Genomic DNA, 144,179 nt, shown 5'->3' with positions numbered 1-144,179 from the left:
GAAATAAAGGCAATATTCGGTGTTTGAGAATTCGAGAAAACGTACCCTAACTTACTGGGTTTCGACTTCTCTCGTTATTCTAAATAATCGAATACCCTTTTAATAAAATGCACAGATTTCATAAAAGGCAAGCTCGCTCTCGAAAATTTAAGATGTCGTGTCCTAACTTACTGGGTGTGGCATTTTACATTTTGAGACGAGAGAGTCTTTAACACTTGAGCTTTTTATAAAGAAGGATCGTATTTTAAAATTCTTTCAAGTTTTTTTAATTTTTGACACTAAGACACTAATTAATCAACTAGGTACCAATTTTGGGCGTATCGAGGGTGCTAATCCTTCCTCGTGCGTAACCGACTTCCGAATCTGTTTTCTCGATTCTCGTAGACCAAAATTGTTGTTTAAATAAACCAAACTATTTATTAAAAACAACCACTTTTATGAGGTGACCTGATCACACCTCGTCAAAAAGGATCGGTGGCGACTCCCGTTTTCCCGTTCTTTTATTTTCAAAATCCAAGTCGATTCCCTTTTTTTTTCAAAAAAAATGGTTACGACAGCATGGCGACTCCACTGGGGACTGGGATGAGAGAGTCAAGCCACAAGTTGATTAACTCTTGTCTTTTTATCGAAAATTGAAAATTTGGTTTTGAAATACGATCCTTTCATTGCATTTCATCAGCTATTTTTGTGGTCTAAATAATACTTGCTACGTTGGTCCGATTCTTTAAATAGTGTTGCATATTGCATTGCATGATCGTTGTGGTCACACCCTCTTAAGTGGGAGCGCGAAACTATTCCTTCGTGAGGTTTTCACCTCCGTGCGGGATAGTGGATTGCTTTGGGATACATCCGTACCTATGTCTTCGTGAGATTTTCATCTCGTGCAGCCATAGGGAAATGTATTCCCTGAACCGAACTCGATGCAGATGAGCCTATAATGGGTGAAGATCGAGGAATCTCGCTGGTTCAGTACCCTTATTCTAGAATCAAACCCCATGTAGCGAGCCTTAAGAACCCACCCTAGGTAGAGCCACTCCAAACCCTAGTGGTTACCCGAGCAAGTGCTATATTTATTATTCTTCGCTTGCTTTGAACTGCATAAACACCGACTTGCTTTGTTTTACTTTCATTTGTATTTGCATGGCATTTTCATCATAAAAGGTGTTGATTCGTGTTCGGTTCCTAAATAGATAGCTTATCATGGAAAAGGGTTTTTGATAAAGTAGAAGACAACGCTATTTGTCCGGATATGGGTGAGACAACACAACAAGAGAAAGGTGACATCTTACCAAGGGTATGTGTCGAGCTATGGAATCTCACTCGGATCAACAGAACCCGAATAATCTCCAAGAGTTGAAAGAAATATGGAACCAATGGGACAACGAGGTCAAGTAGTTATTCTATTGTCATTACGGTGATTTACCTTATCGCTTGATGTCAAGGTAGACGAGCACTGCTTTGAGCCCTTGCCCAATATTGGAATTCGCTACGCTTGCTTCACTTTCGGAAGGTAGATTTGGTACCTACTATAGAAGAATACACGACCTTGCTTCGCTGCCCAAAGATTCAGATAGACGAATTTATACGGACCGCCAATGTCCCAAAGATTTTCAAAAACCGATGAACATCACAGGATGAGCGAACGATGGGTGACAACACGGATCAAACAAAAGGAGATTGTAAATGCATCCCATGGAGGAACCCGAGGGATCTAATCTTAGCACACCCCGACGTGAAAAAAGGGTAGATGTCTTCGCCTTAAGCATCTATGGATCGTCATCTTCCCAAGGCTTTGGGGCATGTAGACGAGGTCGTTGTTGACCTTTTGATAGGCTTAGTAAAGGAACCACACTGCACCCGCAATCTTGGCGGAAACTTTCAGATCATTAAATGCTTGTAGAAGAAGCGGTGAAGGGAGATTTATTGGATGTGCATGACTTTTGCTATCCCGGTTCCTGACCATTTTTGGAAAGTGGAAAAGGTCTCATATCGTATCTTCTCTCGAAAATTACTCTCACCGAAAGAGTTAGTGGCTACACCGAGGCGAGATGATGTAATGAAGAAAATTGGATGAATGTTCTCCAAAATCTGCAAGAAGAAGATGTTGAATGGAGAGCCCGTGGATGGTCCCCGATGAAATATTATATCGATGCGAGATTTTGATTGGGTTCCCTTATTGGGAGTATGGGGAGCCGTCGGACACGCCTCTCGCTTGCATTTGCGACAATATAGATCCGCACGGTTTACACCACCAACATACGGGTTGGCCCAAGGCGAGTTCACGCTCACAGGAATACTTACAAAAGAAAGTTCGCGAGATATCGAATGCCCGGAACCGCACCAGTAAAATGAAGAAGTTTGCTGCAAATCCCATGACTACTCCCCGAGTACGACCGATGGTGGAATCGGAGGATTAACGACAACGTCCCTACATCGATCAAGGGAATCCTCACCGGTAGAAGAGCACTTGAAAGTAATCCCATCCGAAATGGAAATCATCAGCAAGATTTCGAGAGAAAGAGTCTAGAGCTAGAAAAAGGATCGAGCATTTGGAAGAAGAAAAGATGCGATTAGGGTTAGACGTCGATGCCCGTAAATTAGAAGTCGAAAGACTCGAAAGGGGAAGAACAAGGTCAAGAGGACTTAGAAAGCTTAAAACGGACTATAAGAAGTCACAGAGATCAATGAGAACCACTGGGTTAGGAAAACATCCAACAATGGCGACATGAAGTTAGAAAAGAGCAAAGCAAAGCCAACCAATGGGAGGAAAAATTTCGCGATACTCAAGCTCGAGAAGGTGCTCTAAAGAGAAGTTTGGTAGAAAGTCAAAATGAGAAAGAAGGGTTAAAGATCCGTATCGAGTTAGAGAGGTTATTATATCAAGACGCTCGCGTAACTCGCAATCGAGTTGAAAGCTAGTCGAGTAGAATCAAGAATTAAAAAGAATATAGAGGAACTCAAAACAGTATACTGCAAAATCGTGAACTTGAGATAGAGCTCCTCAAGTAAATAACGAAGCGATGGAAGGAGCAACTTCATCAATCCCAAGACCAAGTCGAGTAGGGACTACATCATGGGCGAGGCTTTGACTCAAGTACTGAAGTGGTGACCACTTGCAAACGTTAGCGATACAAGCCGATGTCTTGAGTTTAAAATACGAGTTAGAGACGGATCGAGGCCAAAAGCTAGCTTGGCTTCTTAGACAGAGTTAAGGCCTTAAGTATCGAGGCCAAGCCTTATATGTAATCTATTTTATGTAAAGAAACTTGTTTTCTAGAAAAGTTACTCTAATGAAATCGAATTGAATCAACGCTTTTGCATCCATCTCATTCATTGTATTCATGCATCAAGATTGCATCATACGCACTAAAACTTACAAGAAACCCTAAAATCATGGCGGTTACCCCGGAACATCGTTACGGTACAAGAGGAAAACAAAAGCAATGGATCAAAGGCTAGAAAGATTGGAACAAATGCAAAAGAGATGCAGGATCAACTACAAACACGTATGCAAGAACAAATGGCCAAAATCCAAGAAGATGTAAGGGACCGATCTTCGGAGTCCCAAAGAAGTATGATGGATCAATTAATGCGTCTATTGGCTGGTGGATTAGAAAAGGAAAAGCCCCATAATCAATAATGGAGATGACAACGAAGATCCCGTCTACCTCCCGGTTTGTCCCAATGGACGTTCAGACACAACCCGATGTGTACCCAAGAAGGCCATCATCACTATCGGGCCTCAACCATTTCAAACCGGTGTCTCGGCACGGATGAATTATCGGTGGTTCGGCTCTAATCCAGGATAATCCGACCAACCCCGTGGTCCTCAATCTCGATGAAGTAATAGAAGCGAGAAAAGACAAGGGTAGAACTCCCGAGAGAGCTTGAGGAAAGATGTAGATGGTTGGAAGAAAATTTAAAGAAATGGAAAACACCGACTATCGTGGTGGAATCGACGCTAAGGAATTAAGTTTGGTTCGGACCGGTACTCCTCCCAAGTTCAAGACCCCGAATTTGAGAAATACAACGGACTAGTGCCCGAAGCCCACATCACTATGTTCTCGCAGACGCATGGCAAAGCTATGTCAATAATGACCAACTATTGATCCACTGCTTCCGTGAAAGTCTAGTTGGAGCAGCTTCTAGGTGGTACAACCAAGCGAGTCGTAACCATATCAGTTCATGGAGGATTTAGCGAGCTTTCATGAAGCGAAGACAAGTCACGTGATGCATATGGCCCCGATAGAGTCACATTACGTAACATGGAGAAGAAACAAATGAGAGTTTTAGGCAATACGCCCAAAGATGGAGAGAGGTAGCAACGCAAGTTCAACCACCTCTTACGGAGAAAGAAACGACCATGCTCTTTATCAATACTGTTGAAGGCTCCATTCATTAACCACATGCTAGGGAGCGCTACTAAAGCTTCTCGAGACATAGTAATGTCCGGAGAAATGATAGAGAACGCGATAAGATGTGGAAGGATTGAAGCGAGGAAAGTGCTAAGAGATCAACCCCAGAAGGAAAGAGAACGATGTGAACAACATGAGTATGTATAATAAGCCGCCACCATGAGCCAACCAAAGGTGGTGACTACCACCATCATGGCTCAAGAAGACAGACTTCAACCCGAGGCCTAGACGGAAAGAGTCCGTTTACTCCTATCCCGATGTCCTACAAGGAATTGTACCGAGCTTATTCGATGCCCATGTAGTGTCTCCTTCTATCTAAAGCCAATGCAACCCCATTCCCCAAATGGTACGACGCAAACACCCAATGCGAATACCATGCGAGAGCCATGTGGCACTCGATAGAAAATCGCACCACTTTCAAGAAGCTAGTTGAAAGACTCATCAACATTGGCATCGTGAAATTTGATGATACACCTAGTGCGTAAAACCCATTACCGAATCATGGGGATAAGGGTATAAATGCCATAATCAAGAGTTCGTGGAAGGAAATTAAGATGAATGTTGCGTAGTGAATACCCGCTGAAAGAAGTGTGGAAGAAAATGGTGGAAAGAGGTTTGATGGCGCAGAATCGGGGTTAAGCCTCGAGAAGCGAAGAATTATTGTGAGTTCCACGACGAAGAGGACCATGAGATCCGTAAATGCACCAATTCGTGGCTTTAGTACAAGGATTGATGGATAATAAGGAGCTGGAATTCTTCGAATATGTCAGGAACCAGGAAAAAGCAGACGTGTGTGCCTCTGAAGAAGGGTCGACGAGAAACGCTTGCAAAATCAACCACCCATTGGTTATCATATCACGCTTAAGAACTAATGAAGATGGGACCCAAGTCGCACCCAAAGTCGTGATCCAGAAGCCCGTTGCTTTCCCTTATAAAGATAGCAAAAGGGTACCATGGAATTACAGCTGCAATGTGACGATCCCAGGAAAGAAGAGCCCGGCCAGTGCTTCACAAGAAAACCAAGACGTAGGTTTTTTTACACGCAGTGGGAGACGTTATGTTCCCGAAGGCACAGGAACCAAAATTGCCAAAGAAAAGGTCCCGACAGTAGAGCAAAGGAAAGAAAAGATGGTCGAGTTTGAATCGTCAGTCAATGAGTCAGTAACCGAGAATGAAGCCAGGGAATTCTTAAAATTTTTAAAACACAGTGAGTACAGCGTCGTTGAACAGCTACATAAGCAACCAGCTCGCATTTCGGTGCTGGCCTTACTCTTGAGCTCGAAACGACATCGAGAGCGTTAATGAAAGTCTTGAACGAGACATACGTCGCAAGATGACATCTCTGTCAACAAACCGGACCGCTGGTCAACAATATCGTACGACAATTTTATTTTCTTTAACGACGACGAAATACCACTAGGAGGCATGGGGTCCATAAAGGCCTCGCACATTACCACGCTGCAAGGGATACACATTAATGGGTACTCGATCGATAATGGATCAAGACTAAACGTCTTACCCTATCCACACCGAAAAGGTTGCCCGTGGATAGTTCCCATATGAAGACATGCCTAAATGTAGTAAGGCGTTTGACGGTCGAAAGAAACGTAATGGGAGGATTGAATTACCCTTCAAATCGGTCCTAGCACGTCTGAGATAGACTTCTTAGTGATGGACATTAAACCCTCTTACAATTGCCTATTGGGAAGACCTTGGATCCACTCGGTAGGGCAAGGCCGTCATCATTACATCGAAGCTTAAACTTATAACGGAAGGTCGATTGGTGACCATAAATGCGGAGGAAGACATCATTGCATCTGTTACAAAGAACGCACCATATGTGGGGACGGATGATGAAGCCATAGAATGTTCTTTTCGATCGTTGGAATTGTGAATGCGACCTTTGTTGTCGAAGGAAATAAAGTCCCAACACCTGCACTTTCCAAAACCACAAGAATGGGACTACAACCGATGGTTGGGAAGGAGCCTTGCTGTGGAAAGGACTTGGAAGAAGCCTACAAGGAAGGGTCAAAGTACCTATGCTCACGGACAAACGGGACCGCTTTGGCTTAGGATTCAAGCCGATGCAAGACAAAAGAAAGAGGAGCAAGAGAAGAAACGAGAAAGGAGAAGAGCGTTTGAACGGGAAGAGATTAAATGGAAACCAATGACCTTTCCCCATATATCCGAACATTTGTGTTAGGAGGAACTATTTATGCCGAAGGAAAATTGGCGTGCCAAGAGTCCATCAAGAAATGAGGAAAACTTCAAAGATTAATGCCACGCTCAAGGAGGAACCGGAGAAGAGAATGGGACGGCATTCGCCTTATGAGCCGTAAAGTGTTTTGAATAATTGGATGCGGAAGAGATTCCCGTAGTCTTTAAAACTAACACAGAGTAATGCCCAAAACACGCTTATTACCCTAGGCCTAGGAGTAATAAGTGTCTTTTTGTGAAATAGGCCTATGTTCAAATCGTTATTTCAATAAAATGCATCCTTTCGCCTTATTCAAAGGTAAATATTCTTTCATACTCATACCGTACATGCCATTGTTCTTAGATTCTTTTGTTCTTTGCATCTTCCTTTTCGCCCAAAACAGTCTCCGGATATCAACGATGTGAGTGACCTTGCTATTAATTCGAGTCTCCCTTGAGCGCGATATGTGTCTAGAGGATCCGAGGATTTTGGAGATGACGATGATTGTAACTTATCCCCTGATTTGTTGAGGATGGTAGAACGCAAGGAGAAACAGATTCTACCCCACAAAGAGACCGTAGAAGTCGTGAACTTGGGAGATGAACTAGAAAGAAGAGAAGTAAAGATCGGAACTTGCATCGCTACAGAGACAAAGCGGGACCTTATTGAGTTACTCCAAGAGTTCAAGGATGTCTTTGCATGGTCATATCAGGATATGCCTGGGCTAAGTACTGACCTTGTGGTACACAGGGCTCCCCATCAAAGAAGAATGCAGCCGATTCAAAGAAAAGCTTCAAGGATGCGGCCCGATGTTCTGTTAAAAATAAAAGAGGAGGTCAAGAAGCAATTTGATGCTGGTTTCTTACAAGTAGTTAAGTACTCAGAATGGGTAGCCAACATCGTCCCCGTCCCTAAAAAAGATGGGAAAGTACGGATGTGTGTAGACTACAGAGACTTAAACAAGGCCAGCCCGAAAGATAATTTCCCATTGCCTCATATCGACACCTTAGTGGACAACACGGCAGGTTACTCACTTTTCTCCTTCATGGATGGTTTCTGGTACAATCGATCAAAATGCATCCTCGAAGACATGAATAAAACCACATTTGTGACCATGTGGGAACCTTTTGCTATAAAGTAATGCCGTTTGGATTGAAAATGCGGAGCAACATATCGAGAGCCATGGTTACCCTATTTCATGATATGATGCATAAAGAAATTGAAGTTTATGTCGACGACATGATCGCCAAATCTCGGATGAAGAAGAACATGTGCAAGTCTTAAGAAAATTATTTTGAGGTTGAGAAAATTCCAGTTGAAGCTCAATCTCGCAAAATGTACCTTCTGAGCCGTGTCGCAAACCGCTAGGATTCGTGGTCGATGGAAAAGGGATTGAGATCGACCTGCACAAAGTCAAGGCCATACAAGAATTACCTCCACCACGCACTCAAAAGGAAGTCCGAGGATTCCTAGGAAGATTAAATTACATCGCTTCGGTTTATTTCACAACTAATCGAAAAATGTGACCCCATATTCCGTCTCCTTAAGAAACACAACCCCGGTGGTTGGGACGAGGAATGCCGAAGACTTTCGACAAGGTTAAGCAATATTTGTCCAATGCCCCAAGATTGACACCACCTAATCCAGATAAGCCATTGATATCAGATTTGACGGTATTTGAAAATTCTATGGGATGCGTACTTGGCCAACACGATGAATCGGAAGGAAAGAAAAGCGATATATTACCTCAAGAAAAGTTTATCGAGTGTGAGACGAGATACTGCTCATTGAAAAGTTGTCTTTGTGCCTTGATTTGGACAACCCAAGATCGAGACAATACATGTTGTACCATACAACTTGGCTGATCTCTAAAATGGATCCTCTGAAGTACTTGATGGAGTCAATCGCCTTGAACAGAGAATGGCCCGATGGCAAATTCTACTTTCTGAATTCGATATAGTCTATGTGAACCGAAAGTAGTAAAAGGGAGTGCAATAGCGATTTCTTAGCCAGCAGAGCCCTAGAGGACTACGAGCCTCGAACTTTGATTTCCCAAATGAAGATCTAATGTGCATAGCAACCATCAAGAAGACCCTCAAGAGGGTCACCCTTGGAAGCTAAACTTTGACGGAGCATCAAATGCCATGGGTAACGGAATCGGGGCGATTCTCGTGTCCCCGAGTGGAGATCATTATCCATTCACTAGTAAATTAGATTTATTGCACAAACAATATGGCGTAATACGAGGCATGCATCATGGGAATACGTGCGGCCATAGAACGTAAAATCAATGTGTTAGAGGTATATGGAGATTTCGCCTAGTAATTTATCAACTCAAAGGTGAATGGGAGACAAGAGACCCCAAATTGATCAATTACGGAGGTTAATCCTTGAGTTAATTAAAGAGTTCGATGATATTGTCTTCTACTACCTCCCACGAGAAGAAAATCGATGGTGACGCCTAGCAACTTTGGCTTCTATGATCAAGGTGAACCAGGCCGGAAGATGTGAAACCGATCCAAATGAGCATTTACGAGGCCCGGCTCATTGTTACAACCTTGAAGAAGAAGAGGAAAATGATGATCACCCTTGGTACCACGACATCCTACGATATGTGAAGAATCGTGAGTACCCTAACCAAGCTACCGAGAATGACAAGAGAATGTTGAGAAGATCGGCGGTGACTATGTCTTAGATGGGAGATCTGTACAAAAGAAGGAAGGATCAGGTACTATTAAGGTGTGTAGACGCCATTGAGGCCGAAAAAATCTTGAAAGAAGTCCATGAGGGCATCTGCGGGACACACGCTAATGGTTTTACAATGGCCAGGCAAATTATGAGATTCGGTTATTATTGGTCCACCATGGAAGGAGACCGATTAACTCACGCCAAAAGATGTCATAAGTGCCAAATCTATGGAGACAAGATTAATGTGCCTCCCTCACATCTGCATGTCATGACCTCGCCATGGCCTTTCTCGATGTGGGGCATGGATGTGATTGGGCCAATTTTGCCAAAAGCTTCAAATGGGCATCGTTTCATCTTTGTGGTCATCGATTATTTCACCAAATGGGTGGAGGCCTCTTCATACGCCAATGTCACTAAATCAGCAGTTAGCAAGTTCCTAAAAAAGGAAATCATCTGTCGATATAGAATGCCAGAAAGGATCATATCTGACAACGCATTGAATTTAAATAATAGCACGATAGCGGATGTCGCGCATCGATTCAAGATCGACACCACAACTCGTCACCAGACGCTCAAGATGAGCAGTGCAATCGAAGCGACCAATAAGAACATCAAGAAGATTGTAGGAAAGATGACGGAAACTTATAAAGATTGGCATGAGAAGCTACCATTTGCCCTCTATGCTTATCGAACGCCTATCGAACTTCTACCGGGCAACGCCTTTCTCATTAGTTTATGGAATGGAGGCAATTTTACCTATCGAGGTCGAGATCCCTTCCCTTAGAGTTTTGTCAGAGGTAAAGTTGGATGAAGCAGAATGGATCCAGTCCCGATACGATCAGTTGAATTTGATTGAAGAAAAGAGGCTACGGGCTATTCGCCATGGTCGATGTACCAAAAGCGAATGATGCGAGCTACGACAAAAGGTTCGTCCCGAGAATTCCACGAGGAGACCTAGTACTGAAAAAGATCCTGCCCATACAAAAAGACTTCAGAGGAAAATGGATGCCGAATTGGGAAGGGCCTTATGTGGTGAAGAAAGCCTTTTCTGGCGGAGCATTGATATTGGCTGAAATGGATGGCAAGACCTTATCCAATCCCGTGAATTCGGATTCGGTTAAGAAATACTTCGCCTAAAAAAAAAAAAAAAAAAAAAAAAAAAAAAAGGAGAGAGGCCAGGATGAAAACTCGCAAAGAGCATCTTAAGACCAAAGGGATTTTGAATTGAAAACCCATAAAGGGCAATTCAAATTTTGATCAAAGGTAGGGCATGCGATGGTCTTATGGTACCTAAGTTAACAAGGAAGAGAGATGTTACATCTTGGGGCATCAGCAAGAGTACTCTAGATCCCCTAAACGCATATTGGGCAAAAAAAGGGAGCCTTCAAGAAGTCAGTACAGAGAAACTCACGCTGCGATATCTGGGGCACCTATTCCCTTTTATCCATTTTGTATTCCAGCAATGTTTGTTGACTGTAATTAATATATTCCCTTCAAATGTTGTTTCTAATAAGTTTCAGTTTTGTCATGATCTTTTTCAAGCATTTTGCATTGAAATGATGATTAATGGACTAAAGCCATTTTCACAAAAAGAGTTTCAGATATTACTCGAAAGTTTCTAAATAGTACAGAACTCAAACAGACTATTATTTAGAACTAACCAAACTCAAAGATTGGAAGCATCCGAGAAGAAAGAGTTTAAATTGGGACTACCCCTTCGGGTTTTCTATTCAAAATTTAAGCTGAACAAGAAGACATGATACCATTTCAGTAAAGGAACCTTGATTAACTAAGAGCAATGGCAACCTAAGCAGGGATTCATGCTCACAACATGCTGCACTCATACATTCATAGAACATTCATAAGTGCATCTAATTAGGAATATTTGATTCATTTTGATCATAACATCCTAATTCTTTGACATAAGCATATATACAGGGAACTGATTCTACAGGTCATGTCCCTAGAATCAGTGAATTCATAAGCCTTAACCCCCAAGCAAGAGGGTAACGGTGAAGATTTACGATCTTAACCCCTAAGCAAGAGGGAAACAGATCGAAGACGAAGGGTCTTAAACCCCTAATCGGTAGGGTAACAGATCAATTGCAGATCTTATCTCCTAGGCGAGGGAAACAGATCGAAGATGAAGAACTTAACCCCCTAAGCAGTAGGGAAACAGATCAAAGAAGATGGGCCTTAACCCCCTAAGCAGTAGGGTAATAGGCTGAAAATTACAGATTTTGTCTCCCTGAAGTTGCAGTGGAACAAATCGAATCCAGCGAATCTTGTCTTCCTGAAGTTGCAGTCCCCTAAGCAGTAGGGAAACAGATCGAAGATAATGAGCTTTAACCCCCTAAGTAATAGGGTAATAAGTTGAAAATTACAGATCTTGCCTCCTCGAATGCAGTGAAGCAGATTCAAACCACCAAGCTTTAACCCCCTAAGTAGAAGGGTAACAAGCTGATGTTCATAGGATCTTAAACCCCTAAGCAGTAGGGAAACAGACCAAATTGCAGATCTTATCCCCCTAAGCAGTAGTGGTGTAGATCGAAGACGAAGAACCTTAAACCCCAAGCGGTAGGGTAACAAGTTAAATTGCGATCTTATCTCCTAAGCAGAGTGGAGCAGATCGAAAGACGAAGAACCTTAAACCCCTAAGCAGTAGGGTAATAGGTTGAGTATACAGATCTAAAACCCTAAGCAGTAGGGAAACGGATCAAAGATGACAAGCCTTAATCCCTTAAGCAGTAGGGTAACAGGCTGAAAATTAAATATCTTCTTCCTAAAACAGCAGTGGAGTTGATCGAAGCCACAGCAGATCTCCTTGAAGTTTCAGTGGAGTAGATTGAAGTCACATGTCTTAGCTCCATAGAGTTGCAGTAGAGCAGATCAAAACAAACCTTACCTTCATGAAGCCGCAGTAGAGCAGTGAAGCGGAGTGAAGCAACAAGATTGGAATGAAGCTACCTGGGGAAAAGAAGCGCTAAACAAGTCTAGATATAGTGAGACCGAGCAAAATTGGTCTTTCTCAAGTCTTTGCTCTGTTCTCGTTACACGACAACAAGCAAAGAGGGGCAGCTGTACAAGCCCAATTTTGGGCCCAATAACTCAGCCCAACTAAGCCCAAACCTCACCTAACCCTAGCCCACTATCCTAAACTCCTCCAAAAAACCCCACCACAAGACATGCTCCCCACCCCTCCACCACCGATGCCTGCAAGTGGCCTCTGCTCCACCGCCCATTTTTCTACAGAAAAAGGACAACAAATAATAAAAAAGGGTTGTACAATGGCTATAAAAGCCGAGTCAAAATCTTGTAAAATGGGGCCTTTTGGTAATGAAAAACAATTTTAGATTTTAAAATACAAAAGCTAAAACTCTAGCAAATAAAAAGCAGTTCAAAGACAGAGCCAAGTTTGAAATCTAAGGTGATAGTTTTATTGTTTTGCATTCTTGTTTTATTTTATTTTGTTCTTTTCTTTTCTTTTTCGATTTTTTTTACAAGTATTAATATATACATACTTATCTAAGATATATATAAAAAATAAAAATACAAAAAAATAAAAATACCATTTTTCAAGTTCTACCACCGACACCGGAGACGCGACGGAGGACGGTGGTAGGCCGCCGGAGCGCTGACCGTGCTCAAACCTGCAGAGAAAACAAAGGAAAAAGCTTAGTTTTTTTAGAAACCAACAGCAAAAAAATAATTTCAAAAGCAAAATTGTGGCTTATATGGGTGGTATAAAACGGTGTCGTTTTGGTCGGCACCCATAAGCCCCAAAACGACGCCGTTTAGGCGCGACCCGAAGACCCGACCCATCTCACCCTGGGATCCGCGTGTTTTTGCTCTTAAGGGCTAATTGCGTGCCCAGTCCTTCCGCTTTTTATATGTTTTGCAATCAGGTTTTAATTTCTTTTAAATCGGCCTTGGAATCTATTGTGTTCGCGATCCGGTCCTCATTTCTACGATGTCGTTTTAAGGACTTGGGAAAATTTCCCTTTTGGCCCTCTGTAGTCGCACGCGTGTTCAAATAGGTCCCCCTTTTCATATTTCCTTCAATTGGGCCCAAAACTCGCTTTTAGTTTGGATTTGATCCTTTTAGATTTAATCTAATTTTATTTTTTATTTTACCATATTTTCTATTTTGTAGCATTATTTATTATTATATTAACTGTTATTATTATTACAATTATCATATTCATTAATATATTATTATCATTTTACTATACCATTATTATTATATATATATACCTTTTATTGTTATTCATGTACATATATTTTAAATATTATTACCATTATTATTTTTATCACTTACATGGTTATTATTATTCTATTAATATATACTTTATTGCACATGTACATATATATATATATATTATAAATAGCATATTGCCCATACATTCTATTATGTATATTTTATAACTATCATGAGCTCATTTTATATATATCCCGTATATTTTAATATATCATATATTTTTTCGTTTCTATTATTATATATATTTTAATACCATATGTATTATTGTCGCCTTATACTATTATTATTATTTTCGTCATCATCGTCATTTTTCTTTTGTCATTTTTATGCATCTTTATTATTTCATGTATTCGAGGGTTTTATTTTCTTCATGCATTTGTTTATATTTACACATTACTAGACTCGCTATCATTTCATTTTAATTGCTCACATTATTATTTTTGTTATCAATCACGTTCATTATTATACATTATTATTAATACCAAAATTTTTCTTTATAAATCACGTTATATTTTGTCACTCAATATATTCAAACAATTCTTTCATAAATATACTATATTAGGCAATTCGAGATAATCGTGCCCTAACTTACTGGGTTTCGACTTTTCTCATTTAACCTAAATAACGGAATATATTCTTTTAAATCATTATACGAGTTTTGAAAAATGCTTATTCTCAAGATGTGAAGTGTTGTGCCCTAACTTACGGGTATGATATTTTGTCATCTCGAAATAAGAATTTTGTTTAGAAATAAAGGCAATATTCGGTGTTTGAGAATTCGAGAAAACGCATACCCTAACTTCATCGGGTTTCGACTTCTCTCGTTATTCTAAATAATCTAATACCCTTTTAATAAAATGCACAGATTTCATAAAAGGCAAGCTCGCTCTCGAAAATTTAAGATGTCGTGTCCTAACTTACTGGGTGTGGCATTTTACATTTTGAGACGAGAGAGTCTTTAACACTTGAGCTTTTTATAAAGAAGGATCGTATTTTAAAATTCTTTCAAGTTTTTTTAATTTTTGACACTAAGACACTAATTAATCAACTAGGTACCAATTTTGGGCGATCGAGGTGCTAATCCTTCCTCGTATGCGTAACCGACTTCCGAATCTGTTTTCTCGATTCTCGTAGACCAAAATTGTTGTTTAAATAAACCAAACTATTTATTAAAAACAACCACTTTTATGAGGTGACCTGATCACACCTCGTCAAAAAGGATCGGTGGCGACTCCCGTTTTCCCGTTCTTTTATTTTCAAAATCCAAGTCGATTCCCTTTTTTTTTCAAAAAAAATGGTTACGACACTACCAATACCGAAGCTTACCTATCTGTCTTGCTATCCAAATGAAGCTCATTGCCGAGTTTGTCTCTACTCAACAAATGACCCTTCACATCTTCGAACGAGAGTTTGTCTCTGCCATAAATCAGGGTCTCCTTGAAAGACTTGTATGAAGGGGGTAAAGAGCACAATAATAGCATAACCTGATCTTCATCGTTAATATGAACCTTAACATTCTTTAAATCATTTAAAAGAGTAATAAATTAACTGATGTGATCTCTAAGAAGCTCACATTCATTCATGCGAAACGTAAATAGACATTGTTTCAACACTAAACGATTAGCCAAAGACTTAGTCCCATAAAGAGTTTCTAACCTTTTCCACAAGGCGGATGAGGTCTTCTCCATCAATACCTCCTGCAATACCGTATTCGCGAGGCACAACTGGATTGCAGACAAAGCCTTTTCATCAAGCTCTTCCCATTCTGTTTTATTTAGATTCTCAGGCTTTTTCTCAGTAACAACCTTTTTCAAACCGGATTGAACTATAATTGCCATCATCCGAACTTGCCACAAACTGAAATTTGCCTCACCATCGAACTTCTCAATTTCAAATCTTGTTGCTGCCACTCGGAACGGGCTGATATATGAAAATTGAATTAGCTCTGATACCACTTGTTAGGAATTCGACCCGTTAAGCAACGAACAAGAAAATAGCGGAATAAATTAAGAAATTAAACACACAAATTTAAGATGGAAAAACCCCTCCAAAGAGGATAAAAAACCACAGGCAAATATAATTTTACTATAATGGCAAAAAAACGAAGAGTACAAAATATGGAAATAAAAACTAAACCTCAAAAACCTGAAAACAAAGAACCCATAAAACGTAAACACAAAATTCTCTAAATGTGTTATGAGTTCTAATCTCTAATGGGTGTATATTCTAAGGTTGTAAAAGAGCCTATTTATAGGCTAAATTCATAAGTCAAATAATAATAAAATAATCTAAACTAATTAGTGTTTGATTGAAACAAGTAAATAGTGTTTAACTAAAATATTATTTCTCAAATTTGACTGAAAATAAGAATCATATTTAACACAAATTTTTGATACACCATTTGTTAATAGTCTAATGTACTTAGCTCCACAAGAATAATTATGGCCTCAATTTCATTAAATTTGTATACAATCTTACTATAAAATGCTAAATTCAATGTATTAGAAAGTGAAATAATAAAAAAACAATTATACACTCGAATTTTCTTTAACATTTGACTGATTTGTGCTCTCTTCAATCTCAATTTCAATGTCAAGGATGCAGCACCCTTTTATAAGCAAGTAAAATAAACTAGTCGTATCACCATCATCTAGATAAATACAAGAATTGATGAATACCCAAATCACTTAATCACCTCTTTATCATCCAAACACAAGGTCGTGATTGTATCAAATAAGGATAATAAATAAACCCATGAAACAAGGACTCTAAGAATATTTGATTTTCTTTTAGAAGTAAATTTTATATTTATAACATTATCTCAATATTAAAAGTTAAATCAAAATTGTCTAACTTTCCATTCTATTAAAAACGTCACTTACAGTGTTATATGTCATATTACAATAATTATCGTAACATTAAAAGCTATACAGAAAATTTTTCCTCTTGGATCTAACTTGATTTAAATTAAAAGTAATTAGAGCAAAATGTGATTATTGAATATCTTAAAGTAGCCTATATTCTATATGTAAATAAGTTATACAGATGGTTGCTCTATCAATGATATTTTAGTTTCATCCATGGTAAAATAATTTGTTTGAAATTATAAATATTTCAGTATAACTTTAGTCGATAAAAATATATATTTATATTGAAAATAAATGATTGAAAGTCGATCACACACAAATGCATATAAAACTATAAATTTAAAATATAGATGTGTGTTTAAAAGTCACATACAATAAATAGTAAAACATATTATTTAAATCTAATTAATCATAATAACATATAAAATATTTATAAATATTCAATCAATAATTTTATTAATTATATATATATATTCTCCAAATAGGAAGCTTGGAAGTTGGTTTCTTGGCCTAACCTGGGTTAAGTAGGCCGGTGTTTACTATGCATGAGGAACCCCCTAACCTAACCTATACTCTTTTCCACATTGAAAACTCAAAAGTTAATTCAAACATTATATAGAATTTGCTTCATTTATTATTATTTTTTTACTGAAAATTAATAAAAGAAAACCCCGACCTTTAGACCTGTGCTAAGCATCTTAAATGATAGTATTAAATTTATCGTGGAGTGATAATCTTTTTCTTTTTCTTTGAATATGAGCCTTTAGGTCTCTTATTTGATCTTAATTTTAGATTATTTATTTAGTATAATGATTTTATATTAAACGAGGTTTAATATTATCAATTAGGTCCACTTTAATACATGTATTTTTTTCTACTTTAGTTATTAAACTTGACAATTAGGTCTATTTTAATTCTTGAACTTGAATTATGTTTTAATATGACCAATGTTACTGAATAAGACTAGATCAGATCGACTGAGAACTGATCGATATAACGGTTTGAACAAATGATTTGTATCAATTGACTTATAAATTACTTGAAATTGGTAAAAATTGAATATCAAGACAAAAATCGACAGTTATACAAGTTAAACCGGTTTAATAATTTTTTTATATTTTTAGATTTATATGAATTTTTAATTATTTATCTAATTATTGTTGGTTTGGTGGTCGAAGTGGTTGAATTGGGAACTAGTGGTCTGACCAATTTGACCACTAATCCGATTATTAAAACACTGAATGTGATACTATGATATTGTACCACACCATCACCTAAAAATTTATATAATTTTTTTAATTCTCAAGTGGTGAAGTAGCACAATCTTAAAGTGTCACATCATCAAATTTTTATATTTTTCAAGTTCATGGACTAAAATAAACCTAGTTGTCAAATTCAAGTGCTAAAATAGACCTAAAAAATACAAACATCAAAGTGAACCTAATTACTAATTTCAAGGATAAAAAATTATATCCTCCCTTTATATTATTGCATCGAGTTAAATTGAATCAAATGCATTTTTTTATTTAATCAAATTGATAAATTTTATTTTATAAAAAATTTAATAATATTTGGTTAGGTTGAAAATTTTATAATTTAATATCACATATATAATCGTATATATTACCTAAAGTACAGTTTTCATTCAAACTAAGAAACAGCCCTAAATGGAGGAGTTCATAGTGTGAAAAGTGGTGGACATCATTGATAAACAATCAGCATTTTATAATATTAAAATAAAACCAATTAATTATAATAAATATCAATAAATAATGTTTTTGAAATCAATTATATTTAATTTTGGAATAATTCTATTAGGAATATTTTTCTTTTTAGTATTTTATAATTGGATGTCTGGTTTTAGTGAGTTTTTATAGTTTATAGATTTTTATTTTTGGTACATTAATAAGGATAAAATTATAATTAGATTGAATGGGGTTAAATAATTTTATAATAATCATCATGTAATTTTTAAAGGATTACATCTGGAGGTTGCATATATTTATAGATATCCAAAAGCTGCATATAATGTCCAAAGTCCTTAGAAAAGGTTTTAATGGATGTAGATGCAGTAAAGAAATGCCCTAGAGAATCGATGCTTGATCCATTGCACTACTATGTGGCTTGCGGTGAAAAGGTTAATACGTCGGCTAGTTCAATTTCTTCCTGGCCTGCCAGGAACAATGATTGGCCTTGCTTGGAACTGTTGAGGACTGGTCAATCTTTGAGCAATTTTATCCTTGCGGGACCTTATATAGTCAAATAAGCAAACGTGTTATTTTTGTCTGAAACTTTAGTGTCGTCTAATAAATTGGAGGGGATTCATGTCAGCTTAAAGTTTGACTTGTGCTTCTGTGTCGACGAATTGGGACGTAGTGGTGGGTTAGCTCTTCTCTGGAATAAGAATTATTAATTAAGATATTTAATTTATTGGTGTCCTTTTTTAACAACTTAAAGTTAGTATTGTTCAAAAACTCGAGTTATATAAGTCAAATTTAAATTAAGATATTTAATTTAAACTATTCATTCAATTGATTAAAAATCAATAACTCAAATAATATTTTAATATTTAATAACGTTTTCCCAATTAAGTTAATTTAATTAGGTTAGATCAATTTTTCATTAAAGATTTCTGAACGGTAGTTCTACATGATTTCCAAATTATGATTAGAAACACACTTGGAGCTACCTTTATACAAGACACCTTAAAATAAAAATAACGACATTCAAATAGGTACAGAATAATGCTGCTTGACAGTTTTAGAACAACAATGAAGCCATTATCTCAATCCAACTCAACGATGCTCCATCATCACTACATAAAGCCTTCAACAACATCCATCAATCACCAATCTGGCAAAGAAAAAAACACATTTGAGATTCAAAACACCCAGACTTTGCCAATGAATCTGCCACACCGTTAGCATCTCTCCCAATTTTTTTAAACAATATCTCGCTAATGTAAATAAATGTAACACGCACATCTCTTATCTCATTATGAAATGTGTCGGTGTTTAGTCTCTTAACAGAATTCAAAATTCATTTGACAATGTTCAAAGAATCGGTCTCAATAATAAGGTATGTCTTGCCTCTTTATTAGTGTTTGTAACTATTTTTATTTATTAATCAAAATTTCTTAATTTTATAAAAGAATATCATAAAATATATTTTAATTCTATAACTATGTTTTTATATATCCCGGTTGCAATTTTGTAATTTTATAAGATTTTATAAAATATATTTAGTTTAATTTTGTAAAAAATTGATATAACATAAAAACATTATTAAAAATTCAAAATAAATCTAAATGAAACCAAAAGTCATTTCAAGATCAAAATTGGAATTGGAAATTAAAGTATTAAATAATGTTGGGAGTAGGGATATCCTGGTCAATGTCTCTAAAGTTTTGATAGGATATATTATTAATTAAAACTTTTTTTATATATATTTAAAGTATTTTTATATCGGTTTTATAATTTATAATAATTAATCTTTTCGAGAAAATTTTATTTTCAGTATTTGAAACTAAATTTTCAAATAATATAATGAGAATTAGGCTTTTAAATACTTCAATGTCAATCACTTTGGTAAACTACATTGGGATATATGAAAATGTAGATGATCCAGAATTGCTATTAACAAAAAACCAACTCCAGATTGGGCAGACGATTCTGATATATTAACAATTTCAGTATAAACAACAAAGCACAAAGCCCATCTTACTCTTTAAACTGGATAAGACCCAAAATTCTCACACACACCTTTTCTAACTCTATCTTTAGATAGGTAGAATTGGTCCATGTGATCGTGTAGCGTTAGCAAAGCAAGCAAGAAAATTGAAGGGATAGAAAGATAGAGAATGTATATTTTGAATGTGTTTAATAGGAATGATGAAAATTTTGATTTTTTTTATTTTTCTGATTAAAAACCTTAATTTTTTAAAAAATACATTTTTTATTTTTCTTATTAAAAACGTTAATTTTTTTAAAAAATACCCTTTCACGTATCATGTTAACACAATTTTTTCTTGTTATTAGAAGGAGTGTTTTAAGGAAAATTCAGTTAAACATTTTAATTGGAATAATTAACGGTGTAACTATTTAAACTAATGACATTATAAAAATAGAGATCAAAAGATATTAAATTAATTAATCATTGGTGTAATAATAAAAATTTCGATTATTATCAAAATATAAGTTTACATATAATCTTGGGTTCAAATCAAAGATAATTCTTACCTTTTCAAAGGACTAAATTTAAGTATAGAAAAAATTCCAATCTAAAGCTTTGATAAACTCTTAACAAGTCAAGGGTTGAGTTAATCATTATATATGTGTATATATATATATATATACTCTTGGATGTCTTCCATTAAATTTTTGCCCGACATAAAAAGAAAATTAACTGATTTTATGATTGTGAATCCCAAATAAAAAAAATAGGGTAAAGACCTACTACAACTTTGATTCAAAATGTCAAAAATAATGAACATTCCTCCCACTAATTGAGGTCTTCAATCAAAGGGTAAAAGAGAAACTAGAAAACCCTTAATGGTATTCTATAGATAAAGTGTAGCTTTAGACCTATTGGAGGAGAAGTACCCTCAACCATTGTTTTATGCCTTCTTTGAACTTACTCTAGGGGACCCAAAAAAAAGCATAATAAAAGGACCAAACTTTTCCTCCAAAAGCCATTGATGTGCACTTTCAATTCCTTAATAACCTAAAAGGAATTTTGGAAGGATTCTTCGCCACAGAATATCCCTTCAATGTGTGATCCATCAAAGCATTGAAAACATTAATTTAATAAGAATCAAAATCTTTTCCCCAACCTTAAATTCTTATTTGAGCTGGATATGAAAAAGAAATTAGTATTTGTAATACCATATTAGTATTTTTGTTAAGATATGCCATAATTCTTTGTACTTTTCAAGAATTTGGATTTTAGTCTGTATACTTTTATTTTTAAAAATTTAGTCATCTACTTTTTAGATTTTAAAATTTAGGTCAAACTGTTAACACTGTTATTTATTTTGTTAAATTCAAGTTCATTATAACGTCATTTTTTTAATTATATGGCTACTAAGTGAATTTTCTTTTAAAATCCAAAACGTCATATTAAAAAATTTAACTATATTAATAGCTAGACCTAAATTTTGAAATCTAAAAATAAAATGATTAAATTTTAATTTTTAAAAAGTGCAGAAACTTGTAACTTATTTTAACCTAATTTTTTTTTATCGAAACAAACATTATAATTATACAATTCTTGAGAGAAAAGGTGCAAGGTTTTCACATACATGATTTATACTCTAGGCATGGTGTCAACATACATAAAACTTATATGAAATTTTGACTCTAAAACTAATCATACTATTTTTTAACATAATCACAAGTGTTTTATTTTATTTTACGATTTAAAATTAACTCTATTCGAATAGAAGGTGACTTTTAAGATTTAAAATTAATATTATTTTTATGTATAAATATTTATAATTGATATTTATCACAACTCAATTTGGGAATACAATAACAAAAAGCAAGATTGTATAATCTTAGGTGAAAGAGAATCTCTTTCTTTTCCTCTTCTCTGGCAAATTCTCAATCAAGAGAAGGCATGTGAGCTAGGCAATTAGTTCTAAATATTAATGATTCAAATAAATAAATATTTCTTTTCTAGTGGAAATGTTGGACCAAGTTGGGGACAGTAATTTATAAGTTCAATAACTTAATTGTACATACATACCACCAAACCATATATAAAATAATTAACTAGTTTCTCCTCACATTCTTGACTTCTTCTTGATTACACTTTCCTATTTTAATAATAATAAAACAACTTTGCTAAATAGTATCCTTAGACACTTTAAGCTACCATATTATAAAAAGCAAATACCTTCAAATTTATTAATTTGAAAAGGGATTTAGTTATGTTGGTTTATGTTGTGAGATTCTAATCTTAACATCTACAGTTCATTTATTAAATTATCAATAAAATTTTGGTTTTAGCCCATATTTCACTTATGTATGTGTGGATTTTATTTCGATTGTTTGTTCGAATAATTTAATTCTATTTTGTACTTGAATTGTATTTGTACTTATAAAAGTCTAAAATATATTATTAAATTAATAAGTGAAATTTTAGTTTAATAGTAAAGAATAGATCCTTGAATTTTAAGATTACGAGTTCGATTCTCACCACGTGTGAGTTTTTTCTAGATTTATTTTACTTTAAGTCCGAATATATTTAAATTATTAGTTATTACATGCATTAAAATAAAAGAAAAACGATATTTTATGTTGGTAAGAAATTCATGAAGACCTAATCCTACCTCTCCTACCCATCACTTTTATTCCCATAGACAAATTTATTACAAGATAAGTATTGCACCAATTATGTATGAATGCATACCTTTTGTAACATCAATGTGGTCCATGTTTTTCTTTAATCCAATTTCCTAATTTTCTTCTAGATTCCTCTAACCTTTCTCATAAAAGAACGTAGATAATATTACCCAATTATTCTATTTCCACTTTTAATTTATTAGTATAAAAATCATCAGATAAATAAGATTAAAAGAATTTTACTCTATTTAAGAGTTTAAGGGTAAGTTTGGATGGACGATATATTTATTTACGGTCAATGTTAAAATAACGGTAACAATATAATTAGATACTATAATAATAATAATTCATTAATCGTAAGATTAATTATTTTGGCATGAGACTTTTTAATTTTTTTAGGCTTATTATTACAGGGTGAGAAGTATATAGGGTCCAGGGTGGGGAGGAATTTTTATTTTATTTAATATTAATATAATTATTTTATTTATTTTAAATTTTAAATATATTATTATATTTTTGATCATTTTATTTGTTTTATATTTTTAAAATTTATTATTATATTTTTGAAAATTTTTATATATATTTATATATTTATTTGAATTTTTAGAATTAGGATTAAATTGAGAATATTTGTATGAGGGTTAATTTTAAAATTATAACTAAATTGATATAATATGTAAAATTTGAGGTTAAATTTATTATTATACCAATTTTTAAATTGCATGTCATTTGTTATTTTACCTTATGTGACCAAAATGATTAAACTATATAACATAAGTGCTTAAATTGTAAACTTATTATTATTATTTTGAATGCCTAAAATAAAATTTTTAATAATTGAATAAATATTTGTATATTTTACCTTTAAAAAATAATCAAATGTTCCACTATCTTTTCTTTTATATTCTCATGGCTAATAATATAAAATCTATTGTCCTATTTCAAGTAAAACTATAATAGAATCTTCCCTCGAGTTGAAGTCAAGTTTACATTCAAGGTTGGTTAAATCAGTTAGAAAATTATTTTAGTGTAGTAAAAATTAATTAATTTGTGAATCGATACGAATTAATTTTTATAATTTTTATTTTAAATTTTAATAATTTATTTACTTTGAACCACTCAAACTACTTAAATTAATGAGACCAATCAAATTAATTAAGAAACAATGATTTACCGGTTTCCACAGCGATCTAATTCCAAAAGCATTTATTGAAGGCTAAATTAATTAAAATTTTCAATCTCAATTCAATTAGTTAACTTATAAATATATAAAATGTATAAATTAAAAATATTTAATAAATATACATACAAATAAAAATTACATATTTAAGAAATAGGATAAAAGTAAATAAAATGAAGAAAAGGTTTTTTTGTTAAAGATAAAAAATTTATAGAAAAAATACAAAATTATATTAACATCATGTATTTTTATTTGGCATTTAATGTAAAAAGGCAGTGACGGTCCATTGAGGAATACAAAAACTATATAATATAATAAAGATGTAAATAGAAAAATGGGGTCCACAAAGGTTGTAGGATAGGCTGGCTAGGTAGACAAGACAAAGAACCAATTAAATGCCACCACGTGATGACCACAAACACTAACCTCTTACTTTACTAACTGTCTCCCACTCTCTCAATCCACATTTATTCAGTCCAATTACATTTACAAATATAATTTTTAACTCTTTCTAAATTTAAATTTTAATATTCATACTTTTATTTTTAATAATTTAATCTATTTTTTAAAATTTTAATTTGAGTCTATTTATTAATACTATTAAATTTTTTAAAAATTTTAAATTTATTAAAATGTCATTTTTCAGTTATATAACTATCAAATGAGTTTTTTTTAATGTTACATCAATGAATTAATGTATTAAAAATCGGACCTGAATTTTGAAATATAAAAATAGAGCCAATAAATTCCTAGAATTAAAAATACATGAACTAAATTCTAAATTTGTGAAGAGTACATAAACTTGTGACATATTTTATCATTTTTTAATCTTTCATTTTTGTTTAAGACATATAGCCATAATTGCAATTACAAAGAATATATTTGAATAATTATAACTAGAATTAATCATTATAAAGCAATATCATAATGATAACACAAATATATTCAAACCTATACAAGAATAAATCTATACAAAGTCTACATACAATGGGACAAAAACTATAATGAATATAGATTAATAACCCACACATGGTTTATATACAATAAGACTTAATCATAGGCTCTTAACGTTCCCAAGGCCTTAATCCTATTAGGCTAAGGCCTTGTTGAAGAAGATTGACTTCGTCAAGAGAAATATTCGAAGTGTTGTCTATTGATATATGATGGGCCGCTTAATGGGTCAGTATTATCCCCAATTTGAGTTCTTTTCTGTTGATTCTAATAAGAGCTCAAGTCCTAAAAATGCAACTGGTTCATAGAGTGGGAGCGCCTTGTCGAATGCCTAACAAGGTGGACCATACATATGCACATGATTACCCACTAAGAAATCTTCACATTTACTCTTGATGATATTGGAACCCATGTCTTATAGCATGTAGGGCGCTTATGGGTAACTACATAGCCACTTGGACTACATACATACATATATATGGGAAAATATTTGATACACTGTCAGTAAAGATTTTAGATTCTACAAACAAAGTTAGGGGGTTGATAAGAGTCTTATAAGGATAAAGTATTAAATATATATAAACATGTCAATTTTTTAAAACTATTTGTGGAATAAAAAAATACGTTGCTAGTGTACCAAATATTTCAAGAGAGTGTTCACCCGTAGAACTACTTGAGTTCAAGCTTTCAGGGAGCAAATGGTAACCTTTTATTTAGACAACCCCTTTTGGACATAATATTGTTTGTGTGGTGTAGCTGTATCCCTACGGAGCGATACTAACCTTATTGTACAATATCAAAAAAGATGCAAATAAATCTTAATTATTTAATTACAATATTATCTTCAAGGTTTTTTTTTACTTCTATATTTTAACCAATTTTTTCATTAAATTTTTTAATAATAGTAACTAATTAATTTTACATAAAATAATTTAATTAAATCATCTCGAAAAGGTTATATATAAATGAATTAAATATAAAGTTAAAATATTTAATTAATTTATATTTAATTCTAATTGAAGTAAAAAAATTTAATAAAAGTTAAATATACTTAATTTTATAGCAGTTCAATATGTAATTAAATTTACATTATTTTATAATTATCTTTTAATTTAAAATTTACTTATTAAATATACCTCTAGAGGTTAAGAAATTTTCTTCAATCCTGAGGTGGGTGAATGGATATTCTTGAAACCATAGGAGGTAAATGTCTTTTACACTAAATAGAAGGAATAAATAAATCTATTCGGGTTAAATGGCTAAATTTAAAGACTTACTTAAAAATTGAGAAGATTTAAATAAAAAATTAAATTTTAAAAATAAAGTATGAGTTTCAAACTAGCATGATATGCAACAATTTTCAAACTAGCATGAAATGCAACAATTTACTTAATCTAGAGGGAGCGCAATAATCGACAATTTAGAGGACTTCAAACTTCTGAGACTGATATTATACAACAGATTAAATAATTTGTACAGATTAGAAAAAAAATCAATACTATCGAGAAATTAAATTTTAAATTTACGAAAAATATATAAAGATATTTTAACGGAAAATAAATGAATTAAATATTAGTACGTAGATGTAATAATTACAGCATCAAAGATGCAGCCAACAAAATGTACAGAACCACCTGTATGTCTAATAGGATCCTACGTGGAATTGCTTGTGAGTTATAAAACTAGTTTTTTCACTTTCCGCAGCAATGCTGTTTGACCATTGTAGTATGTATTATATTGGGAAAAGGTAGTCCACTCAACCTTTCTACGTACTTAAACTGTCGTATACGTATACTATAATTAGTAAGTTGTAAATGAATTTACATCCTCCCCACAATGTCTCTCAACATCTTTACTTAATTCCAGCCCCTGTCTTTGGTCTATTAATTCCAACATCTTTAGTTCAATGCTAATGGGACATTGTAGTTTTATAATAAATACATAATTTTTTGATATATTAAATTTATAGAATATTTTAAATATAATTATTGAGGGAAATATGATCTAATAATCTTCACCGATTAAAGATTAAATTGATAAATGTTAAGTGTAATAATAAAACACATTATATCAACAATAAATTTTAAAAAAAAATCATCTGATTTTACTAATTAGGTTTCACTAACCAAAATTGTAAAAATTATATATATATACATATGATTTTTATTTAATCACTTTTATGATATCTTTTTAACTCAATTTAGTAATAATTTCATAATTATTTTAATCTTTATAAGCATTCATGGATCAATTGGGTGAATTTATAAAATAAATTTATGTCGTAAAAAAATTACTTAACAAAAAACAACAAAACAAATAAATACATTTAGTTTAGCTTACAAAACTTGTTGGAGAAATATTGGTAAAAAAGAATTCATTAAATAATCCATATATTTATATTGTTATAATAGTGTTATTATAAAGTTTAATATATATATATATATATATGATGTATATTTAAAATTAATTTTAAAAATTACGAAAATTAAGTGAGATGACAATAATTTTTTCTACTTTAGTTGATAGTTGAGGGTTCATTCTTACTTTAAATACGAAGTAGTTTTAAAATAATCCATTTAATAAGCCTATCAAACATAAAAAAGTTAGTCATGGGATCTCTCCCGTGTATACCTTGGACAATAAAAAAAATTGTCTAAAGGGGGGCAAGGACAAGGAGCGTGAAAATGGGAAAGGAGGGGGAGAAATAGGGTCACGTGGGCTCAGCCCCGTAAATACAATGGACCCATCACGTGGGACCCTTCCACCAACCCGACATGCAACATGTTCCACATTCCGACAATGACAACAATAAATTAGGGGAGCGTGAAGGTGACCTTAGGGAATTTAATTACATAAAATTAAATAGATTTAAATTTAAGTATTTTAAACTTATATTTATATCAATCATATATTAAATTAAAATTTAATATTTAATAAAATTATTAAAACAAAAAGTAAACGAGAAGACAAAATAGATTATAATTATAATTATAATTGATAATAGTTTTTTTAACTTACAATCAAGGCAATTTATAATTTAGTTTAACAATTAATTAGGTTTTATTATACTTAATTAAAAATAGTTGAATAGAAAGATTGAAAATAATAAAAATAAATAGTAATTAATAAAGGGTAAAGTTAATTTTTTATTTAAAATTATTTAATAAATAAACCTTGAATGAGAGAGTGAGTGTTTTTTTTCAATCAAATGGAATCTCTACTCCGTCTTTTATTTTGATAGAATTTTTATAGAGAATCATTATAGTTCATTTTATTTTTGTTTTGTAGAGAATTGTTACTATTTATCTCCATCTTTTCTTTACAAAGAATCATTATTGTTTATCTTCATCTTGTCTTTCAAGGAATTTTTACTGTTTGGCTTACTCATCTTCTTTTGGAACAATTGTCTAAATTCATTCTAGATGTTTTTAGTAAGTTTATATATCTTTATAAAATATTAGGTTTTTATCTAATTATCATTTTGGAAATTTTATATTTTTATAAAATATATACAATTTCTAATATAGCATGTCCGAATTGATCTCGACAAATTATTGTTCAAATTCATTTGAAGCTTTACAACCATTCTTCTAAGTACATTCTTAATATGAAAATATTTTATTTTTTTAATTTATATAATTTATATATTTTTAATTTTATAATAAGAACATGATATCTTATAAAATTTAAAATATATAAAATACTAAAAGCACATCTGGAATAAACTTAAAAATAATTGTCGAGGTATAAATGAACCTGAGCAACCATTTGTTCTAGTTCATTCTTCATGTGAAAACAATTTTATACTTTCTTTTATTAATTATATATATTTAAATATTTTTTATTTATATTTTGTCACATGTTATAATGAGAAACTACTACATATCACCGTGTGATTAGTTGTCGATGCCACATCATCAATTTCTAACAACATTACCTTAGAGGTACCAAATTCTATGATGGGATTCATGAGTAAAAAAAAAAAAAAAACGAAGAAGTAAAAATACCACTTTAGTCTCTCTCAATTTCAATATTGAGAAAATTGGATCCTCTAAAAAAATATAGTAGTTTAATCCCTGTCAATTTTGAAAGTGAGTAATTAAGGACAATTAGTTACAAGGTTAATGTTTTTCATCAATTTTACATAAATTTGATTGATATAATTACAAATTTAACTCTCATAATTTATAAATTCTATTAATTTGATAATAATTTAACAAATTTAGCCTTTGGTATTTGTGTAAATGTTGAGGCTAAATTTATTGAATCTATTATAATAAAGATAAAATTAACAAAATATGTAAACATCGAGGACTAAATTATTATTATACTAGTCAAATTTATTTACAATTGACAAAAGACATGGCTAAAATGTCAAATGAGCCTTTTGAATATAATGAAAAAAATCAATTAAGCCCCTCATTGAAAAGTGCACCCTATTAAGCCATTCGAATCATGATTGGTACCTAATTAAGATCCTTAAAATAATTTTTCTATTGAATCCTTTGACAGTCGTTAACTGCTAATGTGGCAAGTGTTACACCCCAAAAATGGTGGATCCAAAAGAAAGACGTATAGATGTGAATGTTACCTGTTTTGGCGTACTATGGTAGTTAGTCCGCCAATTTATAGGCTTCTGGCGGACTAAAGTTTGGCGTAAAGTATCCGCCGTAGAAGTATCTTAGGATTTATTCTCGTATTATTCTTTAATTGAATAAAGAGTACAACAAGTAAAGAGTACGCCACATAGTTTTAGTTATGCAGGATGTGCCTACAAAGTATATGTTAATGCTATAAGGGGCAAAAGTGTCTTTAAGGTCACGCCATACGAGTTATTGCCATAGGTGTGATATGCCAAGTGTGCTTAAACGATATGCAAAATGGATTTTGTAATGCGATTGGTTGGGAGACAATTGAATAGATTGACTAGTCAAATAGCATCAACATTGGATTTTCTTTTATATTTTCTCCAATTTTTGTAGGACATTATAGAGACAATTTTTGTATGCATTTGACACTTGTATATATATATATGGTAAGAAGGGAATTTTTAGATGGTTTTTCTTCCTTCTGTTCTATGCTTAAGTTTTTCTTAAGATTAAATATTCTCTTCTTCTTTGCTAAACTGGAAGCTAAGGTTTCTGGGGTTGTCAGTGGATGTTTCAACCCCCTGGTAAGTTTGATATCTTTGCATGTTAGGATTTTGAAAGAGTAAAAATGTTATGAAACATAAACAATAAGATATGAATCAGAGACCCTGCACGGGGGTCATATGTAAATGAGATGATAGCAAATTATCTACAAATGAGTTTTTTAATGGTGAATCCATGTTCTTTTAAGTAGTTATTGCTGCTTGTTCGAAAAGGACAATCAAGTTTGGAACTCCGAGCTTCAGTAAGGTGAGTTTCAAGTGAGTCCTTATCTTGACTCATGCATGTTAAGTTTACAATAAAAAGACTTATGTTGATGTCATCTCAAATGTTTGGTAAGTGTGTGAGAAGTATCATCTAGTTACGACATGTTACAAATGAAACATATAAGTTACAATGGAAAGATTTATGTAGATGTCATCTCAAATTTTTTATGCTCAAGCCCAATAAGACTTAACTCACCGAAATGATTTTGTTTCACTATTTTTAAAATAATTTTTGATAAAATATTAATATAGACTTATTTACTTTATATTTTTTAATTATTGAATAGTAAATCGGATCAGTGGATGAACTTCACTACTCATCACTCACCCTGAGTTATCAAGCACTAAACTCGTCATTCAAACCTCTCACTCTACGCCCCAAACAAGTCTGATCAACACACTTCAATCTCCCCATTTATTTATTATCAAAAGCAAATACTTCAAACTAGCAAAATAGTAATTTTTCTATAATTTTTATAACTTTTAAATAAAATTTTATTTTATAAACTTCTATTAATTTTAATAATTTTCCTAACTTATTTGTAGTTTTTGTAATTTAAATAATTTCTAAAACTTTATAGTAATTTATATAATATTTAATTATGTTTCAATAAATTTTCTAAATATTTTATAAAAACTTTTATAACATTTAAATTTTTCTAATAATTTTTATGAATTTTATAATTTATATTTTAAAAATTATTTTTTATATTTTAAATAAATTTTTACTTAAATAATCAATTAAGCCATTGTAAACTAATAATAAAAATCAATTAAACTCACCACATCACCTGCCAATGCCATGTCCTCATCGACAATTAATGGCTGTTAGGGGCTTTAATGGAAAAATGAATTCGAGGGCTTAATTGGGTACCAAACATGATTCGGAGGGCTCGATTGGACGTAATTTTCGCTGAGAGGCTTAATTGATCTTTTAATTCTTTTCAAAGGGCTTGAGTAACCATTTATTCTAGTTTATTATTCACATGAAAATAATTTTATACTTTCTTTTATTAATTATATATATTTAAAGATTTTTTTATTTATATTTATCACTTATCATAATGAGAGATTACTACATATAATCGTGTGATTAGTTGTTGGTGCCACATCATCAATTTCTAACAGCAGTACCCTAGAGGCACTAAATTCTATGAGGGGATTCAAGTTTAAGTATTGGTTAAGTTAAAAAGAAAGGTAAAAAAACACGTCTCTAGTCTCTCTCAAATTCAATTTTGATAAAATTATTCCCTCTAAAACAGTCAAAGTAATTTAATCCCTAGCAATTTCAAAAGTGAGTAACTAAGGACAATTAGTCACAACATTAATTTTTTGTTAATTTTACATGAATTTTATTAATATAATATTAAATTTAGCTCTCATAATTTATAAATTCTATTAATTTGGACATGATTTATCAAATTTAGCTTGCAATATTTGTGTAAAGTTGAGGCTAAAGTTATTGAATTCTTTTATAATAAAGATCAAATTAACAAAATATATAAACATTGAGGGTTAAAATTGTTATTATACCAATCAAAATTATATACAATTGACAAAAGACATTAGCATTGCGATTAATTGTATTTAATTGCTTATTTTTAAAATTGAAAAATATTAAATTATTCTGATTTACTCAATTTCAAAATTAAAAAGAATAAGAGAGGTTTTTTAACAAAAAAAAAATAGAGACCAAATTGATATAAGTGAAGAAATTGAAGGAGAAAAATAAGTATTAACCCTTTACATAAATATGATGGTAAAGGTGAAAGTAACGCGCGGGTGAAACACAAGAAGAGATAGAAGCAAATATGGAAATGTTGGATTATCGGCGGCGAATTCTCAAAAGCAAAGTATATTAAAAAAAGCATTGTCAACAGTAAGCCTCTTAATTTCATAAATAAATAAATAAATTTTATTTTCTTCTTAATTTCTCCAATATAAAAGCCAAAGAGAAAAAAGCAAAACAGAGAAGACATGAAGAGAGCGCAATAACTTTTTCATCTGCAGTAATTGTGAGTGAGTACCCACAAAAATAATGACCCCACTTTTCAATGCTATTATTATTATTTAAATAAAAGGAATTTGTCAGATTCAGAATTTATTAACCCATGATATTGGGGTATATGTAGGTAATAATCAGTAAAGTTGATTGAGTTTTAAGTGAATTTATTAACCCATGATATTGGGGTATATGTAGGTAATAATCAGCAAAGTTGATTGAGTTTTAAGTATAATTTTTATTGATATTGTTATTAATAAAAAAAATTTGAGTATATTGAAGTGTATTATTTTTTTATTTAAGGGTTGATAATGAGTTATGATTAGTTCTAGGCATTGTATAAAATTAATCTAGATATGATAAAATTTATAATAAAATTAATGTTCAAATAAAAAGTAATGAAGAGAAAAACACAACCCTAAAAACATCAACTATAAAAACACCAATGGCACAAAAGTAAGGGTTGAGAAAATAATAATAATAATGATTAAATTCGATATTAGTATCTTTTGTGAAGGTTATAAATATAGTCTTTTAATTTTTGAATTGGCTAATTTTAGTTAATTAAATTTGTTTGGTTAAATTCAATTACTACTCATGTACCATGCATACAATTGTAGATTTAGTCTATATTCAATCTCTATACTTTTTGAATTTGAAACTTCAATCTCGACGCAAGCGACAGTCATTAATCCGTTAACTAGATTTTTAATGAGTAATATGCGAAAACAATAAGTTGACATAGTATTACACATATAATAATATGTTTATTACATCGATTTTAAAATGGTAAAACATAATCATTTTAAGAATTGTTATAGAAAATTAATAAAACAATAAATAAAAGAGGATGAAAATACGAGAGAATTTTATTATTTTATTTTCACTTACAAGGTGCTATTTATAAGCTCCTTTACATTCAATTAATAAAGGTATTACATTGAATGAATTAAAGTTTCTTAATTACTCTATTTAATAATCTCTTGATTATAAATTAAGTAAATAGTTTTATCTCATTACTTTAATATGCTTAAAGGGGGTTATGACATCCATTTAATTTACAACACTCTCCCTTGGATGTCTTTTAAATAAGAATGTGCCTCATTAAAACCTTTATTAGGAAAAACCCTGTGGGATAAAAACCTAATGAAGGAAAAAGAGTACACAATCTTCTATTACAAGTTGCCTCGTTAAAAACCTTTAACAGGAAAATCCAGTGGGACAAAACCTTGGTTAAAGGAAAAGAGTACAACATGTTTTAGACTCCCCCTAATGGCGACATCACATTATATCTTTGAGTCGACGTATTCCAATCTTGTTTCGTAGTCTTTCAAATGTTGAAGTTGGCAATGCCTTGGTAAAAAGATCTGCTAAATTATCACTAGAACAAATTTGTTGAACTTCTATGTCACCTTTCTTCTCAAGATCATGAGTGAAGAATAATTTTGGTGAAATATGTTTCGTTCGTCACCTTTGATATAACCACCTTTTAATTGAGCTATACATGCTGGCATTATCTTCGTATAAGATAGTTGGCATATTTTCTGTAGAAGGAAAATTACATATCTTCTGGATATGTTGGGTTAATAACCTTAGCCAAACACACTCTCGGCTTGCCTCATGCATTGCAATTATTTCAAAGATGATTTGAAGAGGCAAAGACTAATGTTTGCTTTGTCGAACGCCATGATATGGCAAGTACCTCCACATGTAAATAAATATCCATTTTGAGATCGACCTTTATGTGGATCCGATAAATATCCAGCATCAGCATAACCAACTAATAGGGATTTTGAATCATTTGAATAAAATAACCCCATATCAATGGTCCCTCTAAGATATCTAAATACATGTTTAATTCCATTCCAATGTCTACGTGTTGGAGAAGAACTAAACCTTGCTAACAAGTTTATAGCAAAAGCTATATCAGGTCTTGTGTTATTTGCAAGATACATCAATGCTTCTATGGCACTTAGATATGGTACTTCAGGACCAATAAACTCTTCATCATTCTCACAAGGACGAAATTGATCTTTATTAACATCTAAAGATCGTACAACCATCGGGGTACTCAATGGATGTACTTTATCCATATAAAATTTATTTAAGATCTTTTTCGTATAAGTTGACTGATGGACATGAATTCCATCTTTTAAATGCTCGATCTGCAGGCCAAAACAAAATTTTATTTTTCCGAGATATTTCATCTCAAATTCTTTCTTTAAATAATTTACTGCATTTTGAAGCTTTTCAGGAGTTCCAATAATATTTAGATCATCAACCTAAATAGCAATTATCACAAAGTTTGATTCAGACCTTTTTATAAAAACACATGGGCAGATTGAATCATTTTTATAACCTTCTTTTAACAAATATTCACTAAGACGATTGTACCACATACGCCCAGATTGTTTTAATCCATATAAACTTTTCTTTAATCTGATTGAGCAATTTTCCCGGGAAACTCTATATCCTTCAGGGATTTTAAATCCTTCTGGGATTTTCATATAAATTTCAGTATCAAGTGTACCATACAAATAGGCTGTAAGAACATCCATTAGACGCATGTCAAGTTTTTCACGTACTGCTAAACTAATAAGGTATCTAAACGTGATTGCATCCACCACAGGAGAATATGTCTCTTCATAATCAATGCCGGGCCTTTGCGAAAATCCTTGTGCTACAAGTCGTGATTTATATGCTACGACTTAATTTTTCTCATTTCGTTTTCACACAAATATCCATTTATATCCTACTGGCTTTACATATTTAGGTGTTTGGACTATAGGTCCAAAAACCTCACGTTTAGAAAGTGAATTTAATTTTGCTTGAATTGCGTCTTTCCATTTTGGCCAATCTTTTCTATTTCTACATTCCTCAATAGATTTAGGCTCAGGATCCTCATTTTCTTTTGCTATTTCAATAGCAACATTATAAGCAAAATTGTTGTCGGCAACTATATTTTTTCGGTTCCATCTTTTTCCTAAAGTAACATAACTTATTGAGATTTCTTCGTTATCACCATTTTCAGGTACCTGAACTGTAATAGCCTGAATTTTCAGTGGTGTCGGAATAGTGATTCGAGATCACTAAATCTGACAAATGAGTAGAAAATATTAATAATTTAGTGAATATAAGTTAAGTGTGAAGTTAGGAAAATTTTTGAAATAGCGAATAGTGTACTAGAAATAAAAATTTAAATTAGAATCCGGAAACGAGATATCGAGAGTTTGAAAATTCTTAAAACGAGCCATAAATATTTTTATAAATATTTATGGAGTGTTAATAAGTTAGTATTAAAGTTTCGTCAAGAAATTTTAAAGTTTTGATAGTTAATTGAATAAAAAGGATTAAATTGTAACAAATGTAAAATTATGGGAAATGATTAAATAGCTTAAATGATAAAAGAAAGAGGGTTTAAAAGGAAAATAGACCCCAGGTCTATTTGGGCTGGACGGCAAGGTGTATGAAATCATCAGGAAAATTGATGAATTAAGGGCAAAATTGGAATATTGCAAAGATTTACTTAATAAACTAGGACAAAAGTGGAATTATCTAGAATTCTCATTATTTTTCTGCATTCTCATCAGCAAAAACACCATAGAAGGGTTTTCTTAAGCTGGTTTTTCATATTTTTACTGCAAGTAAGTTCAATTCTTGATTATTTCTTGAAATTTTTGTGTTTTTATGACTTTTACAACTAGGTCCACTTGTTGAATTCATTAGTTTTTGATTCTATGAAAGAAATTGAAAGTTGATATGAATATGTGCTGGAATTATATGATGATTTAGCATGGAATTAGAGTTTTAAATTGTTTATATGCTGATTTTATTGAAAGAATTGAATAGAAAGTGAATGTTTGGGATCTAAAGGTGAAAAAGTTTGAAGTTAGGGTTTTATGTGGAAATTCTGAATTTAAATAATTGTGAAATAACTTATAATGTTAAGGTAAAGCATTAATTGGGAAGAATTAGCTTCATTGAGGGATTAATTGAGCAAGGACTGAATTGTATGAACTGTGAAATTTGGGGCAAAAATCGAAATCAACATTTGCACAAAAACAGTTTTGGACAGTAGCAGTAGTCTAACTTTGAAAAATCACCATAAATTGTAGAAATCGAATTAGAAGATGAAAAAAAATTGAAATTAAAGCTTATTGAGTCTAATTTCTCATAGAAGAAACGGTGTAAGTAACGGAATTGTAGATGATGAGATATAATAGATTTTGTGAGACAATGTCAGAATGATTTCGGGATCCCCTGTTTTGACTTTGAAAAATCATCAAAAATTGGATAAAAATAATTAGGGGCTTAAATTTATATTTTTAAAATCCTTAATGAGCCTATTTTCAATAGAAACAAACATGGACATCATCCGAATTCTGTACGAAGAGATAATTAATTTTTAGTGAAGAAGGGTCGGAATTGTCAGACAGCAGAACAGGGGTGACTTTAAAGAATAAACTGTACTTATTGGCTAAACCAAAAATTCTAAAAATTTTATGATAAGAATATATATGAGTCTAGTTTCAGATAAAATTAGCGGATCCTAATTTGGAGTTCTGTAGCTAAAGATAAAAATAATCTAGTGACTATGACACCGATGGATAACATTGGAATATACATAAGTAAACAATTAAATTATAGATAATATTACTTATAAGCGGGTTGAAGATGAAATCAATACTGATAAATGAATGATTTTACAATGATAGATCAAGAACCCAAGCAAGTCGAGGAAAAGAAAAAGTAGCTGATTAGTCCCCTGAATTTTCACAAATTTTACAAATCGACCTGTAAGTTCATATGGTTGAAGTTTAATGATTATATGTTAATTTTATGAATTATATAATGTATGATGAAATATATTTATTGATGAATAGAAAATAAAATAACAACCTGAAAATCGAATAAATGATCAAATTGAGTGGAATGTCGGATTTGAGTACTTACGATCGGTGACAAGTGATAAGTGGTAGCCTCACTACACTTATCGATCGATGATAAGTGACAAACGATAAGTGGTAGCTTAGCTACTCTTATCGATCGGTGACAAGTGATAAGTGATAAGTGGTAGCTTTAGCTACACTTATTTGATCGATGACAAGTGATAAATGTGATCGATGTAAGACCGTAAGGGACTATGATTTTAAAAAGTGATAAGTGATCATATGCAAGACCATAGTTATACTATGGCAAAGTGAAAGTGAAGTACTCAATTTTCCTTTACCATTCCCTAATTTGGTTAAAGAATGATATATGACAAATGGGCCCAAAAGAATTAATGGAAATGGATAAGTGGTAGTGAGTTTATATAGGGAACTCACCAATGACTGTGATTGACAGGTGAACTTAATAATTGTGTATATAGTATAAGTGTATAAATATTTGGTAAGATTTATGTTTTATGCCTATGAACTTACTAAGTTTTTATAAGCTTATTTGAGTGTATTCAATGTCTCTTGTAGATTGACGTGGAAGTATACGGAGGATCGGATCAACACAGAGGATCACACTATCCAGATTATCTCCGGTAGCTTTTGTAAATTTCCTTTTTGATTTATATGGCATGTATAAGGCTTGGTGATTATATAAATATTAAGACTTGTTTAATGAATATACATTAAAGTAAAGAATGATGAGTAAGTTAAATAGTATAATTATAATAGAAGTATAATTTTGTATTAAATTGATTGAAATGAATTGGTTGGTTGGATTGGTCTCGGTTTAAAAATTGCAGGAAGGTTAGATATTTATAAAGGGTTATATTGAGCAAAAAAAAACACTTTGGGATTTTGCGAAAAATTCCTATGGTTTCGATTTAATTCTAGTCTGGTCTCGAAGTATGTTTTGGGCTTTGGAGGCCCATCTAAAGGACACCATAACATGTTTTAGTAAATAAATAGTATTTAACTCGTATTAACGGAAAATTTATTTGGTAAACTCCGGTAATGCCTCCTACCCTATTCCGGCGATGAATACGGGTAAGGGGTGTTACATGAACCTCTTCTGGGGTTTTTTTGATTAGTTATATCTTTGGACTCTTCTGGGGCACTTGCCTCCACAATATTACCATCTTGAATAATTGATCCTTTCCTTTTACGAGGATTTTTATCTTTGGAACCGATTGGCCTTCCACGCTTCAGGCGTGGATTACTTTCTTTTGCACTAACAATTTGCCTTATTGGGATATCAATTCGTATTGGAGCATTTTCAGCTGGTATGTGAGATTTTATAATTCTCTTTAGGTCAGTAAATGAATCTGGCAGTTGATTGGCAATGTTTTGCAAATGTATAATCCTTTGAACTTCTTGTTCACATTGACTTGTACGAGGATCTAATTGAGATAATGATGATCCATTCCATGTAATTTCTTTAACCAGTTGTATTTTCTCTCCCCCTAATGTTGGGAATGTTGTCTCATCAAAATGAAAATCAATAAATCGTGCATAAATAAATCTCCGTTAATGGTTCAACATATTTAATTATAGAAGGAGATTCATAACCAACATATATTCCCAACCTCCTTTGAGGACCCATCTTTGTGCGTTGTGGTGGAGCAATTGGAACATATACTGCACATCCAAAAATTCTAATATGGGAAATATTTGGCTCCTGACCAAAAGCCAATTGTAATGGGGAGTACTTATTATAACTTGTTGGCCTTAAGCGCACAAGTGCTGCTGCATGCAAAATAGCATATCCCTAAGCTGTAACAGGGAGTTTTGTTCTCATAAGCAATGGCCGAGCTATTAGTTGGAGGTGTTTGATAAATGATTCAGCTAAACCATTTTGTGTATGAACATGAGCTACAGGATGTTCAACTTTTATCCCAATTGACATACAACAATCATTAAAAGCTTGAGATGTAAACTCACCAGCATTATCAAGACGAATAGTTTTGATTGCATAATCTGGAAATTGTGCTCTTAATCGAATTATTTGAGCAAGTAGTCTCGTAAACGCCAGGTTGCGAATCGATAATAAGCATACATGTGACCACCTACTAGATGCATCTATTAATACCATAAAATATCTGAATGGTCCATATGGTGGATGAATGGGCCCACATATATCACCTTGAATACGTTCAAAAAATGTTGGAGATTCAATCCCAACTTTAGCTGGTGATGGTCTAATAATCAATTTTCCTTGAGAACAAACGACACAAGATAAATCCTTGAATTCATGAATCTTTTGGTTCTTTAATGGGTGTCCAATTGAATTCTCGATGATTTTTCGCATCATAATAGATCCGGGATGGCCTAATCGGTCATGCCAAATAGTAAAAGTATGAGCTTCTACAAACTTCTGGTTTGTAGTAACATATGATTCAATTGCACTAATATGTGCATAATATAAACCTGATGAAAAAGCAGGTAGCCTTTCCAAAATATATTTCTTTCCACATTCAACATTTGTAATATATAGGTATTCAACATTTTCTCATTCATAGTCTCAATATGATATCCATTAAGACGAATATCTTTAAAACTTAATAAATTTCTTTGAGATTTGGTGGAATATAAAGCATCATTAATGATAAATTTTGTACCTTTAGGTAATAATATAATAGCTCTTCCAGAGCCTTCAATAAGTTTTGAACTACCCGATATTGTATTAACATGGGCATTACTCATTGTCAAATGAGAAAAATATTTTTTATCTTTGAGTATCGTATGTGTTGTAGCACTATCTGCAAGACACATGTCTTCATTGATTTTGGGTCTATCGAAATTTTGTTGAATATTCATATTCTTCATAAAAACAAACAAAATATAATATGAGAAACATTACAAATATTTATTAAATATATCAATTATTTTTTTATGCAAGAAAATAAAATATACTTAAAAAAATGTCAAAATAACATCAATTTTTCTAATGATTCTCAAAGAAATTTGCCACATCTAGATGAGTTATATTATTAAGGTCATTAAATTTATCATCCTTGTAGGCATGGTCAGTTTTATTATTATAGTGAATATCTTCATCTTTTGCCTCTATTTCATCATTTTGGGATATAAAATTTGTCTCCATATGCTTTCCCTTCCTTTTAATGGATGCTTGATAAAGTTTCACTAAATGCTCAGACGTACGACAGGTACGTGACCAATGCCCTTTCATACCACATCGGTAGCATATATTCTCAACAATCTTTGAAGGATTATTTTGACCACTTCTTTCTTGTCTTTCATTGTTATTATTTTTCTGGTGGTTAGAAGTATCATTGTTATGACCACCATGATAACGATTACTAATACATCCTCGACCACGTCCCCCACTACGTCCACGACCTCGGCCGCGACTTCTATATTTTCTATTTTCATAATATTGTGTACTACTAAATTCACTTCAGAGAATGGTGCAGAACCAGTGGGACGAATTCCATGATTTTTCATCAATAGCTCATTATTTTGCTCAGCCACCAAAAGGCATGAAATCAATTCAGAATACCTTTTAAAACTTTTTTCACGGTATTGCTGCTGCAGGAGCACATTAGTAGCGTGAAAGGTTGAAAATGTTTTCTCTAACAAGTCCTCATCAGTTATGTTTTCTCCGCATAATTTTAGTTGAGAACTAATTTTGAAAAGTTCTGAATTGTATTCACTTATAGTCTTAAAATCTTGCAATCGTAAGTGCATCCAATCATAACGAGCTTTAGGGAGTATCACAGTTTTCTGATGGTCAAATCGTTCTTTCAAATTTTTCCACAACTCAAGAGGGTCTTTCACAGTGAGATATTCCACTTTTAATCCTTCATGCAGATGATGATGAATGAAAATCATTGCTTTTGCCTTGTCTTGATTAGATGCTTCTTTATCTGCTAATATAGTATTTCCTAGACCTTTAGCATCTAGGTGAATTTCAGCATCTAACACCCATGACAAATAGTTCTTGCCTGAGATGTCTAAAGTCGCAAATTCAAGTTTGGCAAGATTTGACATTATAATCACTTGAATCAAAATAATAAAAAAATATTAGTAAATTAATAAGTATTCTCAATCGTAAAATAATTCAATTATATATACCAAATTTGCTAAATAATAATATGTATGTCAAATATTGGCATAAAGAGGAATAGTCATGATAATAACTTAACACAAATTAAATTAATTGAAATTTCTTTTAATAAAAAAATGTATATATAATTATCATTATTAGATTTTAGTTGTAAAAATAAATATGCAAATGTTACCCAAAGCAAATATTTCATCTAGAAAATAAAATAAAAGAATTATGAAAATATTATACCGTATATAGTTTAACGGGAGTTATACGGGCAAATTATAAAAAGTCGAAATGACGTAAACTTCACTATGAATTAAGTAGAAGCTCGTGCTGATAACGTGTTATAGAAAAATTAATAAAACAATAAATAAAGAGGATGAAAATACGAGAGAATTTCATTATTTTATTTTCACTTACAAGGTGCTATTTATAAGCTCCTTTACATTCAATTAATAAAGGTATTACATTGAATGAATTAAAGTTTCTTAATTACTCTATTTAATAATCTCTTGATTATAAATTAAGTAAATAGTTTTATCTCATTACTTTAATATGCTTAAAGGGGTTATGATATCCATTTAATTTACAACAAGAATAATCTAGTAATTTCGTTTTGGTAAAATTTAAATGCGTTTGTTACATGTGTTTTCAATCAAAATTGATGTTAATTAGATTAAATTACTTTTATTTAATTTCAAACTTTTATAATATAAAAAAATGATTTAATCGGAATTGGTTTAGCCTATTTTTAAATTGGATTGAAGTAAGATGAGTTGTTGAATCCCAATAAATGCCAAAAGAGAAGTTAGCTTTGTGCTTTAAACAAACCAACCAAAGTTGTCTTTTAAAAAATGATAAATTTATCAAATATCTTCAATTTAAAAAAAAAAAAACAACTTAGAATAAAGTATATTGTCTTAACTTTACAAATTAGAGAGTCAAACAAGTTGGCCACAAAAAGCTTATATTCCTTTCATAGTTTACAAACCCAAAACTTTAAAATTAAAAAAAAAAATTGAAATAAAATATCTCAATTAACAGAAAATAATTTACTCGTGTTTTTTTATTTTTTGAAAATTGGCTTTCCTTTGGAATTTCTCAAGTTTAACGTTAAAGGAGCTTTCTCGGAGGCACACGGTTTGGCTGGGATTGGTGATGTTTAGAATGCAATGTATCACTTTACCTTTACGTATTAAAGGAGTAAAACCTTTATTTAACTCATCGGTAAGCTATTACTTAGTTGTAAAAAATGAAAATTGATGATTGAATTATTTGAAATTTTTTATTTGAGTCATTGAATTATTTAAAAGTTTTTATTTAGGTCATTAAATTGTTAATTATATTTTTAAAGAAAATCCAGATGGTGACCTTCAAGCGACGATTTGATGATCGATATGATGGATCAATATCTATCGACGAGTAGAAAAATATAACTTAGATCCAAATAAATTTGACAATCAATGTTTAAAATAGGAGAAGAAAACTGTTTAAATTTTGATTCGCAAATTACCGATGTTCAAAACTGTTTCATGAAAAAAAATTGAACTATAAATGAAAAGAAGAATGAAAACTTTTGATTGGTGCAACTGGTGTGAATAAAAGAGGCCATACAACAATAAGTTTACAACTCGAAGACTTAAATTAAAACTTTTAAATAATTTAGTGACTATTTTATATTTTTTTATATTAAGTGATCAAAACGTAAATTTATTTAATTTAGTGACTTTGGGTATAGTTTATTTTTTTAATTTATTTACATTAATATTAAAAGTGCAAAAATATGACATGCATATTCAGATTATAAATTATTGGAATAAAGGAAAACAATGCATGTGGGTATAATATGGTGACGCAGCCAACAAGGAGGTGTGGTATAGAATCGAGTGTCAGGTACGTAGTAGGGTATGATTGAGTTCAACCAGCCCACTCATAACCTTAAGGGAATTCACTTTAAACCATCAAATTTTGTCACTTCTCAATGGCTGCCATCTCTCAATCATACCTTTATTTTAAGAAATAACATATGCTACTTTTACAAAAAATCATGATTACATTATAAAATCCAATTCAAAGAACAAGTAGTTTTAATGAAATCACATGAAATTCTTCTAAAATAGACCTAATAATATTTAAAAAGATTAACACTTCATCTGTTTTCATGTCTATTTTTCTTTCCATCTTTTGTCTGCTTTCGTTCCTTTGTGATTTTGTTTTTCCTTTCCTTTCCTTTCCTCTCTTTTCAATTTTATTGGTTGAGTTTCTGAGTTCATGTACCATTTCCATGGCCCACGATATGAAGGTCAAGGGGACCGCAGTAGAGATATAGAGGAAGATTTTATTTATGTTGATCCGAAGTCAAACTAGAATGCGGATAAACAAATGATGGAGAATTCTTTGAAGTTCATAAGATGGAGAGGACTCCCTTTCTTTTGTGGTTAAGACACAAAAAGAAATAGAGTACAAGTTAAATTTCAATTTTTCCCAGGCATAGGGATTTTTTTCTTGATTAATATGATCTATTTTTTTTTAAATTTTAAGCAGTGTGTACATATTTGATTTAATAAAGTAGAGATTATTTGCTATCCATACATTACAAATAAGAGGATGATTTCTAAAAATTACAATACTATTATTAAAAGTCGCATTCAAACTGTCTTTAAATAAACATACAATTAAAATTAAATTTTTTTTTTAAATTAAGTTCATAAAAAACGTCTTTCAATAATCTTCTTAAAATTATCAAAATAAATATGTAAATTTTCTACTATTTTAGCTGCAACACTTGTCTTATCTTCACCCATAGCGAGAGACTCTTATGTTTAATATCTTTTATTTCCTTAAACCTCTGTGAAGAAACATACACATGATTAATGACTCTAGAATTGATAACTAATGACTTTAGTAAATATTGCATGGGTCAAGAAGTGATCCTTAGTTGACAGAGGCCAACGGTCGAATGGTGCTTTGAATTCCGACACATGAGATGCATCGAGCAAGTACGGACTTAGTGTTGGGTTCCACCAAGTCTTAAGCAAAGATGCCTTGCATCTTAGACCATAATGTTTGGTGTTCAAGATCATCGATGGAGATGATACTTCAGACCTATTGCAGGCATAAGTGCCAAATGTACTATGAGAGTGGGTGCCCTCACTTAAGTGATTGGATGTGAATAGCTTAGTGACGCTGGACCAAGCATGAGGCCTTTGAAACAAGGCATTGATGAGAACTAAGATAGTCCTCACAAAAAAAAGGACATGCTAAAGGTTGATCATGACTAAAGTAGTCATGGTGCCGCATGGAATTGTGTTGTTTCAGGTTAAGGAACGGACGGTCTGTGACATTAAGCCTGCAATTGGCATGTTTTAAAGCTAGGTTCTTTATTCAATTTCCATGAAATACCTATGTAATTATCTATCTTTTAGAAGTTTTCTAATTACATAATCTCTTTGGTGTCGATTACGTTTCTGTGTTGGTTGTTTATGTAAACTTTGTTATTTGCTCTTTTTTGTTGTTGGCTATCTAATTTGATTTTTTAAAAGACTATAGTGGAGATGGATGCAATAATGTTCAAGGCCCTTTGCCTCCTATTCTTACTAAAAATAAAGAATTAATAAAACATAACTATGAAAAATTTGTATATTTAATGAATTATTATGTTTGCTATAAAAATTGTGATTACATGTGTTTAAAAAATTAATTAAGTAGTAAAAAGTTTGATTTATTGTATTTATTATTAAAAGTTTTATTGATGTATCAATATATGATTTATTATGAGTTTCAAGTTGTGACCTATTAATCGGTGTTCATCTATTCTAGGAATAATTTGAGTTTAAATGATTGTTGTAAAATATATATGTATATATATATATATATATTGTATACATGTTTAAACTTTAGAGATGATATTATTTGAAGGTGCAAACACGAACTTCAAACATAAATTTTAAAATGCACATGAAAGATATAAAAAATAAACCTATGATTTTGTTATACCCTATTACTGCAAGACACATGGTAGGCTGTCGAACAGGCCACGACTAACCTTTCTTGGATCCATCACTGGCAAGCTTGTGGATGGTCTACAACTTACCCCTAGCAAGGCACCCCTCTTTGGTCATTGGTGCTTAATCGTTTCTATAGCCTCAATAACAGGGATTTAAGAGCAAGGCAACCTACAACACAAGTAAGACCATGTTGTGCATACCATGGTGACAATTGACCTATAACAGTAGTGCTCGTTGGGCACCTAAACTCTGACTATTGAATCCAACCAGCCCGCGTAGCCATTTGAACCACTGTACGATCCGTCACATAACACTAAAAGACAAATAATGGCCCACTATATAATCTGATGTCCACAAGGGAACAATGATTCTCTTTTTCCTCCTTCCTCTCCTAATCCCTGAGCCTTCTTCCTCCCTCCTTCCTCCTCCCAGCATTTTCCTCATTGTCGGTTCTTAGTTGTACACAAGTGAACCAGATATTGCACTTCCTAAAGGTGTTGGAACAATTAACCAAACTGAATTAATATTAATCAAATTTTTTAATTTTTTAACCGTTAACCGAATTAAATTTTTTTCAAAAAAAATTAATAGAACAGAAATATTTCAGTTAATTCGATCGATTAATTGAATTAACCAAAATTTATATGTTTTTTTGTTAAAACAAGTATAAAACATATCAAAATAAATAAATTGATAATATTCATTTGACTAAATTAAAACTACATATAATTTGTATTATTAATTATGAAGTTCGGTTAATTCGGATAATTGACTTAATTACTTGATTTCGAACCGAATTAACTGATAATCGAATTTCTAGAAAATCATTAACTAGCCTTCGACTGAACGAAAGAAATCGTTTCGATCAGTTAATTTGATTTTAACCGAAATTTGAACAGCACTACACTTCCCTTCCTCCTCTCTTTTGTATATAAAATTATATAATGATAATACAAAATATTGATTTTTTTTTCACATTTAATTTAAAAATATAAATTGATAAGAAAATAGAAATACTGTATCAAGTGACTTTGATTTGTTGGTGAAGTGATTTTAAAGTCAAATGGTGATCTTAAGAAACCCATTTCAATTGATTTCCCCTTTTCTGAAATCCATCCATTTTTAGTGCTGAAAATAGAAAAATTATCGTGACCCCAATCTTTCATTAACAGTCAGATTCTGATTTAAAGTTTTTCTCTATTAGTAACTTGACAAAGCAAAGAGAAAAATATGGAATAAAACATTCACGTTTTGTCACATGCACTAACTGCAAACTGCAAACATTCATTTTTTTGGTAAGGCAGTTTGGGCAACCTCTACAACCCAAAAAGGGAGGGATTTCGAAACTTTGGATTATGGTGGGAAGGTATTATTTCTCTGTTTCCGGATTTTGTAATGTTGTTTTTGTTCAAAAGTGTTGTAAATGAGTCGTGTGGGAAGTTCAAAATGAGTTGGTTTTTAATAACGAGGGTGGGAATCCTATTAAGGTTTGCTACTAATGATCCTAGGATTCAAATTTTATTAAAGTCAACTGTAATGTCTCAGTATTGCGATTGTTTGCAGCAATGGGGAAAGACAAGTTGTTGAGGGATGCTGGGTTTGTTGACTTGTCCCAGTCGTTTGCAATACGTAAGGCTTCGACTTAATGCCAAAGGTGTTATTAAAACATCAGATGGCTTAATGTGATTGTGTAAACTGATCAGTCAATTGATTCTTTAATAAATAAAAAATGATAAGAAGTCAAAATGGCAGAAATTAACCCAATAGAAAAAAAAATACAAATAAGTTGAAATTATATCATTATTTTAGATATAATTATATATAACATCTTAAAGAAAAATACAAAATGGCAAAATTCTACAGTTTCAGTGTAGATTATACTTTCTTTTATAGCCATTAAACAGAACAAGGAGAAGAACATGGAGATTAACAGAGGACCCAACATTTGTTTGTTGATTACATTATAGAACAAGCATTAGGGTTCTCATCACTGAAGTACTGTGGAGGATAAGCATAGAACTCAGTGGCATACCTTAGTGGGTAATAATCGAATTCATTTTTCTTCAGCTCCACCGCCACTCTAGTCTCTTCCACCCCACCTTCCGCCGCTTCTCCTCCTCCTCCAGCGGCCACATTTGCTTCTCCTCCTTCACCACCACCACTTCCTTTATTGTCTTTACCCTTGTCATCTCCACCGCCAGAAGAGGAGTCTTTCTTGTCTTTTTCACCACTACTCTCTTCATTTTTCTTCTCTTCTTTGCCTCCATCTTTGGGTTTTTCTTCTTCCTTTTTATCCGGCGGCGGCGGCGGTTCTTGTTTCACTATCACTGCATGCTTCCCGGTTCTTTTGTAAACGTATTCAATCAGTTTTGGTGGACTAAACACTCCTTTCACTATCACCTCTGAGCTCTTTAGATCTGGTTCAGCTGATTCCACCCCTGAGTGAATTTTTCAACTTTTATTAATTATATAAATTTGGGGTCGATTGAATTTAATAAACAAATGAAATGGGGTCAAATGAAAGTTGAAAAAAAAAATCAAAGATTCAAAGTTAAAAAAGACAATACTATATATTTATTTATAAAATTGGCTCCCAAATCAGACCGTTAATACATGAAAAGAAGAAGAAACGAACCTTTCATTCTTTGAATACGTTTCTTAATTCCTTGAGCACAAGCTTCACAATGCATGTGAACCTTTAACACCACCATGATTACTTGAGGCTGTGCCAAAAATCAAAACCCCAAACTTTATTAGTGCCAAAAATGGTGAAAAAAATGAATCTTTTTAGTATTAGGGGGAAAGAGTAAAGACCTCTTCTTTCTTTTCATCAGATTTAGGCTTTTCGTTTTCCTCTGGTTTTTTATCCTCCGCCGTAGGCGGTGGTTTAGGGATAGGTGAAAGAAGCTCAACTTGTTTATGGCTTTTCCTTTGAACTCTCTCTAGAACTTTTAAAGGATCAGCTTTTTCACCTTTCACCACCACCTTATTACTCTTACAATCCGTCATTACATCTTCCACTCCTACAACACACACTCAAAACAAAATTATCATTAACAAAAACTAAAAATAAAAATAAAAATCAGAACATATCATAGAAGTTGATTTTGTTCCTACCTTGAAACCCTTTGAGACAACGACGAACTTTACGAGCACAGCCTTCACAATGCATGTAAACTTTCAATACAATCTCTTGTGGAGGTGGTGGTGGTGGTGGAGTGGTTTCTTCTTTAGTTTCTTTCTTTTCTTCACTTTTCTTTCCATCATCTTCAACCTTTTTCTCTTCCATTTTTTTCTCTTCAACTGGTTTTTTCTCTTCCTATATGAAACAAAAAAACATCTTACTGTCATATAAAGCTAAAAAAGAAAAGCAAAAAGCAAAGTGAAGAAATGGTATATTTTATGAGATGATTACCTCCCCCATTAGATTACTGAGTCTGGGTTTTTACTTCAAAGTACAAAGACTTTGACGGTTCTGATAAAAATAAAAGCTTTTTATCAAGGAACTTCGCTTTCTTGGCTACTCTCTGGTGTTTTCTCTCTGGAGAGACTTTGCTTTTGCTTTTTGTTTCTTTTTTTTTTCTTTAAATTTATTTTCCCTTCTTTTCTCTCTGTAAAGGTCTAATGGAGAAATGCTAATGGAGAAATCTTAAACTAAATGAGTTCCCCCATGACCCTTAGATCTAGTGAAGGTAAGTGCATTTTATTATCATCAGCATCATCATCGTGATCAACATCATAATCATCATTATTAGACTTGTCAATTTCACACCCGATTTTATTTTCTTTTGGGTTAAAGTGCATGGAGTCATAGATTATATTTTATAATTTTTAATGACGAAATTACTTCATTTGCATAGTAAAATAATTTTTTTTATGAAAATGTTTATTCATTCCTACTATTAAAACTAATATGGTTAATAAAATAATTAAATAATTACATATGGTATGTTAAGTATATCTTATTCTACATATAATGATCGCTTTTAATAATAGAATTGTATGTAATTTTTAATTAAAAGACCGGTTTGCTCTTTGATATGATTACATGGGCTAATTTATCTTTTTCTTAATAGAGGAGGCAAAATACAATCTGACTTTACAAGAGCTTTTGTAGTACTTTTATCTTTTCTTTCGGTATAATTAGTGTTCACGAAAATTATTCTTTCGTACTATTGCGGTGGCTTCTCTTAATAATATAGATTTTAGAATTTCAACTTAATATTTTATCTTTAATAATACAATATGATTTACTATTACATGGTTGTTGTTAGACCTTATTTGATTTTAAATTGTGAATAACTCAAACTATCTAAGTCACACTCTAAAATTATTTAAATAAAAATATCCAAATAAAATTATCTAAACTAAATGACAAACTCGAATAACAAAACTTAAAAATATTACATTAAGAAAAAATAAGTAAGAAAATAATACAAACTTAAAATAATTTACATTTGAATTATTCAAAATTTAAAAGGTATAATGTTAAATTTAGCCCTTAACATTTATATCTTTTGTTAATTTGACCATTATTTTTTTCAACTAAATTTGATCCCAATCTTTTAAAAAGAGTCTTTTTTTTTTTTAAACTGAACCAGTCAATCCATCGGTTTGCCAGTCTGATTGATTCGACAGGATCTAATCGGTTCAAAGCCATTCTCTGGACCGATACCCCGGTTGGTTCCCAATCTAACTGATTTGAATAGCCAATCTTATCAGGTTCAAACATCCTTAGTCAAATTTGACCATAAATCTTTCTAAAATAGCCAAATTGTTGTTTTTTTTTTACCAGAAATACTGACTAAATGTTAAAATTTTAAACTTGACAGCCTATATGACATAAAAATAGTACAATGTTATCATGAAATACACATGGATTATCACATTGGTTGTCATACCAACATCATTAAAAAGTGAATATTTTAATTAATATTTTCATTAAAAAATAATTTAACTTTTTAAAAATGTTATTGACCAAATTAATTGAAAAAACAACTAAATTAATTAAAAAATAAATTTAAACTTAATTCAATGATGAATGTGGTTTGGTAAAAAAAAAAAAGTCATAAATTCTTTGGCAGTAACCGAACCAAAATTGGGCAATAAAATAAATGTATGGACATTATTACAGAATTATTTTATGTGTGTTGTAATAAATACTTTCAGTTTGATACATTAAATTTTCCTCCTAATTTTTACATTATTTCAGTGATTTATTGATCAGAATAATTTCAAGGACCCAAATTCAAGATCTTGACCGAATAATTTAGTTTTGGTTTTATAGTTTTATATGATTGAATCATAATTATACTGTTATAATTGAAAATTGTAGTTACTAATAAAAATATTTACATTAAATATAAATATTATGCATAAGGTTAAAAATAATTCAAATAACAGATTGGTGTAAATACTCCTATGGTCTCTGTCAATTTTGAAAATGAGTAAATTGATCTCTTTCAACAAAATTACAAAACATTCTTTTAAAATTGATCTCTCTTTCAACAAAATTACAAAACATTCAAAAGAATTTTTATGATTCAGAATATTTATAAAAATTCCAAAATTTATATTTTAGAGAATTATAAAATTTAAAAAGAAATTTTAAAGAATATATAAAGAAAGTTAAAATTTTAAAATTTTTCTAAAATAATAATTATGAAACCTAAATAAGTTAATTAATGGTTCAAATTTATCATACTAAAGTATGTTATTTTTTATTATTTTGCTTTGAAAAAGTTTTAAGATATATATGCTTTTAAATTTATGTACTCTAACATAGAATTAGTTATCTTGTAATAAGATTTTATGTTTAGGTTTTAGTTTAACTTGAATAATTTCACTCGATTCAATTTGACTAGACTTGAATTTTATTTCACTCAACTCAATTAAATAAAAGAAATTTTAAATCGAGTTAGGATGATAAAATATGAATCAACATGTAATACCCCATACCCGTACCTGAGACCGGGATAGGATACGAGGCATTACCGAAATTTTCAGAATAATTTCAATTAATTTATATTATTTAGTATTCATTTTCATGTTTCATGTAACATCTTTTTCATATATTCAATTCAAAATATCATATAAATACGATACAATACTTAAATTTTCATATTTATATGCTCATTCTGGGTATCCGAACCTACCTGACTAAATTGCAGAAATACCAAGATTTAGGGACATATTGGTAATTTACTATTTTCCCAAATTTCACCCAATCTTAAATTGATAATTTCATTAAATTTATTAATTTAGATAATAAAACAATTTATTCCCTTCAATTTGGTCATTTTTGACATTTTTACAAAATTACCCCTAAAGTTTTACTTTTATTCAATTTAGTCCATGATCTTAGAACATGCAAATTAGCCATGCTAACTGAATATTCATATATATTTTTCCTCCTCCTCCTCTCCATTCCACATCCTTAATGTATATAACATTCTTGTAAGTACGATTTCACAATTTACTTATTAATGCTTACATCAATCTGTTCACACGAGTCATAGTCACTCATTATTTATAATTCGAGCTACAGAGCTCAAAATTAAGATCCGTAAATTTTCCATAAAACTAGACTCACATATCATTCCACCATAAAATTTTAAGAATTTTTGGTTTAGCCAATTAGTACAGTTTATTCATTTAAGTTTCCCCTGTTTCACTATCCAACAATTCTGACCTCTCTTCACTAAAAATTAATTATATCACAGTACAAAACTTGGATAATGTTCCCATTGATTTCTATTGAAAATAGACTCATTAAGGATTATAAGCATATAAATTTGAGATTCTAATTAATTTTATCCAATTTTTGGTGATTTTCCAAAGTCAAAACAGGGGAACCCGAATTCATTCTAACATTGTCTCACAAAATTCATTATATCTCATAATTTACAAACCCATTGCTTACACTGTTTCTTCTATGAAAAACTAGACTCAATAAGCTTTAATTTCATATTTTATTCATCTTCTAATTCAATTTCTAAAATTTATGGTGATTTTTCAAAGTTAGTCTACTTCTGCTGTCCAATATTGTTTTAGTTCAAGATGTTTATTACCATTTTTCCTCTAAATTTCAAAGGTCATACAATTCAGTCCTTGCTCAATTAGCCCATCTATTAAGCTAATTTTTCTCAATTAACATTTTATTCCATCATTCTAAACTATTACAAAATCTTTGAAAATCAGAATTTTAACACTAAACCTTAATTCACAACTCTTTCACAATTAGGTCCTAAAATCAATATCTATTGAAATTACTTGATAAAATCATCAAACAACAAAATCAAAGCTTAAAATTCATTTTATTTCATCATAAAAAGCTAACACTTATCAATGATAGCTTTTAATTTTGTTCATAAAATCAAAAACTAATGAATTAAACACTTGGACCTAATTATAAAAGTCACAAAAACATAAAAATCTCAAAGAAAAGGGTAAGAATTGAACTCACATATGTCAAAGTATGAAAAACCAGCAGCTTTCAGACCTCCCATAGCGTTTTTGCTGAAGAAAAATGATGATATCTCTAGATTTTTCAAATTTGTCTTGTTTTATATGTTTAATTTGCAAAATTTCCCATTTTGCCCTTGTTTCTCCTTGTCTTTTTTGCTGATTTGCTTTCCCAACCTTCCAGCCCATACAATTTGAGTCCAATTGCCTTTTAAATCCCTCCTTTTTAATCACTTAAATTATTTAATCACAATTTAATAAATTTCGCACTATTTTCAATTTAGTCCTTTTTAATTAATTGACTAACCAAACGTTAAAATTTTCTAACAAAACTTTAATACTAACTTAATAACACTCCATAAATATTTATAAAAATATTTATGGCTCAGTTTATAAATCTGAGGTCTCGATACCTCGTTTTCAACCAAATTTACCTGATTAATTCTTTTAAAATCGCAAAATTCACTAATTAAAAATAATTCTTTTAAGTTCGCGCTTGGCCTATAATTATTATTTGTTAAAATTTCTAAACTTACTCGTCGGATTTAGTGATCTCGAATCACTGTTTCCGACACCACTGAAAAATTTGGCTGTTACACAACAACTCGATTAATTCAAAATTTTATCACTTGATTCGATCAAACACTCACCCCTAATGTTGAGTACATGTTTGAGAGTATGTGTTATAGAGTGTTAGATATGCTTGAAATAGTTATTTAAACTTGTTTATAATCTTCCATTATGTATGGAGATTATTTGGTAATATTTTGAACTAAACTAAGTAAGTTTTGGGATCATTTTTCAATTTTGGTGAACTTCTATCAGTACAAGTAGTCATGTATTGGTACAAGTAAGTTAGTAGCAAAAAATGAATAGTAGCAGAGACTTCTAGCGGTAGAAGTATGTCGGGTTTTTTACCCTAATATTATAAAAAAAAAATTTATACACCAAAATGAGTTGTCAGCCAGATTAATTACGAAAATGGTATACTTTTTGGGGTTGTGCCTACTGACAGCACAACCCATTATTTTATTATTAAATTTATTTTTTTTGTTTTAAAAATTATTATTATATTATTTTAATATTTATATTAATATATAGATAAAAATGAGTTTTTTACGGATAAAAAATACCAAAGCAGGTCAAGCTCATTAGGTAGGCACGACTAGTCGTGCACGATAGGTAAACACAACACCCTGCACATTTCCTTTTCTTTCTTTGCATTTTACAAAAATTGGTCTTATATCACTTTTGGTCCCTCTACTAGGCCTAAAATTAAAATTCAATCTTTATACTTGAATATCTACAATAATATTTGGTTCTATTTTTATAATTTTTTCCAAATAATTAACATTGTTAATTACTCGATAAAATTTTGACGTGTTTTTTAAACAAAAATTAGTTTAACAAAACAATGATATGTTAAGTTGGAATAAGTTTTAAATAATAAAATTTCTAACAAAATTGTATTAAAATTTTTGTTAATTACTCGATAAAATTTTGGCGTGTTTTTTAAATAAAATATTAGTTTAACAAAACAATGATATGTTAAGTTGGAATACATTTTGTTAGAAATTTTATTATTTAAAACTTATTACGATTTAACATATCATTGTTTTGTTAAACTAATATTTTGTTTAAAAAACACGTTAAAAACTTTAATGAGTAATTAACAATATTAATTATTTGGAAAAAATTATAAAAATAGGACCAATATTATTGTAGAAATTCAAGTATAAAGATTGAATTTTAATTTTAGGCCTAGTAGAGGGACCAAAAGTGATATAAGACCAATTTTTGTAAAATGCAAATAAAGAAAAGGAAATGTGTAGTGTTGTGCTCACTGTTAGGCACGACTAGTCGTGCCTACCGACAGCTCGATTGCTTCGGGTATCTTTAATCCGTATAAAATCCGTATTTTTATCCATATATTAATATAAATATTAAAAATAATATAATAATAATTTTTTAAAACAAAAAAAAATTAATAATAAAATAATAGGTTGTGCCTATCAAGTAGGCACGACCCCATCTGGCTGACAACCCATTTTGGTGTATAATTTTTTTTTTTTTATAATATTGAGGTAAAAAATCCAAGTATGTCAAAACAGGGTCCCTCCCCTATTTGACTTATTTTGACGCTTAGAGACCTAATTTTGATCCCAAATATCTTTGAAAACCTAGAATTTGATTAAAAATGTTTTAATTGATTTGAATTTGATTTTAATCAATAAGAATGTTTTGTAAATAATGATAAAAGCAAAACTTTGTGTTTGATATTGAATGAAAACTAATTCTAGTTGATTTGATTAATAACCTTGACTTGTTTTCAAGTAGTTCTAAAGTGTTTGAATGTTGAACTTGTCTATTTTGAATTAAATAGTTTGTTTAATATGACAAATGCTTGATGTTTGAGTTGAGTTTAAAAGAAAAGTTAACCCTAATTGTTTTGACAATGAATATAGTATTTTTCATTCAGACCCAACGATGGGATCAGTGTAGAGTACTACATGACCAGATGTGATTAAAAGGTTTGGATGTGATTTTACTTTAAATTGAAGGAGGCCTTGGATGTACCAGGATTTGACATGAATTTGCCTTGGGCAGGTTTCATTGGGATTTGATAGTAGTTACATGGCTTCCAAGCTGGGTGAGCTCTTGGGTGGGTGAATCCTTTTGTTGGGATAGTTATTTTTGCAATCCGCTTTTGATTGAGGTAAAGATAATTTTCAGGAGAAGGTGATTTGAATATGCTAAAAATCCTTTTTCATGGACTGCAATGAAAAACACTTATATTTATTTAATATATTGTATTACAACAAAATCTTCAGATACAATGAAAGAATTTGTATGTTAAAATTAAAATGGCATAGATTTAATATATGAATAAAAGCATGACCTTAAACATTACAGAGATGGAAACCATAAATTCTAACGTCTTTGGAAATTAAAGACCTTAATGGACACAGTAAAGATGGATGCAAACAAAACAGTGAAACCAAGAATTACGGCAACGACAACTCCCAGGAATTCATGTCTGAAACCATATCGACTTCTCAAATATTGTTCCACTGTTTGACCAATGAAGTCTCCATCTTCTAGGGGTGTTTCCACGTCTCCAAATTGTGAAACAAACAATCCGTACAAGGTCCATGCTACTGGACAAACCCAATAGTACCATCGCCACCATACAGGCATGCTCTGCAAAATTCAACAGGTTAAACTTTTAAAAAATCTATATGAACTTGAAAATTGGAGAATCACATGATGAAAAGAGAAAAAAAAAAAGAAAAAAGCTTACCGGTCGTGGGATGATGAACCCTGAAAAGAGGTTCCATAGTCCGTAGAATGCAGCAGAAACAATCGATGCAATGTGGTAGTTTGGCGTAACAGCAACAGCCATCATGCCATAGAAGGTGAAGTATAATAAGGTAAAGTACATGAAGAAGAGATACCAAAAGAACTTTGCAGCAGTCCATTCGAATCCAATCATTGCATATACTAAGATGCCATACGAAGCAGCTTGAATAAAAATGTAAGGCATCTCAATAATAACCTGCAATTTACAAAAATGGAAGCTTGTGTAACTTTCTTAACTGTTTCGAAACTTTTACAAGTTTTCCAAATTACGGAAATTTACCTGCGAAATGGCATATGGCATGGCAGAATACATTCCAGCAGCTCTTTCTCGATAAAAGACCGTTCTTTCAACAGCAACAACAGGCTGCACAGATGAAGCATTTTGGATACCAAGGAAAAGAACAGCAGCATACATTGAACCCATAGCATTGGTCAGATCTTGTCCTTTATTCCTGTAATTCCAGAATGTGACAGTTAGATATATCAAGATGATCGAAACCAACATTGAAGCATCTACTTTTGTGGTTTTGACTTGTAGCTTACATTTTCGAGCCAAGGTCCCAGAACATTGTCCCAAACACCAATGCTATTACAGTTGTAAAAAGAAATCGAACAGCGGTATATGGCGGGTTGCGCCAATATGACCAGTGTTGCTTCCATAAGCATGCTGCACACTGAATCAAGAATGACTGAGAGTACTGAGTTGGAAAATAGAGTTCCTTTGATCCAGCAGCAGGCTTGCTTAAATCTTCAATAAGAGCTTTGTTTCTCCTGAACAATGATATACATTAGTATCAAATTTGAGTTAGCTATCTCAGATGTCGATCTCGTGCTGAATTAAAGTAATTAGTTGAATCATCGTATAAATTTTTGTTGCAAGGTCAAGTATGAGTATCTTATCATTACCTGTGTAGATCTGAGTTTTTGTAGATATCGGCGAAATCAACACCTAAAGCTAATTCTTGTGCTGTTGTGGTAACTTCTAACATCCAAGTCGCTGGATTGTATCCTTCTTTAATTTTGCTAACTCCTTGAATTCCCTATAGAAAGATGAATACTATAGTGTTAGATGAATAAATTATATTAAACCATGCAATTTAAGGTCCTTCATTTCATCTTACCTCAAAATACTCAATAAGATGTTTAGAATGGTGTCCTAATGGCCCGACATATATTTCCTCTCCTCCTCGCTTCATAAGGAATAACTGCAATTGCATGTTCTATTTAGATATAAACTCATACAAAGAACCAACAAAAGCACAATAAATTCTTTTTGAATTGAATTTCAAGTCCCTTACCTCATCAAATGCTTCAAATATGTCAATACTTGGCTGATGGATAGTACACACAACTGTTCTTCCAGTGTCTACTGTGTTCCTAACTGTTCTCATAACAATTGCTGCAGCTCTCGCATCAAGCCCTGAAGTTGGCTCATCCATGAAAATGATCGAAGGGTTTGCTACAAGCTCTACTGCAATCGTAAGCCTTTTTCGTTGCTCAGTTGATAAACCATTTACACCAGGTAAACCAACCAGTGCTTGCCTTAACGGATTCAATTCCACGAGTTCCATGACTTCCTCGATGAACATCTATAAAAGTATTAAATTAAGCCATACCAAAATGATCATTTGGAAAAATGGGTTATTTTGTGGGACTCTATCAGTAGGCAATGAAGGGGTGTCAAAACTAAAAACTTATTGACTTCAATTAGTCCTCGGAGTTTGAGATCGAATTGTGTTTATTGGATTATCTTAGTAAAAACCTCTAAACATATATCAAAGAAGATTTAGAGACATGAAATAGCTTAAAGTTTCATGAATGCCAACCTTTCTGGTTTCAGCTTTAACGTCAGCAGATAATCGAAGCCAAGCAGAATACAGCAAAGACTCATACACGGTGACATGAGGAGAGTGAATATCATTTTGTTCACAGTATCCAGATATTCGAGCAAATGTTTCTTGTTTCTTCTGGAAACCAGAAACTGTGATGTTCCCATCTATATAACCACCTGTTTTTCTACCAGCAAGCACATCCATAAGAGTAGTTTTACCCGCACCACTAACACCCATTAAAGCTGTAAGAACGCCTGGTCTAAAAGCCCCACTAACACCCTTCAGTAGCACCAATCTATCTTCAGTAATACCTTGTTGTTTCATTTCCTGAAATGTTCCAAATGAATCGAACAAACTTTTATATCTGTGGACCACATTAACAACAAATAGAATATAATCCAAACGTTGAACATATATGGAATTTATACATGGAACCTTAAGTTACCTGTGGCATATCAACAGAATAAACAACGTTATCAAATGTGAGGCAATGTGGCTCAAATGGAAGAACCATTCCCTTTTTCTTGATAGCAATGGCCCCGACAGTTGCCTCTGTCACAGACGAGGACTTCGATGAGATGCTTCTTTGAACCTCCTCTTGAATCTCTGCATATCAAATGGATTAGTATTCTAAATAATGCCATGTAAACAAAAACCCTAAAAGAAATATAGGCGAGCTATAATACCTAAGTTAGTTACACGATTTGAGCTGCTTTCATTGTTTGTTAACTGAATGCTTCCACCAATTCCATTGGTTTGTTCATTGCTTTCCGTTTGTTCTGATATTACGGCCCTTGAACTCCCAAATGCTGCATAATTATTTGACAAAATGTAAAAGATTAGCTCTCCATTATGAAGAGGATTAAGTTTTAAATAAACAAAGCTATACTCACGTTTTAGATAGGTAAGAGCCACAGTGAAAAAAAAGTTCAACAATATTACGAAACCAGCCAATCCTCCTGCTCCTATCCAATACCATTTTGGTTCATGGAAGAAATCCCTGGACTTCAAAACTTCGATTCCTGCTGGTTCTGTTGAACCCGGAAGAGACTTCAATACAAAAGAAGCTATAATCAGATGATTGCTCTGAGATCAAAGCAAAACTATAAACATTGCAAATTTAAAGTATTACATGACTCCACTGGTTCCCACGGAACTCATTAACCATCAATGCGGATTGTCCATACATCAGAGGAGAAATCCAGTAACCCCATATCCACCAACTCTTTATGTCATCTATGACATTAACAAAAGAAAATGGATTAGAGAAAAAAAGTTAAGTTTGATGTCTAGTGATTTGTCTAAGACTTATCATACCTCGTGCCAAGATAAAGCCACTCAATGCAAAAAGTATGAGCAAAGCAAATGAGCCAAAAGTATTAGCAACAATCATGTTTCTAGCAGATGCTGCGATGAAGCGAAACAACCCCGAAGACATCTGGTTAACGAGAAGGAGTATGAAGTATTGCCTAAATAGCCTGCATTAGACAAGTTGCTTACACATCAATTTTGGATCAAGATTTAATAAGCTACTATATAAATATGTGCACTACTACTTAAGGTTTCATTTGAAACTTTTATTGCCTTTTCATTTGTTTACCTTTCAACATTCGGATCAAATCCGATGACATAATAGGTAAGAAATACCCATATAGCAACTTCTACAAATGTGATTGGAATCTTGAGTATCCATCTTGGTAAAGCATATGTCCATGCAGGAAAGAATAAGAGGTCTCTTTGCTTGAAAAAGACAGGAAGCTTAGCAATGGTCATAGAAATCTCAGGCATTCCATTAAACATGACCATAATCAAGCCAAAAAAAATTGCCCCCATATAGATTCCTCCGTCAACAGTTGAATCTCGGTTCATCTCAGTCCTCAAAAAGAGAGTCATAGAAACTATTGCCATAAATGAAAGCTAGTACAGAAAGAAAAAACAAAAAGGAAGTTAGTCGTTGTCATGTAATATAAACCATAACAATTACAGTGCTAGAATTAATTGTCCTTAGCACTCACCTGCATAAATATGAAGATATAGACAAAAGAATTTCTCTTCATCAACAGAAACTCCCTTAAGATGTTAGCTTTCAGCAACTCCCACTTTCCAACACCATATTTTTTGGTTGTCAAAGCAGCGGGGTGACTCTTTGCTTTCTCAAATGGAGTTCGAAGTTCATCTTCAAGTTGCAATCCAACATGGAAAGATTGGAATGCCTCAGCAAACTCATCGGCCGTGACAAACCTGTAAGGTTGATCTCTACGTGCCCAATATTGCATTTGATCTTTCCTTGACGTAACCTACAATGAAGAAAGTCAGGTAATGTGATAGAAGATGAACTTTGTCCGAATAAAAGAAAGAAAGAAAACCAATGTCGAGACATACTTCTTGCAGGAAGTCCGCAACGCCTTTTCTTTCAGGACATCTGAAGCCCATAGATTCGAAAAAACTCAGAACGTGTTCACGAGGACCCTGATATACTATCCGACCATCGGAAAGGAGAATAATGTCATCGAAAAGGTCATAAGTCTCTGGAGCTGGTTGAAGAAGAGAAATGACTGCAGTTCCATTAAGGATATGAACAGTTTGCTTGAGGGAGTTTACAATCTGGAAAGTTGTAGAGCTGTCCAGACCAGTAGATATCTCATCCATAAAGAGTGCCTTTGCTGGTCCAACCAGCATTTCACCTAATTGCATTGACAGAAATGGATTTCATGATAAAAAATTGAGCCTACTTTGGTAATGGAAAAAATGGTTTAACTGATTTTATCAATTACCTGTTGTGACACGCTTCTTTTGTCCACCAGATATACCCCTTAACATTTCATCTCCTACCATAGTGTCTGCACATACTTCCAGTCCTAAAACCTAAAAATTTCATGCCAAATGAGTTCAGTAAGTATATATATTTATCTTAGTACTTGGATATCTTTTAGATTCCTTTAACATTACCTTTAGAATGTAATCTGTGATAACATTTACTTCCTGACCTTCAGTTGCTGCTGCCTAATATTTTAAAGGTGAAATGAATCAACAACACAAGTTTAATTCTTTCTACAATTCAAACATAAAAATAATATTCATTACTTCTTACCTTCATGAAGACATCAATATCGGGATCAGGTTTAATATTTGCTTGTTTCTCTCTTCTTGACAATTCTGCCAACATATCTGTAAACATCCAAAACAATAAAATTTCATGCTTTGTAGTATAAAAAATGTCAAATAATAAATCAAACAAAACAAACCATAACGATCTCCAACCCCTTGGCATCTTGCAGAAAAGGCCAAAGTTTCCCTCACTGTCATTTCTCCTATATGAAGATCATATTGACTGATATAGGCAGCTGTTCTTTGGGGCACAAATTCATTCATCTCATGCCCATTGTATGTTACTGTCCCAGAACACTGACAGAGAATTTTACTTGATAATTAGAAATAAAATCAAAGACAACATCCAATGCATTGAACCAAAGTGAACTTTTGTAGAGCACCTTGAGAGCACTATCAAGCTTTCCGGCTAAAGCCAACAAGAGAGTGGTTTTCCCAGAACTTGGAGGACCCAAAAGCAATGTCATCCTGAAGAAATAAAACTTGATTAATCTCAAGATACCCAAAATTTAAATTTAATAGTAAAAATTAAATCTTCATGTTACCTGCCAGGTTTAATGATTCCACTGACGTCTTTGAGGATTGTCAGCTTTTTCTTTCTACTAGAAAGAATTCCCATCTCAACCAATAAGCTCTTTAATCACAATACAAATTGAAATGTCAGGAAACAAACATTAAGGTAATGTGTTTCAGTTAATTTTGATCAATATTTGCTTGTAATAATATTTTATTATTTTAAAATTAACTTTTAATGTTTTATAATTACTTTTAAAATTAAACTATAATTATTAAATTAATTCATTAAATCTAATTAATAATTATAAAATTTATATTTGCATATAAATATATTTATATATATGTATTTTAGATATATTTGCATGCATATATATAAATAATATGTAATCTATTAAGAAATTAAAATAGACTATTTATATGTAAAAGAAATTCAAAATGGTATACCAAAACACACCACCAATAGTATTATAGGATATACAATACTTAATTAATACCTTGTGTTTAGAACACGAGAAAAATCTTCTTCTTTTTTATTTATTTATGAATATTGGATTTTAAATTTTTAAATTTTGAAATGAATTTTAAAATTCGCTCTAAATTTTCTTAATTTTGAAATTAAAAACCAAATATAATTTTTATGCCAAAATCTTGAATTCCAAACATATCATAAATGGGAAAAACGTAAATGACCATTTTCCATCCAAGTTGGAACCTACCTCAAATATGTTAGTGACGAAATTAATAACTGTAGGCAAAGCATTGCTTCCTACGTAAGCTTGAGCATCAATATTTAGATGTTGGAATCTGACTTCAATAGTGGGAACTTCGATGCCAACCCTGAGGAATTCCATTGCAAAACATTGGCATCATGTTTAGTTGAATGTAAATTTGTCATTGTAAACATATTTATTGTATATTCTTTAATCACCATTTAATCAACTAAACAAATGTAATACAGTTAGTAATACACATTTTATCCTATTTTATTTTCATAGAATTTTCATTTAATTCTCTCTTTATTTATTATTCAAAAGTCAAAATTTGACTAATTAATTAAGGATGTTGATTATCTTTTAAGATCGTAGAATTCATTCATAATTATATTTACATGATAGTTTAAATAAGTGGGTGTGAATATATAATCTTGAAAATCTATTTTATAAAAAAAAACCTTAATTTCATACCTTTGGATACGATTCTTGAGCTTGAGTAAGAACTTCTCATTATCTTCCTCAGCAACTTTGACCAACCTCTCAAGCAAAGCCTTCCTCTCTTGCCATCCAATATCGAAAACATCGATTTCATTGGCACCACCTTGAGAGCTTGCCAATATACCTTTCCTTAAACGAGCAACAGTGGGTAGTTTCTCAAGTGCAGCCCACTTTAAAGCTTCTTCATCATCTTCATCTCGAGAAGATCTTGAGAAAACTTCGATGCCATTGTTTCTCCATATCGAAGAACTACCAGACCGTATACTTCTCCTTAAACTAGTACTCGCTTTATAAATATCACCCCCCTCCATTACCCAAAACAATATCTCTCGGAGCTCGAAATCAAAGAATAAAAAACGAATGAATAATAATTATATTTAGGGATTTGTTTCTGGTATGAAGTTAAAGGGAGTGTTTGATATTTGGCATATATATAAGGATTACGGGCGACTACAACGCATGGCTGCTGGCGGCCCCTTATTTCTCTTTCAAATGTCAAACTTCAAAATTTTCCAGGTTCTTTCTTTCGCATGGATTGAATTATGGAATATTTTTTGTTTTTCCTTTTCTTTTTAACTGTTAATATGTAATTTTTCCCCGAAATTTGTTTAAAACTCTCTAATTGGTTTCTAAATTTTTTTTTTACTTAATCGGTACTTAAACTTGTATTCTGCCACCTGTGTTGTTGGTACTTCCGCATTAACACTCTTAATTTGTGTCAATGTGGCACTTATGGTAACATTAATAAAAGTTATAAAGTATGCATAATATAATTAAAATGTAAACATTATATTAAGATAAAGTTTTGGTTAAGTGGTAAAGCTAATATTTTGTCAATATAATTAGTGTAGTTTTAGTTTTTCATTGACTTTTTTTAACAAATAAAAAAATTAAAGTATCGTAAAATAAAATAACTTATTTTACTTACAAAAGAATATTTTATAATTTCTCTAATCGAATTAGTATTTTGTTAACTTGTGACACTAACTCAATAGATACTTAAATAATCATATAGATTATTTTTAATATTATTAAAAAACATAAATTACAAAATAATCATAATAATACTAGTCCTTAATATAAGACTTTTCAACTCATCTGTGAAAGAGAAAATCCATAAGACTCCCATGCCACTTTTCTTTTTCTTTGAAATTGAATGGCTTCTAGATAAATCCTTAATTTAAGACTTTTTCAACTCATCTTTATGTGAAAGTGGAAATCCAAGAGACTCCCATGCCACTTTTAATCTATATCAATAATATATATATATTTACAAATTTGAAAACAAAAATCAACTGCAGAAAATATCTTTTATTTTCTATTATATTATTATATTTTCTATTTAAAAATAATTATAATATTCAATTTAAAATTATTAATTAAAAATAAAATAAAATAGAAATTATGATAATTATATATTTAAAATAATTATAGTTTAATAGAAGTTTCTTTGATAAGTGGTTTTGCTAGAATAGGCAACAATGAAATCACTATTTTAGCAAATGACGTACGTGGAGAAGGGTAGTGACATTGATCCACAAGAAGCTCAGCAAGCTCTTGAAAAAACGGAAGCTAACTTGAGGAAAGTTGAAGGCAATAGAGGCAAACAATTGACTCAAATCTAGCTCTTAGAAAGGCTAGGACACGAGTCGAGGCTATCAACGCGATTTCGTAACAAGTTGGTTAATCGAAAGAATTTCCGTAGAAATAGAACTTCCGTTTATATATCCCATTTTGATTCTGTCGATTAAATAGAATCAAATACAATCAAAAGTGGCGAATCAGATTTTGATCTAACAAAAAAAATTGAAAACGGAAATAGAATAGGATGAAAAAGATAGAAAATCAATAAAAGAAGGTAGGTAGAAAAACTTGTTAGACATTGGTATCAATAAACCCTAAACCCTAAACCTATTATTGGATTTAAACCAATGACTCTCGCCGTATGAAAGCAATACTCTAATCGTTGAATTAAATAGGTCATTTATTATCATAAGTGTCGAAACCATTTTTAAGGTTTTGAAAAAATATGGATCGTCTTTTAAAAAACGAAAGTTTGGAGTCGCCACCAATCCTTTTTGTTTAGGTGTGATCGGGTCATCCTGTGATCGATCATTTTAATAAAGCATTTTGGCTTATTAAAACAACGTTTTTGGTCTACGAAAAATTAGAAAACGAATTCGGGAGTCAGTTACGCGCGAGGAAGGATTAGCACCTTTGCAACACCCAAAATTGGTACCGTATTGATAGTTAACGTCCTAATGTTGAAAATTTGAAAAAAAATTTAAAACACAATTCCTTCAAAAATGTTTAGATATCTTGAACTGGATATTGAGATTCTCTCGCTCAGAATGAATAAAATATCACATCCAGCACGATAGGATACAACATTTCGAACCCTCGATACAAGATCATCTCATGATTTCCAAAACTCATGCATTTGAAATTTCAAAAGGATATTTGGCTAGTTGGTCAAACGATAAATCGAAACCCAGCACAATTGGGCACGATTTCTTGAATTTCCAAACACGAAATATTGCCTTTTTCCGAAAACTTTTGAATAATAATATCAAGTGCAAGAGGTGTATTTTTTTACTTTGAAACCATGATATGCGAATGCAATTGCCACGTAAACAAGATCGAATGCACTAATAACACAATTTGTGATGGTCACCTAATATACATTATTTACAAACTAACATGATAATCAAACGACAAATGAATTAGAAGACATATATAACAAATTAAAAACAAAGCAAATCGAATAGAGTGTAAAAATAATTTGAAAATGATAATAAATGAGTTCAAAATAATAATGTGAGAAAAGAATCGAAAATCAATAATATACAAAATGATTTTTAAAAAAAAATATATATGACAAAATCTAGAATAAGTAATGTATATACATATATAAAAAGAAGAATAAATCATATGAAGAAAAGTTCAAAATAAACAATAAATACATTTAAAATAAATAATTTGTATAAGAGTTGAAAATAGATATTATGTAAAAGTCTGAAATAAATCAATAAAATAGAAATTTGTAAAAAAATGAAAATAAAATGAATAAATAAATACAAAAGGGAAAAAATATAATATAATAATAACAATAATAAAAGTTTTAAAATCATATAAGAGGATATAAATAGATGAATAACAACACGATATAAATAAATAAATAAAATGTTAATAACAAGAGTAAAAAACATATATAAGAAAAATAATAATGAAAATAATATTAGTATATAAATAGAAATAGAAATATAATAAAAGTAGAAATATAAATTGATAAATAAAAATTAGATAAATAATAATATTAGAATAAAAAATAAATATAAATAGCAACATAATAATAATAGCAATAATATATTAAATTAGTTAGTTTGATAATAAAATAGTGGAAATAAAAAAAGGATTAAATCGAACCTTAAAGTAAAATTTTGGGGCAAATCAAATATAAATAAAAGGAAATGGACCAATTTGAACGTGCGAATAACAAGGAGGGACCAAAAGGGAAATAATTCCCACCCTCCAAAACGCACAGCTTCAAGGAAGACAAAAATGTAGTCAAAACATATTTTAGGGCCAAAATTAAGAATAATGAAAACTTAATTGCAAAACAATAAAAAAACGGAAGGGCTAAAAGCAATTGGACGAATTTAGAAAAGCAAAGAAATTAAAATGAAATGGACAAAATTCCCACGTAGTTGAAAGAGAAAAGAAAATAAGTCAATTCCAATGGAAATAGGAAAAGAGAGAATAATCCAATTCCAAATTGAAGTAGGAATATCAAAAGTAATCGATCCCCTTTCAAAGAATAAAATACACGTATTTATATACATGAGGTTTATTAAAAATAGCCTAACTAATTTAATAATAAAATAAAGTAAAATAAAATAAAAAAAATAATATATAAATAAATAAAACAAAAATAAAAAACATATCTTCCTATTTTTAGCCTTTTACCAAGTCAACAAATTTTGATAACTCCTTGGTTTTCTCCATCTTTTTGATTTGGCCACAATTTAATGATTGTCTTTCGATTTGGCGCTTTTTGACTGTTTTCGACCGATTGCCCCCTTGGGCTTCGGTTATTATTTTTTGGGGCCCAGGTCAAAATTAGCCTATTACAGCTACCCCTCTTTGCTTATTGTCGTGTAACAAGAATGGAGCAAAGACTATAAAATGGCCAATTTTACCTGGGCCTGCTGAGTCTCAACGCTTCTTTTCTTTCTCTTCAAGTAACCTCGCTTTAACCCACTGCATCTTTAGGGGTATAAAAATTTTCGTTTCGATCTGCTCCACCACTGCTTAGGGAGATATGATCTGTAATCTTTAGCCTGCTCCACTGCTGCTTAAGGAGATAAGGCTCACCGACTTTGATCTGCTCCACTATTGCTTAGGGAGATAAGATTTGCAATCTTTAGTCTATTTCCCTACTGCTTAAGGGGACAAGGCTTGCTGTCTTCAATCTGCTCTACTATTGTTTAGGGATAAGATCTGTATTCTCTAGCCTGTTACCCTATTGCTTAGGGGGTTAAGGCTTGTTGTCTTCGATCTGCTCCACTACTGTTTAGGGGAGATCTGTATTCTCCAGCCTGTTACCCTACTGCTTAGGGGGTTAAGGCTTGCTGTCTTCGATCTGCTCCACTACTATTTAAGGAAGATCTATATTCTCCAACCTGTTACCCTACTGCTTAGGGGGTTAAAGCTTGCTGTCCTCGATCTGCTCCACTATTGTTTAGGGGAGATCTGTATTTTCCAGCCTGTTACCCTACTGCTTAGGGGGTTAAGGCTTGCTGTTTTCGATCTGCTCTACTACTGTTTAGGGGAGATCTGTATTTTCTTGCCTGTTACCCTACTGCTTAGGGGGTTAAGGCTTGGGAATTCACTGATGCCACTGCACTGTCCTCTGAGGAACATGATTTGTAAAATCAGTTTCATGTATCTAGCTTATGCCAAAATAATTAGGATGCTATGATCGAGATGAATCAAATGCTCCTAACTGGATGTGATGCTTATGTCAAATAATTAGGATGCTATGATCGAGATGAATCAAATGCTCCTAACTGGATGTGATGCTTATGTCAAATAATTAGAATGCTATAATCGAAATGAAATCAAATGCTCCTAACTAGATGTGTTATTATATGAATACAGAAATGTCATGAGAATGATTCATTTTTAAAATCTTAAAGTGTCATCACTCGTTATTCATCAGAGTTTTATCACTGTCGTATTATGCTGCCTTCCTGCTCGACTAGCATTTCTAACAGAAACAACCCATTTACTCAACTAGCTTGCCCCACTGTAGTTTCAAAGTCTCTTCTACTGTACCTTCTATGACATAAAGTTTATACTTCCCACTGCAACTTCAGGGGAGTAATCATTTGATTTTTTCTATCCATCCTGCTGCAACTTAGAGGTATAGGATTTGCATCATCTTCAATCAATTTTATCTGTTACACCATTCCCTGGGTGTAATGAACAGATGTATATGCCTGATATCTGTATGAATACAGAATACCATTTTCTTTTTCTCGAGAATAATCCTTTACTCGTTCTTTTTCGGGATTATAACACCAATTTAATTTCCTTTTTGCTCAACAATGTCTTTGACAGAAAACCTAAGGAGATAATTTCAATTTGGGCTTAAATATTTCCAACCCTTAAGCTTGGTGAGTTTTAAACAATAGTCCCGTTTCAAGTTCCTGTATTATTTAGAAACTTCCAGAGTAATATGCGAAACTCCTTTTATAAAAGTATTATTAGTCCACTAATTATTACTTCAATGCAAAATGCTTGAAAAAGATCATAACAACGTACCAGAAACATAGCTCGAAGTAAGTAAGTTAACTAATGATGGCAAAATGCAATTAAGAATGAAATTTATTGGGATGTATCTTGAAAAGAATAAGATAATCAAAGATATCAAATCCAAAAATGGGTAAAATTCAAAACTAGGTGCCCCAAATATCGCAGCTTGAGCTTATTTGTAGCAACTTCTTGAGGACCACTTTGAGCTCAATCTGTGTTTAGGGGATCCGGAGCACTTTGTCGATGCCCCCAGACATAGCATACTTCTTTATTGTTAATTTAGGCATAGCAAGACCACTGTATGCCTTACTTTGGTCCAAATTTAAGCCGCCTTTTTTGGGTTTTCAACTCAAATCCCCTTTGGTCTCAAGGCGCCCTTTGGGGGTTTTCGCCTTAGCCTCTTTTGTTTCTTTTTCTTTTCTTTTTTGTGTTTTTCTTTTTTTTTTGAAACTGCTAACTGTAACTAAATCTGAATTTATCGGATTGGGCAGGTTCCTGCCATCCGTCACGGTCAATATCAATGCTCCTCTAGGAAAGGCTTTCTTTACTACATAAGGTTCTTCCCAATTTGGGATCCACTTTCCTTTAAAGTCTTTTTGTATAGAAATCTTCAATGCTAGGTCCCCATCGTGGAATTCTCTAGGACGAACCTTTCTATCGAAAGCTCGCATCATTTATTTTTGGTATGTTTTGACCATGACGGGTAACTTTTAACCTCTTCTCTTCAATCAAGTTCATTGAATCCTTCTGCTTCATCCAATTCTTGACTCAATCAAAGATTGGAGAGAAGAAATCTCAATTTCAATACCGTTTTTATCTCATAAACCAATGAGCAATGTGTTACCCAACGAGTCCTGATCAACGTTCGATAAGCATAAAGGGTAAATTGTAACTTCTTTATACCAATATTTACAAGTCTCGGTCGCCTTTCACTATGACTTTTGTTTTTTTTTGGGAGGGATTTGATGACTTTGTGACATTGGCATATAAAGTGACCTTCACCCTTCTCATGAAGTAATCAACGACTGCCAAGATGAGTTGATATTTATTAGTCGAGAATATATAACCTGATAACATCCATGCCCCACATAGAGAAAGTATGTAAAGAAATAAATTTTGTCTCCCTAAATGCAGCCCAACTGATACAATCCCCTTCCATGGTGGATCAATAATGCCCAAACCTCATGATTAGTGTGGCTACAGTGAAACCATTACCATATGTCCTTCTGACACCCGTATAGACATTTTTCCATCCACAGGTCCTAGTATCCCAGGTATATCTTGACATGATTATGCGAAAACATCTTTGAATTCATGGAATATACCCAATGATAATTCGCATTGTCTTTGTGGTAATGCAGGCACCGATCTTTACCTCTTGCTTATAATGTCCACTGACCCTTTGTAAAGTAGAATCTATTTTTCATCTTTTTCTACCATCCCTAACAAATAAGGAGATAAGCTACAATCTCTGTCATCTTCAAAGTCCTGAGATCCGCTTAAACACATATCTCACACCAAGAGGGAGTCAGTTACAACGTTGCTCCTGCCGTTGATATTTGGGGACCTATTGCAGGTACAAAGGCATACTTCCAAAGAATAAATTATTCTAAGGATGATTATTTGTATGATATAATCATGAATGAAGCATATTAAAAGACAATCAAAAGAATATATCAAGAGTGAAAGAATATCTACTCAAAAGGATGCATTTTGAGTGAAATAAAGATTTTGAACACAAGCCTATTTCACAAAAGGATTCTTATTGCCCCTAGGCTTAAAGCAATAAGCGCGTTTTGAACATTACTCTAGATCAGCTCTAAAATATAGGGATCTCTTCCACAGTCCCATTATTCAAAACATCCCCAAGTACATAAGGGTTTGGAAACTTTTATTCCCTGATTCCCTCTTCGGATATGTCATTCATATTTTTCAATATTCTTTCTAGGCTTTTGAACTGTTCAAGGCATCGCGACTTTTTTTTACCCACTTCCAAATATCGCATTTACTTCATTGTCAGCACGATTAGGTTCTAAGGAATCATCGAACTTCACAGTTCCCATTTCAATGAACCTTTCGACCAACCTTTTAAAGGTAGTGCAATTTTCAATTGAGTGTCCCGTTATTCCCGCGTGGTACTCGCATTGAGCATTCTCATTATACCATTTTAGAAACGGAGGTTGCACTGGTTCCGAGTAGAGCGAAGACATCACATGCACATCAAAAAAATTCTGATACAATTTCTTATATAACATCGGGATAGGCGTAAACTTTGGCCTCAAGTTGAGTTCCTGCCTTGAAGAGCCTTGATAACTAGTGGTGACAACCATTAGTTGGCTTACATTGACCAATTTAGAAGGCATGCTCACGATATTTACTTCATTTTCCTTGTTTCTCAGGATTGACCTTTTGGCTCTTTCTTCTGTATCTATCTTCCCACTTTTTACCACATTTTTAATCATCTCACCGGACATTACTATATTTGAAAAGCTCAGAGTAGCACTTCCCAACATATGGTTAATGAACGGGGCTTTCAGAGTATTGATGAAAAGCATCATGGTCTCTTTTTCCAGAAGAGGCGGCTGGACTTGTGTTGCTACTCTTCTCTATCTTTGGGCATATTGCCTGAAGCTCTCATTTTGTTTCTTTTCCATATTCTGTAAAGTGATCCTATCAGGAGTTATATCCGTCACATGACTATACTGTTTCACGAAAGCTTGTGCTAGATCCTTTCATGAATTGATCTGGGTACGGCTCAACTGGTTGTACCATTTGGATCCTGCCCCGACTAGACTTTCTTAGAAACAGTGAATCAATAATTGGTCATTATTGACATAGCCTGCCATTCGTCTGCAGAACATGGTGATGTGAGCTTTGGGACAGCTAGTCCCGTTGTACTTCTCAAACTCTGGAGTTTTGAATTTAGGGGTAAGCACTAAGTCTGGTACTAAACTCAAATCTTTAGCATCAATTCACAATAATAGTCAACACTTTCCATCACTTTGAAATTTTCCTCTAACCACTTGCATCGATATTCTAATTGTTTCGAGAGCTCCACCCTTTTCTTTTCTGTTTCTTCATCGAGATCGAAAACAATAGGATTAATTGAATTATTCCTCGGGTTAGAGCCTGAGCTGTCTTGGTAATTCATAGGCGTTGAATCATCGGCCTGAAACTGTTGGGGCCTGATCGTAGCAGATGGCCCTCGTGTATACACCTCAGGTTGTGTCTGAACATTTGTCAAGGTAAAACCTGCAGGGTAGAGAAGCTCCTTATTGTCCTCTCTAGCATTGGTCATGGAACTTTTCCTTTTTTCTAGCCCCTTAGTCAGCAGTTGGGACAACTGATTCATCATATTCCTTTGAGACTCTAGCACTTGGTCTCTCATATCTTGCCGTACCCTCGCCAGTTTCTTCTATATTTGCCTTTGTAACTGGTCTTGCATCTCTCTTTGAAGTTGTTTAAGTCTTTCCAATCTTTGGGCCATATCTTTTGTCTTAGCACGGTTATCGTAATGATACTTGGTTGGTAAGTTTTTATAGGTTTCCAGATTAACTGAAATGATTTCAATTAATTAAGGTTATTTTGTGAAATTTATGCACATGATGCAATGATGCAATGTAATGTAAATGCATGGAATGAATGCAAAAGAAAGAAAAACGTTGATTCTGAATTCAATTCCATTAAATTTTTTTTCTAGAAAATAAATTCCTTTACATAAAACGAATTACATATGCGGCCTTGCCATCATATTCCCAGGCGAGGACACCGATCTCTTTTCTTCGTAAAAGTCAAATCTCACATGCTCCCAATAAATGCTTCCATTTAGCTCCTTTTGCTTGATCTGGGCCACGACTTATTATACTTGCGATGTTGATTAGCTCCTTTAAGAAAGTTAGGACACGATGGCTCACGAAAAATCTCTATCGGCTTGAATTCTCGGGCAAAGTCTTGTTTTCTACCGCAAACTATCAGCTTTCTTTAGTTGTGTTTACTTGGACCATATTTAGACAACCGTATTATAATCCACTTTATCAAGAAATCTGTTTTCTTATGACAAACTATTCTATTTAGCAATCAAATATGAATCAACACCTCCTTTCTATGATGATGTAATGCATTGCAGTCATAAACGAAACAAAACACGTTAGTACAGGAGAAAGAACAATATAGAACACCTATTCGGGTGACCGCTAGTATTTGGCATGGCTCTACCTAGTGTAGGCTCTTAAGTCTTTCTATATGTGGTTTGGTTCTAAAGTAGAGGTACTCGAACTAGTAGATTCCTCGATCCTCACCCATTATAGGCTCATGTGGACCGAGTTCAGTTCAGGGGAATACTTTTCCCTATGGCTGCACGGAGGTGAAAACCTCACGAAGACATAGGTACGGATGTATCCTAGAAGTAGTCCACTAACCCATGCGGAGGTGAAAACCTCACGAAGGCAAAGTTTCTCACTCCCACTTAAAAGATGTGACCACAACGGTCATGCAATATGCAATACAAGAGTATTCTATGGGACTTGAACCAAAACGAATGCAGTAAAAGGATCGTATGTTAAAAATCAAATTTTAAATTTTTGACAAAAGGACAGAAAATAATCAATTTTACGACTTGACTCTCTTATTGGTCCCCAGTGTAGTCGCCAAGCTGTCGAAACCATTTTTAAGGTTTTGAAAAAATATGGATCGACTTTTAAAAAACGAAAGTTTAGAGTCATCACCAATCCTTTTTGTTTAGGTGTGATCGGATCACCCTGTGATCGATCATTTTAATAAATCATTTTGGCTTATTAAAACAATGTTTTTGGTCTACGAAAAACTAGAAAACAAATTCGGGAGTCAGTTATGCGCGAGGAAGGATTAGCACCCTCGCAACGCCCAAAATTGGTATCGTATTGATCAATTAACGTCCTAATGTTGAAAATTTGAAAAAAAATTTAAAACGCAATTCCTTCAAAAATATTTAGATATCTTGAACTGGATATTGAGAATCTCTCGCTCAGAATGAATAAAATATCATATCCAGCACGATAGGATACAACATTTCGAACCCTCTATACAAGATCATCTCATGATTTCCAAAACTCATGCATTTGAAATTTCAAAAGGATATTTGGCTATTTGGTCAAACGATAAATGTAACGCCCCAATTTTCGGGAATCCTGTGAATGTTGGCATAGGTTTAATTATGTTAGTGGGCCTCTAGAAAGCCTAAGCTTAAGATAGAACCCGACAATTTTAGTTAATTTTTGTTCCATAAGAAAAAGGGGGTGAAATTATGAAATAGGACCTATGTGAAAATGTTTGAAAATGCTATAGGCTAAATTGAAGTGGCCAAATAAATAGGAGTGCAAAATAGGAGGATTTGCATGACAAACCTCTCATTTTACATGAAGTGGCCAACCATCATGTTGTTGTAGACAAAATGTACACTTGATATCCATAATTTATGGTACAAATTGATACAAATTGATAATAGGTTAGGTAAATGTTCCATGATAATGGGTTAGGTAAATGTTTCATGATAATGGGTTAGGTAAATGTTTCATGATAAGAATATCATGTCTTTTGTATTAAAGAATTAAATGGATGAAATATGAAGTTTTATTAAAAGAAAAAGGGGTGAAAAGAACAAAGTTTTGTCCATCTTTGTTCATCATAGCTGAAAGTTAGAGAAGAGAAAGGAGAGGAGAAAGCTCTTGAGTATTCGGTCATTAGGAGGAGGAAAATTGAAGGTAAGTTCTTGGTACCTTGCTTCTTATTTTGAGGTTCATGAGTTCTTCTTGATTCTACCTTAACTCTTGAAGTATATTTTGATTTTTAGTTGTGTTGTAAGCATTTAGTCATGAATTAAAATGAAGGAAATGGTTGTTGTTTCATGTTCTTTTGATGAAAAATGGAAGATAGGTGAAGTTGAGCCAAACAAATGAACATGCATGTGCCTTAGATGCTAAAGGGAAAAATCGGCTAACATGTTGTGCTTTAAAATGATGAAATGGAGAGTATACTTAAGTAAAATCATAGATATGTGATGATTGATTGGTGATATACATGTTTAAATAACATGCATGCAAGGTATGTGTGAAAGAGTGATTTGGTAATAAATCTGCTTGGGACAGCAGCAGTAACGTGACTTTGGAAAATCACCATAAATTGTGGAAGAAGAATTAGAAACTGAATAAATTATGTAATTAAAGCTTAATGAGTCTAGTTTCAAATGAAATAAACTAGAACATATTTTGAATTCTGTACAATGAGAAATTTGATTCGTAATGAAGAGTGGTCAGATTAGTCAAACAGTGAAACATGGGAAACTTTGAGAAAATTCTGGTATTGATTGGCTAAACCAAAAATTCTGAAAATTTTATGGATAGAAGATATATGAGTCTATTTTCAGGGAAAATTAACGGCACTTGATTTGGAGTTTCGTACCTCTAGTTATAAATGATTTAGTGACTGTTGCTCAGAAAGACAGCTTGCAGTGAAATTATGATTATGTGGTAAACATTGACAAAAATTTGTTAATGAGTTGCTTATTGATTTCTTATAAGCTTACTATGATCTGTAGGTGTGGTTGGCCGAATATTGTAAGGGGTTAATACGTAGTTTGTATTTGAATAGTTAGATTAACGTGTTAGTAATCCAATTGTAGGCGGTTCGTGTGTGGATCTCACAAGATATCGTCGCAAACAGGTATGTAACTAACACCCTCTTTCTTAGTCTAGATCGGCAAAAGTCGAAAAGCCGAAATGCCGAAAATCGGTATTTTGTAGATTTGCGAGTGTGCGAATGCTCGTAAGGTAAATCGATTAATGTTTTTGGTAAGCTGCAAAATTTGGACTGCAAAGTGCATGATTTCTGTGCCCTCGATATTTTTGGGCTTAATGGGCCAAAATTGGAATGATGGGCCAACGGGCCCAATTCGGTAAGAACCCTCGGTACGTGATTCTGTTAGTACGTGAAAAGTAGGAATATGCATGAAAACCCTAAAATAGATAAATTACTGAAATACCTTTAAAAGTGGAAAATTTACGCTTTACCCTAGTAGATAAATTACCAAATACCCTAGGGTTAAATTGATCTAAATGCATGTTTGATTGTTGTTATTTATTGCATGCCATGTTGTTATTATCGATGCATGGACCTGGGATATTGACGGAGGAAGTCTTGAAAGTGGCTTGTCCACGTCTTGGAGGCTTTGCCTCAATTTATCGATAATCGAGCAAGCAAAGTGCAAGCTGTGGAGTGTTAAGGTGGGTGGGTTGAGCTATCCCCACATGGAGTGTATGGCTGGTACGGGTGGAGTGTAGTGGTTGGTGGGTTGAGTAGTCTCCCAAATGGGCTTGCATATGTTTCTTGATGTTGCATGTATTTTGAAATGGGCCTATGGGCCATACTGTTATCTGAATAAGGGCTAAGGCCCGGTTTATTGTAATCTGAAAGGGCTCGCCCAGTACCATCATTACTGAATGGGCTTAGGCCCAATGGGCTTGAGCTGACTTGGACTTTGAATGGGTTTTCCTTACACACCGAGTTTCCCCAAACTCACCCCTTTTATTTTCATCCACGCAGAAATCCCCAACCATAGTGGGCTTGGAGTCGTGAGGGAATTTGAGTGGCCACCCGCTCGAAAGTTTGATTTTCTTCCGTGAACTGGACATCCTTTTAATTACGTTTGAGGTTTTGGGCTTTTAAATGTAATAAGGCCGCTTATTTATTTTGATGGTTTTAATATGTATTACTAAGATAGGTATTACTTATTTTAACTGTTGAAACTGGATAGCTTTAGGCGTTTTCAAAAACAACAGTTGATTTCAAAATAACACGACAACAAGCAAAGCTTCCGCAATGAAAGTATTTTCCAAAATTAATCACTTTTCCTAAAATGACTTAATCAAATCGGTTTCCTAGAAATATCCATGACGTTAAGGTGTGGCAATGGCAGTATGCATGTCTAGGATTGGATCCGAAGGAGCTTGGTACTTAAGCGATCCGATGGACTCACCACCTCTTTTCCGGTTTCCTACGGTGCTGACTTCCATTCACTTTAACCCTTAATGAATTAATCTTTTGAACATTAAGTACGATTTTCTGGACTTAGAATGGATTTTTTTTTAACGTTTTTGATGTGGCATGCCGGATCCGGCCATAACTTCTGGGCCGGGTTTGGGGTACTACAATAAATCGAAACCCAGCACGATTGGGCACGATTTCTCGAATTTCCAAACACGAAATATTGCCTTTTTTCGAAAACTTTTGAATAATAATATCAACTGCAAGATGTGTATTTTTTACTTTGAAACCATGATATGCGAATGCAATTGCCACGTAAACAAGATCGAATTCACTAATAACACAATTTGTGATGGTCACCTAATATACATTATTTACAAACTAACATGATAATCAAAGACAAATGAATTAGAAGACATATATAACAAATTAAAAACAAAGCAAATCGGAATAGAGTGTAAAAATAATTTGAAAATGATAATAAATGAGTTCAAAATAATAATGTGAGAAAAGAATTTGAAAATCAATAATATACAAAATGATTTTTTTTTAAAAATAATATATGACAAAATCTAGAATAAGTAATGTATATACATATATAAAAAGCAAAATAAATCATATGAAGAAAAGTTCAAAATAAACAATAAATACATTTAAAATAAATAATTTGCATAAGAGTTGAAAATAGATATTATGTAAAAATCAAATAAATAAATAAAATAGAAATTTGTAAAAAAATGAAAATAAAATGAATAAATAAATACAAAAAGGAAAAAATTATAATATAATAATAACAATAATAAAAGTTTTAAAATCATATAAGAGGACATAAATAGGTGAATAACAACACGATATAAATAAATAAATAAAATGTTAATAACAAGAGTAAAAAACATATATAAGAAAAATAATAATGAAAATAATATTAGTATATAAATAGAAATAGAAATATAATAAAAGTAGAAATATAAATTGATAAATAAAAACTAGATAAATAATAATATTAGAATAAAAAATAAATATAAATAGCAACATAATAATAATAGCAATAATATATTAAATTAGTTAGTTTGATAATAAAATAGTGGAAATAAAAAAGGGATTAAATTGAACCTTAAAGCAAAATTTTGGGGCAAATCAAATATAAATAAAAGGAAATGGACCAATTTGAACGTGCGAATAACAAGGAGGGACCAAAAGGGAAATAATTCCCACCCTCCAAAACGCACAGTTTCAAGGAAGACCAAAATGCAGTGAAAACATATTTTAGGGACAAAATTAAGAATAATGAAAACTTAATCGCAAAACAATAAAAAACGGAAGGGCTAAAAGTAATTAAACGAATTTAGAAAAGCAAAGAAATTAAAATGAAATGGACAAAATTCCCACGTAGTTGAAAGAGAAAAGAAAATAAGTCAATTCTAATGGAAATAGGAAAAGAGAGAATAATCCAATTCCAAATTGAAGTAGGAATATCAAAAGTAATCGATCCCCTTTCAAAGAACAAAATACCCCTATTTATATACATGGGGTTTATTAGAAATAGCCTAACTAATTTAATAATAAAATAAAATAAAAATAATATCTAAATAAATAAAACAAAATAAAAATTATATCTTCCTATTTTTAGCCTTTTACCAAGTCAATAAATTTTGGTAACTCATTGGCTTTCTCCATCTTTTTGATTTGGCCACAATTTAATGATTGTCTTTCGATTTGGCCCTTTTTGACTGTTTTCGACCGATTGCCCCCTTGAGCTTCGGTTATTATTTTTTGGGGCCCAGGTCAAAATTAGCCTATTACAATAAGGAATCATAAAGCAAAAGAAAAGGGACCTATTACATCAATGGATTATAAATCCAATATTACTTCTAAGTAATACCAATCAAACCGATTGGATCATGTAATATTGATCTTGACAAGAAATTATCTACATAATATGATAAAATATGTATCACAAACACAAGTGCTATAGCTTAGTTGGTAGAGCACCTCGTTTACACGTGCGCCAATGTTTTTTAGGGAAGTCTATCATGCGATCAAAAGAATTAATGTTTTTAAGAAATCGATGTCTTACTCCATTACTTTGAAGGAACAAAACAAGAGAATAATAGCCTGACAAATGGTTCGGTCCGATTCAGGTGCCGTTTAAGCAAGATCTGAATCGAACCCATCATTGATTTGAAATATTGATAGGGTGAATACCTGGTCTATTCAATGCTAGACATAAAGAGTATAAAGACCTCAAAAATGCTATTTTCGTCCTATGAATCTTAAGGTGTATAAAGTTTCATGTTTAATTTTTTAATCAGGATAGTAGATGCTCCATTTAACTTAGGTTGATCTAGGCCAGAAGCAGACCTACGTCAAGATAACCCTTCCCCTCTTTGAAACACTTTGGAAGTGCTCCTGTATCAATAATGAATCAGAGGACACAAAACCATCTTTGTCATAATTACACATTTAAAAATAATTAAATTTTAAATTACAATTATTAGTTAAAAAGTTGTGCTAATTTTAAAATAGAGCTCTAAGCATAAAAAATAGGGAAAAAATTGTAATAATTATAATTATAATTTACAATTGTTAGATAATTTTTTGACATAAACAAAAGTTGTGTTAATTTTCTTGATGTCAAATAGAGTTATTACTTGAATAAAATTCTAAACATATTAATTATCACTTAATTACTAATAGAATTAATTATGTTAATTAGTCATTATCTTAAATCATATTACCTGCTTTAATTACATAAAATAAAATAATATTATATTTTAAATATGTTAAAAATATTTTAATTATTATATTCAATTAAAAATATTATATTGCACTAATTATTATAATTAAAAATATAATATTTAAAAATTAATGTAAATCACACACAACACAACGCATTAGAAAGCAGTAAAATTAATAACTAAATAAGTTCCAATATTTATGCTGCCATCAGATTACTTGACTGTTGACAATAAATCCAATTTTTTAGAACCTTCATTGTTGCGTCTTATTTCTTAACAAATTTTGTAGTCAAAAAAATTTAGGTGAAGTTGTTTTGTTTGTTTTTCTTTTTCACGTGTTAATTAGACTAATCAAATTCAAACTATTTATTAATGTGTTGTGTTGAATTCAAATTGATATTTGAAGGTAGAATTTAGCAATGCTAGAAGTAATTCTATACCAATGTCAACTACTTTTGGCATCAATATTCAAAGGTGCAGAAAAATAAATAATATAATAGATGTTTACGCAGTATGGTCTCTTTACATTTACGGAACCCTATTTAGAGAGAATATTTGTTATCTTAGTACATCGTACAATAATTGATTTCAACATCTAATACTCACCATTTTTAACTTTTCACTTTTGTACTTAAGATTTAAATATCTTTCCTCTAAATTTTTCTTCTTGAAAATTTAGAACTTTAACCAAGTCGCACACTTGATTATTACAATATAATGTATTTACAAAAACATTCCTTACTAAACAAAGTAAAGTGCTTTCAATCAGTACAATGCTTACACAAGTTCTAATAATATATAAGTGAACGAGACTTGTTAGCATATTTATTCTGTTGTAATTAATTATCCCTAAAAATAAATAAGATAAACAACACATATAATATCTTCGGAATTTCACAAAATAAGTCTTCAATCAATTTAATATCTTTCCTTCAATGATCTTGAGTCGATCCAATCCATAAGATAAGGGGTGATATTGCTTCGATCTAATCCAAACAAATCTTCAAGATCTCTTGCTAAAAGTAGTTTGGATATCAAGAATGAGTTGACAAGTATTTCAACCAACTAAAGAAATATATTTGTTGCCAAAATTTGCTGATCTAAACATGATAATTTTACCATGTAGCCAATACTACTACCAATTGACACTGATCCAAACACTCTTTAAAAAAAAATTTCTTGTGTTCCAAAACTTAGATACCTTCTAACTTGTATATAAGTTTAAAAATAAAAATTCAAAATTTTATAAGCAAATGTGATTAAATACAACATTTAAATAATTTATTTATGAGAATAATTTATTTTAAAATTATCTTAAAATATATAATTTTAAATATTAATAAAATAATGTCACATCATTAACTTTTAAAGTGTATAAATATTATTATATATCCATTTATATATAATATCTTTTTGACTTAATTTAAAATTAGTTGAATTTAGAAAAGCCACCAATGATGTCATTCTTGAACTAGAAGTAACAAAACAACTTGAAGAACAAGGAATGAGTACTAATAAAGATTCGGTTTGACTTTCTTTTAGTCTTATAATAATAATTAAGGTTAAAATGTGCTTATAGTTTCTATATTTTTCGAAATTTAATCTTTATATTTGTATTTAGTCTCTTTATTTTTATATTTCAAAATTTAGGTCTAATTGTTAACACATTAAATTTTTTTGTTAAATTAGTTATTGTGACATTTTGAAATTTAAAAAAAATCACTCACTTGGTAGTCATAATTAATTTCAAATCTATTTTACTCACAATTTAATCTATTTTTTAATTTTAATATTGTACCTATTCTACGTATTATTAGTAATTAATTTCAAATATTGCATTTCATTATTTATTATATGTTATTTTAAAATTAATATTTGTATTCTAAGTACATAAATTTACACAGTGATAAAATTTCTAAAATATATTAAAGTTTTTTTTTGCTTTAGATATTGTAATCAGTAGCTAAGGGTTTGACAGGGTCCCGCCCTCTAAATGGAAAAATTTTCATTTAGGCCCTTTAAAATTTAAAATTTTATATTAGTAAAGGTAAAATTACACTTTAGCCCCTTAAAATGATAAAAATCGATTTAATCATTTAAAATTATAAAGATATAAGCTATTAAAATTATAAAATTACATTTTACTATCATAAAAATTCTAATTTAATTTCAGCCCTAGAAAATTTTCTAGCTTTACCCCGATTATAATACTAGAAACTAGTAGTTCATATGATTATGTAACTTTATTGAAATTATACATTAAATATAAACCTATAATAAAATTATAAAAATTATGTAGAAATTTTTATCATTTTAACTTTTTTCAACAAAACGTGATAATTCTTGAAAAATAAAATAAAGTGAGGCCCCATTATTTGATTTTCTAGATAGAGAAAACATTGTAAGAAGGGTAATCTTTGGCCATTTCACCATTTGCGAATTCAATAACATTATAATTGACTTATTCAAAACAAATTTAGATTTGAGTTCTTTGGTTACAAGGCTTCTCTTTTGATAGTAACATTTGGATCCTTCTATCGATTTTATGTTTTTCTTAAAAAAAAAAATTTAAGATAATTTTGTCTTAACTTTACAATTAATTTGTAAAAGTATCATAGAGGCCATTGTACTAAAAGTTGGATTACATTTTGTGTCCTCCACTAAAAAAGATAGATAAATTAGTCAATATATATTAGATCAAAGAACAACTAATCTTTTTATTAAAAATTCCATCCTTTCCGCTGTTAAAATTTGGTCCCTATATGTCAACATGAAGTATACATGGCAAGCCACGTGTTACTATTTGGTTGTTCAGTCAACCACACTATTACAAATGGATGGAACTTCCAATAGAAAGAATCAATTTACTCTTTGGTCTAATGTACATGGACTAATTTACCTATTTTTTAGTAAAGGGCACAAAATACAATCTAACTCCTATATAAAGACCTCTATGATATTTTTACCACAACTAATTGCTCAGAAGAATTTCGTGGACCCAAAATCAAAATCTTGACCAAAAAATTTAGTTTTGATTTTGCCTTTCAAAAAATAGTTTTGATTTTATAGTTTAATGTGATTTTATTGTAATTCATAATATTTAATGTTATAAACGAAAATCGTACATTGCTAATAGAAATATTTACAATAAAGAAAGAGATTATGTATAAGGTTAAAAACTGTATTAGTCCCTATAGTTTGATAAAATTTGTGATTTAGTCTTTATACTTAAAAATTGGAATTCAAGTCTTAATTAATCTCATTCAAGCCTTGAATTTTAATTAAATATGACGTGATTTACATAAATAGAACATGAAATATGATGATTGGATTTACGCATACATAAAATGTAATATTATAATGTAAACATTAAAAAATATGTTAAGTTGTCTATTCTTAAAATTTTAATAAAAATAAAAATATTAAATTAAAACATAATAGAATATAAAAATAGTAAAACGGATCTAAATGAATTAGACTAGCTATTTACAAATATGAACGAATTCGAACAAAATCTTAATTACATATTTTGAGTCAGAGTGAAATATTTAGGTTTAATCCGAACTAAACCCTTAATAATAAATTTCTAGGCAACTAAATCTTTCTCAAAGACAACAATTTGCACAATCTTTAATGGAAAGTCTTTAAATGCCATATATAGCGAATGAGTTGATGAAGCCAAGGTTTGAAGGTGATGAGCTGGTGATGCCTTTTGAATTTAAACATATGATGTAGCATTTTTTAGATGTTTGTCTAAGGATTTTTACTCATACATTTGTTCAAGCATTGAGTTATTTATCAAAATCTAAAATTAAGATGGTAAAATAACATAAATTTATCTATTTATCTTACGTGGTACCGTTAGATTGACTAATAGTGTCACATCAGTACAAGCTAATAATATTAATACGAAGATACTAACGAAATACAAATAGATAAATTTTGAACAAATTATATATCATCCCAAAAAAATCCCAAAAAAATCAAGCAATTCAATTAATCTAAGAACATGACCCTTCAATTTATGGCAATTGGTTTCAAATTTTAAAGCACTGTTGTAATCTGTGTTTAAGACTCAAAGATACTCAAATGGAAAACTGAAGTTCCATCTTTTTTTTAGTAAAGGTTAAATTTCTTTACAGGTCCCTATATTATAGGCTTAGAAACAAATTAGTACTTTTACTAAAAAAGTTAGCAACTTAATTTATCTATATATAATTTTTATACAAACAGATAAAATTACAAACATTGGTAATTTTCTTTTGGTGTATAAATAAAACTAATCAACTGTACTAAATAATTACAATCGGAAACTCAACTATTTTATTGATCCCAAAATTATAACAAAAAAAAAATCTCCTCAGGGATTTTAGCAAGCACTTGTACATCTATGCTTCCAAACCTTGGTAATTTTAAATGTAAAATGCATTGACTTATCATATTGAAAAGTGAAGTGGAAAAGATTGAACAAATTAATTTTTTTGTAATTTTTAAAATATTTAAAAATTTTAATGTCATTTTAAAACACGAAAATTAAGGGATTTTTAACATTTAAAGGTATGATGTTTATTGGCCAAAAAAAGTATGATGTTTAAAATTTTACACTTCAAAATTAAATGTACAACAATTAAACTAGTGAGTTGTGTCTTCAACCAATAATACAAGACTTGCAAAATAATACATCAAAATGGTAGAACAGGTTAAAATAGTACAAGGATAACTTCCAAATCATATAAATAGTAATGATCCACTTCAATCTTTCTAGGACAAATGGTGGATTGCCAAAGTGGGTCAATGTCATTCATTGCATGTGAAAAGTCTTAACATATAAAAGGTAAAATGATGTGATTGTACTAATAATTATTGAATTGAGGAGTAAATAGTCGGACGGCTTTAAATAAAATTTCGAATTTGAGTATTGAAAAGGAAGAACATAGTGTAAAAAAGTTTTACCTTTTTTAAATGTTTGATTGGATTTAAATTTGATTTTAATATAATTCAGTTCAGATATTAGATACTGTAAAATCACATATTAAAAAAATTATTGAATAAAAAGATAAAAATTTAATATTTTTAAATAATATTTCAAGTTTGAATCGAAAAAAAATAATATTAAGATTTATTTAAGGGTCTAATGTAATTTTGACTTTTTAACTTTCATAGTAGAAAAAATGAAAATTATTTGATTGTCCGTGCATGTGATGATATTGTGGACCTGTGATGGAGGCCCCCCTTAGGTCCTAGTTTTTAAGGGGGTAGAAGAATCCTGTTTATTGCATTTTGTACTAATGAGGATGGGGAATGGAAAAGTTTCAAATGGTACGAAGTTTCATTATGGACCCAATTTGTCTTTACTTAACCAGCATTGACATTTGGGAATCTTATTGGGGTATCTAAGCTGTAAATGCCCAAATTTGACCCGGCCTTAATAACAATAGTCCAATTACAAACCGAGCCTAAATCAATAAAAAAACCAAAATCTAAAAATAATTAAAAGTTCGTTTACAAACAAAACAGGCCCGCTACCCGGTTACAAACCCAAAATACTGATGGCCCGATAGGCCCAAACGGTTTTAGTAGAGACAGAAACCTTAGCCAGCCCTAGCGTCGTGCCTCCCTTCTACCAGCCACGTGCTTCCTAAGCGCAAACACCGCTCGAGGGTTGGCTCCCCCTGTCTCGTTGCATCAAAACGGAAGCCCCCCTTTCGTTGACTTTCCCCGACCTGCAAAGAAACCAAAAAGGGAACAATGGAGACAATCACACGCAAAGGGCAATAGAGGCAAACAATGAACATTATTTTCGGCTATATAGCCACAAGAACAAAATGTAATGAGGACTCTTTTTTTTTTTTTTACAGAATATCAATCAAAAATTCAAAGCAAAGAGGTGATTCTTTTTTTAATTCAATTTAATATTTCGCAACTCTTTCTAGTAAGTTTTCTCTGGTTTTGCTATTATAGAAATCATTTATAAAAGGAAATAGGAGGAAAGGGATGAAAGAAAGTCACTTACCCGAGCCTTGAATCGTTGGTATCATCGGAGTTCTTCTCCGTTAAAATCGAATCCAACAAAAAGGGGTGACTTTCTTTTTGACTCTTCATGGTGGAAAGCATTAAATCCTCGGATATGGATCTAAACGGGGTAAAGAACGAGAAGACCACCCCCATCGACCACCGTATGCGGTGGCTACATGGCGGCTAGGGTTTGGTTTCTTTAAGGTTCGCATAAATGGGGGAAAAGAGGAGTGTTTCTGTTTTTTTTTTTTAAGAAAAAGGAAGAAGGATAAAATTTTTTTAAAGCTGGTTTAAATAGCAAAGCAAAAACAGCGTCGTTTTGCAACAAGGAAACCGGCGCTAAAACGGTGCCGTATCAGGCCATCCGTGCGTGACCCGACCCACTCCAGGGGGTCCCCGCGTTTCAGATCATTGGGTTATTTTCCACTTTGATCCCTCTGCTCCTTTGCGATTGTCAATTTGATCTTTTCCTTCCTTTTTCGTTTTTTAATTTTGCCCCAGGTTTTTTTTTTGTGTCTGATTCATTTTAGTCCTGCAGAAAATAGTGCGCAGAGAATTTAGGGAATAATTTCCCGATCAGTCCTCATTTTATCGCACATATTTAATTTTAGTCCCTATTTCATTTATTTATTTATTTATTTAATTTATTATGAGTTATACTCTAATTTTGTTTAACCTTCAATTTAATCCTTTTATGGTCTCATTTATTATTATTTAAGATATTAAATTTCATTTTAATTTCAGTCTACCTTTTAGTTTCGTTTAAGTTCGATTTAGCCTATTTGTTCTAATTTATTTATTTATTTATCTATTTATTTACTTGTTTACATGTTCATTATTTCTTTAATCTTTATTTTTATTTTATTTTCCTTTTTACTGTTCATTCTTTTGTTATATACATCAGTTCATTTTAAGTGATTTTATATTTCATTTGTTAAATTCTTATATATATCATTAAACCATCTTGTTGATCGCTTTTAGATTGTTTTATTGTTATTCATTTTAAGTGTTTCCACATATCATGTATTTTAAACTATTGCCAACTTTAAATTTTATATATATTATTTATTTTAAGTTATTATGTACATTACTTATTTTGGTCTTCATATATATATATATATATATATATATATATATATCTTTTGTTTTAAACTATTTTATATGTATTATCTATTTTAAAGTTTTATATGCTATTTAGTTATGCTATTTCATATGCTAATCCTAAAATCCATTTTTGTTATTATTGGCTTTAAACCTTCCATATATTATTTATCTCAAAATATTTTTATGTATTCTTTATTTTAGATTATTTCAGTATATTATCTCTTCAAAATTCTCATATATAGTATTTAACCTAAATTATTTTGTATGTAATTCATTTTAAAATTTTTATATACTATTTATTTTAGGTTCTTATACATTATCCATTTGAAAACCCTTTTATATTCTTTCTTTGTAATTTTTCCATTTGTTGTTATTCATTTCAAATTATTCAGTATATATTATTTTGTTTCATTCTTTTGCAATTATTAATGTCGATCTCTTAAAATGGTGTGCTTTGTGAATATTTAATTCATGTATTATTATTGTAATTTGTTTGTTAAGATTATTATGGCTATTATAGTATATGTCGAAACCATTTTTAAATCGTGTTTTGGAAAATAGGAATCGACTTTAAGAAAAACGAAAACGGGAGTCGCCACCAACCTTTTTAGGTGTGATTGGATCACCTTTTAAAACATTTTGTTTAAAAATCACTAGTTTTGGTCTACGAAATCAGAAAACGGGTTCGGGAGCCAGTTACGTACGAGGAAGGGTTAGCACCCTCGTAACGCCCAAAAATTGGTATCTAATTGATTATCAAAATGTCTTTAATGTCGGAAATTTAAAAAATTTAAGATGCAATCCTTTTTTTTAAATATTTTTTACTTTGAAAATTAAGGTTCACTTGTATCAAATGAATTAAAATATTACATCCAATAAGTTAGGACACAATATTTTAAAGACATTTGACACTAAGTTAGTCCTTTTGGAAATCCCTATCTCGAAACAACGAAACGTCATATCCAGTAAGTTAGGACACAACGCTTTGAAATTCCAAGATAGTTGTTTGCATTTTGAAAACCTTAAAAACTTAGAAGGGTGCTTGATTATTTGAACTCAACGAGGAAAGTTGCAACCCAGTAACTTAGGGCACTACTTTTCTCGAAACTTCCAAACACCAAGTATTGCCTTTATTTTTTGAAAACTTTAGAGTCTTGTTTTTAAAATCGATGCATGAAGGAGCATATACGAGATAACATGTTATAATAATAGGTAAATAAAAGCACAATAGCATAAATATCATACATTAACTAACATATATATATAAGAAATAAAACATGGCAAATTTTAAATAAGTAAAATATAAAAAACAATATATATATTTAAGAAGAATAGGTAAAACACATAAACATGTAATTCAACATATATTTAAACATATTAATAAAAATGATGCATGATATACAATTTAACATAAACATTCTTAAAATAATATCAACATACATGTCAATTCTAAAATATGACCTTTAATAATAATCACAAAACAGTATTTAATATATAAATGATATGTTCAATATATGTGAAAGAATTAATGTATATTAAAATGTAATATAAGGTAAGTAATTATTGATAAAATATACCTAAAATATAAATTTAAAAAAATGCTTAAAATAAGTTATGTATAATAATATAATATGAATAAAATAAGGAAATATAAAATAATAATAATAATATAATAGGTATTTTGCATATAAAAGTATGGTAGCATAATTAGTAAAAAATATATATATACATAATAAAATATATATAAAAGAATATATAAGAAAAATAAATATTATAAGGAATGTTATATAATAAGATATAGTATGTAATAAAATATAAATAATTATAATGAAATATAATATGGTATATATATAATAATAGTAATAATGTAACAAATAAATAATAAAATAAAAAAATACAACATATAATGAAATTTATGAATGTATATATAATGTTAAAATAATACAAATAAAACAATATAACTAACGTTTTTTTTTAAAAAAAAAGGACTAAAATTGGATTCAATTAAGAAATTTGGGGGTTAATTCGTGAAATAATAAAAATTTTGGGCCTGATTGAAATGTGCATTAAAAAAGAAGGACTCACTGGGCTATTTGCCCTAATCCCAAAACGACACCGTTTCCCCTAATACGGTTTTAAAATCATTATGAGGACTAAATTGAAACAAAATTAAAACATTAGAGCTAAATTAAAAATAAATAAAATGAAATTATAAATATTAAAAAGGTGGGAGGACCAATTGAGTGATTAACCCACTTTACGAAAACACGCGGATCCTCTCTGGGTAATCGGGTCAACACGCGAATTCTGAGTCTTGAAACGACGTCGTTTCATGCTTATTGAATTAGACCAAAACGGCACCGTTTTATCTAGGCTATATAAGCCAAATTTAAAGCTTTAAAATCATTTTGTACTCTATCTAAAAAAAAAGAGGAAAAATCCTCTGAACGAGGGCCTGGGGTGAGTTCTCGGAGTGCCATCGTGCCTCCGTCCAATGGGCTCCACGCGCTCACGCGCCACTGTCAATGCCGTCACATACGGCGGCCGGAAGCCAAAAAACCTCATCGTTTACCCCGCATTAAAAGGTATTCCATTTTTTTTTATCTATTTTTAATATTTTTATATGTATAAAATGCAAATATTTGGAAAAAGAAAAATAAAAAACAAATCACCTTTGCTTTCTTTGTGAAATCTTTCTGATGTCTTATTGCAAAAAAAATATTTGGTGTACAATCATCCTTTTCTCTGTGTGTGTGTATCTCTTTATAGATCAAAGAAAAAGGCTTTATAACCTCAGTCTATTACATATTTTGGAAAGAAATCCTTGATTTCTTTCCATATTTGTTTAATCTGTATATTGTGTTCTTTTTTTCCATATTTGTTCTTTGTCTGTCGCGATTTCTTTCCTTTGTTTGCAGGTGAGCGCGAGGATCTCGGTGGCGAGACAAGATTGAGGCGTGGCGTGCTGATGATGGCGACGATCTCGGCGTTGTTTGCGCGCCGATGGTGGCGCGACATCCAGTAGCTGAGGTCAAGGAGAAAGTCGTGGCACTGGTAGAGCCTTGACATGAGGCCAACAGACGCTCCCCGAAAGTTCTAGAGTTTTGTGAAACGAAAGGGCGCTTATTGGACATGACGTTTGAGGCGTCTGAAGCTTCCAAAATCCTTTGCGGCTTGAGGAGAAAGAGAGCTAGGGTTTCTAACCCTATCTGAAAGTCATTTGGGCCCCTATTGTTTGGGCCTTCGAGTTTATTGGTATTAGGTGGGTCTGTTTGGGTCTGCTGTAATGGGTCTGGTTTAGGTTTGGGCTACGGGTGCATTTGGGTACACGGTTAGTGGGATTTGGTTTTGAAGGTTTTAAATATTGGGCCTACGGGTTAATTTTTTTGGGCTCTGTATATGGACTTTTAAATGGACATTTTAAATAAATAAATATTTATTTATTTAATTCTTTTATTATGTTTTCAACCCGGTCAAATTTGGGCTACTACAGTATATTAGTATTATTATATCATTTATTTATCACATATTCTTGACTTGTATAGTTGTTTGATATCATCGCATCATTATTCCCCATGAACTATGTTTAATTATAATTGGTTATCTTTGTATTATGCTTCAAAATAACTCATGTCGTTTTAAACTTACGTTTGATAAAATTTTTAAGAAACGAAAAAATTTTCAAAGTAAGGCAATGTTCTGTATTTGGAAATTTGAGAGACCGTGCCCTAACGTACTGGGTTTCGATTTTTCTCGTTTGATCCACATGACCGAATAACCTTTTAAAATTACAACACATGAGTTTTGTAAATCAAAAGACCAACTTATTCTCGAAGGTCTGAAATGTTGTGTCCTAATGTACTGGATGCGGCATTTTATTACTTCGGGACAAGAAGATCTTTAGAATCCATTTCGATTTACTCAAGCAAATTCTTCGTATAGATTAACATAAAAAAGGATCGTATTCTAAATTTTTTTCAAGTTTTAAAATTTCGACATTAAGACATTAATTAATCAATTAGGTACCAATTTTGGGCGTTACGAGGGTGCTAATCCTTCCTCATACGTAACCGATTCCCGAACCCGTTTTCTCAAATTGCGTAGACTAAAATCATTATTTTAGTAAATCAAAATGTTTTATTAAAATGGCCAAATTTCTAGGTGATCCGATTACACCTAAACAAAAAAGGGATTGGTGGCGACTCCCAATTTTCATTTTTTTTTCAAAATATAAAGTCAACCCGTTTTAAAAAAATGGTTTCGTCAAAGTGCATTGAATTTTAGCCTAACATTGGTTATATATTGCATATGTTAAGGCCTCGAATGCCAAGTGTAGTGGGCTACATATATTCATAACAAATGGGTTATTGTAGCTTTTTTATTACAAAAATTTTAGTTTAGAAAAACATATACCAGCACTATTGGCATTCGCATGCTCTCAAAAATTGGTTTGTTTTTAGGGTAAATTATATTATTAGTTATCCAATAATTTTTTAATTCAGTTAATTATAAAAAGTTATAAAATAGCTATTTGATTATTCAAATTTTTTATCACCATCTAGCTAACAATAATTACTTTTAAAATTGGCATAACTGTAAAAAAAAAAAGACTAAATTATATTATGTGTAAATATTGAGGGTTAATTTTTTTAGAATTAAGACTAAATTGACATAATTTATAAATGTTGAGGGTTAAAGTTGCTATTATATCATTTTTAAAAGCTGCCACTGTTAGCCAATTAGTGACAATAATTGAGTGACTATTTTTTAATTTTTCATAATTGGGTGACAGAAAAAATAAACTAATGGATATTTTATTAAATTAATTTATTCAAAAATACAAGTATATATATAGATGAAAATATTACACTAAGAGCAATATATCCCAGCATTCCAAACAGTGGTTACGAAGGTAATAATCTTCCTTTATTTGGAAGAGTATTCATGCTGCTATATAGTTGCTTGTCAAGAGAATTAGATGGCGTGTGGAAACGAGTAATAAGGTGGTAGGGTTCAAAGACCATGGATTTGTGATGAAGATAATTTTTATTTTGATTCGATACCACTTCAAGGCTTAAAGGATATGATGGTGAATGAACTAGTGTGCGGTAATGATAGCTCATGGGACATGAATCTCGTGGAGGGGCTTTTATCTCCATATATGCATAGCGGGTATTATGTATTCTAATTAGTCTTCATTAGCATCCCAACTGTCAACTATGGAATTTCATTAAGGTTGGTAGTAGGTACATGGTGAGCTCTGGTTATAAACTCGCGGTGAACTCGTTTACTACCTTCGAAAGAACAGAAATTTGTGTGGCATTGCTTACGTGGTTTTGTCCCTTGTAATGCGAATTTGTTACATAGGGGAGTTAATTTGTTGACTATGTTTGTTGTGGCCAATACGAGGATTTTGTGCATGTACTTTTGGGGTGTTAGTTTGCACGTGATGTTTGTCAGCTGGCAGTTGTTAATATCTCATATACTCAGTTACCATGTTTCAGCCACCCAAATGTTTTATTTTGCGGATTGTCATCTATAGGAGTGGATGTCTACCCGTTAGATAGAGTGCAGGCAGATGCACCATTATCTCCAGCTGTTGATTTCAGTTGGTCAAAGCCACTGTTTGGTCAGATTAAGTGTAATGTTGATGCTGCCACTGTCGATAATGAGAATGCAACTAGTTGGGCCGCTATTGTTCGAGGGTTTTCAGGTTACTGGCTGCAATGGATGGACCGTAGTATTGCGGAGGTCATGGCTGCCAGGAAGGCTCTGTCATGGTTACCATCGCACGGTTTTGATAATGTGCTTGTTGAGACCGATTGTCTTAAAGTTTGGTATGCCTTGATAGGTCTAACTAATGATTTATCCGAATTTATATAATTGCTCAGGATTGTTCTTATATTCACACACAATTTCACTATGTGGGAGAATGATACCAATTTCCTTGAGTCTCTTTTGCTTTTTGACATTTCACTATGTGGACCGACTAACGAGTATGATTTTAGATTCGAATGTATGAAATAAATTTATTGGCTTGAGTTTAAATATCCTCTCCTTTTATTTTATTAATGAAACTCTTATCTTTCTAGTAAAAATCAAATTAATTTAAATAAACAAAACCAATCAAATAAAATAATTGTTGATAAATAATAAAGTTACTATGCTTAAGAAAATGTTACTAATATAATAAAATAAAATGAGTGATGAATTTAAAATTATAATAAAAAAATTGAAGTCAATTAAATTCAAAATCTTCATCTTTTTACTTTTATAATTTTCAAAAGCATTTTAGCAAAAACATCAAAATATGTTTTAATTTAAAATATGTCATAAGTTTTTATACTTTTTCATAAATTTGAAATTTAGTTTAATACTTTTTATTTTTAAGAATTTAATCTCTTTACTTTTTAAATTTTAAAATTCCAGTCCAACTATTAACACCGTTAAAATTATTTTGTTAAATTCAAGTTCATTACAATGCCATTTTTCTACTTGCTTGCTAGCAAGTGATTTTTTTATTTTAAAATGTTACATGAACAAATTTAACAAAAAAGAATTAGCATATTAGTAGTTTGACTTGAAATTTGAGATATGAAAAATTGTGAGACTAAATTATGGGAAATAGAAATATAGAGACTAAAATCTAAATTAATGAAGAGTATAAGGATCTAAGGAAAAATTTTAACCCATTTTTTCAAAAATTTCACCTAATTATTTCAATTTTATTTTCCAATAAAATATTTTTTAATGCTTTACCTTTTCAAGAAAATAAAACCAATCACCTCTATTTTTTTGAAACTATAGTACTTGAAAAAGTAAAAGTAAACTTTTTTCCTAAATATTTGCGTCAAATTTGAATGTTGAGTCGATATTATTGAACAATTTTACTTTAATATCACCTCGGCTCGAATAAAACTAAATTTTAAACTATAAAATGAGTAAGAATGGCTGTGGTTATAAAATTTTTATGTAAAAGTATGATTGATTTGCTTTATCGAACCTTACGTTATCTATCTCTTACAAATCAACGTGGGCAGCATTAAGAAAAAAACCTTGGACAAAAGATGACACATGAAATCTCGACAAGCTGTTTAAAAAGTTGTCTAATATACATATAACTAAGACAAACTAAGGGTTTAAGTCATTTGTCTCATATTGAGAATAATGGCCTGAAATTTGATTCATAAACTTGATTAGGGCATATTTAGTCAATCAGCAATGATTTTGTTCTTTAAATCCAATTAGTTGATGCAATAATTATTAAACCTTTTTCTCCTTAATTTAATGAAAAGAGGAATTGGAGGACAACTAGTAAAGTGATAATCTACATTATTGAAACCTAATATAAAAAGGATCTTTTTATTACTTAAACTATTAAGTATAGATTTTTTAAAGTTGAAATGTATCCCATTCCCAAAACCCTAGAACACAATATAATAAAAAAACAAACTTTCTTTTCATTATTTTGTGTATATGGTTCCCAATGTGAAAAACATCCAATCAAAAGTTAAACCCATATATTTCAAAAATTAAAAAAATTTCATGAAAAAAAAAGGAAAATTATATTTTCAAAATTAATTCATTTAATGATTTTAATTAAAATGTTGTTTGAATAAAATTAAATATTAAATTTAAGTTATAAAATATGTTTAGTATATGTACAAAATGAAGATTTAAGTAGACTTAAAATTTTTTAGTCGAATTTAAAGATTAAAAATTATAAATTATAGTAGACATTTATAAAAATATATATATATTAACTTTTTAAGTATTCACTGAAACTAGGGCAATAATTGATGATCATTTTTTTCATTCAACTTACATAATTAAGCCAACCGGTCTGATTTGATTTTTTTCAAACGCAATTGCAAGTTTTAAGGCTTTTTTGAGTCTCGAACCGCCCCCAAGAAACAACACCACCCTCTCTCTCTCTTTCTTCCCAATCCGAACACGCCCACCCACCCAATCCTTAGGTTTCTTCAACAATGGAGGTCAAAAAGAAAGGCAGAAAAGTCCACCCTTCTTCACCTTCTTCATCACCGCCGTCTTCATACAAAGACCGTAACTCGGTTTTCAAGCTTTTCCCGATGGCAATCCTAGCATTAGCCTCAACTTTACCACCACAAGACCAAGAAGTATTGGCTTACATGATAACAAGGTCCATTATTTTAACCCATCAACCCAAGAACAAGTGCAAGAAAGGTAATAACAAAGCCCCACTCTTTCAATGTGGGTGTTTTGAGTGTTACACCAGGTTTTGGCATAGGTGGGATTCTTCACCCAATAGGGACCTCATTCATCAAGTTATTGAAGCTTTTGAAGACCATTTGGTGCAAAATGAAGCAACCCCAAAGAAACAATGCAAAGCTTCAAGGAAGAAAGAGAAGGTAATAATGGTTAATAACATTTGTGAACCTAATGAAAGTGAAGGGATGGTGGAGACTGAAAGTAAGGGTAACGATGAAGTGGCTGAGGGAAAACTGGAAATGGAGGTGGCGGCCGCCGTAGCCGGTGGTGGGGGTGGGGTTAGCCATAAGGGTTTGGCCAGGAAGGTTTTACCAGATGTGGTAGGGTTATTCAACTCTCGTTTTTGGAGCCTGTGGGGTACTAGTATCTAGTGAAATTTTCTCTTCTTTTTTATTAATTTTCTCGATAAAATTTTGCTTCATTTTCTAGCTGTTTGGAATTAAAGATTCTCTCCAATGTCACATGAAAATTTATATTTTTTGGGTGTCTGTATGAGTCAGTCAAATCAGTTGCAGAGTTTAAGGGTCTAAAATTGGTAGTGAAAGCTTAATAGATTGTAGCTAAGAACATATATTGTGTAGCTTACCTGAACTATAAAAAATATTTTGATTAAATCACAATCTGCATTGCCTTAATTTCAATTTTAAACGAAATCTGTCATTTTTTTTCATTCTTTTGGGGCCTTTTTGAGTAAATTCTGGAAAACTCATTTCAGGAGAATACTCTTTCTTGTTTCTGGTTTTTGTGTAGTTTAGTATTAATAATTTAATTATTAATTTTTAAATCTTAATATAATTATTTGATATATACATAGTGAATGTTAACAAGTGTTTTTAATTAATATTTTAAAAATAAAAATATATAAATGAGATATACGATGAATTCTTAATTTCTAATGTAATAGCTCAATTTTGTCCGGTCCGAATTATAAACAAATAAAACAAAAATCAAGTTAAAATAAAAATAATAAAGTCTAATAGAAAAAAAAAGAGAGTCCATTTATAAAAACACTTCATGGCCCAGTGGCCCAACAAAATAAACTCTTTCTTTCAAAAAACTAAACCCTAGACTCCAGTTGCTACTCCTATGCCTTCGCCATGTCAGCACGAACACCGCCCGAGGTCTGCCACTATCTCACCAAAACAGTAAAGGTGTGCTTTCCACCACCATCGTTGACTCCACCGCCACCTGCAAAAAAGAAAATACAAGGTCAGAGATAAACACGCAAAGAACGAAATAAAGGGCGGTGAGTGAAACAATAAAAAAATAAAAACAAAATATATCATATTTGGCTATAAAAGCTATGGTCACCATGTAATCTGATTTTTACATAGAAATACTGAAAAAAATCGAAACAATAGAGAAAAAATCAAAGCTAGTTTATTTCTTTTCATTTTTATTTAAAAAAAAAAGAAAAAAGAAAAATTAAATAAAAATGGAAACTTTTACCTGTCTCTTGGTGTCGCACCGCTGTCGGAGGTCTCCTCCGATCACGAAAGCCATCAAACCCATTAGGGTGTCGTTTAGGCTTCGAAAATACAAAAAGGTGAGGCAAAAAAAGGTGAAAGTAAATTTTTTTTTTTAGGCATTTATCTTTAAATCTAGAACCTAGAGTTAAAAAAGGCAAAAAAAAAAAGAATTTTAAAAATTTTTCACTTTAATTCCACTTTAACTCCGATTTAATCCTTTATTTGTTTAATTTCAACCATTTATAGATTTTATATATATATGTATATTATTCTGCTTATTTATTTATTATCTCTTTACTTTCTTATATATTTAAACTCATATTGTTTACATTTCCTTTTAATTGTGCTTTTTTTTGCCCATTTATTATCAATGTCATTATTGTTTTATTTTTCTATTTTATCATTTTTATTGTTCTCACATTATTTATATTTACATTCGTCATTAAGTATCTTTCATTTTTATTTTTTATTTTTATTATTATGATGTGATTATTAATCTTATCATTATTATAATTACATTATTATTATAGTATTTCTTTATTTATTTATTATTTATCATTCTAATATTCTACCCACATAGCCATCTTATATTATCTCATTATCACTATATCATACATTATGTTTAAATATGTTTGTCCGTTTCATACTACGCGCTAATAAACTAAATACACATCATTTTAAGTGTTACATTAATTTTTATTCGATGCATAAAAAGGAGAATTTCAAAATCAAGGCAACATTCTTATTTAGGAGATTCGAGAAGTTATGCCCTAACTTATGGGGTTCGACTTTCTCTTTGAACTTAGATAACTGAACATCTCTTTTAAAACTAAAACATATGAGATTTAAATAGTCATTAAATGACAAGTTTATTTTCAAGGATTCGAGATGTTGTGTCCTAACTTATGGGATGTGTTCTTTTCGTTTTGGTTACCTTGATATAATGAGGCCTTTTACACTTGTTTTAATTTACTTAAGCGATTTTAATTAAAATATCATTATGCAAAGAGGGATCGTGTTTTAAATTCTCTTCAAATTTTCAATTCTCAACACTAAGACATCAAAGTAGTTAATTAGATACCAATTTTGGGTGTCACGAGGGTGCTAATCCTTCCTCGTGCGTAATTGACTCCTGAACCCATTCTGAATTCTTGTAGACCAAAAAACATTATTTTAGTAAATCAAACCTCTTATTAAAATGATCAAATTACGAGGTGATCTGATCACACCTCACGAAAGTAATTGGTGGCGACTCCCATTCTCGTTTTTTAAAATAAAAAATCGATTTCAAAAAAATTTCGTCACCTAAAAGTAAAAAAAACAAATCAAATAATAATTCATATTTTTGATAAATTTTTATTTCATATATCAATATTAAAAGGCTTGTTTAGTTTAGTTTTTGACATTCAATTTCCAAGCATTACAAAACAAAATATTTTTTCCCATCTAAAGTGCTTTTAGAAAGTAAAGCAAAAGTGGTGTTGATGTGATTTTGCTGTTGGCAAAAAATGTCTTTGAGTGTATTGTTATTCATCTAAAAAGAAGCAAATAAGTTTGCTATAGTTGGCTATTACAAAAAAAACTAGTTCAAGAACTTGTATAGATTACAACCAAACTTCATTCTGTGTTGGAGATTAAACTTGCCCATAAATTAAGTTACTTGTAATTGTATTAAAGTGTAAATATTTCAAAATTACTACTAAATATACACCAATTTAAATACAAACATACTATATGAATTTACATGATTAAATGAACAAATAAATTAAACTTTAAGAACTTTATCTTTTCCCAATTATTTTGATTGAGTACAATTTCCGATAATGCAAGTACACAAAATTTTTGAGCTTCAACCCTATTCTTCTTCATTGGGTGAAGAAGATGATTCAAAGAAACAAAGAATGCTTCTTTCTTTCCTTTTTTTCTTTTCTTTTCTTATTATTATTTTATACATTTTATAATAATTTAATTTAAAACTTTAATATTATTTTAAGAAAACATATTATCAACCGTCCACTACATTCTAAAATGGTATATCTACTATTATAGACTTTAGTTTAATTGTTATATAAGTCCTTAAGCTTTTGTCCAATTATAAATCTATAGTTACGAACTTTTATAATTAATTTAGTCATTGTCGAAACCCTTTTTTTTTAAAAAACGGGGAATCGACTTTTGAAAATGAAGATACGGAGTCACCACCAATCCTTTTTGTGGTGTGATTGGGCCACCTTATAAAACATTTAGGTCTCACGAATTTTGAGAAAATAGGCTCGAGTCGATTCACGTATGAGGAAGGATTAGCACCATAATACGCCCAAAATCGGTACTTCATTGATTAATTTATGTCTTAATGTCGAAAATTAAAGATTTGAAAATATTTTAAAGTATGATCATCCTTTTTGAAACATTTGAGTAAATTAAACATGAGTTAAAGACCATCTCGCTTCAAGGTAAAACGTCACGTCCAATACGGTAGGACATATCATTTTTGACCCCCGATTATGAGCTTGTCTTTTATTTAAAACATTCGAGCACTTTATTTTTTTAAGAAAAAGGTATTCGGATATTTAAATCAAACGTAAAGCCACAGACCAAGATATGGCAGGCATGATTTTTCGAATTTTAAAATACAGAACACTGCCTCCACTTTTCAAAACTTGGAGAAATTCAATAAGAAGGATATTCGAATGTTTGAATCGAACAAAAACCGAGACCCAATACGGTAGGGTACAATTTTCCGAGCTTCCAAATATCGAAAATTGCCATTGTTTAGGAGAAAATTTAAAGAATAAATTGATTAAGAAGGATATTCAAATACTTAAATCAAATAAAAAACGAAACCCAGTAAGGTAGGACACGTTTTTTTAAAACGATTAAGTATAGAAAATTACCTTTATTAAAAACTATTTGGGAACAAAACGTTGAATAAAATACTTAAATCGAATAAAAAACGAACCCAATACGGTAGGGCATGTTTTTTAAAACGATTAAGTATAGAAAATTGTTTTTATGTTAAAACAAGTTGAGAATACATTATGGAATAAAAGAACTAAAACGATTAAAATTTGGGGAGGAAAAAAATGATAAATAATGATGGATGACATAAAATGATAATATGAGAATCATGCTAACTCTATATTAATAAAAAAAATTAAAATGGAAACAACAATAGTCATAAATGTGATAATATAATAAACATGACAATAATAGCAATATATCAATAGTATTACTAAATATAATAATAATAGCAAAATTAAAATAATAACGATGCTAAGCTAACAATAATGATAAATAATAAATAATAAGTATAATAAACTATATTTAAAATAATTAACTCTTAATAAATAAATAAATAAATGAATATCATATAAAGATAATTTAAAAAAGTAACCCAAAATAATAATAATGTACAATAGTAGTAAAAAAGATAATAAAAATAATATAATGAGTTAATGAGTTTATCGCCAACTTGAAAGAGGTTCCAAGCAAAATACCCAAATAAAATATCAAGCTTTAAAATAAAATGAACAATAGGAAGATAGGAAATTTTTAAAGCATTAAACACTACTATAGGGTAACACCAAAACTTTTAAACAAATAATGGATATAAAACTTAAAAAACATAAATAAGTAATATTAAAACAGTATCATACGAATGAATTTTAAAATCAATGCCATAAAATAAATAATTTACATGGAATTAGACATGTATTAAAAATATAAAAAAATAATACAATAATACATAAATAAAATTCTAAAAAGATCAAGCAATATGCAGAGTGATATATATAACATTTAAGTAAACAATATGTGAAATGAATAAACCTAATATAAATAATATATAAAAAGGGTAATGATGATATACAAAAGTGTTTTGGGAAAAAAATATGCACATGAAAAAACAAAAACCACGAAATCAACAAAACAATACAAAATTATATGTTAAATAATATGTTCTTATTTTAAAAGGAAAAGAAACTTCATTGTAAGCATAACAAAACTAAAGGGATAATCTATAAATAAAACTAATCATTGAAATAAAATTACGGGCCGAAATAAAACGCGCACAAATAGTTGGGGATCAAAATTGAAAATGACCCAAATCACCAAAAACACTGTTCATGCGCGGACCAATTCGAAACAGTGCACAAACCTTTGGGGAGAAATGAAAGAAACATAATGGGAACAGATTAAAGGTAATGCAAAGTAGGAAGGACTGGCTGCGAAATTTACCCATTTAAGGGAGCATGCGCAGAACCAGCCTGCACAAAAGCTATTAAAATTAAGCCATTATTTTTGAAAAAAAAAACTAAAACCTATTGAAAACCCAAATCCACCTTTTTAAAACCCCTTTTCCTTTTAACAATCACCCCTTTGATTTTTTTTTAAAAGAACTTAAGAATTTTTTGAAATGTTCTCTCAACTCATGCACTCATTTTCTCCTCTTCATCAGACACCACCTCCGTCAAAGGTCCCATGTGCGATGGCCACCGACGACATGAGCACAACTCCGGTAAGACTTCTCTCTTTTATACTTTGTCTTTGTTTTGAATCCGAAAAAAAAGAAAAAGGAAAACAAACAGAAATAAATTACAGCAAAAGCTCACCTTCAAAAAAAATTCTTCTTAGTTGTTCTCTACTGATTTTGTGTTTCTTTTTGTATATCAAAAAACGTCCCCCCCTCCCCTTTTACAATGAAAAAATGAAGGCTTTATAGCCAAAATACAAATAGTTTCCTCTTATTTCTTTGCTCAAGTCGCAGGTATAATGGACGTGGGGCGTGGGTCGTACTTCACGCTAGTTGGCCGGACATGCGAGGTGGAGTGCGTGGTGGTGGAGAACGTGGGTAGTGGAAGCATGGAGGCAGTTGGAGGCTAGGGTCTTGGCTGAAAATGTTTTAGGGTTTGTGGGTTAGGGTTAAGTATTTAGGCTTCAAAATTGGGTCTATTTTTGGTCTTTGGGGTTTGTTTTTGGTTTAAAAATTTGGGCTTTAATGGTAAATGGGCCCGGGCAAAAATTGGTACCCACAGTCATTATACCTTAGTTAACTATCAATTCAATAAAATTAAAGGACTAAACCTTAATATATTTTAATATTAACCTTAGGGACTCGAACATCAAAAATAGGATTCCAAAACCGCATTTTCTGACACCACTGACATTTGGATTGTTACAAAAATAAATAGAAATGGAGAAATAGGAAAACATTTGAAAATAATTAAGGTTTTCTCCAAAATAAAAATGCAAAAATGAAATCACTTGGAAATGAATATGATTTTCTCCAAAATGAAAATGAAAATGAAAATGACTTGAAAAATGAATTTATGTTTTTCAAATTAAATAAAGTTCGAAAATGGAAATAAATCATTTGGTCATCATGAATCGTTGAATACGGAAATAATAAATATATTTTCTCATCAATTCTTTTACAGTAAAATCGTCATGATTTTAACAAAATTAGCATTTGGTTGAGAAAATTATTTAGTTGGAAATATATTGAAGTTTATTTTTTGGAAAGTAGAAAAATAAATATTAGGTTGGATCAAATTATAAAGTATCATGTTCAAAACTTGGGAAGTACTTGTAATTGGACCCGATATGAAAGAGGCCCAAAAACCCCTTAAGTGGGATGGCAAACCTTAATATTATGAACTAAGGTTGTTGCCTTTACACCCTAGTCGAACTAGAATTTTGTTTAACTAGTTGAAATAAACTTTTACAATTCAATAAGGATTCTACCTTCTCTCCCTATAAATAGATGACACTGGTATGACTATTTACATGACTTTAAGATAACGTTATTCTGCTTGAAAATTGAGAGATTTTTATTCTTTAATAATTAAATATATTTTCTGGAATAACAATTTTGTCAATTTCTAATTGAGAAATTTTTTTTTGTTTTCACATTAAAGAAAAGAAAACTATTTCTAGTTCTGTGTTTGATTCGAATTGTTCGAGCCCACATTTAAAGCAGTTCATCGTACGAGAACAGTAAAGAAGATCATTTGGTTGAAAGCCAGGAATGACAAGGATTCGTTTATCCAAAAACACAAGTACGATTTCAGTCTAGGATTTATTGCTATAAATATCACAAACCGGGTTGATTTTCAAAATTTTTATTTTCTGCTGTGCAAGAAAACCATTTTCAAACCGATTTTTTTCCAACAGTAAGAACTCCATTGTAGAAGTTGGGAAACTATCATACCAATGAGGTTTTATTATCACCTTATCCAACTTCCTTGAGAAGGACTCAACACTTCTTTCATTACATCAAGTGTAAAGGGGGCTAACATATGGATGGTTAGTCAACTCTAAGTTGTTCTAACAGTCAATAAACTCCAACATGTTTGGAGTAGTAAATTGTGAGCCATTAAAATTTAAGCTCCCTTTTGACTTAATGATTATGTTAACATCTCTAGCACTTAGCGAAAGGTTACCCTCAACTTTGATTTTCATCAAATTCAACCTTTTTCACAACATTCTCCTTTTACAATTATTGTTACTGTCATATGTAAAAGATAACTTATGTTAGTTGGTAAACTAAATTTAAAGTGTATAGTCCATAAAATCATGGTGAACAAGTGACTTGTGCTATGGTTATTTTGTTGTATAAAGCAAAAAGAGGAGATAACTTGTCTTAGTCATCGGAGCAAAATTGACTTTTGAGTAGAGATATAAATGTATTAATTAGGATTGAGAACACATTAGACTAGACCTAAGATGAATTAATCTTAAATTCATTTAATAATTAAGATTGAGAACACATTAGACTAGACCTAAGATGAATTAATCTTAAATTCATTTAAAGATCAATTCTCTTGATATGTTCATTGTTTGCTTGCCTTAATTCTAAGTAAGTGAATGAATTTATATGTATAAATTGTATACTTTGATGTATTGATAACCAATGCGTCTCAAAATAGTAAGCAAAATGTTGGTACATTGAATATATAACTTATGATATAGTTTCACTTATAGACAGTGTAACTATAACTTGAATAAAGAGTCATGAGTATCCTCTTAAAAGAATTATGTAGTTGATGTAAATGAAACCTAGCTAGTGGTCATATCATGGTGACTTAAATCATTCAATGAGTAAATAATTATTTATATCATGATATATATTGTAACACCTCCAAAATATATAGGGTTAAAAGTAATAATTAGCCAAGAAATGAGCCTTAGTTGTTACTCAAACAAAACGACGTAAATTTTTTTTATGTGGTCCAATGAATATTTGATATATGACCGATATAACGTCACAATGAGTTACCATCTGAAAATTAAAAATGTATATAAAAATCTAAAACTATATATATTTTATTTTTATTTTATTTTAAAAATATTATAGAAACTTTTTATGTGGTGAATGAATATTTTCATGATTTTTATTTTATTTATTTTATAAAAATTATTAAAACTTATTTTTATTTATAAATATTTTTATAAAACATTATAGAAGTATTTTAATTTTTTATTTAATTTCTATAATTTTTAAATTTTAACGTATATTTTATATTCTGATTTTTATTTATAAAATTATTTTATAAATTTTATTTTCTAATAATTGTTTTCGATTTTTATACATTTTAAATTTTGATGTCATTGTTGCCCTGCATCAAATATTATTGTGCAACGTAAAAAAAATTTAACATCATTTAGTTACAAAGTTCAATAATGAAAATCAAATATAGGTATTAAATAGATTTTTGAAAAATAAAGAAATAAATTTCTCATTAAAACTAAACTCAAATATTAAATAATAATTTTATAATTAAATTAATGGTTTATTAAATAAATTATAATAAATTCATCAAAAATTTAAAAACATTTAAAAAGTTTAGAAAAATTCCAATTGAATTGATTTTTAGCTCAACTCAATCGATTCATACCAATTCACAAATTAATCGATTCAATCTCATTTTTTGGATAATCAATTTCTAATTTAACCGATTGATTTAGTCCAATTCCGACAACCTTGTCAAATAGTACATTAACCCTTTTCTTTTTCTCTGTCATATATTAGGTTAGGTTGCTAAAGTCTAAGCTGACAAGGAGCATTACGTATATTTTCCCGATTCATATATTACTTTGAAAGTTAAAATATAGAATAATATCATCTGTCATCATCATTGCCTAACTTTGAAATAAGTCCTTTGATAGCTAATTTGGGTGAAACAAACAGTAAGTATCTCGCACCCAATTTTTCAACATCAACCACCAAACATTCAATTCTAAACTTGTCAATCTTAATTCTCTTCTTTTTCTCTTCTCTTTTCTTCTCTTTGACTTTATATTTTATATTAGGGATAATATAACTTTTGGAGATCATTTTTGTTCTTAAACTTGGATCCTATCAAGATTTGATGATATGATCAATATTTCTATAACAAAATTAGATCGAACGGGTCAAGAACTGACAGATATATTAATTTGAATAAATGGGTTAAATCAATTTACTCGAAAAATGTTTGAAATTAGTAAATATAAAAAATCGAGACAAAAACCGACAGTTGAACAAACTTAGTAAAATTTTTTTAAAGATTTTTAATTATTTATTTAATTATTGTTGGTTCGGTAGTCGAACTGGTTGAATTGAGCACCAGTGATTTGACCTGTTCAATCACTAATCTGGTTATTAAATTACTAAATTTGACACTCTATATTGTACCACATCATCATCAATTCGATTAATTTTTAAATAATGATGTGGCACAATCTCATAGTGCACATCATCGAACTTTTATATTTTTAAAATTCAAAAACTAAAATGGACCTAGTTATTAAGTTCAAGTGCCAAAATGGACCAAAAAAGTACAGCTACCAAAGTGAACCTAATTACTAAATTGAGTAACCAAAATTATATTATCCCTTTTATATTATGCTAAATTTTCCTCAATATTATGTGTTAATATTGGAATATGTCATAATCTTTTACTTTTATTAAATTTAACAATTTTTTAAATAATTTAAAAACAATTGTTGTAGGTTATAGTAATTATAAAATATTTCAATTTTTACTAGAATTTTAAAAAGTTTTACACTGCATTAAAAAAAGTTTCACACTTATTTAAATTTTATATAGTTGATATTTTAATAATAAAAATCATATTTAATGTTTTATTAATATAGATTAGAGTTGTTCATTGGTCGGATTAGGTTTAGGTTAGGCTTAAGTATGATATTAACACATTTTATGCTTACTCAAACCCAGCCTAATCCAAAATATGGGCCCAACATATTTCCCAAGTCCTCCCATATTTTAATATTTTTGAAAATTTTATATACGAGCAACTTAGCATTTTTTTTAAATATGTTTACATTATATTATTATATATTTTTATGTGTTATAAATTATATATTATAATATGTTACAAACTTAAAAAGAAGGATCAGGTCAGACCGAGTTTGGGTATAGAATGCTTGAACATGAGCTTAGCCCATATTTTAAGCAGACCTCATTTTTTTGGCATAATGTTTTTACCCAAAACCTTCTCATATATCGGGTTGATCTTCAGGCTTTGACGGATAACCTAGCCTACATGTTAAATTTTAAATAAATTAAAAATAACTAATTATTTTTTATGCAAAAACTTCAATATAAACTTATTCAAAACTTTAAGCGAATAATAATTATAATTATATAAAGATTACAAGATGGAAGGATTTTATTTTGAGTATGACACTCGAAAAGATATCATCTTTATCTTCCTAGTTTAAGCATGAAACGTGGAAATTGAAGATAATTTTGGAGATATCATTTTGGAAATTATATAAATTGCAAAGCTATAAAATGTAATATATATATATATATAATTAATTATTGACATTTCCAAAATATATAATTATTACATGAAAATTACTTTTTATTAGAATATAGGAAAAATTAATTAATTCTGGAGATAAGTAATTTAAAAGTTAAGTTTGAAAATAGGTTTGTGTGAAGGTTAGTATAAAATTCTGACCACTGAGCTTTTGGGATTAGGGAGGGGACAACAATATTTTTTTCTAACACCTTAATTCCTACGGGTGTGTTGAAGTCTGTTTGAATAATTTTTCTATTTTCCTTATTTTAATTTAATGTCAGACTTTCATGGATGTCAAGCTTAGTTTAATATTTTGACTAATACTTTTTCCATTTCATTTCTTATTATATTTAATTATAAGTTCTGTCGTGATGTTTTTCAAGGATTAAAAAAAAGAACCTTAATAAAATTGGCGAAAACTTAGCTCTAATATTTACAGGAAAGTATAAGCGTAAAAATGCTTAATATACTACTGAGATTGTTGAACATTTTCAGCTATATTTAATAGAGAAGAAGGAATTAATTAATTAATTAATTTTGAGCTATATTTAAATAAAATTTGTAAAATTAACAAGAAAATAAGAAGGTTAAAATATGTTGTTAGTCTCCATTACAAAATCTAAGATTTAATCCTTATATTTTACAAGTTAAAAATTTAATCCTCCTATTTTTACAATTTAAAATCCTAATCCAATTATTTTCAACTTAGTATCAAAACTTATCAACTTAGTATGTTTATTTTTGTTAATCATATAATACAATTTAATCAAAATTCTAAATTGATAAATTTTAATAGAAAATACTTACAAGAACTGATATTTTCAAAAATAAAAATTTTAACTTTTTCAAATATAGGAACTAAATCTCAAAATTTGTTAAAATACAGGGACTAACATCATAATTTAATCAAAATTAGAATTATTAGATTATTTTGTCCTAATATGGTGATGCTAAAGTCAAGTTTACGTAACGTTTACGACTCAACTTTGTCTCTTTGTAGAAGGAATAGCATTCATGCATGAACAATTAGCCTTCACTTCGGTCCATGCACTCAGTATAATTTCAGTCACTTTAATACGTTGGCCAATGGCCATTACGCCGCCCACCTTTTTTCCCCTAAATATTTCTGGGGTAAAGTGTATCTAAATTTTTTTTTAGTAATTTTATGTTTTAGTTACTTAACTTTAAAAAATTATAAAATAATTATTAAATTATTTAAATTTTTTTATTTATGTGATCACTAGACTATTAAATTTTTTTTTTAAAAAAGTCTCACTAGGTTTTAAGCAACGATTCAACAGTATGTTGGATCAGCACCCGTTGATAAGTAAAAAAGTATATATTAAATTTAAGTCGATTTAAAAATTAGTGTCAAAAATCGGAGAAGAAAGCTATTTAGATTTCGGTTCATAAATTTTTAACGTTTAAAGTTGTTTCATAAAATCAAAATTGAATTGTAGAAGAAAAGGGATGATAAAACTTTCGACTGATGCAAGTAATGCGAACAAAGAAGGCCATACAATAACGATTTTAACAGTCTAATGACTTAATAATTTAGTAATTTTTTGAAGTTTGAATGACCAAAACGTAAACTTACTAGTAATTTAGTGACCTTAGGTGTAGTTTACCCCTTAAAATAATCTCCTTTTTACCTATATACACACTTCCACCACCTTCTGAATTTCCAGTTTATATATATCTTCAGAAGAATAATAGCAGCTTAATTAGTTTTATTCATTTTTTCTTTCGATGGAGAATTACTCCATAGTTTTCTCCGATGGATCTTCATCTTCACCATCATCGTTAACCATGGCGAATCATCATCATCAACAACGAAGTTATTTGCAAAGCAACAATGGTGTAAATACATGTAAGAATATGGGTGCCTCCATTGACAAGAATGAAGGGGAAGTTGCAGGGAAGAAAGGTGACAAAAAAGAGGTGATGAAGAAGCACAAATATGCATTTCAAACAAGGAGTCATGTTGATATTCTTGATGATGGGTATCGTTGGAGGAAATATGGCCAAAAAACTGTTAAAAACAGCAAATTCCCAAGGTATTTTTATTATCTATATTTCATCAAATTCATCCATATATTATACTTAATTTAGAGATTTAGTCTGATTTAATGTTACGTCTTAAACTATATCACTAATATAGTATAATTTTTTTAAAATTTTAAATCATGTGAAACCGAGGAAATATATTTTAACCTAAAATATCATAATTTTTAATGTATTTATCATTTCAACTAAAACATTATTTAATTATTAAATTAATTTTTTATAAATATATTTATTATATAAATTTATTTTACTCACATTATAAGCCTGTCATAATCTCGTATTTATTTAAAAAATACAAACCAAATCATGAATTTAAGGAATTAATCTCTATATGTATTAGTTAAAAGAATTTATTAGTTAGCTGAATAGTCCAAATTTGAGGTTGAGCTAGATTGTTTAAGTGGTAAATTAGTTTTAGAAAATAACTATTTTGATTAGCATGATTTCACTCAAACCTGTTCTGTTGATGGACTAGGCTATTCGCTTAGACTCGAAGATTTACTCGAAAGTTAAAAGAGTTTGGGCAAAATATTAGGCTCGAAAAATGAGATTGAAAAAAAATTAGATCAATTTAAAATATGAGTCAAGCTCAAGCTTGAACATTCAATGCCTGAGCCCAGCTCGACTCGTTTTTTAAGTTTATAATACTTTATATTATGTTACTTTTATATATTATATAATTTTTAGGCTCATGTTTCATGTCAGGTTGGGTTCGGACAAGCATAAAAAATGTTAATATCATGCTTAGGCCCGGTCATGAACACCTCTAATTTTACTTAAAAATGGTTAGTTTAGAGTTTTTTTAAAAGAATTATACAATAGGAACCAATTGAATTTTTTAATCCTATTAATAACTTGAATTAAAACATTAGTAATAGTAAAAGATAAAATCATGACAAATTAATCAACAAGTGGTTCGGAGAAATTGTAAAGGACTTTTTACTTGGGCATTTGGATAGGTTTCATTATAATTGTCGGGAAAATTCCAACTTGAACATGATCAGGTTCAATTCGTAAAACGAATGATGACACTTTTGATTATGAAAAAAAAGTTATGACAAAATCTCAAATTAAATATAGTATAAAGACAAAAACCAACCTCTAGATCCTCTTTTTCAAGTAACATAGCTAAAAAAAAAAACCAATTTTCCATGAATAATCATCTCCATTTTGGTTGTGTTTTTTTTTTTTCTTTCTTGAATTGCAGAAGTTATTATAGGTGTACACATAAAGATTGCAATGTGAAGAAACAAGTGCAACGAAGTTCAAAAGATGATGAAATTGTGGTGACTACTTATGAAGGGATACACACCCATCCAGTGGAAAAATTATTTGAAAACTTTGAACACATCCTCAAACAGATCCAAACCTACAATCCTTTATAAATAATTCTCTTTTTAATTCATTATCCAACATTAGGACTTTCTCTGCATCTTTAGCTTGTAGTGTTATAAATGTCTACCATAATCTTCACCATGAAAATATTGAAGATATGCTTTTTATATATAGGTTAATTGCATGACACTGTACTCAAATTATGTCTCAAATTTTAAATTCATCCCGAACTTTAAAATATCATCAGAATATCAACATTGTATTAATCACATTCTTTCTTCAACTTTAAATAGCGCTATGTCATGTACTGAAATTGGTCTCTGCACATAAGATCCCAAGCTGGCATATGTAATGTTTAAGTTCATAACTAGATTTTCAAAATGATATGATTGATAAAATATTGATACTTAAAAACTTAATTATAACATTTTGAAATTTAAAAATTAATTTTAGAATTTAAGTACGTCGTAGAGAAAAGATTGTATGAAACTGTAATTCCACGTCATTCCTAACCATTTTCAATAGGAAAATGACAAATCAAATTTTTTCTCGTGATGATTTTTAGCTTTTTTTCTCCCCAAAAAAAAATCAAATCCAACTAAAAATGTTAAAAATCAGGAGGAAAAATCTGATTTATCATTTTTCTATTAAAGAAGAATAGAGATAACGTGAAATTATAGTTTCATACAACCCCTTTTGGTACGTAGCATGCAATAATGCTTTTATATATTTGTGTCATCTTTTTCTTTCTTGGTGCTTCATACTATCAAGATTCTCCTTATGAAAAATTGAATTTCCATCTTTGATTGAAATCTCAGCAATTATAGTATTAAAATAATGTGGACTCTATTACTAATTATTAATATTTATAATTCAAGAAATATTTAAAAGAAAAACATAATCATACGCCCTTTTATTAATTACGAATGTTTAATTTTGTGTGAATTGTAAAACACAATTGATTTCAATTACTTCATGAAAAATTAATAAAATATCATTAAAAATAATATAAACCTAAGTAACCAATAAAATGAAAAACAAAAGAGATAAATGCATTTCATGTTATAAATAGTTTATTAAAGTTTTAACATGTCTTGATGTTGGTAAAATTAGTAATTTTTTTGATGAATTATAAGAAGATGGTAAAACCCTAACAGCAACGCAACTAGCATGACTCGAATTTAAGTTACACTTGGAGCGATGAACACTCTAACCATCATACCATCACACAAAGTTCTTCATAAAATTAATATTATTCTTAAATGTTTACATTGAGACGGTTTTATTTAAATCTTTTTGCTTCAATTCATTTTAATTTTCTCTATATCACTATTATTAGTGTATAATTTTTTTCAAATATTTAAAATAATGTTTCTATATTTGCTACATTAAAAGTTTAATAAATCCTTTATTAAATAATTACACATCTCTATTAAATTTATGTGATTTAAACAAGACTTTTCAAAATATTATAAAATTGATAATAACATTTTTACTGATAAAAATTAAAATAAAACATATAATATGCTAATTTTTTTCATGTCTTGTATGTTTTTATTGAATTATAAATCTATACATAAAATTGTATAAAATTAATTAATAATAATAAATACAATCAATTCGTAGATGGCACAAGTAAAAAATTAATGTGTACGTATGTAGATGCACGAGTAAGAAACTACTGTATAGCTATGCATGTTTTACTCCCTATATTTTGGCTTTGCATTAGACATTCAATGCGTCATATTTTTGGTATTTAACCATTTCTTTTTAATTCTGAGCAGCACTAGTTTCTTTTTGGCTAAAATTCTAAGTAGAACCTTCAAATTTTCTATTTTGTTAGATAAGTCATTATACTTTTATTTACCCAAATAAGCCTTAAACTTTAATTTATACCCAAATAAATCTTTTAACTTTTATTTAACCCAAATAGGGCTTATTTATGTACAAAAAAAGTATAGAGCTAATTTGATAAAAGTAAACTAGTTGAAGGACCATTTTAAGAGGTTAGCCTTTTTTTTTCCCTCTGTTTATAAGATAGTTAATGTCCATGGAATCTGGACTGCCAGATGGAGCTGCTTGTTCTTTCGACAAATCAGTTTACAATGTCCAAAACCTAATCTCAGACAATGACATTAGTAGTTGTTTTTTATTATATATTTTGAATATTCCATCTATATATTAAAATCGTATGATATATATTCTTCTATATACTTTTATATATTAAGTTTGAAGTTAGATCACGAATTAATCATGTACTAATTCAATTTAAAAATTATTAAAAGATTAAAATAATAAAATAATATGAGAGTCTAAAATTGCAATAAACCCACTTTATTTGGGGGACTAGGGCCTTACCCAACTCTTTATTCACTATTTATCAGATTCCAATTCAATTATTAAATAGTTCCTTCCTAACTTTTAAATAAAAAAAAATAACGCACTTTAATACATTCAACTCATGTCCTCTAATACTAACAACAATTTCAATATTAATTGAGCTAAAACTCAATAAATATAAAATCTATATACTTATATATAAAAGAATGGGTCCAAAGGGCCTGCCTTCTTTAACAAGTGTCCAGATATTGGGTGTTCTCCTTTTTTACATTATGTTAAGAATGGTTAAATTATAATTTTGCTTTCTCTATCTTTTTTTTTTAGGTATATTTTCCCTCTCTTTTTTCTTTTTGCATTTTATCAATGTCGTTAAATTTAAGTTTTGGTTCCTCTAATATGTTTAAATTTGATATCTAATCTTTATATTTTAATTTTTAATATAAATTGGTCGTTATATTTCTATAGTGTTATTAATTCATTCAAATAGTAACTTTTCAGTTAAAACATTGCATTGTCATATATAATTTAAAAACCCCAAAAGTTTTAAATACTAACACGTGGTTCTTTGTTTCTTTTAGGTTTATGTTGGTTTTACACTACTTTTTTGTAATTTTAGAAAAATGATTAAATTTTGATTTTGATTTTCTATTAATTTCTAATAAAATTTGGTCCATGTATTTTTATAATGTTATTAATTAATCCAAATAATTAATATCATTAATTTTTATAAGTATAATTAGAGTATATTTTAACTTTCAAATTTGCATTCCGTAATTTGACACAAATAAATAATCAACCTAATACAAAGTAAGAGAATCATACTAGTTATAATAAATAACTTTGAACAACATAACTATTTAACTCCAAGATAAAATTGTGTATTTAAGTATATGTTGTCTTTTTTGTAGTAAGTATTTATAAAAGATTTTCATAGTGAATAATGTATAACTGATATTGTACAGGCCAATTTTGAACTCAATACCCCTGAACCCATTTACATTTTTACAAACTCATTTATAACTTCAGCCCATAAAACCCGAATGGCCCACTAAAGTATCAGCCAACCCCATGACCCATTTACAACATAAACCATTAACCCAAACCTTAACTGTTAATAGCCCAAATAATACCCAAACACATGAGGCCCAAACCTTTGACCCAAATTCTGACTTAGGGTTTCAGTTTCTGAAACCCTAAACATGTCTAGCGCCACAACCACCCCCACCTACCCTCTGCACCCCATGCCCTCTGCCACCGGTCACTTTCACCAGCTCTACAGCACCATGCCCTTTCACCTACAAGGTCAAGCAAACACACAATGTAAAGGCTGTAAAAGCCATGAAAATCAATGTAAAAAGATCGGTCATTTGAGGGAATAACAATACCAGCAATCAATTCAAACAACAAATAGCATAAATCAAATATAAAAAGCAGAGCAAAGTACAAAAAGAAAACAAGGAACGAAAACATAAATCAAAAGGTGATTCGTTTTTTCATTTTTCTTTATTATTTTCTCAAACATGTTCTTTTTTTTTCTCTTCATTTCTAACAAATATACATATATATTCGGAAATAAAAAAACAACAAAAAAATATAATTTTTTACCTCTCCGGCCACCGTGTGCGGCCCCCTAGCCGGATTTCTCCCCTCCCTCCTCTTCTCCCTTTCTTTTTTTTTCTTTTTTTCCAAACCCCGGCTCAAAATGATTTTTTAAAAAAAAATTTGACTTTTATAGGGGACCAAAACGCACCGTTTTGGTCCCTCCGTTTAAGCCCAAAAACGATGTCGTTTTGGACCCCGGGTCGGGTCGACCCGACCCGCTCCGACAGGATCCGCGTTTTTTAAAACAGAAGGGTTATTTGCGCAATCGGCCCTTCCTCTTTTTCAACGTTTTACAATCAAGCTTTTATATTTTAATTTGGCCCCAGAATTTTGGCCATTTTTTAATTTGGTCCCTCCGTGCTGCACAGCATTTTGGTGTAAGAGAATATTTTCTGTTTTAGCCCTCCTAAATTATTCGCGCGTGACATTTTGGTCCTTCCCTGCTATTTTATTTCTATTTTTGCCCCAGAATTAGATCCTTTATTCTATTTAGTCCTTCTTGTTAGTTTATTGTTTTATTTTCAAATTTCTTGCTTTCATTTTCTGATATTTACCATTATTAATTATAGTTTTATATATATTTATTTTATTTACTGTATTTACTATATATAATAGCGTATATATTTCATGTACATATATGTAGATATATTTCATATATTTATATGTATATTATGTATGTAGCATCATTATTATTTTTATGTGTATAGATTGTGTAAATATTTTAATATTTTGTTATATATATTTTTCATATATTGTATACTTGTGTTCTTAATATTATATTTTATGTATTATTATGTATATTTTAGTATATACTTATATTTGTGAAATGTTATCAATAGTTTATTATTATTAGTTTCAAAATGTATGTATTGTATTTATATTTTAATATTACGCTATATATGTTTTTGTATTATGTATATATATATTTTAAATATTATATATATTAAGTATTTCTAGCGATATTACTATATACGTATATATTTTTATCGCATAAACATTTTTATTTATATATATATATATATAAACATTTTATTTATATATATATCGCATATGTTTTATATCGTTTATTTTCCTTATCTATTTTACTATAGCTATATGTTTTATTATTTCATGAACGTGTCTTTATATCATCTTTATTATTATTAATCTTAATACATGTTTTATATATGTATATGATATGTATAATTTAATATTATAGTGTATGTACGTATTCATATTATAGTGTTTTTAGTTACATATTTTTAATTATATTATTTTATTATTTTGCTATTATTAGTATTAGTTTTAGTTTCAATAAGTATTCTAATATGCACATATATATATACTCTAGTATCATAGTTGTATACTTTTATACGGTCTTATGTACATATATTTTACGCATTTTTATATACATTTTAACATCATATATGTATATGCATTTTTGCTATATTAGTTAGTCTTTTCTCTATTTCATATATATATTTCAAATACTATGTATAGTATATTTATGACTTCATTACTATATATTTTATGCACCCACTGTTAATATTATAGTTGTGTATATATATCCGTTGTTTTTATTTCATGTTTAAAATTATCATCATTTACGTTAATATCACATGCATAATTATTTGTTTTAATATTATTATCATATTTATTATTTGTTTTAATATATACCGGCATTTTTATTCATTTCTATTTCGTATCAATTTGTTTTGGCATTATTTCTAAAATTTTATTTCTGTTTTCCGATTAATTTCAATGCATAAGGCAACATATCAGCTTAACACCAAGTCGTCGATTTCATTGCTATGTTGGGTGAACATCAATCGACTCGTGTTAAAACGGTATATCCTTCTTAAAAATCAAAAATTGAAAGTTCTCGTCTTTTAAATTGGATCACGATTAGAATTTAAATTGAACTCGTATTTTTGAAAATCAAGACAACACATGTTTATACGATACCAATTTTGGGCGTCGCGAGGGTGCTAATACCTTCCTCGCGCGTAGCCGACTCCCGAGCCCTACTTTTTCTCTGGATTTCGACGTAGACCCAAATTCATCCTTCTTTTGTTTTAAAAAAATAGATCTAATAGGTGTCCGATCACACCTATGAAAAAGGATCGGTGGCGACTTCCGGTTTATTTTAAAATCAAATTTCAATTTCCAAGTTTTTATAAATCGCCACAATTAGCGATCAAGTAATTATTTACGTCGCTACAGATATCATCTTTGACTTTTTAATCACTTCAATTCCGTCATAATCTCTTATCAAACCATAAACCCTAGCTTTCCAATGATAATAGGATTAAATCCATTTTTTTATTCATCGTTAATAGTGATAATTAATTTTTTATCATAGATATTCTTTAAAAAGGTGAACGATTAGTTATGAAATATGTTCCATTCCCATGAATAGAGATTGAATCCCCTACCACAAAATTAAGAGATGAGGTGAACAACCATTTATTTTCTAATCATTTATTTATTTTCTTTAATGAGTCATTATAATACACGTTAAAAAGTAAATTAATACCACTAATATACATATAGTTATTTACTCTCTAAACATTTAATTCTTAAAATAAATAGGTAAAATTTTGAACTGAAATAACATTCAACATTAAAAAATATTGAATTATCACCAAGAGATAGAAGTCAAAAATTTTGTTTAGGGGTCAAGATAAAATTATAAAATTTGGGGGCCTAAACTAAAATTTTTGTCTTAAAAATGCTTAAATTAAATTATTAGATTTTCGAAAGGGCTAAAATTATAAATTTTCTATTTAATCAAAGGTTAAAAAAGACTAAATTTAATTTATTAATTTTGGTTTGTCTCAGTAGAGTCTTTCAGTGGCATGTTTCGATCCCCTTCCCCATTATTTAAAAAAAACAAGCCACTGATTCAGATACAAGATACTATTATTACCGCCTGGACAATTAGACACTCAATCTGTAATCGCAATGGTCCAATTGCAAGAGCGGAGCTTTTTACTAACTAAGCTATATCCCTTAGCCAAGTGGAGCATGCATGAAGGAGTCAGATGCTTCTTATATTCTTTTCCTTGGCGCCAAAGAGTGGCCAATCGTCATCCGTTTTACGATCCAAGCATAATTCTATTCAGGTCGGGGGTGATATTCAAGTAAAGTACTCTTAATAATAATGATTCTAGGATTCAAACTTGGTCCAAATATTTAGAAAAAAAATCCACTTCCACTTCTTCTAACTACTTGTACATCTTTAACATATATAAAAACTAAATACATAGTTTATTGTAGCTAGGCACCATAGAAAAAAAAAAAGGAAGGGGAGAGAGAAAAATGGAAAGAAAGAATGTCAAATTTTAGGTTTGGTCCTTTTATTATATTCATATTTGAGATTTAGCCCTTATATTTAATTTGACATAATGTGTTGATTTACTTTTACAATATAATTAGTTAGCCAAATAACTAACATGGTTTATAGTTTTAGTTCAAATGCTCAAGTGGATTTTAAATTTTTTTTGTTAGTATGATTAGTTAGAAGATGATTAAGCCTTGATGTAGTTAGGAGAGGTTTTTTAATAAAAGACCCATGTCATTATGTTAATTAGAATAATTAAAAGTGCTAGCTATTTGGAATAACCAATTATATAATAAAAATAGAAGGATCAAATTATGTCAAAATTAAAGTAGAAGAATTTAATTCTAAATTTAAGCATAATAAAGGACCAACACTATAACTTGACCAAGAAAGAAAAGAGAAAAAGGACAGAAAAATAAATAAAGATAAAAATAAAAGAAATTAGTTTTAAGGTATTGTATATTTATAAACTATGTATTTAAATTGTTTTCTATGCTATATTTAGAAAAAAAATGATAATTTCTATTTACGTGCTAATTTTCATGATTAAAACTCTATAATAAAATAATAATATTTTAGAACTTAAAAGATATTATTTATTAAATTTTAATTTAAAATGATTAAAACTGTAGATGCGGGGAGTTAAAAAACTAGTATTTTGTAAGAAAAGAGAAAATATAACCTATCGTTGCGGTCTTGAAGTTTCCGTTTTCTGTATTTAGTTGTTTTCTATTTCTATTGCATTGCGTACCCAACAAGGGGATGTAGCTCAGATGGTAGAGCGCTCGCTTAGCATGCGAGAGGTACGGGGATCGATACCCCGCATCTCCACAATTTTGAAATTAAACTAAACCTGATGGACGAAAAGCAGGGGCCTGTTTTCTTTATCATGAACCGGTCTCTCGTAAACCTCAGGGATATTGGAGTGATCCATTGTTCTTGGGTGAACCACAGCACTATTCCCTGTGGCTATTTGTGGTTCAGTAAATGATGGAACAATTATATAGATTTTTCTAATTTACTAAATAGTTGTCAAAAGTTATTTTTGTCAATTTTATTTTTATTATAAAATTAAATTTATGATAATTACTAAGGTATTGGATACTGATTAATTTAAATTATTCCAATCTTTTATATGCAATATTTAAAATAAAATAAAAATATTCATTGAATTTTAGTTCGATTGGCATCAATATTATTTTTAGAGTAGGAGGTCATGAATTCGAGTGTGTTAAAGCGCATTATCCTCCTATTTAAGGGGCAATGGGTAATTCTAGGCATTGTATAAAAAATAAAAATAAAACAAAAGTTAAAACACTCATTTCCAAATAAATCATGTTTAAATCTTAAATTACCTTAGGAATGTATATATTGATCATTTTCTTTAAATATATCAATTAAAATAAGAATAATTAATAAATTTATTTTTTAAATTTAATTAATATATAAACATAACATAATAATTTACAAGAAAATTAATTAAAATGTAGCATAATTAAAAAGTAATATTAAGCATATTAAAATATATATAAATTATTTCTATTTATTTTCATTCTTTTGCTAATTATTTTTCCCTTCTTTCATTTTCATTTTTTTTGGGTAAAGCAACTTTTAGTCCTTAAACTTTTATCATTTTTACCATCATCATTCCTAACTGTTTTTGGTCCAGTTAGCTTTGGAACTTGGCTGCTTTTTTCAATTTGATCCTTGAATTTGGATTTTGTTAAGGAATGATAATGTTACACTTTGAGATTGTTCTACATCATCACCTAATTTTCTTTTAAAATGCTAAATTCTTTTATAATTTTTGTATGATTTTTAAATATTCTTAGATTATCTCAGAGTTCATTTCATCACACCTTTACAGAATCCAAGATTAGGGATCAAATTGGAAAAATTACGAATAAAAAAAGTTGAAGGACCAAATTGAAAAAATTATCAAATTCAAGGACTATAGGCTGCTTTATACCTTTCTTCTTTTATCTTTGTTTAAGTTTGAATTGCTCCTCTTTTACCCATTCACCAAATTAAAGAAAAGGAGGCTTACTATGTTGTTTTTATATAATTAGTATGCTATTCACACACGGCTTAATTATTTTTATTAAATTATAAAGTAAAAATTTAAAATTATAATTTTTAAAAGTTTTTGTATCCTTTATATATTTAAAATTGAATATTCATACTTTTATTTTAAAAAGTTGTCTATTTTTCAAATTTAAGAATTTAGGTCCACTTGTTAATACTACTGATTTTTATTTTGTTAAATTTGCCAATATGATCTTTTGAAACTAAAAAAGTCACTTGACATCCATGTAATAAAAAATTTATAATAAACTTGAATTTAATAAAAAATTAATGGTACTAACAATTCTTAAAAGTTCACATCATTGTTATAAAAATTAAGGTATCAAATTATATTGAAATTAAAATATATAGATTAAATCTCAAATTTGAGCAAAATATAGAGATTAAATTAAAATTTAATCACTTTTATAAAAAAATTTAAAAACTAAAGGGATTGGAATTGGAATTGAATTGACCCATTCTGTTCTCATGTCACAAAAAATTAGACACTCTTTTATTTTGCTTTACAAAATCCATTAAATTACATCACTATTAATATCTAATAATTTTGTTAAATTATAGTGAAATTCGTCTGAATTGAACAAAATAGTTTGAGAGCTAATTAAGACAATAATTAAAAAGTAAAGGCCAAATTAGTAAACAAAATTATGAAAATTGATTTTTTTGTTTTTAAATAGAATTAAGGAAAAGTTATCCAAAACCAAAAATAGGACTAATAAAATGAAATGAATAAATTCGTCTAAATCGATAAATAGAAAGATTATCTTTAAATTTTAATTCAATTTTTTTGGGGGCTTGAGACAGAAAATTCTGATAAATAACTAAACAATAATGGACCCTCAAAGATTATTTTATCATCTCTTTGTTTTCATGCATGACAACAACAATGTCCTAACCATTGACCAAAAAAATAAACAACAAAGAAGAAACCATGTATTAAATAATTAGTTGGAACTGGTAATAAAGGAATCAGAAATCATTTGAAAGAAAAATCAATTATTTATTATAAACTTTTAATAAAATAATTATTTTTTGTTAAAATATGTCTACATAAATTTATAATTTAGTCTCTTTATTTTTATTTTTAGAAATTTAGTTTTTTACTTTTTGATTTCAAAATTGATTCAATTTTAACACTATTAATTTTTATTAAATTTGTTGGTATGACAATTTGAAATATAAAAAGAAGTAACTAAATAAATATTATAATAAATGTGAATTTAAAAAATAATTTTAATAGTACTAACTATCGGACCTAATTTTAAAATTTTAAAAAGTAGAGAGATTAAATTTCTAAAAATAAAAGTATAAAGGCAATGTATCTTCCTTCCTCAATTTTTATCTTCATAATTACTAGATTCGTATAAGAGAAAAGATAATTACTTGGTATCTTTTATGTTTATTTTATTGTTTATGTTTGATATTTGTACTACCGTCATAATAATATTATCTTCAAAGTTTGAACTTATATTCTTTCTATACGAATGCAATGTACATTACCACTATTCTAATGCCTTGATATTTTATGTAAGATAAAAGCCAAAACTAATGCACACAATCTAAAGTCCTACTGAAGAACTACTCATTTACATACTTCTTTTTATTACATATCCATCAAGTGGTCATCATAAGAATATATTATTACTTTTATGAGGGCCTACCACCATTGCCAAAAATGAAAAAGTTCTAAGCTTTCCCTTTTAATTATTTCACTTTTCCATCAAAAGATGCCGAGTGGATCACCTCTTACTCCAGTCATTATATGCAAGGAGGGGCGAAACCATAATTTTATTTTGTTAACGGTTGAAATAAACTTTAAAATTATTTGGGGGTAAAGCATGAATTTTGTATTAAAAACTTTAAATTGAATTATAAAATTTTAAGAAGGATTACCAAAGCAATTAGCCCTTTGAGCTTAGGGGCTAATCGGCCAAGTCCCTACGCCCTTGTATGTAAAAAATGTAGATATTAAATCAATCTAAGAATCGAGCTAATTAGGCCCACTCTAAACTGAATTGAATTTGGAATAGATTCTTTTTTATTTGGATAAGTTTAGTTTGATCAAACTAATGCGAATGGGTGAAACCATGGATTTTATGCTAGAAAGATGAGATAAAAATTATAAAATTTTGAAAGAGGAAAAGGGTTTAAATTGAATCATCAATTTTTGGGAGGGGTAAAAAGTGTAACTTTTTTCTTTTGACTAAGAAACTAAAAGGATTTAAATTGAATAATTAATAATTAGGAGAGGTTAAAATTTAAAAAAAATCATTTTTCTTAAGGGCTGAAATTAAAATATTAATTTTATTGAGAGGCCAAAAGAGAGATTTTTCCAGCAAAAACCCATGCTTGCCATCTTGGCTTTGCCCTAGAATCAAAACTTGAAAGACCAAACAGTTTTCATGCTAAATAGTCCACATATCCAAGTGTTACCCTACTCATTCCAAATTCCAAATTCCAAATTCCAAATTCCAAATTCTTTCCGATAGATATATAAAAGATTTAAATAAAAATATTATATAAAATTAAATATGTTTTAAATATAAATCAAACTTAAGAATTAATACTAAAAGCTTAAATTCAATCTGGCTCAACTTATTTTTTAAGTTTACGATATAATTATTTTTATATTTTATGTAATTTATGTTATATAAAAACTTATACTGTAATGTAACTATTTAAAATAAATAAAGTTATTTATACTTAGATATTTAATAAACTTTCAAAAAATTTAATAAATAATATAAAATTATCAAATATTAAGTAAAAGATTTTTTTTAAAATGATATGAATAAGTCTAAATGAGTTTAAGTTAATTATATATAAATATAGGTGTCTTAAGCAAAATTCAACATTCATATTTCAAGTTGATCAAAACATAAATAATTATATATGGAAAAACAATCTTATATATAGTTTGTGAGTTTTTAGACTCTACAAGTGAATTGAGAATGTATAATAAAAATTAAATATATAAATAAATGAGACACTTGTGACAATTTCAGTTATGTTTGAGGAGTCTAAAACTTTATAAGTTGTCAATTCAAATAATTACCTCTCAAAATTACACATGAACTTTGATTCATTGTGCAATTATACATATGAAATTTTAATTGTAGTTCAAATATATATATAAAACTTTAATTTTGATTCAGTTATACACGTTTAAAGAAATAAATAGATCAAATAATTTTATATTGAAAATATAATTATTTATGTATGCAATGTATAACATAAAATAGTGTTACATCGATAATGATGCTAATAATTTCTGAAAAATGAATCAAATCGAATTTCATATATAAAATTATGCAAAATAAAAGTTCATCCATAACATTGCAAATTAGATCAAAATTCATGTATAATTTTGACAATTATCTCTTATCCCATTTTAATATTATATATATTTCATCTTTCTACAAAGATATTATATCTTAATCTAATCCAACTTAATTCGACCTGTATACATAGCAATGTTGCAATGCCAAATAGGCTGGGGCTTGGGTATAATAATTTTTTTAGTCCTTCTAAGATTTAATTGCTTGGTTTTTTTTTTTAGCTCTTTAATTATATGAGAATTTAATAATTGAATTTCAACCATTTTAACATAAATAATTTTAGCTTTGATTCCTCCACAAATTTTTAATTTCATATAAGTTTTGTCATACAAATGGTTAGAAGAAATGGAAGTGAATTTCTTCGTCGAAATTTGAATTAAATTCAAATACTAAAATCGTCAGAAAAAGTTTCACCTAAATACTATCCGCAATATATAAACTTGATCATGACACTTGTGGTACTAAAAAAAGGCACTTACCCATAAAGTTTTGTTCGTAATTTATTGCAGCCTATATGCTCTTCTATTTCATCACGATGTGTACTGTACAGCATAGAATTAGTGTATAAAGAGATGGAAGAAAACGAGGGCCAAAACAACAGTGTTGCCGACAGCAAAATCTAGGATCCGTTGGTTTGAGTGGTTTGGTTTTGGTGTGGGACTTCACTTTGCAATTTGCAGACATGAAAATGGTGACAGTGTGTGAGTGGTGAGGAATACCACACGTTCCATGGCCGATAATACAGAAATAAATCAATCCACCCTTCCATTCCTTTTTAAAATTCCCCTCTTTTTTACAGCTGCGGTGGATGTTGTTGATTCCCATTATTAGCCAATGAGGTATTGGTAATGTTGGTAAAGGTTAAAGCCTTAAATTTAAAGTGTTGAGATTTGAATTTTATTATATGTATTTTTGCAGGTGTGAATTCTCAGTCCAAATTTTATGCTGGTTTAAGTCTAAATTCTATCAATATTTATTTTAATTTAGATCTAAATATATGTAATAATTTAATTATGGTCGAAATTATATAGATATATTGATTATAATCATTATTCTATTTGTACATTGTATTCCTTGAATCTAATTGTTGTTATAATAATTTCTTGTAACACAAATTATATTTACGCCTTAAATGGAAAAAAATCATCAACCATTTAATTGAATTTTGAATAAAGTTGAATTGACTCGATTCATAAATTATGAAAAATAAGTAAAAAATTGATTAAACTTGTTAATTGGATAAATTGAAATGATCTTGAATCAAATCAATACAAATGAGATCAATTCAATAACATATGGTTCCAGTTTTTACTAATTTGTGTTTGAATATCATATTCTTCAAATTTAATTATTCAAATTATTTCGATTATTTATTTAAATAATTTATATTTAAACCATCTGAAATTTGTTACGGGTTGTTATCGTTTTCATGGAGTTGTCTCTTCCTCGTATTAACGCTTCTGTCATTTAAATTTACTTGTCATTGTCAAACTGGGGACCTCATTGAAATATTGTCAAACTGGGGACCTACGTTTCTACATCTTTTGTTTTCAATCTAATTCATATACATCGATGAAAACGTGAGTACCAAATTTAAAAAAGAAATTATTAAAATTACATTTAAATTGCATCATATCATACAATTGATAGGTAAAAATTAATTTAAAGTCGAGTTATTTAAAGTGTAATTTGAAGTTAAGAGAGAGATTTATGAACGCTATGAAGTCATTTTAATTTTAAAATGTTTGGGTCTCATCCAAAATGTCATCGCAAGTTAATTAATTTTTAAACTTAAAATTAACTAACAGCTTTGAATAATGAAATTTAATAAATTTCATCATATTTATGCATGTATCAAAAACCACCTTTAATGTAGAAATAGGTTATGATTTATTATTACAAGGGTTACGGTATAGGTTTAGTGAGCTATTGAAAAGAGTTAGTTTTAATCTATATTTTCTTTTGTTCTTTACATTGTGCACCAAATTTCGAAATATATGAAATAATACGAAATTAATATGATGAAACTACTTCTAAAATCTCACTTCAACTATTCAAGATTTCATAAAATTTACAACAACCAATAATTTAAAAACTTCAGAAAATAGATTGTAAATTAAATTATTTTGAATTAACTTTTACGTATCAATCGTATGATATGATGCAATTTAAATGTGATTTTAATTTATTTTTTTTTTTACAAAATTTGGTAGTCACGTTTTCATCGATGTATATGGATTAGATTGAAAACAAAATATATGGAAACGTGGCAAGCACTAATGAAACAATGGCCTTGAGATTGAACGGTAATAATTGTACTAATAACCATATTTCAATGAGGTCCCCAATTTGACAATCACAGGTAAATTTAAATGACAGAAGCGTTAATATGAGGAAGAGACAACTCCATGGAAATATAACAACCCGACATAATAAAAAGAAGAGGTCAATTGCTAAATTAGTTACTTTTGTTTATTTCATGTTATATTGTAGTAATTTATGTTAATATATTGTAACATTTTAGTCATTCAGCCGTTAATTCTCGTTAATAGTATAACGGTAAGCTGATGTGACACGTTAAATCATCATTTCAAACAAAAATTTTAGGTTAATTTATATAATTGGTCCTTATATTTTTTCATTTTGAGCAATTTAATTTTTTTATGATCTTTTAACTTTTTTTTCTTTTTTTTTCATTCTCTTTTCCTTCTCCCTCTCTTTGATTGATCTTCCTAATTTAAATTGTTAAAAAAAATATAGGGACTAGTTTTAACAAATGAAAAATATAGAAAAATTACGTTAAAAGAAATGAAAGGAAGAAAACTGAGAAAGAAGGAGAAAAGAATGGAAAATAAAGAAAAAAAAAATAGAGGAAAGTTCAAAGAATATAAAAGGAAAAAAACAGCTCAAAACGAAAAAAAATATAGGAACCAATTGTATAATTTAACCTAAAATTTTCATTTGAAATGATGAGTTAACGTGCCATGTCATTTCCCCGTTAACGACAAATAACGCTCAGTGACTAAAATATTGCAACATGATAAAATAAGTGACAAAAATATAACATTTCAAACATAAGTGATTAAAATATAACTTGAGACAAATAAAAGTGATTATTTCTATAATTTACCCTATTGTAATCGAAATAATAAAACATATATAATATGAATTTTTTGGACAATAACAACTAATTACTTATTTACTTGGGTCGAATAATTTATGTATTCATTTGAGTGTCATTTCTACAAATAAAATTAGTGAATCCCTAAAAGGGTTTTTTTTCTTACAGGAATAAAGCAAATAAAAATTTTATTTAAAAATTAGATTAGTTTTTAGGTTATTAGGGAAAAAAAACAAATGTTGGAAAATAGAAGAGATTAACAGCCATATCAAGTCACAAATTTATTATTATATGTAACTCTTTTATGAAATTGTTACTTAACATGATAATTTCTCTTTCCGTGAGAGCAACTTGTGACATTTTCGATTTTTTTTTTTTAAATAACATGGTGATTTACCTCTCCAACTATGAAAATTTTGTACTATATATATAGTTTTCTTTTCAAAAATAACTCAAATAAATTAATTACTTATAAAAATAATTTACTTGTAAAATTATGTATGAAAATAACCCGTTTTGGATAGTGAATCTCAGTGTTGCTGTTATTATTGGCAGCACCACCCTTCAAAATGGGCCAATCATTGCCTGGTTTTAAAAATATATATATATATTTTTTAGTGTCATTATCATTGGCGAAACTAGACTGAAATGTGAATATATAAAACGTTCAGGGACCTGACGAAGCAATTATTCTTTTTAGACTTGATGACAAAAAAGGGTGGCGCCGTGATTACTACGACACCCAATTAAATACTTTTAAACTTTTAATTTGTTAGCATGTTAAGTCTGTCCCCTTTTGAAATTAAATTTAAATAGTCCTTAAAAAAAATAAACTCTTTTTATTTTTTTAAAACAATAAACTTAAAAATTATATAAAATTATTATTTAAATTACTCAAATATATCCTAAAAAAGTCCTCAAGTTCTAAATAAGAAATTTTACTTGAGAAAAATTCTTAAGGGATATATTTCGGTAATTTAAATAAGAATTTTATATAATTTTTAAAGTTTATTGTTTTTAAAAAATGAAAAGGTTTATTTCTATTATACTTATATTTTCAAGGGCTATTTAAATTTAATTTCAAAATGGATAGACCTAACATGAAAATAGGCCAAATGTTTAAAAGCATTTAAGTGGGTGTCGCCAAAAGCCATTTAAGTCGGTGTCGCCAAAAGCCACCGGGCCACCCCTTCATCTAACCTAAAAAGGGTAATTATTTCATTAGGTCCCTAAATGTTTTATATAATCACACTTCAATTGCTGCCAATAGCAAAAGTGGCACCCAATTTTTTTTTTTTAAATCAGCCAATGATTGGCCTATTTTAAGATATGTATATATGACAAAAAATAAAAAGATAAGAATTGGTCGTTATAGAATAGTCAAGAAAACAACTCGAAAAATATCATTGAAGCTAGCTGAAGTAGATTTCCGTCAAGATTGAAGATTCTAAGTTAATTTAGTAGGAGATTATAATGAGATTCTTTATTTCTTTTGGTTATATTGTCTCTTGGATTTTTATTATTTATTTTTATTTTCAAGCATGAACTAATTTTCTAAATACATAATAGAGATAAACCCTATGATGAGTTCTGACTTTTGATTTTTTATTTTACACAATAAATACTTGGTTTATTGGTCTCGATTATGTGTGCTTAATTCTTGGTTTGATATTTATATATTATTGATCCATGTTTAATGTGCTTAAATCAGAAGAGGAATAGTCCCTGTTTAAGAGTAGATCTTGAGTAATTGAGTAGAGATGCATGCAATCCTAGAAATAGGAAGACATAAATCTACCGGATTAGAGTCAAATCTATTATAGGAATCCTTAGCACGAGTTAATGCAATATAGATGTTTTAATTAAAAAGAAATTTCAATTAATCAAACTAGAGTTAGTTGTTCTTACTCTCAAAAGAGATATTAATATAATTTAGGGATTTCTACGGATCAAGTTACTAAGTAAAGAATTTGCGTAATTTAGATGGATAATAACAGATAAAATCTAGGTGAATTATTTTTAGGTATTGTTTTGTTTCTTGGTTGTTAATAGTTCATTTTCGTGGTTTGTTCTTTGTCGTGTTTGTTAGTTAATTATAGTTTTAATCAATCACTTGAATTTATCAATTAAATAATAGAAAGATAGTAATTACTAATACTTATAGTCCTCGTGAAAACTATATCTTTGTTCACTATAACTATACTATTAATTGATAGTTGCACTTGCCTTAATCAAATATTTATTTAGTTTAGACGCATTAGGCAACGACAACACCAAGATTCATTGTTTAAAACAGGTCATTTTCGTATACAATTTTACAAGTGAATTATTTTCTTAAATAATTAATTTATTTGGATTATTTGTATATATACTCAAGACCAAAATTTTCTTAATAATTTTTCAATTTGGCTTTTTTTAAAATAAAAACACTGATATTGAAAAAAAGAAACCGTGGATTTCTGTGCTTTAAATTCAAGCCAGTGTCACATCCCTGCAAATGAGGTCCAACCAGCATGCAATTAATATCTTTTTCCATTATTCTTTAGCAAACTTTAGATAGTAGACATGTGACTAATTTCCTCTTCCTCTTCCCATGTTACTTTATTAGGTTCTAATGGGTTCCTTGTCAGTAACAAGGTTAAAGTTATATTATTAGTCCTTCTACATTAGGAAAATTGTGAATTTAATTTTATATTTTGATTTAATTATTTTTAGTTTTTTATATTTTTAAGTTTCGTTAAATTTATTAAGTTAAGTTTTACTATTTCCTAAATCGATCTGATGTATTCAACATATTATTATATGTGTAATGCTATGCCAAATTGTTATTTTCATATATTACTAAAAATCCAGTTAATAGATTACCAACTATCATTTTGTGTCAAAACTAAAATTTCAAGTCAGCTTTCTATTTCCATATATTACTCACTAAAAACCCAGTTAATGGATTAACGATTATCATTTTGTGTCAAGATTGAAATTTTAAATTTTGAAAAGTATAGGGACTTAGAATTATTCAATTAGATAATATAAACCAAATATATAACTATATGCATACTACAAGACTAGCAATTGAATTTAACCATACTAACTTAACTGTTAATATTTGGGTCATGATTAAAATTTCTAAATTCAAAAAGTATAGAGATTAAAATTGACCAATTTGAAAAGTACATAAACTCAAGTATAGAGACTAAATCCATAACTTTTGTAAAGTACAATGACTAATAGCAAGATTTAACCTATTATATATAGACCTGTGACTAGTTTTCTCTTGTTCATCTTCTATTACTTTAGAGCAAACTATACTTGTAATCACCCAACTATTAGTATGTTCCTTTTTTAGTCACCTAATTATGAAAAGTTAGAAAATGATTGCTTAACTATTCAATTTTTTTCTTTTTCCGTCACCAATTGTTAAACGATTGATGGAAATATTACGTGGAAGCTTTTAAAATTAGCATAATAGAAACGTTATCTCTCAACATTTATACATTGTGTCAAATTAGTCTTAATTCTAAAAAATTTAACCCTCAACTTTTACATATTACTTAATTTGGTCCTTTTTTAAAAAAAATTTACTCCTCTTTATGACTCTTTCACCTAAAAAGCTAATATATAAATTTATCAACTAATTTGGTCATAAATACACCAAACGATGGAAACAATAATTAATTTTCATCTTTTCTCATTCTTTTAAAATTAACCCTTAATACCACAAATAAAAGTAAAACGGTAAAAAAAGGTTGAAAGAAGAAGAAGACCAAATTACATGATGTGCAAATGTTGAGGGTTAATTTTTTAAAATCAAGAGTAAATTGACACAATGTATAAATATTGAGGGTTAAAGTTGTTATTATGCCAATTTTAAAAGTTGTCAAGTTATATTTTTGTTAGTAACTTAACTGTTAGTGACCATAACTTAACTGTTAGTGACCAAAAAAGGAAAATTTAAATAGTTAAATGATTATTTTGTAACTTTTTATAGTTGAGTGGCCAAAAATATAATTTATTAATAATTGAAGGGTTACCCATTACTTTCTTAGTTTTTAATGGAGTCCTTATCAATGAACAAATGTCTTGGAAAAAAATTTCCCCTTGGCTTGCATGTAAGCAACACTCTCTTCCAAACTTTTCTCTTAAACTCATTATTTGTTTTACCATTTATGAACTCTCTTTTTTCCCCTTGTTTTCCTATCTTTTGGGAACAACATTAGTTGTTATCATTTTTAACCAAAAAAGAAGTTTTTTTTTTTTTTTTTTTAAATTAGAGTATTCATCGTGGGAAGCAATGAATAACCCTTTCGCCGTGAATACTTTCGAAAGAGATAAACAATTGGATTGGAACTTGAGTAAGTCAAAGGGGTGTATGGATTGGAACTTGAGAGGTGCTACAACTTGCAATTTGCCTAAAATTGTTGAAGAACCAAGCTTTGATACAATCAATGGATCATCAAATGGGGATTTCTCAGTTGATTTGAAGCTTGGTCCATTGAATAAATGGAAGCAACCACCATTGTCAATGGAGTCTTCTTCTTCATCATCTTCAAAGAGAGCTGGAGCAAGCAACAACAATGGAAGCCATCAACAAGTTCGGTGTCTTGTTGATGGGTGCAATTCAGAGCTTAGTAAATGCAAGGACTATCATAGACGCAATAAAGTGTGTCAACTCCATTCCAAGGCTGCTCAAGTTTTCATTAATGGCAAAAAGCAACGATTTTGTCAACAATGCAGTAGGTATGATCAACGGTGGATCTTGGTGTTAAGATTTGGGGAGGAGTTAACTAAATTTTTTTTAAATTTGGAAGACTTAATGAGAATATTTAAAATTTTTGATAGATTTAGTTAAAATTTTCAAAGAAAAAAAATTAAAGATTTTATGAGAATTGAGAACAATTTCAAAGGAATTAATTAAAATTTTAGTGATAAATTCTAAACAGGGATTAACTAAAATTTTAAAAAGAATATTTCTAATGATTTCTCTCAGTTATGTATTTCCTTCTTCTGTTGTTTCTTTTGCTTTGCTGGATAGGTTTTTTTTTTTTCAATTTCCTTATAATCTATATATCAAGTTAGGTTGGGATCAGATCATTATTTAGGACTAGATGAATAGGTCTCAAAGTTCATTCAAACAAATAATATTTATAAATGATTAATTTAAACTTGATTTATTCTTTCTTATATCATTATGAGTCTCATAATATAGTACTTATACAATATATGTTTATCTAAGATCGGTTAAATTTTGTCTAAATTCATTAATTCAAGCTTGATCCAACCATATTTTAAAAAAATTTAAAATTGATTTATACAAATTTTAATATAATATTTAATAATTTTATTTGTTTTATTTTATTAAAATTTTAAGCATAAAAAATTAGCATTATTCTGTATTATTATATATTCAATTTTTATGTAAATAAATTATATAATAGAATATTGTATTACAATATTAAAATAAATCATTTTAAATAATTTTACATATTTGAAGTGTCTTCGGAAAATTATATGCTGATCCAATATTGATACGGGTTTAAACTTTGTTATTTCCTCATCTGATATTGTAATGATTAAAAAAAAAAAAACATCAAGCTATGTAAATTGTAGTGTTCTTTGTTTTGCAGGTTTCACTCACTGGAGGAGTTTGATGAAAGAAAAAGAAGTTGCAGAAAACGTCTTGAGGGACACAACCGCAGGCGAAGGAAGCCTCAGTCGGTGTATCCCCTCTCTCTCATGCGTCCTGGAACCTACTTCTCTGATCACCAAGGTCTGTTTTTGCTATCATCTTCATTTTCATACATGTAACTTGAATGCAAGTGTTGAATACGGATATGTCTGGCACCTTTTGCAGGTACTGAGTCGTTTCCATTGGCTAGTTTGAATGTACCTACTTGGCCTGGAGTTAACACGCAGGAACCCATAGTAAAAAACGACACTCTTCAGAATCGAACCCAACCCACCTGCCAGTCGTTCATTACCGCACCCGAAGGAAATGGGGGCAGCAGCAGTCACAATGTGCCGGGTGATAGGTTAGTACCTTGGATTCGAGATGCAGATTATGCTCTCTCTCTTCTGTCATGTATGCGGACACAACCTACGCCTGGGATCGGTTCGAGTAACCTCGTACAGTCTCACTCGTTCGCCTTTGTGCATCCCTCGAGACTGAGCCTCGCGGACCCCGTTGTCGAACCGATGGCATCACTTGCTGTTGCCAATGGCAGGGATGATAGGGTCCATTGTCCAGAAATGGTTCGCATGGATTGTGGTGAATGCTCTAAATCCCAAGACCCTCACACTCTTCCCTTTTATTGGCACTAGGAAATATTGAATCGAATTTAACCTTCTTTTATTTAGTTTTTTAAATAAAAGTTTAAATATGTTATTTATTTTAATTTTGAAACATTGAATCTATATATTTTTTTAATTTAAAAATATTGATCCCTTTGTTTAATTCTGTTGTTAAAGTTAACAATATCAAATGTAAAATAATTTTTAACCCTCATCATTTACATTTCTTTGTTAATTTGATCTTTGCCTTTTAAAAATATTTTTTTCATATTTTAAATAAAAAACATAAAAATTAAAAATATTATTTTAAAAATAAAACTCTTTAAATTCAAAAATACAAAATAAAATAAAAATAATTTTAAAAATATAAATAAAATTTTAAAATTCAATGTTACCTAAAGCGATTAGATCGTGAGTCGGACTAGGAATTGATTGGGGTATCAGTTTGATGAGAGGTAAAAAATCGATTGAGCCACAAACTAATACAAACTAGTTGAACCAAGCTAAAAAAATTGGTTAAACTAATTTCGAACTAGTATGACCAATTGGTTCCCTAAACTATCAGCCTGACTGATTATAAAAATAAATTAAATTGCCAGTTCAACTGTAACACCCCCTAACCCTTATTTGTCACCGGAACAGGGTTACGGAGCATTACTAGACTTTTCAGATCAATTATGAATGTTACACATTCATTTGTCATTCATATCATAATATCGAACACTCAAGGAAGTTTTTCGTGAAATTTTCAATTTTATTTTCTAGAAACAAGGCACATATGCCCGTGTGAATCTGGGACACGCCTGTGTCTTAAACCGTGTCTTACCTCGTGTAATTCTCTGACTTGGGTCACATGGCTGGCCACATGCCCGTGTGTTAGCCATGTGTCTTACACGGTCCAATCACACGCCCGTGTGTCTGGCCGTGTGGACTCAATATGAGTCTTAAACATTAAGGTTACCATTCCCTGCAATCTTACACATCAAGCAACTCAAAACTATTTAAAATTCAGTTAAACACACTCTAAACATGTCAAAATAGACATTCTAAGTACCTAACCAATGTACCTTCATAGGCACTCTACCTAACTTATTCAAACACGCATGTGCAAATTTTTACTAAATAATCTTCTTGAAACCAATTATCATTATACCTATATGTTCACACATAACCAATATGATTTTATGCACCTTTTATGTTTATTCAACTACTATTTTATCTCTCATCATTCAATCATATCGGCATTTTAAGGCAATCATGCAAACACCACAATACCAAACACAAGCCAAATACATGACTAAGTTTAACAAAACACCTATAGACTAACCTTTAATCAAAATAACCTATACATGCCATTATAACCAGAATCAAGTCATCAATAGTTACCAATAAAACCAATGGATAGTGTGATATAGCTCCGATAAGCTTCCAACCCGTTCGAGCTTCCGATAATCTGTAAGGTAAATAAATATAACAAATACGTAAGCAATGATTTCTTAGTAAGCTTATATAGTCTTTAATCATACTAATTTATTTCAATTACAAAACTTTACAAATAAAAAATAATCCAATAATGTTACTGTAATACTCATAAACTATTCTCACTAATTCACAAGGTGAACTAATCCATAGTATCACACATAGACTTATACCCTCAAGCTTAGTAAAATTTTATATAACTTTAATTCTTCCACACTTATTCCATATGCATATCATACAAGTCATATGCATATCATTTAGCCACAGTTACAAATTAATGCATTTAACCAAGCCTTATTCTAATTGGACAAATAATAATTAGTTCCATAAGAAATTGCATAATCTAAACCTTACCATTCCTTCATGAACACTAACTTATTTTCATTTAAATACTTACCATTTCAATGCATCAAATAAATAAACAAATTACTATTCAACTAATAGCTTGGCACTTTCATAAACATCAAACAACAACAATAGTTAGCATACTTGCACATCTTACGTATAAATTTAATATTGATAAACTTATTTTCACGACATGTTACCATATACATGCTTTCCTTGTATCAACATAATCAAAGATAATCACATATTTACATGTCACTTTTAATATATTAAATAAATATCATTTCCATGTCAAGTTTCAATATGTCATGTAAATATCATTTCAAGACATGTTTCAATATATCAATTAAATATCATTTCCAAGTATTTCAAGTATATACCAGTAATAATCATAAGTCTTTCCATATTAATTCATAAATATTTACAGATTATTCATAGTACATTCAATTCTCATTAATTTGTTATCTTAAATGGCTTTTCACATTTCATTATACAATTGCAATATACATTCCATAGTTATTTCATGAGTATATAACTCACATATTCCATATATTTGCAACATATTTCACATTCTATTTTCGATTCACTATTTCACTTCCATTTCTCATACCATACCATTTCAATATCAATTATAAAACTTTATTATTCATTTACCCCTATTAACACGACTCGAACTCGGACGGATACACGGATCCAACCAAAACACACTAGTTTGGCACCCAGTGCCTCACCTAATAATTCGAAGTAATAGTTTGACACCCAGTGTCTCATCGTGTAACACTCCTTACCTGAGACTGTTTCCAGAATCGAGCACGAGGCATTACTAAACTTATTCTATCCCTTAAATAGGTTTAAATTGTTTATTTAAGCATTTCGGAATGTGCTGCCATTCTGCGTCGTAGTCGCCTAAAAATTCATATCTTGAGTTCCGAAACTCGAAATTAAGATCCGTAAATTTTTCCTGAAACTAGACTCATATATCTATCTACTAATTTTTTTCATAGATTTTTGACTTGGCCAATTAGTACAGTTTATTAGTTAAAGTTTCCCCTTTTTCAAAACTCGACTGCACTAACCTCTTGTTACTACGAACCATGTTTCTTCCTGTACAAAATTCATATCACTAAGCCGTTTGTTTCTCTTAAAACTAGACTCAACAAGGATTATAACCATATAAATTATACCTTCTAATTAGTTTTGTACAATTTATGGTGAATTTCCAAAGTTGAAATAGGGGTTCCAGAAATTGCTCTGACCCTGTTTCACTAAAACTCAGATATATCATGAAATATAATACCTTTACCTATTTTTCTTATTCCATAAGAAAATAGACATAATAAGCTTTAATTTCATATATTATTTATCTTCAAACTATGTTTATAAAATTTTAGTGATTTTTCAAAGTTACGTCATTGCTGTTACTTGAATCTGTTTTAGGTTACTTTCACATTTTCATAATTTTCATGTGATAATCACCATTCAATCATACATATTAATAAACATGCATATCATCGGCCATTTTATTAACTAATCACTAGCAAGTATTTACACATCATTCATTGTTCATATTATACCAAAAGTGGCTAAGTTTCTATACATGCCATACACAAAACAAAACGTCTAATTATACCGAGTTATTTCTTTGATAGTGTGATCGGCCTCCGCGTTTCCTTCGATCCCCGAGTGGCTAGATAAGTACTATAAGAAGAAGAAAATAAAGAGATTAAGCACTAGGCTTAGTAAGCTTACAAGCAAATAAATCACAACATTCAACATAATGGATAATTATGCATAATATCATCTAACATCATAAATTTCTTTACTTCTCAATTTCTATCTTCTTCTTTATTCCCTTACCTTCTTTCTTACGACCTTTCCTTTTCATAAGTATAATATACTTTTCCTTTGCTGTTAATTCACTGTAATTTAACTCGTATCCTGACCCGTTGAACCACTCGGAATACTAAGGATACTAGGTCGTTCTGTCTATCAATATCTCGCCAATGCCATGTCTTTGACATGGACTTACATGAATTATTCTGTCTCCAATGCCATATATAATATGGACTTACATGGCTCAATCCTGTCTCCAAAGCCATATTTCTAATATGGACTTACATGGCTCATTTCGTTCTGTCTGTCATCAACCCTAATATCCTAACATTCCTAGGGTTCAACCGGGGCTTTCTAACACTTTTCCTCTGTCACTTCACCTTAAATTCGACTTTAAATATTTTCATAACATAAATATATAAATGCTGGAAATTGACAATAATAATGTAAAATAAAAGAATATTGCATTTATTTACTGTAAACTTACCTCGATACAAAATGTGACTAAACTTTACAATTTAGTCCTTTACTTTTTCTTTTCCCCGATCTACTCTCGAATTTCGCTCTTCTTGATCTATAATAGCAAATTTAGCTTATTTAATATCAACATTTATCAAAACAACCCTTTACTCAAACTTTGGCAAAATTACATTTTTGCCCCTAAACTTTCACATATTTGCACTTTTGCCCCAAGGCTCGTAAATTAAACTTCATCCTATTTTCTTATGTTTTATGACATGCTGATCATTTTTCCTTCTATGGCAACATCAAATTCACACACTAACATGTACTTATGACTATTAGGTATTTTTACCGATTAAGCCTTTTACTCGTTTTCACTTAAAACCAAGTAGCACAAGTTGTCTAACATAATTTAAAACCTCATATTCCATCATAAAACATCAAAATACACAAATTTCACCTATGGGTATTTTTCCAAATTTGATTCCTAACTTAAATTATTGCTAGCATAAGCTTTATCGAGCTAGGGACTTCAAAAACGTAAAGATCATTAAAAGCGGGCTTGGAATCACTTACTATGAAGCTTGAAAGTTGAATAAACCCCAGCTATGGAGAGAGGTAAGGTTCTGCTGGTAACTTGAAGAAGATGATACAATTTTATCATCTTTTCACCTTTTATTAATGTTAATAACCAAATGACCAAAATGCCCTCCTTACTAAACTTTCAAAATTCCTTCCATGTCCTAATTTTGTCCATGAACTTAAAATTGGTCAAATTACCATTTAAGATCTCCTAATTAATATTCCAAAATAATTTCATACTAAAACTTCTAGAATGCAAGTTTTGCAAATTATTCGATTTAGTCCCTAACCTCAATTTAAGCACTTTATGCATAGAATTTTATCATGAAATTTTCACACAATCATGTAATCATACCATGAACCTCAAAATAATAAAATATATATATATATATATATATATTTTTACCCTAAATTTGTGGTTTCGCAACCACTGTTCCGTTTAGGCCCTATTTCGGAATGTTACACATCGGCTCTACCGAAGTAATTTGGTGCCCAGTACCTTATCGAATTTATCCGAAGTAACAATTTGACACTCAATGTCTCATCGACTCGAAGTCGAAGTAATCCTTGAACACTTCCAATCCTATGGCATGTCAACTATATCTAACTATTTCGGAATGTTACATTTCTCCCCCCTCTTTAGGGATTTTCGTCCCGAAAATCTTACCTGTGAAGAGATATGGGTACTGTTTTCGCATAGCCTCTTCGGGTTCCCATGTAGCCTCGTCTACCCCATGTCTATTCCATAGTACTTTCACAAGTACAATACTTTTGTTCCTTAATTGCTTCAACTCTCGAGCTAGAATCTTTCTGGGTTCTTTACCGTAAGTCATGTCCGGTGAATCTCAACCTCTGTTTGAGAAATCACATGTGACGGATCTGAGCGATAACGACGTAGCATAGACACATGAAATACATTATGAATCTTCTCTAACTCAATCGGTAAAGCTAACCGATATGCTAATGGTCCGACTCTCTCAATCACTTCAAAGCGGTCCAATAAAGCGTGGACTTAGTTTGCCTTTCTTGCCAAATCGAGAACTTTCTTCCATGGGGATACTTTCAAAAAACTTTGTCACCAACTTGATATTCGATCTCTTTTCTTTTAAATCGCATACGACTTACGCTTTGTCGAAGTCGCTTTTAAACAATTTCGATAACTTTCACTTTTTCTTCCGTTTCTTTAACTAGATCAACCCCGTAAATCTGGCTTTCTTTAAGCTCTATCCAATATAAAGGTGTGCGGCATTTACGTCCATACAAAGCTTCATAAGGTGTTATCTTCAAACTTGACTGATAACTATTATTGTAGGCAAACTCTACCAATGGTAAGTATTTTTCCCAACTACCTTGAAATTCTAATACACAACATCTAAGCATATCTTCAAGTACCTGAATAACTCTCTCTGACTGACCATCGGTCTGAGGGTGAAAAGCCGTACTAAAACTCAACCGTACCTAAAGCCTCTTGTAACTTCTTCCGAACCGTGAAGTAAATCTTGGATCTCATCGAAATGATCGATAATGGCACTCCATGTCGTCTAACTATCTCTGAAATGTATAACTCGGCCAACTTGTCAAGTGAATAATCCATACGGATTGGGATAAAATGAGCCGACTTAGTTAGCTTATCAATCACAACCCATATTGCATCTTTCTTTTTCAGTGTTAACGGCAATCTGTCACAAAATCCATAGTAACTCTGTCCCATTTCCATTAGGAACTAGCACAAAGTTGCAATAATCCGAGGTACCGATGTTCGGCCTTTACCGTTGACAAATCAAGCATCTAGAAACAAACTCGAAATATCTCTTTTCATTCCTACCCACCAATACAATTTCTTCAAATCATTATACATTTTGTACTTGCTGGATGAATAGATAAAGAAGCGCTATGTGCTTCTGTAAAATCTTCCGAATAAGCTCATCATTCTTTGGTACACAAATTTCGTCTCTAAACATCAAACAACCATCGAACCAATCCGAAATCGATTCTATGCGACTCACATTGAACTCTTTTAGCTTGTAACTCATTATCATCTTTCGAGCTTCACAAATCTCTTCAAGAAATACGGTTTAGCTCTAAATTCAGCTAAAATAGAACCATCATCGACATGGCTAAATTGGTATTCAAAGCTCGCAATGTAAATAAAAGTTTCCTGCTTAAAGCGTCAGCAACTACATTTGCCTTACCTGGGTGATAATCAATCACTAACTCATAATCTTTAAGCAATTCCAACCATCTTCTTTGCCTCAAATTCAAATCTTTTTGAGTCATCAAGTATTTCAAGCTTCTATGATCGGTAAATATCCGACACCTTTCACCATACAAATAATGTCTCCAAATCTTCAATGCAAATAAAATAGCACTAGCTCTAAATCATGTGTCGGATAATTTTTCTCATGTGGCTTCAATTGTCTAGAGGCATAAGCAATTACCTTTCCTTCCTGCATGAGTACACAACCGAGCCCATTCAAGGATGCATCACTGTAAATCACAAATTCTTTACCCGGTTAAATTTGTACTAAGATAGGAGCTTCCGTCAACAATGCCTTTAACTTGTCAAAACTTTGTTGGCACTTCTCATCCATTCAAACTTAACATCCTTCCGTAGCGGTCTCGTCAGCGGGTAGCTATCATGGAAAATCCTCCACAAATCGTCTATAATATCCGCAAGACCAAGAAAACTTCTAACCGATACATTTCTAGGAGGCTTCCAATCAACAATGGTTGAAATCTTACTCGTATCAACCTTAATACCTTCACGAGACAATATGTCCAAGAAAACCAACTTCGTAACGAACTCACTTTTCTTTGAACTTGGCATACAACCTGATTATCTCTCGAATTTGTAAACTGTTCTCAAATGCTCGCATGCTCGGTCTCATCATGAGAATAAATCAAAATATCATCAATGAACACAACTACAAACTTATCTAAGTATGGTCTAAAAATTCAGTTCATTAAGTCCATAAAATGGCAGGAGCATTAGTCAAGCCAAATGGCATCACAAGGAACTCATAATGACCATACCTAGTCCGAAAGCGATCTTGAGGACATCGACTCTTTAACTCATGGCCCGATAGTATCCGGATCTCAAATCTATCTTGGAAAACACAGTAGCTCCCTTCGGTTGATCAAACAAATCATCAATTCTAGGCAATGGATACTTGTTCTTTACTGTTACCTTGTTAAGTTGCCGATAATCTATGCACAATCTCATCGATCCGTCTTTTTTTTTTCACAAATAGCACTGGTGCACGCCATGGTGAACTCTTGGGTCTTACAAAGCCTTTATCTCATTAATTCTCGCAATCGAGCTTTCAATTCTTTCAATTCCAATAGAGCCATTCTATAAGGAGCAATAGAAATGGGCGTGGTACCTGGAATCAACTCAATACCAAACTCAACTTCTCTAACAGGAGGCAAACCTGGTAGTTCTTCCGGAAACACATCGGGAAACTCACATACCACAGGCACTGATTCAATTTTCAATTCTGGATCTTTAGTGTTCAACACAAAAGCAAGATAAGCTTCATACCCTTTTCTCAAGTATTTACGAGCGGACATACGAAATTATAGGAAATGAACTATCTGACTCTTCTGAATTAACCCGAAGAATTTCACCATTTTCACACTTCAACTCAATGAATTTCTTTCCACAATTCACTATCACATCATGTGTAGTCAACCAATCCATACCAAGAATCACATCAAACTCATCAAATGGCAATAGCATGAGATCAATTTGGAAAACAGTAGCCTCTAATCATTAAAGGACAATTTCTACATACCTTATCTACTAATACATGCTTGCCTAATGGATTCGATACTTTAATCACAAATTCTGTAGATTCTATAGGCATACTTATACTAGGCATCAATTTCATACAAACATAAGAATGAGTTGAACCGGATCAATCGAGCAATGACATTAATATCATGTAGAGAAAATGTACCGTAATCACATCGGGGAAGATGCCTCTTGGCGTGCACGAATAGCATAAGTCCTTGCAGGGCTCTAACATCCGGTCTCACAATCGAATCTCTAGAGGTACCTCATTACTTGCTCCTACTCCGGTTGCCTCGATGATCGCCTCTAGTAGGAGCATTTAGGATCTAGCACTCTGTGTTACCTCTAGGCTAGCCACTTACGGACATTCTCGTACAAAATGATCTGGAGCACCACATTTATAGCAAACATTTTTCCGCCCCGACAAGGACCATAATGAAATCTACCACACCGTGGACACCCTGATCTACCCTGTCTGACATTACCTACACTCGTAGTCGAGGTGGTCTGAGCCTTCGGATCCTTAAATCTGCTACCTCTATTCTGACTAGATTGCCCTGCCGAAAAGCTAGATCTGGTAGAAAACTCTCTGAGCCTCTTGGATGTAGCCTGAAATGATCTGCTCATCTGTCTCTTCTTTGTATCTTGTGTCTCTGTCTCAACTTTGCCTTTTCTTTTTAATAGCTCCTCTGCCTTACAGGCTCTCTCAACTAAAATAACGAACTCTTTTATTTCTAGGACACCCACTGACAGTCGGATATCATCATTTAACCCATCCTCAAACCTTTTACACAAGATAGCCTCTGTGGACACACATTCTTGAGCATATTTACTGAGCCTGACAAATTCACGCTCATAATCGGTCACAAATCATATTGCCTTGTTTCAATTCCAGAATTCCTTTCTCTTCGGTCAATAAACCTCTGGTGATGTACTTTTTACGAAATTCTTCTGAAAGAAATCCCAAGTGACCCTCTCTTTCGGTACAACCGATACAAGTGTCTTCCACCAGTAGTAGGTGAGTCTCTAAGAAGTGATACTACATTTCATACATTCCTCGGTGTACAAGATAATTCGTCAAAGACTCGATAGTATTTTCTAACCAAAATTCGCTCTTTCGCATCATCATCTTTTGTTGCTCGAACTCTTCGCCCTTGTTTCTGATTCTATCAATGGTGGTTTTCTCTTACCACTGTACTGTGGATGGGAAGCTTGAGCTGCATGGGTAGCCCGAGAATCATGAGGGGTGGAGGTCTAACTGCCGGATTCGTACGAACGAACTCGGCAAATAAATCATTCAAAGCTCGGAAGAGAGCTTTCGAGTCACTCCTCCCTGATCAACTATTACTGGCCTATTCTCAGATGGCGCTGCCCTTCAGAGAAGCGGTAGCATTACTTTCTACATCATCATCACCGGCTGCTTGGATCCATTACTATAAAACAAAATATTTAAAAAAATCGTCGAGAGTCGTCACACTATCAAAATACAAGTATGGCATGTATAGCTAGACTTTTCTCACACTAACTGTCCGAGAACCGACTAAACCTGCTCGATACCAATAAATGTAACACTCCTCACCGAGACTGTTTCGAGAATCGAGCACGAGGCATTACTAAACTTATTCTATCCCTTAAATAGGTTTAAATTGTTTATTTAAGCATTTCGGAATGTGCTGCCATTCTGCGTCGTAGTCGCCTAAAATTCATATCTTGAGTTCAAACTCGAAATTAAGATCCGTAAATTTTTCCTGAAACTAGACTCATATATCTATCTAATAATTTTTTCATAGATTTTGACTTGTCCAATTAGTACAGTTTATTAGTTAAAGTTTCCCCTGTTTCAAAACTCGACTGCACTAACCTCTTGTTACTACGAACCATGTTTCTTCCTGTACAAAATTCATATCACTAAGCCGTTTGTTTGTCTTAAAACTAGACTCAACAAGGATTATAACCATATAAATTATACCTTCTAATTAGTTTTGTACAATTTATGGTTAATTTCCAAAGTTGAAACAGGGGTTCCAGAAATTGCTCTGACCCTGTTTCACTAAAACTCAGATATATCATGAAATATAATACCTTTACCTATTTTTCTTATTCCATAAGAAAATAGACATAATAAGCTTTAATTTCATATATTATTCATATTCAAACTATGTTTATAAAATTTTAGTGATTTTTCAAAGTTACGTCATTGCTGTTACTTGAATCTGTTTTTAGGTTACTTTCACATTTTCATAATTTTCATGTGATAATCACCATTCAATCATACATATTAATAAACATGCATATCATCGGCCATTTTATTAACTAATCACTAGCAAGTATTTACACATCATTCATTGTTCATATTATACCAAAAGTGGCTAAGTTTCTATACATGCCATACACAAAACAAAACGTCTAATTATACCGAGTTATTTCTTTGATAGTGTGATCGGCCTCCGACGTTTCCTTCGATCCCAGTGGCTAGATAAGTACTATAAGAAGAAGAAAATAAAGAGATTAAGCACTAGGCTTAGTAAGCTTACAAGCAAATAAATCACAACATTCAACATAATGGATAATTATGCATAATATCATCTAACATCATAAATTTCTTTACTTCTCAATTTCTATCTTCTTCTTTATTCCCTTACCTTCTTTCTTACCGACCTTTCCTTTTCATAAGTATAATCTACTTTTCCTTTGCTGTTAATTCACTGTAATGTAACTCGTATCCTGACCCGTTGAACCACTCGGAATACTAAGGATACTAGGGTCGCTCCTGTCTATCAATATCTCGCCAATGCCATGTCTTTGACATGGACTTACATGAATTATTCTCTCCAATGCCATATATAATATGGACTTACATGGCTCAATCCTGTCTCCAAAGCCATATTTCTAATATGGACTTACATGGCTCATTTCGTTTCGTCTCTGTCAACCCTAATATCCTAACATTCCTAGGGTTCAACCGGCTTTCTAACACTTTTCCTCTATCACTTCACCTTAAATTCGACTTTAAATATTTTCATAACATAAATATATAAATGCTGAAATTGACAATAATAATGTAAAATAAAAGAATATTGCATTTATTTACTGTAAACTTACCTCGATACAAAATGTGACTAAACTTTACAATTTAGTCCTTTACTTTTCTTTTCCCGATCTACTCTCAATTTCGCTCTTCTTGATCTATAATAGCAAATTTAGCTTATTTAATATCAACATTTATCAAAACAACCCTTTACTCAAACTTTGGCAAAATTACATTTTGCCCTAAACTTTCACATATTTGCACTTTTGCCCCAAGGCTCGTAAATTAAACTTCATCCTATTTTCTTATGTTTTATGACATGCTGATCATTTTCCTTCTATGGCAACATCAAATTCACACACTAACATGTACTTATGACTATTAGGTATTTTTACCGATTAAGCCTTTTACTCGTTTTCACTTAAAACCAAGTAGCACAAGTTGTCTAACATAATTTAAAACCTCATATTCCATCATAAAACATCAAAATACACAAATTTCACCTATGGGTATTTTTCCAAATTTGATTCCTAACTTAAATTATTGCTAGCATAAGCTTTATCGAGCTAGGGACTTCAAAACGTAAAGATCATTAAAAGCGGGCTTGGAATCACTTACTATGAAGCTTGAAAGTTGAATAAACCCCAGCTATGGAGAGAGGTAAGGTTCTGCTGGTAACTTGAAGAAGATGATACAATTTTATCATCTTTTTCACCTTTTATTAATGTTAATAACCAAATGACCAAAATGCCCTCCTTACTAAACTTTCAAAAATTCCTTCCATGTCCTAATTTTGTCCATGAACTTAAAATTGGTCAAATTACCATTTAAGATCTCCTAATTAATATTCCAAAATAATTTCATACTAAAACTTCTAGAATGCAAGTTTTGCAAATTATTCGATTTAGTCCCTAACCTCAATTTAAGCACTTTATGCATAGAATTTTATCATGAAATTTTCACACAATCATGTAATCATACCATGAACCTCAAAATAATAAAATATATATATATATATTTTTACCCTAAATTTGTGGTTTCGCAACCACTGTTCCGTTTAGGCCCTATTTCGGAATGTTACACATCGGCTCTACCGAAGTAATTTGGTACCCAGTA

At 30.6% G+C, this 144,179-nt stretch overlaps 5 protein-coding genes, 4 long non-coding RNA genes and 2 other non-coding genes across 11 annotated transcripts; 7 read left to right on the top strand and 4 right to left on the bottom strand.

Annotated features, from left to right (window-relative positions):
- Positions 1-47,110: 47,110 nt before the first annotated feature.
- Positions 47,111-49,119, bottom strand: LOC108467307 (heavy metal-associated isoprenylated plant protein 7). Its single transcript, XM_017767934.2, has 5 exons — positions 48,750-49,119; positions 48,452-48,653; positions 48,149-48,357; positions 47,970-48,057; positions 47,111-47,772 (listed from the first exon to the last, which is right to left on the bottom strand). The coding sequence occupies exons 1-5, from the start codon at positions 48,756-48,758 to the stop codon at positions 47,291-47,293; spliced, it is 990 nt and encodes a 329-aa protein (XP_017623423.1). The 5' UTR covers positions 48,759-49,119; the 3' UTR covers positions 47,111-47,290.
- A 6,442-nt stretch (positions 49,120-55,561) lies between these two features.
- LOC108480685 (pleiotropic drug resistance protein 1-like) lies at positions 55,562-63,517 on the bottom strand. Its single transcript, XM_017783762.2, has 24 exons — positions 62,799-63,517; positions 62,331-62,451; positions 61,644-61,732; positions 61,482-61,566; positions 61,236-61,395; positions 61,082-61,158; positions 60,940-60,993; positions 60,765-60,855; positions 60,373-60,674; positions 60,006-60,287; positions 59,591-59,907; positions 59,308-59,468; positions 59,123-59,226; positions 58,884-59,040; positions 58,677-58,799; positions 58,436-58,596; positions 57,985-58,317; positions 57,457-57,747; positions 57,280-57,363; positions 57,065-57,198; positions 56,702-56,929; positions 56,439-56,610; positions 56,100-56,354; positions 55,562-55,999 (listed from the first exon to the last, which is right to left on the bottom strand). Exons 1-24 carry the CDS (start codon positions 63,134-63,136, stop codon positions 55,730-55,732), a joined length of 4,389 nt encoding a protein of 1,462 aa, XP_017639251.1. The 5' UTR covers positions 63,137-63,517; the 3' UTR covers positions 55,562-55,729.
- A 21,206-nt stretch (positions 63,518-84,723) lies between these two features.
- Positions 84,724-85,904, bottom strand: LOC128295585 (uncharacterized). The gene is made up of 2 exons (XR_008286114.1): positions 85,410-85,904; positions 84,724-85,119 (listed from the first exon to the last, which is right to left on the bottom strand). It is a non-coding gene; the product is annotated as an uncharacterized LOC128295585 (long non-coding RNA).
- Positions 85,905-88,924: 3,020 nt separating this feature from the next.
- LOC128295563 (uncharacterized) lies at positions 88,925-89,963 on the top strand. Its single transcript, XR_008286083.1, has 2 exons — positions 88,925-89,100; positions 89,434-89,963. It is a non-coding gene; the product is annotated as an uncharacterized LOC128295563 (long non-coding RNA).
- Positions 89,964-94,298: 4,335 nt separating this feature from the next.
- LOC108485215 (uncharacterized) lies at positions 94,299-95,418 on the top strand. Its single transcript, XM_017789055.2, has one exon. It carries the CDS (start codon positions 94,504-94,506, stop codon positions 95,134-95,136), a length of 633 nt encoding a protein of 210 aa, XP_017644544.1. The 5' UTR covers positions 94,299-94,503; the 3' UTR covers positions 95,137-95,418.
- A 272-nt stretch (positions 95,419-95,690) lies between these two features.
- LOC128295491 (uncharacterized) lies at positions 95,691-96,329 on the bottom strand. The gene is made up of 2 exons (XR_008285937.1): positions 96,215-96,329; positions 95,691-95,953 (listed from the first exon to the last, which is right to left on the bottom strand). It is a non-coding gene; the product is annotated as an uncharacterized LOC128295491 (long non-coding RNA).
- Positions 96,330-100,541: 4,212 nt separating this feature from the next.
- Positions 100,542-101,331, top strand: LOC128295626 (uncharacterized). Its single transcript, XR_008286182.1, has 2 exons — positions 100,542-100,750; positions 101,000-101,331. It is a non-coding gene; the product is annotated as an uncharacterized LOC128295626 (long non-coding RNA).
- Positions 101,332-107,727: 6,396 nt separating this feature from the next.
- On the top strand, positions 107,728-109,714 carry LOC108487075 (probable WRKY transcription factor 43). Its single transcript, XM_017791307.2, has 2 exons — positions 107,728-108,100; positions 109,318-109,714. Exons 1-2 carry the CDS (start codon positions 107,793-107,795, stop codon positions 109,493-109,495), a joined length of 486 nt encoding a protein of 161 aa, XP_017646796.1. The 5' UTR covers positions 107,728-107,792; the 3' UTR covers positions 109,496-109,714.
- A 7,753-nt stretch (positions 109,715-117,467) lies between these two features.
- On the top strand, positions 117,468-117,540 carry TRNAA-AGC (transfer RNA alanine (anticodon AGC)). The gene has a single exon. It is a non-coding gene; the product is annotated as a tRNA-Ala (tRNA).
- A 30-nt stretch (positions 117,541-117,570) lies between these two features.
- On the top strand, positions 117,571-117,710 carry LOC128295748 (small nucleolar RNA snoR74). Its single transcript, XR_008286306.1, has one exon. It is a non-coding gene; the product is annotated as a small nucleolar RNA snoR74 (small nucleolar RNA).
- Positions 117,711-129,353: 11,643 nt separating this feature from the next.
- Positions 129,354-131,685, top strand: LOC108488561 (squamosa promoter-binding-like protein 13A). The gene is made up of 3 exons (XM_017792853.2): positions 129,354-129,990; positions 130,878-131,020; positions 131,105-131,685. The coding sequence occupies exons 1-3, from the start codon at positions 129,545-129,547 to the stop codon at positions 131,569-131,571; spliced, it is 1,056 nt and encodes a 351-aa protein (XP_017648342.1). The 5' UTR covers positions 129,354-129,544; the 3' UTR covers positions 131,572-131,685.
- Positions 131,686-144,179: the final 12,494 nt, after the last annotated feature.

Source organism: Gossypium arboreum, chromosome 7 (genome assembly GCF_025698485.1).
Source record: "Gossypium arboreum isolate Shixiya-1 chromosome 7, ASM2569848v2, whole genome shotgun sequence".
NCBI lineage: Eukaryota > Viridiplantae > Streptophyta > Magnoliopsida > Malvales > Malvaceae > Gossypium > Gossypium arboreum.
This window is presented reverse-complemented; position numbering and strand designations above follow the sequence as displayed.

Bases quoted from the DNA above. Each gene is read 5' to 3' on its own strand.
- LOC108467307 (XM_017767934.2), bottom strand. The intron at 48,358-48,451 runs GTAGGAACAAAA...TGTGTGTTGTAG, and splicing joins TTGTCTCAAAGGGTTTCAAG to GAGTGGAAGATGTAATGACG. The intron at 48,058-48,148 runs GTCTTTACTCTT...TTTTTGGCACAG, and splicing joins CTGATGAAAAGAAAGAAGAG to CCTCAAGTAATCATGGTGGT.
- LOC108480685 (XM_017783762.2), bottom strand. From the start codon at position 63,136: ATGGAGGGGGGTGATATTTATAAAGCGAGTACTAGTTTAAGGAGAAGT. The intron at 58,597-58,676 runs GTATTATAGCTC...TTTGATATGCAG, and splicing joins AAATCGTGTAACTAACTTAG to AGATTCAAGAGGAGGTTCAA. The intron at 57,748-57,984 runs GTTGGCATTCAT...ATACTTTTATAG, and splicing joins TTAAAGCTGAAACCAGAAAG to ATGTTCATCGAGGAAGTCAT.
- LOC108485215 (XM_017789055.2), top strand. From the start codon at position 94,504: ATGGAGGTCAAAAAGAAAGGCAGAAAAGTCCACCCTTCTTCACCTTCT.
- LOC108487075 (XM_017791307.2), top strand. From the start codon at position 107,793: ATGGAGAATTACTCCATAGTTTTCTCCGATGGATCTTCATCTTCACCA. The intron at 108,101-109,317 runs GTATTTTTATTA...CTTGAATTGCAG, and splicing joins AAAAACAGCAAATTCCCAAG to AAGTTATTATAGGTGTACAC.
- LOC108488561 (XM_017792853.2), top strand. From the start codon at position 129,545: ATGAATAACCCTTTCGCCGTGAATACTTTCGAAAGAGATAAACAATTG. The intron at 129,991-130,877 runs GTATGATCAACG...TTTGTTTTGCAG, and splicing joins TTTTGTCAACAATGCAGTAG to GTTTCACTCACTGGAGGAGT. The intron at 131,021-131,104 runs GTCTGTTTTTGC...CACCTTTTGCAG, and splicing joins CTACTTCTCTGATCACCAAG to GTACTGAGTCGTTTCCATTG.